This window comes from Musa acuminata, chromosome BXJ2-11, assembly GCF_036884655.1.
Source record: "Musa acuminata AAA Group cultivar baxijiao chromosome BXJ2-11, Cavendish_Baxijiao_AAA, whole genome shotgun sequence".
Classification (NCBI taxonomy): domain Eukaryota; kingdom Viridiplantae; phylum Streptophyta; class Magnoliopsida; order Zingiberales; family Musaceae; genus Musa; species Musa acuminata.
In genome coordinates, this window is record NC_088348.1 from 26,344,599 (window position 1) to 26,488,457 (window position 143,859).

Sequence of the window (143,859 nt, forward strand, 5' to 3'; positions counted from 1 at the left end):
TTGTTCTTGAAGTTTATCTCCTCTGTGGTTCCCACGATCGAGTATGACTACACAATGGACTTTGATCTTTGAAGTTCCAGTGACCAACAAGAGACATGAACCCTGCCACCTGAGGTACTTATACAGCATGATGATATGCCCAATTAGTGGCACATGCTCATCGAACTTTATATGGAGCTTAATGAAAGATTCTTCTTTTTGTGGTCAGCGACTAAGATTTGTATAAGCTTATGTTGTATAATAGTCATAATGATACTATTGATCGGTAGATGTGATAGTCACAAAGCTAGATTAGATTATGTTTTTTGCAGGATTGAGATGTCAGTGGTGGAATTGTAATACTCCATACTGGTCAAACATTGAATGCTAGAGGATGTTTGAATTGGATTATAGGGGTTATCTCATTGAGTCGAATCATGAGAAGTTATATTAGAGAAGATCTGAGGTTTGGTAATATTACATCGTTTTTCTGATATTTAATGCAATTTAAGTTAATTGGATATTACGAATGGCAAATCATCATAGTCTGTGAGATTGACGTAATCGATGGATATGATCTTTCCGGGTATGATTCTGGGCCTCTGCGGCGGGTGTGAAAAGCATTTCAAGAAACAAGGCATCGCGAGGTCGTTTTGTGACTAACCATCGCGAGGCCTCGGTCGTTCCGGCCGTTTTCCCTCCAAACAGGTCACCCTAATCCTCATCGTGCGTCCTTCCCCCGCCGCGGTCTACGCGTCCGCCGAGCTCCCTCGCGGCCGCCTCGGTCACCATCGTTCCGGCGTCTCCTTTGCCTTTCATCAAGCGGTCGTTTCGGCTTCTCCTTTGCCTTTCATCAAGCGGTTCCGCGGCAAAATGATCGTGGTCAAGTACGCCTTTCATCAGCGACCTCGTTCTTCTTTCGTGCGACGGCCTACGCCCCATCCTCGTCCATGATGACCACCCGGAGATCGACTCCTTGCTCCTCCGTCTCGTCACGAGGAACACAAACTTGGCTGACTTTGTGGTCCAAGGTTCAATTTAGTTAGTAATTACATGGTGCAGATTGATCATATTATATATCACTTACACCTACACAAGCGGTCAAATGGTTGATTGCATTCGGTAAGCATTCAAGGGTTTCTTTCATTGTGTTCTTGAGTATCATTCCTTTTTCTTTTCTTCTCTGAGTTAAATTGTTGAGGTCAGGTGCCGAAGGTGAAGGCAGATACCAAAACAAACTTATATACTGCCGTCTAAATGGAAGCTGATAATTAATGTTTTACTGAAAGTGTTACACATTGGTTGCTTTGATGTGATTTAGATGATAACAAAATGACATGCATTGATAGTGTATGATTGTGACAAAAAAAAAAGAGTAGTTAGAATTGTTAGATTATGTGACCCTATTTAATTGATAAAATATATTAGATCTGATTGGATTCTAATGAAAGTTATTAGTCAATAGAAAGAAAGTTCAATTATGATAGGATTTCTTACGAGAGAGAAACTCTCATAATTACTTATTCTAGATCCTTTGCTCTTGTCTATATATAGGCAAAACTTTTTATATATGAACATGATAGATCTACATTTGATGATTTCTAGAAACTCCATGAAAGATAGACCTTCCTTCTTAGAACTTTTGGTATCAAAAATTCAAATGTACAAGTTATCAAATGTAAAAGCACATTCAAATATTGATTATTCTCTACCTTGGCATCATCGCATGAGTTATCAATCAATCACCATTGTCAACATCATCATTATCATGAAGCACTTTCCCTTATATAGCATTGTATTCTTCTTCCATTGAACTAGTCTGCCAATAGACAACAATCATGATTGGTTAGGCAAGAGCCAAAACAAATGGGTCTAGTTATTAAATGGGTTGAACATGAGAAAACAAAACGGTATCTTTCTGATCTCATAACACCAACTAGCAATCATTAATTAGAAATAGAATATTTTTAATTCGATGGTTAACATAATAAGGTATTCCTTGTCAGCCGTCGAGTATGACTTCCTAATCCTTGGCGCTAAGCCTACCTCGCTAACCAAATCCATGAAGAATAAAAGTAATTCAAAATAAATTTTGAATCTAGTCAAAGAGGGAAGGAGGAAGAGAGTGGCTAACCAAGAGTAGGTGGGCTGCTTGATGATGAAGATAGGTGAGGTTATCACCAAGTTCTCTTGGGCGTCAAGTGCCTCACCTGGTTTGGGTTAGCCCCTCCTTTCCTCCTCTCCTCTATGACAAGATTCTATATTTCTCTTAAATTGGGTTTTGCTCTTCGTGGATTTGGTTTAGGAAGGTGGGCAAACGAAACGTAAGGAAATCATGCTTTCTATCTGACAAGCAATACCCTGTCATAAAGAATGGTATACACATCATGTGGGTATAGATACTCTCTTTCCAATTAATAGTCACTACTTGGTGCTACGAGATCAGTAAATAGAATTTTGTTTAGGGTTTAGGGTTTATGAGATTAATAGTCACCTTAGATTAGGATTGTACCTAATCTAAGGTGAGCTAGTTTGAAGGTTCTTTTTTATAATGGTGATTGGTTGGTGACTCATACACTGTTAAAAGGTAAAGCAAAAAACTTAATATTTGGATTTGATTTGTTTTATTACACTTTTACTTTTACATTTGGTTATTTGTGCATATAAATTTTTTAGAGACCAAGAGTTCTAAGGAGAAGGAAGGTCTATCTTCTATGGAGTTTTTGAAAATCAACAAAGGTGGAGCTATCAGGTCCATCCTTTTATTTTGGTGCTGAGGAGGAAGATATACCTCACATGTTGGAGTATGAAGATCGCAACTTCATCAAGACATCTGGCAAATGCACATTTTCGCGAGAAACACTATTACCTTGTACAATATTCTTATGTGATTCTCATAATTCATTTTTTATTATGGGCATGCACTCCAACATGTGGGGTCATTTTGTCATCACATTTTAACCCTTAGGAAAATCGTCATATGGCATTATTATTTTCATATGATGATGCTGGCTTATGACAGGAATATGGCAGCACAGTAATCAATGGATAAATAATTGATTATCATCTTAAGTTTGTTTTAGTATGCTACAACATGTAGATTTGTTTTGATATGCCAAAATTTGTGGGTTTTGTTATGATTTAGATGACCCTGTAAATGCTGAGAAAATGATTTGAGTCTTTCATAGAATATTAAGTAGCATCATTTTATGTAAGAGGGATAGCATGCAAGACTGTTTCAGTATGTTAATATTGGTGGGGCCTTATCATATTTAAATTAAACCAACTTATGGTGAGGAAATGAGCTAAATCTCAGTGGGTTTAGGATTTGAATCTCTTCTAGGAATAAACTGAAGTACTAGATGGAAGTACAAACCTAATGCTCTTTAGCATTTGTCATAATTGGAGATCAATGTAGATTTGTTTGGATTAGCAGCTAATCGTCTATGTAAATCAATTTGATTATCTTATTTTGAGTATGTATGTTTCGTCATATTAGTCCCTTTTGTGGCATTTGGGATCGTTATGGTCAGGCTTGGATTTGTTTAAATCAATGACTATATTGATTTCCTGTTTGTTTTATGTGTTTAAGAGTCAACTAATTTCTCCCTTTCTTATTGTTGGCAAGCTGCAGATATCCATTTTTATTGGGTAATTATCGGGACAAATTTACACAGTAGTCCTGCATTACCTAAAAGTATGTTGCTGGTTAAATAGACTGTGGGGAAGGATAAGTCTGGCTGTGATGTTTCTATTTTTTCGCTAAGTAGTGTTGTATTTGATTAATCTAATGGTAATATTTCTTATAAACTTGTAGCCAATATCTTTAAATTTTATGTAGGTCCTACTTGTCAGGAAACTTATGTTTGAAACTTTTTTTTGTTAAATTGGCCATGTCACATTAGCCACTGATCAAGGAAGCTATGGAGTACTGAGCAGTTTAAAGAAATAGTGTGTACTTAAGTGGTCATGTATCATTTGCTGGTTGTCAGCCATGGTTCTGGGACATATACTATGGAAAGAGGAAAGGAGTGAGTGGAGATTTTGGCCCCATATCTTGTCTTATGATCATGTCACTGAAAGTTGTTCTTAGCTAATAAATGAAAATATTTGCATCAAACACATTGCTAGTCATCCTTTTCGGTAGACTTAATTTTCTGCTGCTATTTCTTTTCATCCCAAACATGCCTTCGGTTGTCACGATCATTGTTTGACTAGTTAATATCATGAATGATGAATCAGCTTTCCTAAGGCTGGATGCAGCAATGTGTCATGATGCTCTCTCATTCTTTTGTAGGTAGCTTTCTTGTTTTATCACCTCGGTGGTTCCTACAATCCGAGTATGACTACACAATGGACTTTGATCTTGGTGTTCAGGTACGGCCTCGTTTTTTTTTTAAATAATTTTCATTCATTACGTCAAACGATATACAAGACGTGCATGTCGACTTGAACATTAGACCTCTCGACTGTGCAACAGTTTACTAAGTTACTAACCACTAGATGTGTCAACAGAGAAAAGAGTTGTGCTCTATGGTTGGTTATATTTAGTGTCGTGAAAAGGAATTTGTGTGCTATTGATGGATTCCTATTGCATGTTCTTGGGAGAAGGTAATGGTGTCATGACATAACAGGAAAAGCACCTCATATATGCCTTCATTGTATCAGATTGAAGCAAGCATGCAGAAGGCTTGAAGCAATTTATATATGCCTGTCTGCTTATAGTAAGCATTGTACTACATAATACAAACTACACATTTGTGTGTGAATCATATCACACTTTGTGAAGTCATGTTTTTGAACTCCATATGATTAGCTGAGCAGTTTGCCATTTGAAATTATGTACTTTTGCAAACGAAAATGGGTTCATATCATAGCATCAAGGGTTTATGCAGTTAGTGAAAGATGATTCTTCTTTGTCCTTTTGTTTTTGGGGTTTGGCTAGCATGTTTTTTTTATCAGTAACTATGATGACTTGGGACTTTCTAGTTCAAACGGTAACCTTATTTTCATCATATCATTATTTTTTTGTGCATTGTGATAATTACTTTCTAAGATTCGTCTCTTCATCTTCACCGTGGATGAGCTTATATAACATACTATTGATCAGTAGTAGATTTGAATGCCATAAAGTTAGATTAGATTTTGGTTTTGCAGGGTTGAGGTGTGAGTATCGTATTTGGACTTTTGGCTTGGGATGCTCTAGTTTAGGTTCACATCAGATACAATACAAGATTTGACTTTGGTTATGGGGTTAGATTGGTTCACTATTGTTTATGAGGTTAATTATTTTGGATTCGAGCTTTTGAGCTAACTTGCAATTATCTCATCCAATTGAATCTACATATTTACTATAAAAGATTATGCATGGATAATATTGGAGGCACATACCAATCTAGATCGTGGAACCAATGCAGTCACCATGAGGAATAATATATACAATCTTATTCCAACACATATTAGTCAATAAACCAATGAAATTATACAAAGCATCAGTGGCATGACAATGGTTTCATTATTAAGATACTGCGTCGTTCATGAAATATGTAATGCAGATTAGTTAAATGAATATTATGAATAGCATATCATCGACGTTTATGAGATTGACGTGATCGATGGAGATGATCGTTCCGGGTATGATTGTGGGTCGCCGTGCTGAGTGCGAAACAAATTTCCATGAAGGAAGATATTTTAGGGGTAATTTTGTAACTATATATTGAGACGAGTGTACTTGCAAAGGGAGCTGTATTCCCGCTTCCCCGGGCGGTGACCGCATCACATCCTGCCTTTTTCCTCCCCTGTTCGTTCGGTAATCCTATCGAACACCTCTCCGGCGTCACGATGGTCGTCGCGCAAACCACTACGACTCCCCTCTGCGGCCGCCTTCCCTTTAGATCCCTCCATAAAGATGACTTTAATCCTAATCCCAGCTTCCTTCCCGCGCGGTCGACCCGTCCGAGCTCCCTCGCCGCCGCCGCCGCCTCCGCCTCGATCAGCACCGTTCCAGCGTCTTCTTTGCCGGTCGTGCAATCGCCGGCCCAGGCGCGGGTCGACATCCTGTCGGAGTCTCTACCCTTCATCCAGCGGTTCCGCGGCAAGACCATCGTGGTCAAGTACGGCGGCGCCGCCATGAAGTCCGCCACCCTCCAGTCGTCTGTCATCAACGACCTCGTTCTCCTCTCGTGCGTCGGCCTCCGCCCCGTCCTTGTCCATGGTGGTGGTCCGGAGATCAACTCTTGGCTCCTACGTCTCGGCCACGAGCCGCAGTTCCACAATGGGCTCCGCGTCACCGACGCCCTTACCATGGAAGTCGTTGAGATGGTCCTCGTCGGCAAGGTCAACAAGTCTCTGGTCTCTCTCATAAACAGCGCCGGCGGCACCGCCGTTGGCCTCTGCGGCAAAGACGCGCGCCTCCTCACGGCCCGCCCGACCCCTGACGCCGCTGCCCTTGGCTTTGTCGGTGAGGTTGCGCGCGTCGACCCGGGTATCCTCCGCCCCGTTCTGGCCGACGGTCACATCCCCGTCATCGCGTCCGTGGCTGCGGATGAGAATGGGCAGAGCTACAATGTGAACGCCGATACGGCTGCTGGGGAAATTGCAGCCGCAATGGGGGCTGAGAAGCTGATTTTACTGACGGATGTGGCCGGGATCTTAGAGGATCGGAATGATCCTAACAGCCTTGTGAAGGAGATTGATATCAGTGGGATAAGGAAGATGGTGATGGAGAAGAAGGTGGCCGGGGGAATGATCCCCAAGGTGAACTGCTGTGTGAGGTCGCTCGCCCAGGGGGTGCGAACTGCTAGTATAATAGATGGCCGGGTTCCACACTCTCTGCTCCTCGAGATTCTGACGGATGAGGGCGCGGGGACGATGATCACTGGGTGAGTGTGACGGTGCAAGCCATGGAAAGCTTGAGCTTGTGATAGTACTACTAGGAGAGGTACTAATTTCTACTTCTTCTTCAACTTCCTAAGATTACAATATACCATGCATCAATGCTAGAATTAGTAAGATATCAGTATACTGTGGATCGTAGTCTATGATAAATGTCATGCATGACCATGTTTCCTTTCTTACTTGTCGTCACTCTGTCTGATAAATTGAATGCAGTAGGGCAAGTTGTTTTATCAGAATTACTAAAGCTACTGAGCAACTTATTTATGGTTTATTCAGTATAATCTTTCATAATTCTTCATATTCCAATTCTTTTTGAAATATCATTGATTGCTAGTGGCATTTGATTGGAAAACCTGAGATGCCATGAGGTAGGAGTCACATACATTACTTGGTGAGAAAATATCGATTGTTTCGCACATTCCAACAGTTGCTTTCCAAGAGCAGATTGTTTTCTTTCTTGTATTGGAGAAAGGTTGTAGTGCAGCTTAACGATTAATGTTACAACTAATGGAGGATAACTGATTGCCAAGCACGATTGAATCTCTCAAAGCTAAGTTCAGCCTATATCACAACAAAAAGCAATGCCTCCAAAAGTTCACTGGTTGTAAGCTGGCTGAGGCTCTGATAAGAACAGCTGGCTTGCATGTATGTGCATGTGTAAACGGAGCTCTTCTTTGGAAACTTTCTTCCTCTCTATTAACATATTTTAGCATTTTCCTTTAAAAAAATTAAGCTTTTGCTGGGCCTGCATGACATCATTTGGGTTGAGTATACCAAGAAAATTTTCTCTCCATCACTTTAATATCCAGTACATGGTTATTTATGTCTACCTTTTGTGCAGCATTAGGATAGGGCAGAAAAAAAATGTATATATATATATATATATACTTGTGTCATCTTTTGGTCTCTCTCTCTCTCTCCCATGAAACCTAGCTATATTATGTTACAAACAAGGAGCAGGTGATTTCAAAGATAGGAATTCTATTGTGATTCTCTAATTTGAGAAAGAGAAAGACCTTCCAATAGAGAACAAGAGAGGATGAGGTAGAAAACTAACTAATATAACTATTACTATTATGAGCAAACAAAACTAATACAAGTCTTAATGATAGCACGAAGTTTTATAACTAATATCTATTTCATTTTAGGAGGTCTTGTAGGAGGAAATTTTCATTTTCGCCAAAATTCCACAAAAGAAACCTTCAGTTCAGAACTCTTCACATTATGATATCAAGACTTTTATATATGAAATCGACTCAAAACAGGAATTTTATGATTGTTTTAAAATAATAACTCCAAAAATAATGACCATAATTAGTTGGAAAATAACTAGAAATCATAAAAGGTATGTCCTAAAATGTTATCCTCTTCTATCAGTTTTAAAGGTTCCTTTTGGGTTGGATTTGCCCTGCAAAGTCAAGCTGTAATCAAACATGTTGCCTAGGATTCATAGGAGTTGCATGAACCCTGACAAGATTTAGCTCAGTAACCAAAGTGCTTTTTAGCCATAAGAGATCCAGAGAGACCTAGGGCTAATCTAGCTTGATTGAATGGGGGTTCTTCAAGGTAACAATTTGCACCTTGTGATTAGGCACATCTCCAATCATATGGTGTAAGTGTCTTCAATGTTCAATTTTCATGTTCATGGCTTGAACTGGGTTAGTTCCAAATAATGTTAGACAAGATGCTAAGTTTATCATGTGTATTGTTCAGTTCCAGACACATTAAAGTAAAACAGAACTATAAAATGCCATGATGGTGAAAGCTAGCAACATCATTGTAGAGGTAATTTTATTGTGAGCTGTCTTATGCTTCACAGATGGATAGACTTTCTGCCTTAAGCCATAGAAAAGGTTTCTTTGTAAATTCTGTGTAAGAGGATTTACTTTTCTATATGAGATATGGGAGTGTGGCTTCCCTCCAAATTCAGATTGGAAGGAGAGAGGGTGTTATAGGACGAGACTTGATGCTGCTCAATGTCGTGATAGGTGAAAAGAATCACCAATTTGAAAAGAAGAAAACAGGTAGGGTTATCCAGCATACTTCACCAATAAAGGTGAAAATAAAAATGCACCTATTGACATCCATACTAGTGGTAGCATTCTGTTTGACTACTTGTAGGACTCCTAGGGAGAAGGCTTCCCATGGCAAGTTCAGTTTTTCTTATATGCAATAAGTTTTAAACTCATTGGCACCTCAGAAAATGAGGGTTATCTTTGTTAATGATATCTTTTAAAATAGGATCTTTTAAGCCTCAAGAAGACTGAAGTATCTTAGCTTATTATATTGTATAATATTTCAATAATAGAACTTAGTCCTATTTATTTAATTTCTATTGCTATCATTGTTGGTCATGGATTGAGTTGTTTCACCAGTGCAAGCATCCTCGTTCATCCCGTAAAAGCGGCTTAATTTATAATGGCACACTCTTGGTCATTTTGCAGATTCTATATATCTCATTGATTGTGCTATCTTTTACTTTTTTGCCTATATCTAATCTGACACTTCAAATCCAACTTCCTGATGTTGTTCTTTTCTAGCACCTACTGGGTGAGTAGGCAAACGTAGATTACAAAGGTTAGTTACTAAGAATAGATAGACTTCATTGATTTGTTCTTGATCCACATAAGAATTTGTTTTTCCATGTCATATGGTGCATTTGATTCTAACATGATCTCATGTGCTCTCTCTCTCTCTCTCTCTCTCTCTCTAAGTCTTTTGTTCTACATGTTGAAACATTTAGGTGGCTTTCTTTGGTGGTCTCTTCCATTCGAGAAGTTCAGTTGTACCAGTTGGAATCTAATGTATACGACATGGGTAAAAACTCGGAAAAGCTTGATTTTTTTCCGTCTGTTCTTGTGCCATGTTGGTCTTTCATCTGTATGATGCTAATAACATGGAAATGGGCAGGAAAGGCCAAATGAACTTCTCCCATGCTTAAATTGCCTTGTTGGTTTATGATTAGGATTAAATTTTAGATGATGATTGATCATATAATTGCGTGGTTACAAACATAATCGAAATTTTTATCAGGATGATTATCCAAAGTTGAACAGATCTTCATTATTCTTCTTTTTGAATTGGACTTGAAGATAGACCGAGGTGTATCCGCATTCCACAGCCTTTAAAATCTCAAACCAGTAGAAAAAAAATGACAATAAATGGGATAACCATGAATTTTACATCTCAAAACTTAATTGACTTAGAAGGAACTAATTAATCATCTAAGTTAAATAAAATCGAGTAAATTATAGTTTAATTAAACTTAATCGAGGTCAAGTTGAGCATAACTACTAGGATTAAAAAACCTCCTATCGATTGCTTATAAATCTACTTCAATTAATCATTTAATTATCACCCTGAGTTACCCTTGTTATTCAATTCATTTTTGTACCTATGACATGGTAATATTGGGTCTCATGAAAATAAGATAGAACATTTTTTTTTCTTTTGTAAGTAATTAATTATATGTCTTATAAAAATATCATATATTATTATATTAATAATAAAAATTATAATTATAATATACATATATTCTTACATAAAGTTGAATAGTATTTATTATTATTGTTGTCAGTTGTATGATGCCATCATATGTCTATATATTATTTCTAGTATGGCTATATAAATATATATATATATATATATATATATATATATATATATATATATATATCACATGATAATGAAATAACATAAAGGAAAATTAGATATATCAAAGACTAATTAATTCCCACATATTGAAGACTCGTAACGGACCGTTTCATTTCTATATCGGTCAGTGTTAGAAACGGAGGTTCGTAACGGGCCGTTTTCTTAGTGGCAAGAGGCGGAGTCGAACCCTAGGATTTAAGGAACGATATAGCCCACACTGCGTGAGCGCAAGGGAGCTGCTGCCCACGGAACTCTCCGGAATCGCGCGGTTCCCCGCCTCTCGGTAACTCTCTGCTTGGCCCCAGATCTAGGGTTTCCACCGCCTTCTCCTCCTCCCTCCGCTCCTTCCCGAGGTCGGCAATGGCGATCGTCGCTCAGACGCCCGACATCTTAGGAGAACGCCAATCCGGCCAAGACGTCCGCACCCAGAATGGTTCGACCCTTCTCCCTCTAGGTCCACCAAACGTGTCTGTTTTTTTTTCCGCCCATCCCATCATTTTTTGTGTGTTGTTGTGGGCAGTGGTAGCGTGCCAAGCGGTTGCTAATATCGTGAAATCGTCGCTCGGACCGGTTGGTCTCGATAAGGTAAATACGTTCTTGGATCTCACATTTATTGAACATTGTTTAACACAAATTAACAAAGAATTAGTGGCCACTGAGTACGCCATTTTCTTAATAGACCTTTAGGTTCGTAGCGACAATTTTTTGTAATAACGATGAACACAAATTTGGCTTCCTTTGTTGTCCAAGTTTCAAATTAGTTCAGTAGTTACATGGTGCAGATTGATTGTATTAGGTATCACTTACACCTGCACAAGCACTCAGATGGTTGATTGCGTTTAGTAAGCTGTACTAGGTTTTCTTCAGCCGTATCCTTGATTATTGCGTTCCTTTTTGTTTCTTTTCTTCTCCCAGTTAAATTGTTTAGGTTAGGTGCCAAATGCACAGGCGCTGAACCTGAGAACAGAAGAAACTTGAAGATGTCTTTTCATTTTGGGATGTATTCACTGTCTGTTTTTAAGCTTATGATAAGCAAATGACAAAATAACTTAAATCTTTTTTATTCTTTGGGGATGAAAAGAAGAACATTAAGGGCATTGCAATAGAAATATTGGCAGAGATTTTATGAAATGTGAGGTATGATGTATTTTATCACTTGAGAACAAACATTTTTTTTCAAGTCATCATAAAGTTTGATGGTTTTCCTTTACATTAAATGGTTAGGAATGCCAAAAAGCTAAATATTCCAACCATCTTGCTGGATAAATCTTGTGTTTGCTTTAGTTATACATATCCAACATTATTATTGTGGGTGAAATGCAAAGAGGTGTATCCTACTTGGATTCCTCATTGAAAAAAATATATTGGGTTGATTTGTGATGTAAACTCATTGTCTAAGGTCATGTGTAGTAAACAGCTTTAGTATTATGCCAAGGTCATGTGTAGGCTACAATGTTTGTGACAGAACCATTCTTGTGCAGCTAAATTTCAATAAAAGCAAGCACTGATGAGGTTTCTACTCTGGAACCAGAGTGATTAAAATTTGAGCTATCAAAACAGTCTCTTCTCTAACGGGGGAAAGGCTGCTTTTATTGGCCGCCCTTCCAAATTCTGTATTGGTAGGAGTCTCGTGCACTGAGCTGACATTTCTAAGTTTCAGTAAAAGCAGGTAATGAATTTCGAGAGAGATACTCGAGGAACCAAACAAGTGGAAGTGATGAGGGTTTGGAGTAGGATTTTGTAAATCTCAGTTGTCTTGTTGTGCCACCATGCTCCTGTTTTATGTTCATTTCTGTTTGCTGCTGAGTTTGCCTATTATTTTTTTGCATTATTAAACAATGCATGTCCAGTGCATGTACCTGATAAGTTTAATTGCGGTATGTTTGTGTTTATGGACTGCACTCATGAATTTCCTGATTAGGTGTTTCAGTAGTGGAAAATGAGTTCTGATGAGGAGCACTGTAACTAGATACACTTCTTGCTTAGTTTATTGAATGCTTGTTATCTGGTACATTATGCATTTTGGCACTGTCTGCTTTTTTAGTGGTTTATTTAGGCTTAAAAGTTAATTTGAATTGTGAACTACTAGATGCTGGTTGATGACATTGGTGATGTCACAATTACTAATGATGGCGCAACAATACTAAAGATGTTAGAAGTTGAGCATCCAGCTGCCAAGGTAGATTACCTGGACTGGTGTTTTCTACAATTTTGGTCTTGCTGATTTACATTTCTGTGATTACTTATTATTTGATGATTCTAGGTTCTTGTTGAACTTGCTGAACTTCAAGATCGAGAAGTTGGAGATGGGACCACATCAGTGGTTATCCTGGCTGCCGAGTTACTTAAGGTGACATGTAAACTGTGGTTGTCATTAAGTTCATCATGCCTTTATATTTCCTGTTATGACAAATAATTGAGGCTGGATCCATCTGTTAATAATTTATTATATCTCTTTTCTGCAGAGAGCAAATGATCTTGTGAGAAACAAGATTCACCCAACATCTATAATTAGTGGCTACAGGGTACTTTGAATAACTAAAATTTCCAACTTTTCTAGTCTTGCTTTCCTGTTGTTATGTGCTAATATATTAGAGTAAATTTAGCAATAACATCAATTCAAGTTCTAGTTCCTGTTTCCAATAACTGAAAATTTTCTCAATTTGCTGACAGCTTGCAATGAGGGAAGCTTGCAAATATGTTGAGGAAAAACTTGCTGTAAAAGTATGTGCTTCTTTAATCCATTAATACTACCAATTACTTGATCGTTCCAGTTGTTATGTTGCTTCACCCGCTCAATAAAGATGTTATTTGAAACTTCAGGTCGAAAAGCTTGGGAAAGATTCCCTTGTAAACTGTGCGAAGACAAGCATGTCATCAAAATTAATTGCGATCGATAGTGATTTCTTCGCTAATTTAGTAAGCTCAACATAATTGTCTCTCCCTTTCTGATTGAACTTGCTTTTCATTTCTGTTTCTTTTCTTCTTAGTATAAATTATTTACTAAATCCTTGTCCTGGAAGATGCTTATGCCATTCCTATGTTTTCCTGCATACTGAAGTCCAATATCACCATTTTGCAGTCTGTTTATAATATTTGGATACATATTTAGATCACCAAAATCCAACATTGATTACTCATGGATCCCCCTTAAACCCCTATTATGGACCGTTAAAAAAATCAAAAAATAATGTTTTGTGCTTGTATGATGATTTGCAGATAAATTTAGAGCTCTAGAAACCACAAAGATTACAAATTAAAGCTGAACTGAAATTCAATAAATCACACACATGATTGTTGACCGAGTATTGGCAGTGGTAGATGATTTATTGATTTAAAAGAGATTCTTTCCCCAATGATAATAAAATTGATAAAAATTCAAGTTCTGTACTAAAGGTTATTGGTTTTGGAAGGTTGTTGGTTAGTGTTAACTGCAAATTTCATTCATTTGATCTGTGATACTCATATTAATCCTCCATCAGCCATTTGTACCTGGTGACTTGTAAATGGTAGTAAAGGCTCAGCAATATCCCTTTAAAATTTGTACATGGGTGATGGGCCTCAGTTTGACTTTTTTGTTTCTTATTTATTAGAATGTTCTGATATATCTGTTTGACTCCTTTGTTGTTTAGGTTGTGGATGCAGTTCAGGGAGTGAAGACTACAAATGCAAGAGGAGAAGTTAAATATCCAATAAAGGTCAGCAATTGTTTAAGCCTCACGTTTATTTGTTGTACAATATGACTTTTGAAGTCCATTGTGAATTTTCATTTGGAATATGACAATATAATGAGTCCTGTAGTACATCGTTGAACCTATCTCATTCAGTTACATGTCTGTGCTAAATTGTTAATTGTCACCTTTTCTTCTTGGATCAACTTGAAGGATATTTGAAGTTTTAGAAACTCGAGTTGCTTTATGATTATCCTGAACTATTTTCTTTGGAAAATGGAGTTGCATGTTAACAAGAACCTGGACTTGCAAAATTTGTCTATCTATATGTTGGCTAATTTTCTTCAATTTTACATTACTCTGTTTTAATACTTGTAATTAAATTATTTATTTTTATCTGTTTCTTTCTAGAGTATAAACATATTGAAAGCTCATGGAAAAAGTGCCAAAGATAGCTACTTGCTGAATGGATATGCTTTAAATACTGGCCGTGCGGCTCAAGGAATGCCTACTAAGGTTGCTCCTGCAAGAATTGCTTGTCTTGACTTTAATCTTCAAAAGACAAAAATGCAGATGGGTGTTCAGGTCCTGGTCACTGATCCAAGAGAACTTGAAAAAATTCGTGAAAGGTAATTATGTTGTGGATCTTAATTTTGTCCATGTGACTTGCATTAAATAAGTTTAATTGAATTTTTTTCATGTTAAAGAGATCATAAATAAATTTGTGCAATTTTTGAATTTCTACACAATTTTAAATTTTAGTTTATTTATGCTTAATTTGCCCAAGTATTGTGGCATGCTTTTCTTCCAAGTTGGTTTTGAAGAACTTTTTTTTTTGGCACTGGAAATGTGAATCCTGCTGTGTTGTATGATTATTTCTCTTCTCTAACAATTAAGCTATTAGTTGTATCTTTCTTTCATAGCCAAGATATGTTCCTTTTTTACTATGGATATGATGATTATACAATTTGGTCAGGCCATGTTGAGATGTTGAGAAATCTTTCCAATATAAAGTAATCCACATAAGCAAATGACCAAGTGGTTCATGACAGGACCACTATAGCCAGAGTTTTCATTGTGTCAGGTATGAGCAAATGGGTTTTAGAATCTTTGCTACTATTAAATGCTCTTTTGAACCCCAAATTAAGGGTAGCATGCACTGAAGGTATCAGACTTTCAGATTTATCTTAATGCAGTCTGTTCAGGAACTACATCCTTATCGGATGTAGTTTGTCACTTTTATTTTTCTGACTTAATTAACTTAGCACTTCAATTAAAACATCTGAAGTGCATTGACGAGTAGAATATATTACTGCAATAGAAGTTTTGTTTTTTGTGTCAGAAAAGCCATGCTTATTTCTGCTGCATGAACAATTTCGTTAATTCTTTTGTTCTGTATTTTCTCTGCACTTATCATTGGTTGAATTTCCAGTCCATTTTGTTTGTTTTGTGGTATTGCATTCATTTGCAGCTTGAAATCCATCCTTGCAAGATAACTCTGCAAAAAGAAAAGAAAATCCCAATATTTTGTTGGATTTTCAGTCTTTTTTGCTCTGCTGAAAACATTCCAGTTTATTTCTGATTTGTCTTGCTAAGTATATCCAAGTTGCACATTACAAGACTAGATAATAAAGGAAACATATTGATAGAGAAAAGAGTTCTTCCAAATTGGAAGAACCATGCTATCTGGACCAACTAGATTTTTTGTTCCCACTTTCTGGCAGTTCAAGTCTCTCTGTTCACAGTACTATTTTTTATGCTTATGTTTTCTGCTGACTTTTTTTTCTCCAAATAATTGTATCCTTGAAAATACCAGTATTGCACTGTATTCTTGGCTTTTAGATATCCATTAAGCACCACTTATATGTTATCTGGCTGGAATAATAGAAACCTTCAATGCATACTGATTTGCTCATTTGTTTATCTCATCATGAGTTTATTTGGGTTTAATGCCATCTCAAACCTGCCAGGGAAGCTGATATCACGAAAGAGCGTATCCAGAAGCTTCTGAAAGCTGGTGCTAATGTTGTACTAACAACCAAGGGAATTGATGATATGTCTCTAAAGGCATGTATTTCTCAACTTGTGGTTATCATGTTGACTTTTTCTTCAGAAGTAGCCAAGTTCCTTTTTTTAACTGAGGTATAAGGTTGTGAGCTGTATATTTAATTGGTTTTTTGGTTTTTTGTTTCAGTAATTTCCAATGCATATGTGACTGTATTGTTGTAATACACCCCAATGATGGCATGCTGGACTATTAACTGGAAATTGACTCAGTACTGCTTATGTTGTTAAATCCATCCTAGCAGTAAATAGAGGTAGTTTTTTCTTGATGTGGACATACTATGCACTAGCCTATTTGAGTTATCATGAAAAATTCGGAATTTCTTATTGTCAATTATTTATCCATGATGATAGACAATCTCTCAATTACCTTCTCGAGGAGAGCTGCTTCCGGTTGATCCATTTAATTATTGTTGATAATTTTTCACTTAAAATCTTATCATTCTTCTATCCAGTTTCATGTTGCCATCAGTATCCACATATCTGCTTAAATTTGTTAGTGATGCCGGTCTGGATTCTGATGTTTGTAACTTTGATTTGTCATTCCCCTTTCATATGTTTGATGTTGTGGTATAAAGGTTTTTTTGCATTGATGCCCTTTCAGTACTTTGTCGAGGCTGGGGCTATTGCTGTGAGACGTGTTCGCAAAGAGGATTTACGTCATGTTGCAAAAGCAACTGGGGCGACTGTGGTAAGACCTCAATTGTCATAACTGCAATCTTCTTGGATCTTTTTGGTTTTTACTTGATCTGCTTGAGGTTCATCACACCCACATATACACCTTACTCAAGCTTAAGTTAATCAAAATTTTGGTATATTCCTTACTAGACTACCCACATATACAGCTCACTTAGGCTTGTGCACACCTCTGCCTGCTTTACATATTTATTTGTTTCTTTTCCTACGTGATCAACAAGTTTTGACAATCTGCCATGGTGTTGATTAATATTTATTTTGGTCCCTTGCAGGTCACCACATTTGCTGACATGGAAGGAGAAGAAACTTTTGATTCGTCTTTTCTTGGACATGCAGATGAAGTCATTGAGGAGCGTATCGCTGATGATGATGTAATTTTGATTAAGGGCACAAAGAACACTAGTGCGGTCTGTGGTTTCTTCTTGCCAATGTTGTTTAAGACTTCGAGTTTGCTTCCTGGAATTTTTTTATCGACCAGTCGTTTGTGTGCATTAACAACTTCCTGTTTTCTTCATTAGGTCTCATTGATTCTTAGAGGTGCTAACGACTATATGCTTGATGAGATGGATCGGGCCTTACATGATGCGTTGTGCATTGTTAAGAGGACCCTGGAGTCGAATACGGTAAATCCTGACAACTGAATCTTGGGGATAACATTTTGTGTTGGTGGCTATTTAAGTGCCCAAAACTGTAGAGCCTTTTTCTTGTCGAGTAGCCCCCATAAAAGAACGTTTCTCCAAGTTATTTGCAGAACATTTGGCCTTTGGCCTTTGTTGTGATTTTACTTTTCTTTTCTTTTCATTTTAGTTGCTTTTGTATCTTGGTATTCTTTTTTGAAGCTACAGCAATTTTGACACTTTGTTTGGTTCCAGCTTGGCTTGGGCCCATACTGACATGTCTGAGGCCCGACCTTGCTTACCATAAAGTGGTCAACAATAGACCTGGCAGAGCGCTTCTGAGCCCATACTAGTACTAATATGGCTTTCTTGACAATATTTATACTTTATAGTCTGAGGAGTGAGAAACATGAAAGAAGGAACCCAAATCTCCTAATCCATCCATCTGCTGCCACCAAGCAATACTGTTGCTACTACAGGTCACAGTGGGTCTCAGAACTCAGAAGAACTACACAATGTTGCTGACATTGGTTGGTGTTTGTGGTGGCTAGAGGGGAACTGTGGATAAAACGGAAGGGATGGAGGGAGAGGAGGAGAGAAGGGAGGTGGTAAAGGGGAAGTCAGTCTTGCCTTTCGGGGCTGTAGAGGTTAAAAGCAGCACACTTGGCAGAGTTGAAGGTGCCTTCTTCCTTAGGTTACAGATGTTGGCCACTGAAGGACTCATCAGCAAGTGAAGGGCGTGCCAGATGGCAGGTAGCAATTCAACATGAACTGGAAACAGCAAAGCATCAAGGAGAGGGTGTTCTATTGTATCTTTATCTTAATATGAAATGGGCTTGTTTGACCATTGAATTGTTCCAAGCAAAACAGAGTTGAGTTTAAGCAGCTTGTTTGAGAAACATTTGATCTTGGTTAAGTTCCTGCAGCCTATATAACTTGGCCCTGATTCAACTTAAGTAAGGTTCCACTCAACAGGCCCTAGCTAGGTTGAGCCCATTGCTAGCCTTATGCATAAGGCTCTGCACTTACAATATGCAGTATAATCTTAGATGTGAAGCATGCCCATTAATAATTTGCAAAAGCACAGAAAAGTGATAAAATATACAGTTTATATTTTCTCTTTCTTATAATTGTCTCAACTGTTACTATTTTTTTGGTGCTATTAAAAATATAGTACATAACAATATGATCATCACTTGAAATTTTTACTGGATTGCTATAACTTGCAAGTTTTTAAACGAGTATAGATGCAATGATGCATCCCTTTTTTTTTTGGATTCCACTACTTTTGTCAATTAGATCATATTCATTAGTTTTGCACTTTTTAAGTGGCAAAAGTGGAAGGTCTATGGCATATTGTAGGAATGTGTATGAAAAAAGTAGTGATGTTAATGTATGTTTCCTGCTATATCAGTTCAATCCAGTACATTTTTTGGTGTTTCTAACATGTATATGTTAAGTCAGATGGAAAAGAAATGGTTTTCTTATCTTAACTGCCTCTCAAATGAAGACACAAGAAACTGACAATATCACTACTTTCTCAAAGGCCTGTTCAGTGATTTGATTAATAAAAGTTATAGAGAGAGAAAATAGAACCTTCTAGTTTATCAAGATTTATTTCATGAACTTCAGTTCAAATAACAGTTTAAAAGACCTTTCCTTTTTTTCCATTTCAAAAACTTAAACTATTTGAATCTTATAATTAATCCTTGCATAAGTTGGTGATATAGGTTGTTGCTGGTGGTGGTGCTGTGGAGGCTGCACTGTCTGTGTACTTGGAGTATCTGGCTACGACATTGGGATCTAGAGAACAGTTGGCAATTGCAGAGTTTGCTGAATCTCTTCTGGTTATACCTAAGGTTGCTAGTAGTTATGTCTTAATCTTTGGTGTTTGTTTGAGATAATATTACATGTATGACAAAGCTTGAAATTGTGCAATAGGTACTTGCTGTCAATGCTGCTAAAGATGCCACTGAGTTGGTTGCAAAACTCCGGGCTTATCATCACACTGCCCAAACAAAGGCAGATAAGCAGCACCTTTCGAGGTATCAGGGGAAGTCATAATTTAATCATTTATGAAACATTTGTTTCCTCTTTGTTGCCTCTTTTCTAGAACTTGTTAATTAGTTTATTTTACACCTGATGCCTTTAGTTAATCTGGTTTGTCTGCTTTCAAATTCTTTTCTTGATCTCATGGTGAGAATTTGGCAAGTTCATCCCTTTGTAATATAATGTTATTTCCATCATAATAATTGAAGCAGTGGTTGTTACGGACACTAGTAACCACTCGATCCCATGTTATTATTATGTTCAAGTACATTGACCCAGAACTTCTCTGCCCATAACAAGAACTTGAGCAGTAATTTAAAAAGCGCTAGGCGCCAAAAGGCGCCAAGGTCGAAAAACGCCCGAGGCGCTAGGCGCTCGCCCAGGCGCTCGCCCGAGCGAAGCGAGACGCTAAAATATAAAAATATAAAATATAATTAATAAATATAATTATTTAAAATTTTAAATAAAAATATAAAAATATATAATATAATTAATAAATATAATCATATTAAGAATATAAACCTGCTGACGGAGAAACGAGGAAGCAGCGACGAGTGGTGGCGGCAGCAGCGGCGGGGGAGCGGCGGCAACAACGGCGGCAAGCGGCGACAGCGACAGCAGCAGCAGCAGCGACGAGCGGCGGCAGCGACAGCAGCAGCGACAGCGGGAAAGGGAAAGGGAGAGGAAGGCGCGAGCAGCGGGAGGCCTCGAGGGAGGCGCGAGCAGCGGGAAGGCTCGCGAGAGGGCTCGCAGGAGGCAAGAGGGCTCGAGGGAGGCGCGAGCAGCGGGAAGGCTCGCGGGAGGGCTCGCAGGAGACGCGAGCAGCAAGAGGGCTCGCGGGAGGCGCGAGCAGCGGGAGGGCTCGCGGGAGGCGCGAGCGGCGGGAGGGCTCGCAGGAGGCGCGAGCAGCGAGAGGGCTCGCGAGCAGCGGGAAGGCTCGCGGGAGGCGCGAGGCGCGAGCAGCGACAGCGGCAGCGGGAGCAGCGGCAGCGAGCGACGAGATCGCGATCGGGATCGAGAGCGGCAGCGGTAGCAGGTTAGTGTTGGGTTAGGGTTGGGGTTATATCGGTTTAGTTGGTTCGATTGAACCAACTAACAACCGAACCAGCCTTGGTTTACCCAGGTGCTCGCCCGAAGCGCCCAGCGCCTGGGCTCGGGCGAGCGCCCAGGCGGCGCCTGTTTGAAGCGCGCCGCCTGGGACATTAGCGAGGCGCTCGGGCCTCGCCTCGCCTCGCCCGAGCGCCTAGGCGAGCGCCCGAGCGCCTTTTGCAATCACTGAACTTGAGTGATGTTGCTATTGGAAAATTGAAGCCTATACTGCCTACTTGTCCTCATGAGTACCTATAGTTTCCTTTCTATGAACATTTGAATTCCATTAGCATCCTGAATGATACATGAGTCTCCTTGGTCATCAATCATGACTTTTTCAATGATCTGTGGGCATAAGATGTGCATTCTGCAGTTAGAACCGCTTAGACATACTCGAAAATATGTTACGGATTTATTTGTATCCATACAATAATTCTTTGTGGATGTTAAGATGCTTGAATAAAATGAATGGTTGGCACAATATTCTTTCCTTTCTATGAACATTCGAATGCCATTAGCATCCTGAATGATACATGAGTCTCCTTGATCATCAATCATGACTTTTTCAATGATCTGTGGGCATAAGATGTGCATTCTGCAGTCAGAACCGCTTAGACATACTCGAAAAGATGTCACGGATTTATTTGTATCCATACAATAATTCTTTGTGGATGTTAAGAAGCTTGAATAAAGTGAATGGTTGTCACAATATTCTTATATCGACTTTGTTATAATGCAGCATGGGTTTGGACCTTTCGAAAGGTACAACTCGGAACAATCTTGAAGCTGGAGTTATCGAGCCTGCAATGAGCAAAGTGAAGATCATACAGGTAAAAAGTGTTTCTGACTTGACCGTGCTGCTGTAATTGCTTGGATTATTATGGTTATCATCAAATCCGTACTTTTGATTTGTGCCTCTCTTTATAGCAGCACAATAACTAACATGTGGGCAGCAAATTTTGTTTATTATATTACATCTGCAAGAAAATGACTTTGAATATCACCAAATTTTGATGTGCTGTTTATTTGTGACCACAGTTTGCGACTGAGGCAGCTATAACAATTCTTCGGATCGATGATATGATTAGGCTCATCAAAGATGAAAGGGAGAACGAAGAGGATTAGATAACTGGCATGGTGTTCAAACACAAGTGATTCGCTGGATTTTCTTCTCTTATAGGTTGCCATTTGTGTTTCTATTCTCCTACGAACAGGAATTTGTAAACCGTGTGAGACATTTAAATCTGATTACCACATATTGCTTGACCTTTCATTAGATTCCGTAGTTAGGGTTTTTTATTCTCCCAAGTTTTTAAAGATGTTTGGGTTACCAAGAAAGGCTAACGAGAAAATAGTGCTGAATCTATGCATTTGCATTGTAGGTTGTCGAGCTGGCAGAAACATCGATTTAGAGACCCACGTAATGTGCAGATATCTAAGATTGTGTTGAGCCATCTCAAAATCATCATAAAGCATGCCGTCTTGTGGGTAAAATACCCATCAAAGAACTATATGGTCTTACGGTGACTGAATGGTACGTAAAATTCGTGCAATAGTCTCAGAAGACTTCATTTCGAAAAGAGATATATTAGCATCTTAACCTCGTCCATGGTTCTGATGAGCAATGTCGACACATTTATTTAATCCAGTCTCATCCCTTAATTTAGCATATTTCATTAAGCTATTCATACCTTTGCAGTTGATCATTTAATTACTTGGGTCCATTTTTTATACCGAAGATTCAAAGTGCATAACCATTAGAGTACTTACAATATTATTAGTCACATCATACTTATCCAAACTGTTACATTCTTTGTTCCATCAGAAATTCTCATTCTTGAGTTGTATGACTAACATTCTCTATATAAGCAAAAAATGAACTGAAGAACAATAATAACAACATCAACAATAATAATGATTTCTAAGGTACACTAATAATAATGTTCTGCTGTACAGTGATAAGGTTACAAATATGAAAGAATTTTTTGTGTGATACAACTAAAATACATAATTGTTTACAACAGTATAGATGTTATATTACTGACAATGTATCTCCAAGGCTGATAGCAGGTGGAGGACACTACCTCAATTCACCACCAAGAAAAGCATTGCCAACTGGTGTACTTTAAATACCGCTCTCCTGCCCGCATTAGAGTTCTCTTTTGAGACTTCATAAGCCTCTGATGCCCTACAGAATGATGATCAAGTTGCTTTTCAGTGGATAATAAGGTATCATTAAGGAGTTCGTTAAAAGATACACAACTGCATTACACATTGGTAGATAATACCATTTCAATTCTGTAATTTAATACTAAATTTTAAGGTTTTTAAGTATTGAGTTTGTCAGCATATTAAAACAACAATGGTCAAATAATCCGTCGATGCATATTGAATTTGGACACAACCACCATTTGTGTCATCAAAGTGAGAAAGCAGTGGGTAGTGGATAGGTTCTTGACAGAAAAATTACAACCATTGCTTTATCTACCCTCCATCCATCAGAAAAGGGGGGGAAAAAATGAAATCTAAAGAACTTCGGATGAATCAAGATAAGGGAAATGATAAGACAGGAGTTCAGCAGCAAGAAAAACAAAAGAGAAAATTAGGATGAAGCAACAAACGCAAAACAGAAATAGGAAAAGCAAGAAAGTAATCTGAAGTAATGGTGATCAGTTCATAAGGTAATACATGAAAGACAGTACTGAAATCATAACTTCAGCTAACATGAGGTCCAATAAATTAAAGTCATGGTTTGGGAGCCCACTGTCGCTTATAAGGTACCAAGGCTTCTTCACAACAGATACTTGACATGGATCCTCAATTGATGAAGAAGCATGAGCATGGCAATCCTCCTCTAGTAATATAATCGGTTAGTAAATAAGAAATAATATTAAACTGAATTCCAGATAACAGTGTCCAAAGAAAGAACCTTCTAACGAAAACTCTCATAGTTTCTTTAAAAGCCCTTCTAAATTAAAGAAAAAGCTCTCATATTTTCTTCCTTCGACAACCATGTCTTCTATTCTTTTACCTTATCATTTACCTTATCCTTCGACAACCGAGCTGCAAAACGACAGGCATCGCCAGCAGCAGATCAACGATCCACAAGTTTTAGCTATCAAAATATCCAAAATAACTTACTTTAGAATGTCTGTGAACGCACCATAAGAAAACCATAACTCAGTTTCCAGGATCGGTTGTGAACACCGATGTACTGTAGGTGAGCCTACTACCTTTCACACAAGGACAGCCATTACCGCCGAAATGTGTGAATGGCTAACAAATCACCAGCTTACTTTCCTTTAGCTGCCAATGTGATGTGCCCTTAGAACAACCTCTCCCAATCCAAATACATAAACATCTTTAAGCCCCATACTCTTTTCCTCAGCCAACTATAATAACTAAAGCCATCCTAAAGTCGTACAGAAACTAACTAGGCATCAGATTAAACATAGAATGTCACCCTTGGCTAATTGACTATCATATGTTCCAGGGTAGAAAAGGAGCTAAGCAAATGCAAACATCAAAGTAGAGTAGCTAAAATGATATCATTCATTGAAGAAGAACAACAGCCACTATAAAAGAATTTACCGTTCCCATTGTATAATTACCGGAGACATCAAACTTCAAATTTGTTTCCATTTTTTTCATAGGGAACTGTTCTTCAATTTTCCAATGTTAGTGAATGCGTCTAAAAAGAAACCGCAATCAAAAGTTACCTCAAAGGACGCAAACACACAGTTACTATCGGTGTGCTTACTGACCATTCACACAAAGATTACAGCCATTACAGCTGCGAGGGTGTGACTGGCTAATTGGCCACCGGCATAAACTCTCTCATAGCTCCGATTTCAGAAGAGACCTTTATCGAAATAGCAATGAAGTGATAGCATGAAGCTAATACCTCGCTCCTCCCACTGGAAACCACCTTATCCAAACGCTGTCGCAAAGCCCAAGTCTTCAGCCGCACTGCATAACAACAGAGAAGGAAAGAAGTCAAGCATTTCGCCTACCTCGTCTTGCTCAAGGTTCGCAGATCCAGTTTCGCCATCTCGGAACCCTAAGTGGCGAAAGACCATGATGACGGGGATTGATCGCCTGAAGGAACTCCTCGACCGTGGTGGCGGCGAGGAAGATCGAAGGCCTCGTCTCCATGTCGAAGGGAAATTGGCCGGCGAAGGTCGAGAAGAGAGATGGGTTTCAAGCATTCATCGAGAGATTCGAACCGTTGGATGCTTCAGTCAGTAGACGTGTCGTCCATCGGACGGGTGCTTATGCGACGGATAGAGGTCCGCATACAACCGTTGTGCGGTCCCATTCCCCCAAATGGTCGACGGATAAACCCTACTACGCCAGATTAAAATCAGATGTGGTAGTCGATAGAGGTCCGCTCTCTCCGCCGCCCGTGACGCATAAGTCGAATCATCCGGTAGTATGCGCTCGTTAATATATCTTTAATAATTCGATATTTACATAAATTATATTGATATTCTTATATCTAAGTTTATTTACCTTAACAATATTAATTTTATTAATAAAAATAAAATAAAAAAAAATATATTTTTAATATTCTAACTTATAATTATGGATGGTGTTGGTGGCGATGGACGATGGTATTGCTAGGAGCTACAAATAACTGTTGTGAATAATGAGAACGACGATGAGAGATGAGGGTCGCTCTATATTTGTGTCGACATTGACATAGTCATCGAGAATTGAAAAGATAATTGTATTGACGTTGACACAAATATAGAGTAACCTTTACCTCTTGTTATCACTCTCCTCATCCATAATAGTCACTTACAGGACCCAGCAGTACCATCGTCCATCACCATTAATTAGAACGTTAAAATTATCTTTTTATTTTTTTTATTTTTATAATTTTTATTAGAAAAACTAATAATATTAATGTAAATGAACCTAGATATTTTATTTTTGTAATTATAAGGGTATCAATATAATTTTAAAAAAATATAAACATTGAGATACTAAAAGTCATTTATAAAGGATAATTTATAATTAATCCTAATAATATACATATCATATCCTATAAAGATTTAATATCCTCTACAAGTAACATAATAATGTATATAAGGCTTAGCCATCATTATGATATGTCCTTTAGTTTTGTCTAGGGATAATCATTTCATACTAAGTCTTTAATCATGCTCAAAGGTATATATATATATATATATATATATATATATATATATTGTGCAAGTTCTATATAGATAGAATTGATTTAATTTGTTTGGTACTTCCATCCTTTAAGCCATGACATACTTGTTCTAATGCTCACATGAAAAATCCAATAAGATTGAGCTTCTATGGAAAAATCGTTCTTTCCCCTCTTCTCGTAATTTGATTTTTAAGTTTAATTAAAAAAATCATCTAAAATATTTATATACTGTTATTACAAAAATATTATATTTTTAAAATACTAATATCGTTTGGAGTTTAAGTAATAATAACATGAAAGCTAATTAACCATAATAATATATATTTATTTATTTATTTATATATATATATATATTTATTTATTTATTTTACAAGGGTATAAATGATAAACTAAAATTTTAGAGAGAGATATATAATAAAAATTAAGAAATATATATTTTTTTCTCAATAAGGGTAAATTTAAAAAAAAAAATATTGAGTTTTTTTTTCTCGGGCAACACCCATTTTTATTTTACTCTCGTAGAACATCCTTATTTTCCAAAAGATTAAAAATATCTTTTACTCTATCGTGATAGGCTTCGTCCTGTTGCTTATTGTTTACGGTCAATGCCTTTGCCCCGTTGTGACTACATCTACCTCTTATAAACAATCCTTCCACCATGCTCTTGCAAAGGCTACTAAGACCCTCGAGCGTACCTTTATTTCTTATTGTTGCCATGTCAGCCTCTTTCATTGCATTGTTACTTCTCCATCGACCTCCTTCTCGGTGCTAACACCGATCCCATTTTAATTATTTAAAATGTAGCCTCATCGAAGAGAGTGTTTACATGTAACGTGAACATGCATGAACCCATCCATGGAGGTACTCCTGCAACAAGTGGCGACCATTTTTGGATAGCACTCGAGCGTCGAGTAATGGTAAGTGGTATTGATATCTTAGTCATTAATGCTAGGGAAGATAATTGAGGGTATTATAAAGAGAGAGAAAATATGAGGGGGAAGTGGCATGTGAGCATTGGTGAACTGGGATGGGATGATGTTAGTGATGGGAGAGGCTATTGACGAAGCAGTAATGGACAAGGGCGAGGGCATGCTCGAGAACCTTAGTGGATGCAGTAGAGGCAATGGAGCCTCGCAACAGGTAACAAGGCAGAAGAAGTCAACACGATAGAGTGGGAGCGATCATGATGAGGGAAAAATCAATGGTACAATGATAAATAAGACTAATTACCCATTAGCCCTTATACTTAGACCTTTTTGACACCTTGGTTTATAGGCTTTAAAAGATTATATTGAAATCCATATAGTTATGAAAATAAAGCATTTAATCTTATTTATCCTAATGTTATTGTCTTTACCGATAGAAGATACAACACATGACAGTACATACATAATAGTATAAAAATAATAAGCAAACAAATAATTTCAATGGTGGTGACGGATGATGCTATTATGGGTGACTGTTGTGGTAGTGGATGACGAGAACGATACGATAGTCGGCTTTATTGATGCCAATCTAAACATCAACAATGAGGAGACAAAGTGGTGAGGCATCTATATCAGTGTCACATTGCTTTACCTCCTCTTCCTCTTTTGGCGATACAGTAGTCAACGAGAACGAAGAGGAGACAAAGAGGTATGGTGTCGACATAGATGTCTTATCTGCCCCCTCTTCCTCCTTTGATGTCGCACTACTTTACCTCATCTTCGTTCTTGTCGACCATCGTATCATTCGATGCAATGTCAACTCTGCACTACGTTGCCTCATCTTCTTCATCATTGTCGATGTTTGGATCAACAACAGCAAGGTCGACCATCGTATCGTTCTTGTCACCACTACCATAACCATCCACAACACTATTATCCGTCACCATTATTAAAATTATCTTTTTACTTATTATTTTTTATTATATATGTATGTGCTTTTATGTGTTGTATTTTTCATACACGATAATATTAAAATAAATAGAGTTGAATATTTTACTTTTATGATTATAAAAAAAATTAATATAATTTTTTAGATTTAGAGAAAGAGGTCTACCTATAAGAAATGGATAATATGTAATGACTTCTGATAACGTTTACTAGAAATAAAATGAGATATTTTATGATCAGCGGAAAATAACGAAAAGTTGATTTTTTCTTTTAAGAATTTGCCCATGAACGAAAAGAAAAGAAAAGAAAAGAAAAGAATAGAATCTGGGTCCCCTCTCTCGTTGGCCCTTCGCGAGCGTAGGAAGGGCGGTCGGCTACCGGCAACTGCGGAACAACGCGATACGCGTAAACCCCTCCCTTCCCCCAACACAAGCAGCGAAACACTGCCGTCTCTTTCCGCGACAGACGCAGCAAAGAGGGGAAACCCCGACGCGGAAGAAAGCGAGGCGGACGGCGGCGCCGCGCCATGGATTACCACAACAAGCTGGTTCTCGCCCCCATGGTCCGAGTGGTCCGTCTCGAATCGATCCCTTTTCTTGGTTCTTCTTGGTTTCTTGGATCCTACCGCATGCCCCGAATCTTGCCGATTGCTCCCGATTCCGTTTTTTGGGATCCAAATATGACCTCTTTGTTTATATTGCTTCGGATTTGTATGTTTCTAACGCGTAGATTAAATCTCTTCTTTGGTTGATTTGTGGTTTTCGTGGTTGTGGTAGAAATCGGAAATCCACTTAGCAAACCACAGGACATGAATAATAATTATCTGAAACTAGCATTAGGGTTTTTTTGGCGATTAGGATCTGGATGTTCTCATCATCTCCGGAATTGAGTATCCATTGTCTGTAACATCGGATTTAAGTCTCCGAGGCTGATCTTAGTTGTAGGTCGTGGATCCTTTGTTCCATCAATCAACGGTTCTTGAAGCGTTTTTTCTTGCAAACGTGCAACTCGAAATTCTGGTATATTCCTTTTGCGTCGTGACAGAACCAAAAATGAGAACTGTACTGTTGGGCGTATACCAGAAGCTTTGTTGTTTACAATTGGACTTCTGGTACATTCCTTTGTTGTTTGCCCTAAAAAAATTCCCATTTTTTTAGGGTATGAAAATGAGAATTCTTATCAGGGTTAGATTAAGCAGATAGAAGAGGAAAGAATCATGAGAAGAGAAAAGAAAATCATCCATCCCAGAGTCCTTATGATACATAAATTATTTGCTACTTATACATTGGATTTTTCTCATTAAATCAGGGAAAACACCATAAAAGTTATGATTAACCTCAGATAACAATATTTCCAAGTTAGGGTAATAAGATAAAAAAGATGGTTAAAATGATAAGGGACATTAGGAGTCTTGCATGATCATCGGATACCTTTAAGATTTAAAGAAAAAATTATAAGAAAATTATTAGATTCTAATAATTTATGGATTTTAGTGTTGGGCAGTTAAGAAACACCATATTGTTTGTGTTGCTAAGATGAGAATGTTGAGATGAATACGTAGAGTTATTAGGAAAGATAAGAAAAAAAATATTTCTACGTATAAACAACTAGGTATTATTTTGATGGAGATAAAAGTGAGGAAAATCCATTTAAGATGGTGCGAATTCAAGAGACGTATAGATGGGGTAATTAGAAGAGATGAAATGTTTGGTATGATGAGAAGCAGACGAAGACATAAAAATACTTTAATGGAAATCATGAATAAAGATTTAAATGCTCTTAACTAAATTAAATATATGACTTTTTACATACTTCAATAACGGCAAAAGATCCATTTAGTCTGTTCTAAATAGTTGGGATTTTACGGCTTTGTTATTGTGGTTGTTGAATAATTAGATAGATGAGTAAAGAATCATGATAAGAGAAAGTAAAAACAAGGTAGAGAATAAACCAGTTTCATTCACTATCCTGGTATGAGTTAATGCACCAAGTGACAAACAAATATTTTCATCCTTTATGGCATAAAAGAAGACCAGAGGAATAAAAAAATCTGGTCTACATAATCTCAATATTTGATAACTACCATGTGATGATAAATAGTGAGAGATTTGTTATTGGCTTTCCATATTCAAGTGAAATATAGTGTACTTGTTTTAACCAAATTTTGGCATGAGTAAGCTCATGTCTTACCCACTAATCCGCATGTACTGTCAAAAAAGTGAAAAGTTCACAAAATAGTCATCACAAGATTGTTTCAAGCAAACAGCAAATTAAATGCCTCTGACAGTTTAAGTTGCATGGTTCATTTCCCATGACAAAATATATTTTTTTTTCAAAAATAATCATTTTTTTAGTTAAGTGATCAGTTTGATTTGGTAAATTGAGGGAATAGCAGGTTGCTGTTATGCATGATTTGCAAAACCTTTCTTGAATTTATGTAATTTTCTGTCATTGACATTTCTAGTTTATTGCCATTTCTAGAGACAACTAGTTTGACATTTTTCATCTTTTTATCCAAATTTATGTTGTTTTTCTCCCTTTTATAGGGTACATTATCATTTAGGTTACTTGCAGCAGGATACGGTGCAGATATAACTTATGGGGAGGAAATTATAGATCACAAAATGGTTAAATGCGAACGACGCATAAATGGTACTTAGCTATTTGATATGCAGTTAGCTACTGGCAATTATGTCAAGGATTTATGGCGTGAATACTGTTCTTCTTTGCCTTTCCTACTACTTCTTTTGTGTACATAGTGTCTGGGGCTTGTTTTTGGTTGGGCTGATTGCTGACTTTTCTCATTTATGTTTTGTCTATGTGTATATTATTTCCCTGCAGAAGTTTAGTTTTTGGCATCTTTTATGCTATCAATATTAAGTATGCTTGTTGTATTTGAAAACTACTTGGTTAGGACATTAATCTGGTTATTTCCTTTTTCGGTCATTTGTATGGGGATAGGAGAGGCTTATGGTAGATTACTTTTCACCGAAGATGTGTAGAACCAGTAAAAACCAACCCAAGTACTAAGCAAGAACTCATATATTTATAGACCAAAATTACAACTAAACAGGAATCAGGAAATGCCATACGTATTTCCGTGAGCATCATAAATAAGTGAATATTGCTATTCCATTTTGGCTTCCCCAGATTTTCCCACGTTTTGTCCTCAAGTGTTCTATATTTCCCCTTGTTTTTCGTACACAACAAGGATGGTACTTGGGATGTGAATCTTTATTTAGAATATTTTTCCCTATCCATGGAATATGAATTTCTGAACCAAACAGTTCATTAGAAAATTTTGGATCTTCCATTGACTAGAGGATGGATTCATGCTTGTCCTTTTCTCCACCCAAAAAGTATGGGCTAAAGCAAGGTTTGCCGTACCACTCGGTATGGGTAGTATGTACCGGTTCGACAGTGGACTAATATGGACGGTACATACTAACATATCGGTCTGCTGCACCGTACCATGTTTTGGTTTGTTGGTACAATTCGATATATATTGTACCAATGATCGGTCAGTACATTAGTATGGACTGGTAAGACGAACCATGTGCTAAAGCAATAAGTATTTTGAGTGTGTGGACATAAAAATATTTTGATTAAAAATTCTGCCAAGTTGTTTGGCAGACTTCCTCTGGTTGGGCTACAGATTTTAATTTTTTAGAACTTTTGTTAAGGGTCCTGTTGAAGCTGTTCTATTCTAGCGTTAAGCATGAATCTGTTAATAGTAGTTACTCATTGTGAATTTGATTGTTCACTTTCCCGAATTCTTGATGATATGTCTAATACATAATGCAAACACTTTTTTGAGATACTTGTTATTACTATCCTAACTGAAAGTGGAAACATATTAATCATGTAGTTTATGCTGAATGCATTTGTCAACAATAAAGAGAACTTCTGTACAGGATAATAAGAGATAAGGACAAAATATCGAAATCATAAATGGTTAGCTTGACTTGTCTCTGCAACATTGTTTGATTTTTTATGTGTTGATGGAAATTCTTATATTGGGATTATTTGTCACAATGTTGAACACCTGGGCTAAAGAATGTTTGGCAGGACATTCCTTAAATTTTCTCAGTAGTAAGACCACTGACATGTTGTCCATGATTGGATCATTACTATTCTCCATAGATTATGTTAGGATTTGTGATTATCATGATTACATGATAATGTTATGCAGACCAGAATGTTATGTTGCCTCGGATCATTGAAGTCATGGAAACAACATAAAAACACATATTGAAGGAATGAAAGAGAAATGATTCTTTGTTGAGGATTGTGGGATTAAACAGTGAAGTGGTGATCTTTAAAGCAATAAGTTCAGGTGTATTATCATTTTCAGAACGATGCCCTGGTTCTACATACAAGCATTCAAGTTTCAGTTGCAAGAACAAGAACCGAGTGATAGACAATAAATTTTCATGCACTGATGCATTATAATCTACACTATAAAATTAAAAGGATATCTTGTCATCCAGACATGACGATGAACTCCTTGAGGTGATAAATCACATGATGACAACCTGTTTAAAAGGGGTGAAGACAATACATTCATAAATGCTTAGATATTTTGTTAGTTAAAGAAAATATTTTACTTACTATTTGAATTGAACTCGACGAGTAGGAGTCAAGTAAATAACTTTGCAGGGTTTGATTTGTATGAAATGTGGGGAGTTGACAGATGTTCAGGACTTTGGTGATTGTTTTGTCTACATGGGGTACAAGTTATATGTAGTGGATGGAAGATTGTCTGTTTATCTTTGGTGATGTTGCTTAGTTCCTTTTGCCACTCCAGCAATAGAAATTGGCTTTGTGTTGATTGTTGCCGATGTTACTTCATTTTTTGTTTGGTGATAGTATCTATGGGTGGATACATTGATTTCAAATTGATTAAGTTGGAAGATGGACCTGCTGTTCTATGGTATTTATTAGTGAAAAATTTATGTCTGTTAATAGCGTACAAAATTTTAGTGTTCTTCTGGATTTTTATGTAGTTGATCTGCATCATGCTTATTGTTTATATGTTCTTCTTTAGTCTGTAAATGCTTATGAAAGATAACTTGTATGTGGCTTGATACTAGCTAGTAGTGATTCTAGCTAGTGATGATTCGCAATTACTTTCATTCATGTATATGTGCCTTGATTCTAGCTAGTAATGATTCAAATTTACTTCCATTCATGAGGTATCATATGGTGGCAACATTTCATACTTTATCTCCGTGTTGCTAATTTATGTTAATAATGATAACATATAGGAACAACTTAATGAACTTCTTTGACATATTGTTGTCACTTTAGTAATTATCTTCTCTTTTTGCTGGAAACCTAATGTGTACTATGACCAGAATTTCTTGGCACAACTGATTTTGTGGAGAAAGGAACCAGCAATGTTGTCTTCAGAACTTGTCATGAGGAGAGGAACAGGGTTGTGTTTCAGATGGGCACGTCTGATGCTGTGAGGGCTCTCACTGCTGCTCAAATAGTGTAAGAATTTAACAAGAGTTAATCTAATCACTACACATGTTTTGTTAGAATTAGATGATATCCGTCTATAGTCTTTAGGCAACAAATAATTTCACTGTCAAGCTTTGAATATGTTCTTTGAAGTTTCTCAATTTAATACAACACTAAATTATGGATAATCATTTGTGTGGACACAGAATCGTAATTGCACTAATTTGCCTTAGAATTTAATTTGACTTGACAAATCTCTTTCCCTAATAATCAATACCATAGGGTATCACTATGACATCATTCAACTTTCAAATGGGATTTATGGCAGCTTCGGGTGTTATTTGTGGACCTGTAAAGCCATTTAGTTGACTATTGCTCGACTAGTATGGCTATTGTTTATGCAAATTTTGATAGCGAGTCTGGAGTCCTGTTTGGACATTGAGATTGAAGAGCTTCCAGTTCATAAGGTTATGGACAATGATGATCTAAGTGTCAGTTTTGGTAGATTCATAGGACTAAGAAGACTTGTGATTGCTTAACTATTAAAGTATTAAGTGAAAAAGATTTCTTATTTGTTGGGACTTTATGGCTGCTTTGTTGTTGTCGTTGTAGCCTTAAGTTCATGGCTATTAGAAACGAACCAGTCATTGGCCCGACCAAGCTTGAGTTCACAAGGTGGTCAAACCATAACTTTAAATAAAATATGTTTTTAAAAATATTATACAATATTATATTCTTATTATATTCTTTTTTCTATTATTTTGTTCCTCTCCTTTTTTGTTTCTTCTCCTTTTATCTTTTTTCTCCCCCTTCATATTCACCCTCACATTCTTCTCCTTATTCATCTGCTCCTCCCTCTTTTTTTCCTTGCTTTCTTCACCTTCTCTCCTTCCTATCTTGTTTCTCCTCGTTTCCTTTTTTTCTTGTTCTTCTACTATTCTTCTTATTATGCTCCTCCTATTCTTCCATCTCTGTCTTCTCTTGGTGGCAGTAGATGTGACTGAGACATGAAAACGACAGTGAGGTGTGGCTGCAGTGGTGAGTATGATAGATGCAAGGGGAATGATAATAGGAAATATCTGATAACTAGGTTATGATGTTGACATAACTTAGATGCCCACAATTTTTATTCAATTTGCCTTTGAAAGGAGGCATACTGATGTCTTTTGCATAGGGAAAAAGAAAAAAATCAGTCGGTTCATCTTCACCCTACTGGTTCTTGTGGTTCATTGCAAAACTACCTGGGTCATCCAGTTTGCTCCAGTATTATGGCACCATTGCTCCTTAAACAGAACAGTGTCAGACAGATATCCAATTCATGGGTTATCTGGTTGGACTGGCCAGTCCGGTATAGTTCTAATAATCATGCTTAAATAAGTGCATCTGTGTAAAAGGGAAAGTGGCTGGCTGTTTGACAAAAAAATCATACATGACCTCTGGTCACTAAGACAAGTCTGCTTTTGTCTTTTGCTATGGGTATATAAAGCAGCAGTGGAAATGCTCTATTTCGCAGAGTCAGCTTTTCTTTTATTCTTTTTCATTGTGGCCCTTGAAAATAGTGCCAATACCTTCCATTTCTTGTGCCAATTAGTTGCAAGAAGAGTAAGGACCAGTAATATTCCATTTATGGTAATAGATACCGAGACCATAAACCATGTATTACCTTGTTGGTGTGTCATTTCCCTTTGGTGTTTGTTATGTTGCCATTGTAAGTGATACTTTTTTGGCACTTGTTGATCACGTATTTTTCTAATAAGTAGTGATCTCGTATGCACACCTATTTTCTAAGGACCCTCCATCTTCTGGTATCTTTTCAGGTCTCCTGTTGTTCCACCTTGATCATTTTGAACATATTTTAGATGTTTGACCTGTTTTATATAACTGTTAAAACACTTAGGGTCAGAAATTCTTATCAGGACCCTAATTGTAATTGCTATGGTCGGCCCGACCGAAAAGATGTTTGACATGTTTTGATGAGTCAATTTCATTCTTGCTTCACATGTTACTTGCTACTTATAGAATTTTATTACCTAACAAACAAGGTCTATTGTTCAAGGAGTTTACTTCCAAACTTTTCCTTGGAAATTTCACGTGAATGAGTTAAAATATGGTATTGCTGCAATTTGAATAATTACAACTGGAGAGTTACTCATAATTGAATGCCATCTTGGATTTTTCAAATTCATCTCTTGATTCCATTCACTCTAGTGAGAAGAGACTGTAAGCAGAAAGTAAGTTTCCAAGGCTGTCATTGTGCAACCCATTCTAGTTTAATATAAAGAGAATTATGTTTTCATCATGGTAATTATCATCATGCTGACGGCTTGGTATCCACCACAGTTAGAAAATATAACTCAATCTCAGCTTATCTAGGGAAGAAGCATAGTGCTCTCCCTCAATTATCTTATACTTGAGAATTCAATTCTGCACATTTTGCCAAACTTGACCAGTGGGTACTGCAAATGACAATGTGTTCCTTATGGACAAAAGTATTTCGACATTGCTTACATTTGTTCCTTCCATAGTTTATAACTTTATTGTACAAGTTCATTGTTTCTTCTGCTACCAATTATTATGATGCTGCTAGCCTTATGTGACAGTTTCTTCTATGCTTTCCAGATAACTTATTTACTTCTATGGTATGCTACACTGTATATGACCATATGTAGCTTAGAATTGATTTTAACATTATCACCATCTATTGTCAGTTTATATGTGATTGTATATTTTTCAGGTGCAAAGATGTGGCAGCAATAGATATCAATATGGGCTGCCCCAAGTCTTTCTCCATTAGCGGAGGAATGGGTGCTGCACTACTCTCTAAACCAGAGCTTATTCATGATGTACTGCAAGTGTTTAATTTTTATGCTATTGTAGTTTATATATCTTATTATCATCATGAGGTTCTTAATTCTATTAGATGACTGTATTTCTTCGTCATTTAGATATTGACAACCTTAAGAAGGAACTTGGATACAACAGTAACATGTAAGGTTCGCCTTCTTACTTCATCTCAAGCAACTGTGGAACTAGCACGCCGAATCGAAAAGACTGGTGTTTCGGCTGTGGCTGTTCATGGAAGGTATTGAAACTCTCTTTCATCCATCATCTGAAGTGGGATATTTTATTAGTCAGACATAGGGCTTGATATGGGCTGCTCTAGTTTCCCAGATAAAAGATTATTCAAGTCTAGAGTCATATTTACAGTGACCAATTAGTTTTAGTATCAGTTGGCTCTAGCCACTTTTACCATGATGATGTTATAATTTGTTAATTCAGGTTGATATCACAGTGGTGTTGTTAACTTGTTTTATGTGGCATATATTGAGGGTGCAGTATGAATGTTTCATATCCGAGACATTTACTTTGGATGATTTATTACTGTCATATATGGAGATATAGAAATTAATGAATTGTCAGGACACAAAAATGTTTAAATTGAAAAGAAAAATGAACAATAGGTTGTCTTGCAACAGTATGGGTTAGATGAAGTAGGTTCAAGGACATTAATGTGTATGTTCTCAAATATATTTCTTATGTCCTGTTGGCCTTTATATAACATTTAATTTTTGTTCTATTGCAGAAGAGTGAAAGATAGACCAAGGGATCCTGCAAAGTGGAATGAGATTGCAGATGTTGTAGCATCGTTATCTATACCTGTTATAGCAAATGGTGATGTCTTTGAGTATGAAGATTTTGATAGAATGAAAAATGCTACAGGTAAGGATAGCAATTACCATATGGCAAGCTTTTGCATATTTAGGACAAGGCCTAAAAAAGGTCAACGTTTATAATCTAGGCACTCTGGTATAAGTTAATCTGAATACTTAATTTTTCTAAAAAAATCTACTATCCTAGATTGGCAAATTTTGCTTATATAATCTTGATATGTTCTTAGGCTTTCTATATATAACTATATAGGCCTCCGGAGAATCACATTTCTACTAAGTTTGACATTTTTATACTTGAGTGTTGTCTCCGCTTGAAAATTTTCTCATAATGGCTGCCTCGTGTCATCTGAGGTAGCTATAGAAAATGTCATTCTTGACATATGTCAGTGCTTCACAAGTGGCATGCTATCTGAATATTCCAAGGATGAGTAATACTATGATGTATTTCTCTGAATTGAATAACAGTTATTTTCACTATAAATGGAAAAAATTAGAACCTCTCCTAATAGTATCATTATTTCTATGCTAAGAATGGGAGTTTCAGTTACCAAACTCTTATTTTGTTCAACCTCTGACATTAGATCAACACTTTACAATCATCTGGTCATGAAGCTGGCAAGTGGGCATTAGATTTGGAATAGCTTTTAATTTTTACATGTCTGGAACACTTGAGGTCACTTGCATACTCTTACGTATGCAATATTCAGATATGGGATGAGAGAAAAAGAAACTTCTTTAGCACGGATGGATCATTCCTATGATTTTCTTCTCCAATTTTGTGTTTGTACACTTTGGTAGACAATGCTTGATGTTGTTTGTTTACTCATGTAAGCTAAACAATAAATATTAATTACATAGACTTGCAATAATGCATTTGTTTGATGATAAACTACGCCACATGTTAATCCATCTAAAGTGCTTTATATTATGCAAAAAAATGCAGAATTTTTCTTAGTGCACCTTGTGTACATTTCAGGGGCCTCATCAATTATGGTAGCTAGAGGTGCACTTTGGAATGCTTCAATCTTCTCTGCTAAGGGCAAATTGCCTTGGGATGATATAAAGAGAGAGTATGTCAGAAAGGTGTGCATCTTGAATGCTTCAAATTTCATGTTTCTTTTCTGATAATGGATATTGTATTTGCAAATTTTTTTGCTTCTTTTAAAGGAAGCTATTTGGCCAAAGTTATGCACTTCTCCAATTGAGTTGTGTGAATTATACTGAATTGCAGAGCATTTTGTGGGACAATGACATCAAAAGTACAAAGCAAACTCTGAAGGAAATGATAATGCATCATTCTTGCCTAGAACTTGCTGAAGGGAAAGCTGTGATAAAATCTGAGACTATTGAGGATTTGGCGTAAGTTCTAGTCCAACTTATCTTTGTCACAAAAAAAATATTTGCCCCTGTTAATTCCAGCAGATGCTCTTTTTCTAAATGAATCATTTAAAGTTAGTTGTGGTGGTTGCACTCCTTTGCATGAAGCTGAAACACTAATATCCTGATTTAGCATAGAGGTAACTTCATACCATCCTTTTACTGGTTGCTTATGCAGCTCATTTCTTTGCTGCAAAAAAAAACTGTAAAATGGATTCTTGAATGCGATCTGTTAGTAGGTTGCTGATGATTTTAACTAGAATGGAGTATCGTAACAAGATCTAATTAAAAATTGTTCCTGCCTTATTGTTATCCTGATTTAGCATAGAGGTAACTTCATACCATCCTTTTACTGGTTGCTTATGCAGCTCATTTCTTTGCTGCAAAAAAAAACTGTAAAATGGATTCTTGAATACGATCTGTTAGTAGGTTGCTGATGATTTTAACTAGAATGGAGTATCGTAACAAAATCTAATTAAAAATTGTTCCTGCCATATTGTTATAGTTCTGCTGTGGATAGTAGAATAGATTCTACATAACTCCATTTAACTTCATCAAACATTGACTAGAATGAAATATAATCCACATTATTGTATTGCTAATTCATGACAACCATGCTACATATCTATTAGTCAACATGTTTTTATACTGATGTCAGAAAAGCAGGTACTTTACTGATTATTTGTTCTTGCATTAGGCAAAATTAATCTAAATTGTTTGAGATTATTTCTATAATAAAGAAATGTAGATTGTACATCTTCCCAATTGTATGCAATTGCAAGTTTCCTGGGAATATTTAAGCCAAGACATACAATGGAATGATCCCATTCATTGAAAGTTGGATACATAATTAGGTTACCCAAGGTTTAGCATGCTGCTAGAATCCCTGCCCAAAATTTTAACTGGTGACTGGTGCAGTATGTGCTGCCAGTTTGGCACCGCAAATCACCAGGATGAAATAGGGGTGCCAGCAGAAGTAAAAACACAAAAAGGAAAGCAAGGAAAAAAGAAAAACAAGAGGGAAAACAAAGATAAATAAAGGAAAAGGTTGAAAACTGCCTTATTTTGACTTTGTCCTGGTATCAACCTCTCTCTTGGTGACCTCTCCATTAAAGGAGAACCATCATCCTTGCTTTCTCTTCCATGTTTTTTTATTTACGTTGTCTCCATTGTTCAACTGCACTATAGGATCAAGGGATGAGTCATGAGTGTGGTCAGATTTATTTTTATGAATCAACTCTATAAAATAGCTAAGTTAATGACTTAAACATGTAAACATAAAACAAAAAAATAGGCTGTGGCTGCATTTTAAGTGTGGCAATTTGAGTCTCTGAGATTCCCTGGTTTCAGGTTATGGAACTGTGTGGATTTTGTTGTTTCAGATGATACCCTGGAATTGTGGCAGTTCAAACATTAATACCAACAGACTCTTTAAAATCATTATTTTTTTACTTGTCCTGTATTCATAAGTTGTCAGATTGTTATATTTGCTTTAGTACATGCAAATTATTAGGTTTTTTGGTCCTAACTATCAAAAGAATGAATAAGAGATGCAATTTTAAATGAAAATAATTCTCCTATTAAAGAGTACATAGTGGATATACTATAGGATGATTCCTAACTGAAAAATATAACCTCTGAAGGGAAAGGGAAAAAAATGGAAACCCAGTTATTGTAACTGATGTGGGATACATGTCTTATCGGTGTTCCAATTAAGTGAACACACTTAATTTTCCTTCATCTGTATTGAACTGGGGTATAAATTGAATGTCTGTACCCATGTTGATCTTGTCATCTTGTAACAGGAGGTATTAACTAGAAACATTGCACCTAAATGTATTTTGGATTTTCTTTGTGTTTGCATGTTGTCAATTTTATTGATCAACCTTCACTTCCAAATTCTCTATCACCATGTTCCAGCAGCGTGATAGCAAGTTAAGTTATTCACAAAATTTTGGGATTTGTGATTAGTTTTTCAAGTAAAAATCTCTTCTGATGTTTCAGGAAACTCTATGATGAAGAGGACTATTATCATTTTGTTACCTCGAGTAGGCCATGAGTGGATCGAAGATTATCATTTGCAACACTTTGTGATGACATCACCTTGCCATAATTACATTTCAGGTAAAAATTTTGTCATCGAGACCACTGACTAATGACCATTTTTTCCACAGATGTTCTAATGAGCTAAGATTTGATGTAATACTGTTAAGAAATTTAACAAGATTTAGATATTATATATTTTTTTTGTTTTCCGTATAGTTTTAGTTTTCATTATGATTTAATTCATGCCTATGAAGGCAATTTTGTTATCAGTAGATTAAATTCTCTATCAGTAGATGGTGTTTATCCTATGACAAAGAGATTTGATATTGGTCTCGTTGTACTCATTCTAGACCAGATTATTTGGAAACTTATTCATGTAGTAAGCATCTGTCTAGTGTGACTGGACATGCTAGGGACCAATCTGTGTAAATTCCTTGGCTTCTGCCTATTGTGTCTGGACATGTGATAGGCAATTTATCACGAGCTACCACATTGGTTAGATGATGTTTGGCTTTTCTGTTTTCAAGTGGATGATGGAAGTAATTGTGGTTGCACATGTAATTCTATAGATGATGGCCTCTTTAGAGTACCACATGAATTACACGAGTGTCAGTTTTTCTATTTTCAATGGAGAATGAAAGTTGTCCTGTGTAATAAGGTGTCAAGCCCCAGTTATCAACTTTTACCAGTTATTTTGGCCTTTTATTTTGAGCCATATCTATTGTCAAATTGATTTCTATGGTGTTTTGCGGAGATAAAATGTTAATTTGAAACTGATGAATAAGAGAAGGAACCTCCAGATGGGCTAGAGAGGATGTGCTGTCTATGCTGATCCATGCTGGTGGGCACGACATCGACATTTGTATTCACACAGGGTATGACAAATATCATTGGGTCATCACAATACTCTTGCTAAATCACCTGTGCGGACATTACAAGGACATGCTATAAAGCTGAAATCTGACTTGAAAATATGATATTACGCAACATCCTAGTTTGTTTTCCTTGTCTTTCACTATTGGCCAAGATTTGCACTTAGTATATTCAATTAGTCTATGAAACTGAATCGTTTGTGTTGATCTCAAAGAAGCTACTGTTTTACTTATCACACTATATTAAACAGTAATATTCAGCTGACACGCTTGTAAAAGAAATTGATATTCAGCATGTGTTGAGATTGATTTTCGATTAGAAAAAAACTTGTGGGAACTAAGAATCCTTGGCTTTACATTGGAGTGTGATCAGCAGAGCTCTATGTTAAATATCTGGAACCACACTACTGAAAGGGGTACCGTTGCTTGACATGGTCTGTTGGATCCATTGTTTGAGAAATAAAAAGAAATGTGTCACTAGAATTTATTAGGTACTGTGGCTTGACGCCATCAAAACTGTCTGCTCATTTGAATACTATTTCTGAAAGCATAAACTAGGTTAACATGCTTATTGTTTCTTTTCAGTTGTAACTTGATTGTGCACTGGATTTGTTTCAAGAACATGCTGTATCCATTACAGGATTTTGAGGAAACATTCAGCCTCATGGAATTAGCAACTTTATATCTTGGTACAAGTTGGTAAAATATAGTTGTTTCTTCAAGTTTCAAGTACTTAAGACATTTTAATGATCCTTCACTAATGGTCTAGTTTCTTGGCAATTCTTACAGTTTACAAGTTAAAATGGGGGAGGGGGTGGGGTGGGATTTCTGATACATCTCAGAAATGAGGACTACTACAAAGGTCAGTTTCTGTTTGTTAAATCATGGTTGAGATCACTGGAAAAGAACAATGATGAGGACCTGATATCAATTTAAAATACTATTAATTGGCTTGTACTACGTACTGTTCTATTGTTTCATGAAGGCTGGTTTCCAGTGCCTCACCTCATGCATGTATTATGTTTACAATGCTGAAATTATCAGTGTAAAATACATAAAAGAATGGAAACATTTTTGAGGTACTTGAACATATGAATTAATATATGGGATACTGTGTGTTATGTACATATTATGTGCGTGAATCATTTTCTCTAAGCGCGCCATTTAGGATTATTTGGGGCGTGATGGTGGTGAATCGAGAGGCCGGTGAAAGGTTGCTTTAGTTCTCTAGGAGTTACTGCATGCCGGTTATGTACGCACGCTGGGATCGGCTGGCAGCCACTTCCAACAACGTGCGCTCTCTCCGCGGTGAGAAACCCAAGTCTTACCTCCCTTAATTTGATAATTACCTTTCGAAACCCTCGTACTTACCACCTTGTCAACCTCTAATGACAAAGATACAGTGGTCTTCAGCCTTTCTCCCTCTTACGAGGATTCCTCCGTGTCCACTCCAATGGAGGGCTCGGATCGCTTCCCGATTGATCCATCCTATGATTTGAGCCCTCAGATTAGTTGATCCAAAATATAAGGTAAAGACGTTTTTGCTAAGCGTTAGAAATTAAAATTTTAGCGTAATGTATAATTATATATTTGGAAATAAATATTAAATATGTAGATGGATCAATTGGACTCACCGATCCAATCAATGACTATGCCTCTGATCACATTTCCCTTTTCCTTTGGCTACATCATCTCAGGAGAAGTAAAGTGTGAAATCATTAAAAGTAAATTAGTAGGTCAAAATAAATTGAGTTGAAAACCTGATGCTCGGACTAATTTAATGAGATAGGTGAGGAGGTCCCCCACCAACATCATATCGCTCATTTTAATGCAGCATGCAGGTGGATGGATTTAGTCGGCATGACTTTGTAGAGGAGTGCGATAGAAAAAGGGTGGTGTGTTAGTATCACCCATCGACCACAGCTAATTAGACCAATTTTGTATTAATGCAATGTCAGAAACAATGACAATTAACATAATTATTATTTTTTTATCCACTTCATCTGGTCAAAGCAACAGGTACAAGTCATTCACAGAAGATGGGAAAAAAGAGAGTGACAATAACAGCCCTCCCCCGTTTAGAAAACTATCGACAGACGAGTCAAAGACCAACGTAGTCATTAGCCTCTTAATCTGGTCATTAAATAACCCAATTAAGAAGATTATATATATATATATATATATATATATATATATATATATATATATATATATATATATATATAATATGGGTGCCAATGGAAGCTTATTTTGGAGGCGGAGTCTTCTCCCTCTTCTCTCCCTTCTCCGCTTCGAAGCCGAGTAGATCTTCCTCTTCTTGCTGCCGAGAGAGGAGGATGGTGAAGGAGGGCGAAACCCTGGCCGAAGGCGTCGTGCCGTAGGGGTAGATTCCGGCAGGAGGAGCTGCCATTCTTCGGATCTGGACCTCGCGAGGGTCCGAGACGCCGGAGACGGCTCGGGAGGACGGATCCCGCCGCCCGACGACCATCGGACGGTGATCTCTGCTGGGATTTGTTGGGGGTTGGGGGTTGGACGAGGAAGGGCGAGGATGTACAAGAACCAGCTGCAGGAGTTGGCGCAGCGGAGCTGCTTCAACCTGCCGTCGTACACGTGCGTACGGGAGGGGCCGGATCACGCGCCGAGGTTCAAGGCAGCGGTGAACTTCAACGGCGAGGTGTTCGAGAGCCCGAGCTTCTGCACCACGCTGCGGCAGGCGGAGCATTCGGCGGCCGAGGTGGCTCTCGGCGCCCTCTCGCAGCGCGGGCCCTCTCACTCCCTCGCCGCCCGCATCCTGGTCAGTAGCCAGTCGCCGCCCCCGCCCCTATCTTCCTCTCTCCTTAATCCATAACCCAACGAATCCTTCCTAAGCTCTTCTGTTGCTCTCTAATCTGACCAACACAACACAAAATTCTGCGAAAAGTTATCTTTGTTTCCATGTCTTGTAAGCTTTAAGAAAGCTATTTTTACCACTCATCTCAACGTCGCTTTGAGAAGGGATTTCGATTAGGTTAATGAGGTAACTTTTGGGGCGAAAGAGTGGAATCAAAATGGTGAACCAAAAGGAGATTCTTTCTTCTTGAATTCCTTTCGTTGGACTGGAAATAATGTTCTTTGAACGAATGAAGGGTGGGAAAGGAGGAGACTTTCTGAGTCACGGTTGACTAGCTTTCCTCTTGTACAAAAGAAAATGTGTTTTGGTCCCCCATCTTCGCTCACGAAGCTTCGCCGGAACGGCGACGGAGTCGTCTAAAATTTGACCCTTGTTCCCGTTTACCGATAACAATAACTGCTTGGTTTTCCATTAGGGCTTCGGCCGAGCTCATCGATCTCGGTTAACATTGTTAGTCCGTATAAAAGGGGGCATTTTCGTCCACACAATGACCACTGTTCTTACCAAGTGTTTTGGAATCTGTGCCGAGCTGTTATAATATTAGTCTCTTAAACTTTTGTCTTACGTAGTTAACAACTTATATAGTGCATAACATAATAAACTATGGTTGCTTGCGTTTAACATTTTGATCATCGATGGTGGATGCCTTTCCAGCCAAGGTTTAACCTTGTTGTACTAGCAGCTTACCTTGTTATTTAGACACCATACAGCATGTACAAGTTTAAATCCAATGTGTTTAATAATAAGTGGTGACTCCAGGAGCGTTACTCTTGAGGCAATGATGAGGACATGACACAGGTTGTCTTTGAATTTTGGTAGCCACACCTAACGGCACCCATGAATACATTGCAAGTGGATTGAAGCTACTCAGTTGGAAGGCTACAAGAAATTGAATTATGGTCAAATGATACTTCTACTTTCGAGCGTTGTTGGTGGAATTATATATGGATCCATTGATTATTTCTGTGATTGTCCTGTAGCAGCTTTGAATCCATCATTAAATTAGAAGTTCTTGACCTCTTCTGAAATTTGTCTAGTGAACACTGATGATTACATAATATTTGTTTTATGCTTAGAGAAATTTCTATTGTAGTCATATTCTTTTCTGGCACAAGTTGGTCATGTAAATTATAGAATGTCCTTGTCTTCTCGTTGAGTCCATTAATATTTTGAGTTCAGGCTGTTCCGTGGATGGATAAAGTTCATAGTTAACCTATAATATTTTATGTCATAGCTATTATTGTACCTTAGGTTTGGGAATCACATTTCAACTACCTATCCTTTTCTTTCTTTCACTAGGTTTCTGAGTTCAGAATGTTCCATCAATGGATAAAATTCATTGTTAGCTTATGTTGTACCTTAGGTTTATGAATCACATTTCAATTCCCTCTCCTTCTTTTCTTCTCTTTCTGATGCTCTTTATGGACACTAAGAAATGGATGTTTTGTATTGGCACATTTGTCTAATTGCATAACTTGTTTGTCGGAAATGCAGCCATAACATACAGCTTAAGCTTCACAATATAGACTGTGGGTTCATGTCTTTGTTATGCATGTTAAGATAGCTTTCTTTTAACAGTTTATGTTGATGGATTTTCTGCTGATTCCATTTGTTGCAAGTTAACATAATCAAGATGAATGATACCTAAACAGGCAGCACAAGAGCCTGATACTGTTATTTTGCCAATGTTAGACCTTCTAGTCTTGTGTTCCATTGTTATGAAAGATAGATGAAGAACAAGCCTGAAGTAGCAGGTTCTCTGCTGTCTTTCTAACATCATTAACTTCTTAAAGTCTGCTCTAGGCAACTGTGTGCTTGAGTTTTTGGTCTTTGCCCCGATTTGGTTGAGTACCTTTTAACATAATTTAGAAAATTGCACATAACCTGTAACTGCACAAGAATTTGTTTTTTTACTCCAGTAGCTTTTATGTATAAAAGATTTTCAGTAAAACCAGGAAATATGATTAATATGTAGCCTTCCAACTGGGTTCCTAGTGCCAAAAATATTTCAAACACAAAGCCTTTTATGCAGATGAGCCTATCCCTTATGAGTTATAATTTTATTACTCCGTGATATCCTGAGACTGATTATGATCTTTTAACAGGATGAGACAGGGGTTTATAAGAATCTCCTGCAGGAAATTGCCCAGAGAGTTGGGGCACCATTGCCATCATATACAACAATCCGTTCGGGACTTGGACACCTACCTGTCTTCACATGCACGGTGGAACTTGCTGGAATCACATTTACAGGCGAACCAGCTAAGAACAAGAAGCAGGCAGAAAAAAATGCTGCTTTGGCAGCATGGTCATCATTGAAAATATGTGAGTCCTATCTTTGATTATTATGTCATTGCTGGCATTCTTGCAATGATGTGGATTCGTTTGTTATTTGAGTCCTCAATTCAATTACTTACTGGTAGAGAAAATATTTGCACCTTTAGGGAAGTGAAACTGTTGAAACCCAACAACACTCTGGAAAACATCAATAGCATAACTCAGAACCACAAAGCGACTTTCTAACTAGTAGGTCTGTGATAATTCATAAATCACAAATCTATCTAATGAGATTTTGATTAGGATTCCACAGAAGTTAAATTGTTAGACAGTGAAAGTGTCTAGACTCTAGTACATGTCATAAAACTATCAACGGACTTTTCGATGCTCTTACTAGTGCCTTCCTGTATCTTTTCCTAGCAGTGTCCAAGTTTGCTCCTGCTTTGGCTTACCAAGGAAAGTAATTTCTTTTCCAATAAATTCTATTCTGATCTTTGTTCGTTAGATAATTACCTTAGCTCTTAATAGGAGTACATTCTAGTTTGAGAACCTTTGGAACTGTTTGCCACTAATCCAGTTGGATTTCAGTAGCACGCCTAGAGTTGATTCCCTGTCAAATTTGTCGATGTTGCTGAGCTTCTGCATTAATTCTTTGTTACCACTGGTAAATGTTTCTAATACTATTTTCATGTCAACATAGTGGCAAAGGAAGCAGCAAACCTGTCGACCGAACAAGAGAACAATGACGAGCAGGAGCAGATCACCATTGCTCGAGCCCTCCTCAACTACTGCCTGAAGGAAAAGATGGCTATGGCAAACAACCCCCATGCAACTCATTTCCCCAGGAGGTTCCCGATTCAGCTGGATAAAAGACCAGCTTCGGTGCAACCTCCTCCATCGGTATCAAAGATCCTACCTCTTATCCAACAAAAGTCTTCTCCAAGAGTTTGTGCAACCTCCCCCAGAATAAACAATTCAACTCATGTGTCATCCTATCAGCAGGCAGAGAACCAGACTGTTCGGCCCCAGAAGTTCCCTGCTGCCGGAGCAGCACCATATTTTCCAGTTAGACACTTCAATGGGCCTTGCCATGGCATGGCACCCCCTGTGACAGTAAGGACAGCAGTTCCAGTCTTTTCTGTTCCACCACTGCCACCACCAGCAGCTCAGTTACGGCAGCTGTCTTCCGCTATTGGTCATACACCAATCCGCATGGCATCTCCAGTCCGCATCAGACAATCTGTGCCAGTTTTTGCTGCTCCACCATCAGTTCCAAGACAGATGACTCCGGTGATCCCAGCTCAAGTGAAGGAACCATTATTAGTTGTGTCATCCTCTCCGTCAGTGTTTTCCTCTGCATCCATCAAGGAATCTGCTCCAGTTACTGCACCAGCTGTTCCTGTGCAAATAAAGGAACCAGTACCAGTTGCCACAACATCCCCATCAGTAAAGGAAATGTCACCAGTCATTGCGCCTGCTATTCAAGTTCAGGTAAAAGAAACATTGCCCTCGGTTGATGTCCAGGAATCTTCAGTCGTGCCTACGGCCTGCGCTCCACCAAAGCCTTCAATTCAGATAGAGGAAACTGTGGCTGGTGATGTCACAAAGGATCTGGAAGAGTCTGAATGTACAGTGACGGATAGCTTGAAACGACTAGAAATCTGATGATGCAAGAGCTCCGAGGATCCTTCAAGACCTTTCATCCTTTTCATCCGCATTTTCCTCATCTTGCTTTCCTATATCAACCTTAGGATTTCGGAAAGACTACACTCTACTAGATCTTAGCTTTGTAGATGCCAGTCTCAATCTTTAGGCCAGCTCACACAATGTGGAGGTGTGTATAATGCATGCATCTTGCTTTTGAAGCCTTGACACCTTCATTTGTAGGAAATGAAGTATGTTCTGCTACCATGAGGACTCCTTTTAAAGTCTGCCTGGATGTTCATAATAGTCCTTCAGCATCTGGAGTTCATGATTTTTTAGCTTAGCTTGCCCTTTACCCAGTATCCTATCTGTAAGAAGTTACTCTTCTATTCTTCAGTTCTTCGAAAAAGCCAAAAATTCATCCGAGGACTTGGAATGAAATGAGAATTCATCCGAAACCTGCTGAAGAGATCTCTGAGGGGGCATTTCTTTGTCAAATTTCTACTTGTTTCTTGCTTGTGTAGATGATGTAACATACTGTGAGTTGAAAGCAGTTTAGTAGGAACACTGTCACTTCAAATGTTGAAGACAATTAATGGTTGTGTGGTCTCATACCAGTCCTAATATGTTAGCCATCTCTATGTTTCTCATATCATAATGGCTTATAATTTTTGGGAGACATGGATGCCTTACATTGTGCTGTAGTGTCCACAAGAGGTAAGACAAGGCAGGACACAACTAATTGTTTACACATGATGCAGAATTGTTAGGATCTGTGTGTCATGCAACCGTTAGACCTGCTCTACTGTCAAAACTCATCTCTTTATGGGATTGTCTGGTCTGTTTTCTCCTTCTCTTACCTTCCTTGCTTTTTATTGATCCCATTGATCCCATTCTTAGAATATTAAATATTAATTGGTGTTTTCTTTAAGTTTTTATGATTAGAAGTGATCATAAAATTTTAAGCTAATTATATATTACCTTCTATTATTAATTATCTTTAGCATTATTCTTGACATTTTAAAAAGTTACATCGACATTCCTATAGTTATTAAAATGAAATATTTAGATTTATTTATCTTAATATTATCGATTTTATTAACAAAAATACGAAAGTAAAAAGTAAAAATATAATTTTAATGTTCCATTTAATGGTGACAGATGGTAGTGTTGCGAGGGGAGAGGTGAGGGTTACTCTACACTTGCATCGTTGCCGACGCAATTGCTGAACGACAAAAGGGCTACTCGACATCTATATCGACATTGATATAGATTGACAATTGCATTGGCATCGACACAAATATAGAGTGACATCGCCGATAATTGCATTAATGTCGATGAAGTTGTCGAGTGACAAAAGGGTCGCTTGGTATCTGTATCAGTGCCGACACAGATGTAGAGCGGTCATCACTTCTCATCATCACTTTCCTCATCCACAATAGTCACCTGTGGCCCATAGCGGTGGCGTCATTGTTTGTCATCATCGACATCGTCTGCGATCACCAATTGGAATGTTAAAATTATCTTTTTGTTCTTTGTTTTTATATTTTCGTTTATAAAACCGATAACATTAGAGTAAATAGATCTAAATATTTTATTTTTATAATTATAAAGATACTAATATAACTTTTTAAAATATAGAGATTGAGATATTAAACATAGTTAACTAAGTGGGTATGTAATTAGCAATTATTCTCTCTATGGTTTGCTTTGATAACAAAATCCTAACAGCACACATTAAATTAAGTGAGCACGAAAAGATAAATTTGATAACAAATCTAGCAATTTATATATTCTTTCAAACATGATAACAAGCAAGCAGATGCAGAAGGATCAGCCAGTCCTCTCATCATAATAACCAACAGAGTCATACATCTTATAGAAAATGTCATCATAAAAAAGTGGCTAGTTTCAAATATCTAATATACAACACATGTCATACAATCATCTCATGTCCAAGAAACAAAAGTGATCATATACATGATAAAGCCTGCATATAAATGCTATCTTACAAGCAAAAGGTAAATCCAAATGATGGTGTAATCCAAAGGTAAATCCACATGACTCTAGAAATGTAATATTTTATACATGTCATGATGGTATAATCCCATGCGACTTCTTTTTTTACATCCATTACACCTCTCACAAATCCCCATAAGCTTTGCATCTTTGAACCACAGTCATTGCTGCCTCCTCCGTGCTAAACTTGTCATCAATCACCACCGAAGTATATAGTACTAGCAATATATTACCAAGGAATGTTCTGAAGTACTTGTTATGAGTTGTTGCGATTCACAAATTATGTAGGTAATATATAGTATATACTATCTACTATTGTGGGTTGTAAGTTTGGTGGGTTATGTTGTTTCTAAACCATACTTTTTCAAACCCTAATTTTGTTGCTTAATGATCATTTATTAAGAGAAGTTATTGGATAATTTTGCTTATATGATATAGTGCTTGTTACTTAATTGCCTTGGGATTATATTCTCTTAAGATAAGTCATTGGGCAAAGTTGCTTATCTGATCTAATATGCAGCTTTTTCAGAGTTAGTCATCTGTTTAAATGTGATGCATTTCTCAACTAATAATATGGATATAATAAAGCTTACTATTATTATTATTATTATTATTATTATTATTATTATTATTATTATAATTATATTGCTAAAACTATTTGCTTACTATTTGTTTTTGTCTTCTCTTTTATCTTATTGATGTAGAATAGTTAAAAAGGATTTACATTGAATGATAGGATCATACTAGATTTATTATTTGAAATGCCAAAATACAATAAATGATATTTTATACTGATTCAAATAATTATTTCTGTCATCATCTTGACCTTATCTTAGTGTCTTGACAACTGGAATGCTAGGAATATATGAAAGTTTTCATGTGTCTCCTTAGTTCTTTATTATTTCCTTAAATAACTTCCAGCTGAACCTTAGTTGAATCTGTATGTTAGCTTTGAACTGTAAGATGTATGTAATTATCTACAGTATATATTTTCTTTTCTTTCCACTTAGTCCTTCTATCATCTATCCTTTTGCAGCATTTGCATTATAGGTTATTTGGACACAGACTCCATTATAGGTTTCTTGTTTTTGTTGGATTATCTTTCTTGTGTTATGCATATGATGAGTTTAGAAAGCCAGTTTACTTGGTTTAAATGTGTAGATTACTTTGAAAGAGCATCAGGCTATATTCTAACTCTGTAATATATATTTACTTTGATTATAAAGATAATTGTAGCTTTATACAGCTCTTCTTAATATTTTGTTCTTCGTTTTCCCATCAATTTATCAAATTATTGATTTTTTATGTTGATCTATACATTATGAACACTGATGATAATTTTATTCACTCTTATGGTTAAATGTTTCTATGTTAGCATCCACCTATTTGGTAATTTTGGTAGCTGTGCATTGGGGGAGAACACATAACACTTATGAACATGAAATGGATCATTTGAGGATAGAAGTTGACCAGAAGCTAAAGTAACATCATATTTCATCATAAACATATCAATGATGTAACCAAGAAAACTATGCTATGACTAATTGTGCCTTCTTCCTTCATTCTTGTGAACATTTTTAACTTTTCATGTTTGCCTCTGATGAATTCAAAAAATCAAAATCCTCAAATTTAATGGTTGCCCTTTTTTTATAAGTTCATAAAACTCAAACCTCATCACCGGTTAGTACTTCTCAAAACATTATCACCGGTTCTTTCGAGTTCCTATATCAAAGAATGACAAAATACATTTAAAAAATTGTTTTTTTTTTTTTTACAAATCTGAAGAAAAATATACAATGGTTTGGCACCATTTGGAACTTCAATCACATTAAAGAATCATCCGACAAATTCAATCTGCAAATCGTGAACAAAGAAGATGATTAACATATCAATCAATATATTGATGAAACTAAAAAAAAAAATCTTGTAGCAATTAATCTAGGAAACAGGCTCACCTCAGTATCACGATGGATTAATAGGGACAGCCTTGGCTATATCAAGTTGGTTCAACCGGCAAGTTCCCAGCAGGAACTCTGGAAGCTCTTCTTGCTTATCACCCTGCATGATGATAACATAAATTTTCTTTTTTTGTGTGTGATGATGTGGAACCACAAAGTTATTTCTCTCCTGAGATGTGTTGAAGAAAGATAAACAAAGAAAATCATTGCTCGTAGATTTAAACATTTGAATTAGACATTTGATTATCGAATTAAACATATCTCATCATCAAAGATAAACAAAGAATATGGTCATTCTTATGAACATATCTCATCATCATGCTCGAATTAAACATTTGATTTTTGCAAACTTCCAGATTTGTTGACAAATTTTTTGTTGCTTCTTGGATTATAGATGTGGTTTCACATTGGTGCAAAATGAATATTTAAAATCTAATCCAGGCAGTCAATCTAACAGAAATAGAAAAAACTCCAGTTAGTACCTGCATCAGGAATGCCATTTCTATCACCAAGCTGTTCAAGTAACCAATGACGAGACTGACAACACTCCTAGCGACAGTGGATGAACCAACATCGATCGCAACCTGGAGATTTACGTCCGCAAAAAACATACAAGGACATGGCGATAGTAATCACAAAAGGAGTAATTTATGTATCGTGCATCATGTTATACCATCTACAAAGTATTGAGATATGTTCACATTTAAGTAGGCTCACATTCTCTTCGAATTTAAGCATAAACAGGCTCACATTCTATTTAAGTCTTGACAAAATCATGTCATCGGCTATATCTTAGTGGTGGCATCTAAGAACATCTTGATGTTCCTTTACCCCTGATGCCCTCAAGGGTATCACCCTATATTTGGCTTTCTACTCAATTCTTTATTATAGTCAGCAGCATAATATGTAAGTTTACCTCAAGATAGTTGCTCCCACGAAAATAATTGATATCAAGTGCTTGACCCACAAGACATGCTTTTTGACCAACACTTTGCTTCACTAACCAAGAACCCTGCAGCACGACAAAAAAGAACTCAGATTAATATTAAAAAAATATTCTTTGTATATTTATGATAACCTAACAGATGATAGTTTAGAACCTATTAGGTTTCGTATCCACCAACCTTTGATATATATGGGATGAGCTTAAACCTTGAATTCCTATATGCATCATTTCCTTTGACAAAACTTTCTAGAAGAGGGACATCTTCCAATGGCATATCCATCATATAATATAAAGCTAGACTGTATGTGGTTGAACCTGGAACCTATTACATTACACCATGATAAGACACTTGGCAATTAAAGATTTATTTTCAGTATAGGAGATTATTATCACCACCCTGAACTTGAGAAAGTAAATTATTATACTTACCTGCATGTTCACAATAAAGAAAAACTTGCTGCCACCCTGTGCTGCATATTTCTGCAAGTTTCAGATGTAGATTTTATGTTACAGAAATTCAAAGAATGTTACAACTGTAAGGGACGTCTATAGAAACCTGAACAATTCCATCAGGCCGACCACCGAGATCATCTTCACGCTTGTCCGATTTCAACCAATCTGCAGCTACCATTTGCATCAGGGTTTCGCTTGCTTTTACCTGTGGGAAGAGCAAATTTGATAAATACTGCTGCAATACATTAAAATAATAAGAAATACATAATAGCAACTTCAGTATGTTAAAGTTCAAAGAAGCTAAATGAACAACTTATTACATTTTAATGATGATAGTTCACTAGTGGTGCTTTTGGTAGCATGTGCTTGGATTGTTGATCACAGACAGGTAAGACTTTAAGTGGTATTAAATTAGTAGGATAAGAAAAGTCATTTTTGTTAGCTGGTAGCTCTGTTATCAGGTTAAATCTCAGGCTTTAGTCTCGGTAATTTAGTATACAAAAACTTAGTATGTATTTATGTCTTTTGCACAAAGAGAGCTTTGTGTAATGGTAAAGTTGCTCATTTATAACTTGGGTATTCAAGACCTCAATCACGAAATAGTCTCTCTCTACTTTAAGGGGTAAGGCTACATATATTAAACTTCCCCAGATCTTACACTGGTAGGCAATGGATTTATTCTCTTATTCATGCTTTTACGTAACATTCATGTGCATAGAAAATATGAATTAAATGACTGCCTATGCTTTGAGCAAGTCCTGTGAATTAGTCTAGTTCATCACCATAGGCTCCAGCTGCCTAGCCAATAGTCATTTCGGTCTCAGACGTCGTTGAGCAAACACAGGTGGCAGCTACTGGCAGTACTGAGTTTTAGAGCATTCTTTAAAAAGAAAGGATTAACACTGAGTCAAAGCACATATAAAAATGAGGCAGATGCATTATATGATCAGGTAAATTTGGGTGGTCAATGTTGTAAACCTAAGCATTGGGCTATAGTTTTGATATCTTGAGCCAAGAGTTTAAAGTGTCTCCTCATCTTGTCTATATATTTTCAAGGAACTCATTTTCAGTAGGTTACTTGGTCTTTTCTGCTTTAGCAAGTAAATATAACCTAATATAACAATGACAAGAGTAGGCGCGTTTAGATTTGGCTGGACTTATTTGATTGGCAGACATACAGAACACAAACAAAGATGACCTTTCAATGCTAAATAAGCGGTGTGGCTTAAATTATATGAAATCCCTGTCCTGGTTAGAATAACCAGAAACCTCATTCTAAAAACCGTCCAACAATTTTGAACTCTCCGAATCATTTTTAGTAATTATCACATACCTGCTGTATAATAATGTATCCATCATGCACTCAAGTTCCATCAGTTCGAAGTTATGAAAAAACAGATCTTTTTAGCTTATATAAATAATCATGTAGAACCTAACAGATACCTTTTGATGGTCATGTAAGTATGATTCACCACGAATCAAGAATGTAGAAGGATCTGCTGTTGCCCAACTGCAAACCACACTGCAATTTGGATCTTTTGGAAGAGTGGTTCCATAGTTACATGACATGCTATCTCCGGTATGTGACTCTTCGAAGTCAGCAGAACCACTCTTTTGAACTGCATTGATAGAAGAAACAAGCAAATTACATAACATGCAACAGCAACAATAAAGATAAAACAAAGATATCAGTGACATAGATATTGGATTAACCTGAAACATCATGCAGCTTCTCTATGAAAACTGCAGTTGTAGATAGCTCACCTTGGCACTGGTCTTGCACTAACTGATAAATAAAATTCCAACCAAATTAGAAGTTGCCTCTTGAAGTAGCAAAATTTTCAAATCATTTTGAAAAGCAATGTGAAACATATATAGGTTCAGTATAGATAAATGTTTTCTATCATAAAAATTTAAACATAACATTAAATCTTTAATAGACGACAAAATGACAATGAACCGTCTAGATGATATGAACATATTTAAAGGAGACTTATAGATGTTGTAGCTAGAAGATGTAATACAATTAGTATTATTAATGTGAGGAGAGAATATAAAGGGAGGCGTAAAAAGACTTTACCAGAAAGTAGAAACTATAAAGTAAGATTTAAATGCTCTTGATTTAACTAAGAATAATTTTGTGTGCAAAGCTCAATTGCGGAAATAGATTCATGTAGCTACCACATATAGTTACAACATTATGGCCGTTGTTGCACAAAATAACATCGACTTTCCAGAAATAAATCATCATGTCACTAAAATTACTGACCTGGGTTTGCATGTTTTCATCAGCAGGCCAGAATTCTGTTTGATCATACTCTGCTTCAGTGAGAACATCAAAGAATTCATCAGCTGCATCATTAAGTTGACGTAATGACCCATTACCAGCATGTTTGGGAGAAGACATTTGTATCTCTTTGGCAAAGCTTTCAATCTTATTGTTTTCATCCACTGACTGCATATCCAGTTTAATTTGCTCCTCGGTCTGTGGCAATACTATCTCTCTTGTCAAACCATCTGATGAGAAATCTGAGAATGCAGAGTGACCAAGTTTTGCTCGGAAGAATTCTCGGAGAGCTGCTTAGTACATAATTGAAATATCTTCAACATGCAATTGATATATCTTAACATAGGAATATGTTGTTGGAAAATCCGAAAATAGATTATCATGGTAAAGAAACAATACCTGCAACCCTCTCTAGCATCTTTGTTGTAATGCCCATTGAAGATGAGGTAAAAATATACAATTTCCAAAACTTCCAATCTATTGCCAACATATGCTTTACAATTGATTGTTTTCCTTGGTTCACGGGAGATATTTCATAGCCTCCACCTGCAGAAGACCAACTCAACTATTCATCATAATTAAGCTAACATACTGATGCGATAAAAGATCTATTGCTCAATATCAAGCATACATTACTTTTAAGCCAGGCACGAACATATCCTTTTTCAGGTTGGCATTTATGGTGGACGACTGAGTGGTATAGGATAACTGTCCAAATTTAACAATTTAGTTAGTTCATGGTAAAACTCCAGCCATGGCATTATCCTAGATTACATAAATTGCCTTACTGTATGTTCCGTTATCTTCCTTCCTCCAGTAACGCCGTAACAATAAGTCCCTTCTTTTCATTCCCCTGAAAAGATTGATCCAACAGCATCAAGTAGGAAGTCAACTTTAAAGATACTTGAAAGTTGAAACCATATCTAACCATGGTAGCCAATCACCACGCAACTTCTTGTGGATAATATCAGTGTAATCATCCAAGTTCTCAATGACATTTCCCTCTAACAGGCAAAAATCCCATCTGCAAGAGATTTCAGTGCTTCATTTTCCAGAACGAGGACAGTAAAACCAATCCCATATGAATTGCATTACTGAAATATGCATTTGATTTCCTTTATCCATCACTTTGTGTCTAAATGTTATGAAGCATCCCTACATATTGAAAACCTGGTACCAGATTGTATTGAATCTATCTGTTATACATAACAATGCTTTGCATTGTTCATCTCCTGTAATAAAGAATCATTTGATCATATAATAAAATAGGCCACTGACTTTGTCAAGTCTCACAGCTTGCTTTCCAGTTTCTTATTCTTTGAATCAAGATAATACAAAGCCCTAGATAATAAGAAAGTCACAATCTTACTCTGATCTTGACTGTCCGAGAGACATTACTGTCTGGAAAATGGACTCAGATGCTGCATCGACAACACCAACCGTCATTATAGCCGGATGATCTTCCCAATTCTGAGGAAAATAGAATGGTTGATTTCACTAAGAAACTCATTATCATGCATCTTTCATGTTGAGATTATAGACATACCTTGTTGGGGAAATCAACATCTTTTGCTTCTTTGAACAGCCGTAAGCCTATGTGAAAAGAACTTTAAGTTTCTTTGGAACTTCTTAAAAAATAAAAAAATGCAAGTTATTACCATTTTTACAGCCAATTATCGTCCACATGGAAGGTGCTATAACATCGAATGTCATTAGATCAGTGTGCATAGATGAGAAAACTGTCCAGTCTATAGAGAGTTTGAATAAGGTAAGAAAGTGCCAGAAAAATTCATCAAAATCAGAATAATTTAGTCAATAGATCTCCAAGAAAAATCATCCTGAAAGGTGATAGGATAAGTAATATGGACTATTTACTTGAGAAACAAACAACAAACATTGCTTACCTATAGAATGCATGCGACTTTTCTCATTTCTACGGCTTGACCTGGATATCATGATACTAGTCAATGAGAACAGTGTCAAACAAAATTATTTTGGTGAACCTTTATTCACAAAAGAAACACTGGTTTATACTATTAGGAAGAAAAGGTAAAAGTCAGATGAAACAAAAAAAAACCAAGCACACACGCCATTGAATGTACATCTCTAGCCTACATAACTATTGGCACCACAAGAAAGTTGAAAGTTGAAACTTAGCAGACACTCTAATGCTGGTAGATATCCTAGTGTAAGATTACTACTACTGCCATGAACCTTTTCTGTATAGAACATTTCTTTGACATAGCAACTAGAATCTAATTCCAAATGACTAATGGAAAACAAAGGCCACACTGTTTATAATCCAAAAAGAGGCTTTGATAATATGGTACTAAACAAGCAAGCCCATGGTGACTCTGTATCTATATTCTTGATTCTGTGAAAAACTCAATATGTCTTGGCCTTTCCCATCATTTTGACATGACCAGTGAACATTAAAGAAATTTAAATTTACCAATCCTAAACTTATTTTCTATACCATAAAGCAAAAGCAGCAGAATTTTCGACCCCATATTCAATGCAAATTATGGCCAATGGAAACTACCAGATAGAGATTTGGGAACCCAAAAATTAGTCAATCACCCCACACACAACACAAACACATGGAAAAAGAGAAAATTACTCCGTCATCCAAGTCTTGTGAAAAAGTTTGTCTACATGCTCTACCGGACTTTGATGTCTAGGCCTAACAAATTTAATTAAATCATGCAAAAAATCCTTTTTCTTCATATATAAGCACACTTCGATATTTTAGAGGCATAGCTGTCAATATTAAACTGAAGGTAAATCAAGAAAATCAATTGAGTGGATCATGAGCCTGTATAATTTATGAGAACATATATCTTTGAAAGCATGATGCACGTACATTGTTTACCTTCCGTTTATGTTTGTTAAAACACAACAATTGTTTTGATCTCTCTCTATATAGTGTTCTCATTTTTCTTCATTTCTTGTCTCTTTTCCTTTCAGTTATCTCTTCATCCATTGCCTATACCATGGCTGACCAAATTTTGTTGCTACCTACCATTTATATTTCTGTTTCTTTACTTTTGATCTCTTTTTCTTCACATAGCAACTTTATAATTTATTTGTATATTTTCTTTGTTTCAGTTATAATATTTTCTTTCTTTCTTTTTTCCTTTGCTACTACCGATGACATGACTACTACCCTTTTTTCTGTACTTTTATCATATTTTGCTACTATATTCTGCTCCTGGTGCTTAAATGCATCTTTTTTATGTTATGTCTGCCACTGCTATCTTTGTATCACCATGTATTTCTATCAGTACTACTATCAAGTTGATTAAAACTTATGAATTCTTGCTTCCTCCCAATTATTAGTTTATTACTTTATCCCTAGATGTTCAAGAAATTGCATATTTTTGCAAAACTGAGTAACATTGATTGACACAGGTCATAACAATTTTGCATCACTTCTGCACTTTTTTCTTTCCTTTGGTTCTAAAAATATATGGTTATTTTTTATCATATAAATTTCTATGGAACAGTTTTTTCTTCCGTTTATAGATGGAACACCTGAAGGCCACTAATGGGCCACATAAAGGCCTAGTCGCTACTTAGCTGGTAAGAGGCTTTTGCTGCTTATGGGTTGTCTTGACACCCTAACATTGTCATCTCTTCCCCTTGCTCTTCTTCTCGTAAATTATAATCTTATAAATATGCTGATGACTCTGATCTAATAGCCGCTTGTACCATGTATAGCAACATGAGCAGAGGTAAATGCTAAAAGACTGGGCATGTAAAGCTAAAACAACTGTAGCTTCAATCATTTGACAAAAGAACCAATGTTTACACGACCATAGTGAAGCAATAGGACTAGCATGCTTTCTTGAAATTGATCTATTCTTGTCAGAAACAAATAAAAAGTATGTCAGTTAGTAATTGGTGGATGTGGAACTAGTTAATAAAAAAATAGTAATGTGTGACCTAAAAGATTGCCGTCTTCTCTTCGAACAAGCCACAGCATTCTCTTCTTTGTTTGTGTCCTCCTGCAAATGCAGACGTTATGACATATTTGTCAATAAAAATCAATGAGACTAGAGAAGGCACCAACCATAAATGCAGCTTCCATTGAGGATTTGATTCAAGTAGCTGCCTCCTCAGAGCTCCTTGCACCCAACTGCAGAGTTAAATGAATCTCAGACCATTGCCAAATGATATGTCGGAAACAGCAATCAAAACCAAACTGCTGGTGGCTGCCACTCTAAAGCACAAACTAGTGTACGCTTAGATGATTGTTGGGACTGGAAGCGCTATAAAGAATAAATATATAGACGTGCCAACAGGCCTTAACATTTACAACGAAGCTTGGCAAAATTTTAATTATGTGAAGTAAAATGGAAAAGATGAAAATATGTTCTGAGAGTAAAGATAATCCAGGTTCGCTGTTATATTTCTGTGTATTATTATCTGTCTACTGTTGTCCGTCACGTACATGCAGGAACCAATCAGTGCACTTTTTATAGGAATCTGAGGAGGCACATAAATTTTAGCATCATCAGTATGCCATCACATGAGGATAAAGCTTGATGGTCAAACAATTGTGAGGCTCTGCAGATATCCAAATTTGGAAAAGACATCGTTGCATTGGCTTCTCCAGTATCAACTTTTCACAATATGAAGGGCAGCCTTACCCGAAGAGAGTCCATTTATCGATCTTGAGTTGAATTTAATAGGTAGTTAATTAATCATTTCTGCTGTTAACTTGTAACTTTTATTTGTGCACAGGAACTTGACCTAGGATCAGTAGCATCTCAATTCTCACCCAAGAAGCAGCACTAATATGACCCATTCCAATTTTTATGAGTGTGCTCGATGCAATGGAAGGAAGGGACTAGAAGACGATCAGAATTGTATAACAAAGCAAAAGGAATAAAATTGAATGGAATACAAGATCAATAGCAGCCAACAAGAAAGATAACTTCAAATAAAAATTGTTTGACCAAAGCATTGCTTGATGCAATGGAAGGAAGCGACAAGAAGACAATCAGAAATGTAAAACAGAGTAAAAGGGATAAAATTGAATGGAGTAGAAAATCAACAGCAGCTACCAAGAAAGATAACTTCAAATAAAAATTGTTTGACAAAACATGGCATCATCTTAAATAATTCAACACCATTTATCAAACAAAATCAATCTAAACACCATAAATTGCTAAAATATTTAAATTAAAAGGAAAATAATTCATTGAATTCTCCGAGCTGTGCATTATAGGATCGTATTGTTGGCTTGGAAGAGAACTACTACTACTTGAAACTTCTCACTCAAATTCTGAAACTGATATGTTCTCCTACGCACCACATTGTTCTACTTCCACTCCCAATCCCAATAATGATCAAACTTGAACTCAAACAAGTGGTCTCAAAATTTAACTTACCTTTTATCGGCACTGTCAAATGTCCAATCTCCTTTGCCCGTTAAAAGTCAACAAATGCTGATCTGTATCTGATCATATCATATTCAAAACAATAAAAGATCAACCCAAACTCCGGCGGATAAGAAGAAGAACTAATGGAACCTTTAGAAAGAAGACTGACTCCCCAAACATCTCTCACCCTTTCTTTCCATCAAACCAAATATTGCATCATTCAACCAATCTTTTTCCCCTAAGAAACAAAACCAACAGCTCAAGAACTTATCTTTATTCAAACAAAACAATTCAAAAATATCCATCTCTGTCGAGCTAACAAGTATAGCGAGCGAATGCGAGAAGACAAACCAAGAAAGAACAGTTCCCGACTACCTCTCTGGTGGACGCTGGCACGTTCTTGTAGCAATTAGGGGCGTTACTTTAGAGGACGACGTACCGTTTCCGGTAGTTCTGCAGGCCCAGGTGATTGGACCGGAGGACGTGCAGCCAACCCTTGATGTTTCGATCTCCTCCGTCTTGCTTAAAGATCCCTCCGGCTCTCTCTACTCCAGCGCCCGGAATGCATCGAAAAGGTGCGACATTTTTGGTGCGCTCCAACTGCTGAGGGAAAAGATAGGAGGGAAGGAGTCTTTCCGCAGCTGATGGAAGCGAATCAACGATTCAGCAGTGGCTATATCGTCGTCGTTGTGATAAAGAGGGAAACTTTATGAGTGGAGCAGAGGGACGAGGCAGGGAGGCGTCGTAAAAGTAATGTTTTTGATGTTGTTCTCTGATACCACACCATCCCACCTCTCAGAGAACAGGGGACGGGAGTCAGAGGAGGGATCAATTAACAGACTCCCACCATCTCCACCATCTCTTCTCAACCTTTCCTGCACTCCTTGAAATTTGGATAGCGACACACCAAATAGTCTCTCTCTCTCTCTCTCTCTAAAATTGGTATCCCCCTTTGTCAGTTCAAGAAAAGACCACAAATTTAGGAGCACACAAGGCAACCACCCATGAGGCGGGGAGCGAAATCTCGGATGCAATGAGTTGGCCGTAGTCTCCTCCTCGAACGAGTTCGAGTTTTTGTTTGGCATATTAATAATGGGAACATCAAACCAAAGCCCGAGATTTCCTCTTAATTCGAAGAACAGAGTTCGAAGTTCTTTTCTGTAAATGCTCTTCTTTTATGTTCTTGAAATGACACTCGAATCAATCAACCCTTGTCTTGATAGCTTAAATTTTGGCATTGTTGGCTCTCTCTCGCGTACCTGAAGCCAGTTTGATCATAATCAAAATGATTTGAATAAAATAAGATAAAGGTCTCAAGGAAGCACTATCCAACCTCAATTTAGAAAACAGAGAAGCATTTGTTGGAAGAGAATCTCGCCATCTTTTTGTTTCTCCTTTCATGGAATGTTGACATGCACTATCATATTCTCAATATTATATAGATCAACAATGTTTTAAAAGTGAACTGCATTTATTTTAGAAATTTTAGCGACATATTTCCATAAATCCTATCAATCAGATACTTTTTAGCAGACCTCAATCCCCCTTCCTTGAACTCTTCCAACAAGTCAAACTCACCAACACCAAGAAATCAAAGAACATCTTTTCATTTGGATGCGGAATGGTCTGTCTGCTTGCATGATACTTTTCTGTCCATCATCAAACCATTCATTCAGTTGAAGAGTTGAAAGGCACGAGTCTCTTCTTGCTTGTTTCTCTTATAAGAAGAAAGGCATGCGTTCCCAAACTTGTTTTGCTGTATGAAACGAGTTGTCTTATCTGTAAGGTATATATATACATATATATATATATATATATATATATATGTATATATATACATATACATATGGATATATATATACACAATTTAGATTCCTCTAAAGTTACTAATTTTCATATCTAATTCTTTAAATTCAAGTTTGGCATTATTATCCCTGCAAAACTCAAAAGCTTACAGATTTATCATAGGTATTTATCTCCACTAGTTGATTATTAATATAATTATATTGAAACACAAATTGATATTTATACTATCTTAAAATCTTGATAAATGTAATAAATTATATTTTTAGTGTTTAAATTTTGATTTAATGACAACTATAATTGCTAGTAATTGCCATAAATGTAATAGATGGATTTTATCACAAGGTTCTATGATCAAATCTCATCTTTGTCACTCTTTGGAAAAAAAAATAATATTTAAATAAATTCATATATATATATGTATATATTTATATGTAAAAAATTATAATTAGAGATATTGTAATTATTAAAATATTATTTTATTAAAAATTGTTTAAGGGAATGATAAATATTAGCTCTCCCATAAATAAGCTCAGAACAGTGTCGCGTCCGACCGACACAAACACGGCCGAACCCGATTTGGCTCAATTCGAAGATCTTCTGGCGCATTGCTCTCCCTAGGGTTTCCTTGGGAAGGATCATCGGGACACCGAGGAGGGCTTCAATTCCTCGAGGTCGAGGTTTTAGCGCTTTTCCCAAGTGTTCATCGCTAGGATTTTGACGTTCTACTCTTTGTTCTGATTTATTTTGACGATAAGATCTTTGTGCACTGTATGCTCGTTTACTTGTGCGAGTGAGACTTGGAGTAAAGGTGTTGCTTTTTTTAGCTGTTCGGAGTTGGGGTTTTAAGGTATTTTCTTGCGGTGTTGCATTCTTTTGGGTGGCTAGTTTAGGGTTTTTCCATGTATCGATTGGTGTTTCCCTGCTCTTTCTGCCGAGTACTTTTCGATGGTTGTGAGGCTTTATTTCTTGGAGATCAAAGGGATCGTCTTAGCGTCTCTAGGCAGAAATAACTCGTCGCCTTCTCTCCCAGGCGTGTAGTTTGAGCCGTAAACGTTGTACACGTCGGCGCTTGAGGAGTATATTTGATAATGGGATCTTTGTGAACTGTATGCTCTTTTTGCTCGTGCGATTGATACTCTTTTTGTTGGGGAAAAATCGTTGTTGTTTTTGAACTATTAGGGTTTAAGGTGCATTTATTGTGGTGTTGCATTCGTTTTGGTACTGGATTTGAGGTTGTCCTTTGTATTGATCGGTGTATCACTGTTCGTTCTGCCTAGTATTTTTTGATGGTTGTGAGGTTTAATTTGTCCGAGATAGAAAGGATCAACGCAGCATCTTCTGGGGAGGAATAACTCATTTCCTTTTTCTCCGTTGAAAACATGGATTTTGAGTTGTAAAATGTTGTACACATCCACATGAGAATTTGATTGCCCTATGATTGTATACAGAAAAACAAACAATATGTTTCTTCAGTGTGCTTGAGTATATAATTTCTGTTAAACTCTAAGAGTTCAAAATTGCATAGGAATGTTTAAGAACAAAGGATTGGTCGGCTATGTTGATCTATTCTTTTGAGTCTGTCCTGTGTGAAAGAGAGGATACGTTACATGTGTGGTGATGACTACACAATGATGAGTGTGTTATGATCCAGGTTAGGTTTGGTCTAGGGGGTCTGATTACAGGTAGTCGCTGGTCCATATCCATCTTATCTTCATCAAATATTGGAGAGAATTTGTGGCCAGTTGGGGTTTCACATTGAGAGAAACTGGACCTTCATGTTAGTTAATTTTTTTTCCTCTTATGATGAGCTGTAGTTGAAATTAAAATTGAAGCAAACAAAATGTTCTAATTTGGCTTTATCAGGAATATGATATAGAATAAGACTGTCTGGCTGGAAATTGAGCTGTTTATTGTACTTTTGAGTCAAAACTTTTTTGTTTCTTCTATTTGGCTTTTCGGGTGAAATTTTATCAAACCACATGTTCCTGCTAGTTAGCTTTTGTGTTACTCATTTTTTGTGATTCATGATTGATGATGAGGATCATGCCTAACAGCGGGAATATATCAACATTTTGATGCTGGTGATATGTGATCCTTATAGTTAATCTCAGATTAGGCATGTCTAATGGCTTTCATTAGTATGTGAGTTGTTATCTTTGGGCTTCCTCCATGTGATTTAAGCTCAGGTCGTGACACAATCATCTTAAAACGGACCTGAAAGACTACCATTATAAAATATGATTAGGGAAAAAAAAAGGAGGAACTTATTTTTTATTGTTGTCCTGAATGGTTACTTGGGAACCTTAGTAGAACTTAGACAATGAAGTAGCTTTTTAATGCCTTGGATATGCTTGGACTGCCACATATTTGCATGTAATCACTTATATCTTATGATCAATATGTTTATAGTTAGTGTGACACCCTAATCCAGTCCCACATGAATCAATAATATATTTTTATCAAGTTAATGAGTTAGTTGTTCCATCGAGTTAGATTATAAAAGATAATTTTATGTTAAACGATATAGTGAGGCATCCAAGCATGGAAGGACTATCCTCGAATATGAATAGAGTTACATTACGGCATAGTTAGACCTCATGTGTATCATGCTAGAGCTTGATTTAAGGTTTTGTTTGGATCTTGACAAAGATATCAAGCCATAAGTGAGGGGGATTGTGACACTCCAATTTAGTCTCATATCAGATGTAGAATTGAGTTAGTTTATAGGGTTCAATAAGTCTATAATATTTACTCAACTAGCGATTTAAAAAGCATTAGATGCTAAGGTCCCAAAAAGCTCGAGACATTAGGCTCTTGGCCGATTGAAGCAAGACATTTTAAAATATTAAAATTTAAAAATATAATATAATTGATAAATATGATTATATAAATAAAAATATGATATTAAATATAAAAAGATCTAAAGTACCAAGTCACATTATTCATCTTGTAATAACAAAAATATCAAAAAATTCAAAACAATAAAGCTTTACATCAAAATTAATCATCATTATAATCAACATCATTCTCAAACATATCATTATCTTTCTCTTCCTTTCGTCCATCTTCATCAAAATATGTTTCCTCCTCTTCAACAATGGCAAGAGATGAACTTGAGGCTTTTGTACTCATTTTTATTTTTGTTATCTGCTTTATATATGTCTGTAATTCTCTAACACATGAGGCTCTTTTCACATCTCCCTATGTTAAGCTATCATCTTCAAATACAAGCTTATCTTTGGCATCTTACAAGTTCGCACCCATTTGCCCCACCAATCACTCATTTAAATCATCAATATCTTATAATGAGATTGGATCAATATTATTTCGCAAATCATGATGAGCCTTCAATGTTTGATTATACTTTATATAAACCAACTCATGTAATCGTTGATGCTTTAACTAATTTTTTCTCTTTGTGTGAATTTGTCATGTTATATAATTTAAAAATATATTAATATATTTATTAAAAAAAAAATAGATTAATTGAAACAAAAATATTCCGTGATCCTTACATGCTTAAAGACACTCCAGTTTTGCTTACAACCCGCAGCACAACAAGTCAGTTTAAGAATTTTGATAGTTAGATGCTGCAAGTTCAAGGTGGAATTTCTAAATAAACTCAATCATTCAGTTGTAAAATTTACTTTATTATTAACAATAACATACTATACATGAAATTAATTATATAAATTTATAAATATACGGTGATATAGTTGTCCTAGATTGAACTACCATTGGAATCTCAAAAAGACCATCGATTTTTTTTAATAAAGATAATTCAGGTATAATCTTATCTTACACCTTAAGCTTGGAATCAATCTTGCAATGCACTTATACACATTTATAACTTCTGCATCTTTTGTCAATGATTGTAAATATGTTTTTATACTTTTTTTCATTTCCATCAAAAGACTTTTGAATCATCTCCTTTGCTCTATCTGTTTCCTCATAAATATATCCCACTATAGGCTTTTTTTCATTATCTGCCAACCAAATGATTCAAATAAGAAGACCCATTACCTTTAATGTATAAACTATAAGATTTGAGTGAATGACATTAAAATGATATTATTAGCCCTTTTGCCTTTGGCTTCCATTTGTTTGTCACCCATTTTTCTAAGGTAAACATATTTTTCTGGTTATGTTTTTGACAATGCACGCTTTGTACTGTCAAGGAAGTAGCAAATCGGGTGATACTATATCTTACCAATTCTTTATTGGCTATGAATTTTCTCATCATATTCAAAGTCCCACTATGATTATAGAGAAATCCAACAACAAAGATTGCTCTTTTTAAAATTTTATTGACATTAAGAATTTTTTCAATATTCTCTAACATTAAATCAATGTAATGTGTCGCACATGGAGTCCAATATAAGTGTTGTCTTTTTGCTTCAAATAATTTACCTATGATAAATGATAATAAAATTGATAAGACTTAGGAGCCACTTAGTACTTTCATTCAAATTGGAGATAGAACAATTAAAAGATCCAAAAGTTCAAAGGATAAATCTTACCAACTAACACATAGTTACTTCCATTATCGATTATAACTTGGACGATATTTTGTTTATCAATTTTTTTCACAAACTTGTCAAGTAACTCATATATCTTTTCTTCGAGTTTCATAAAAGATGATACATCTATTGACTTCACAAACTTGATTTCTAAAGAACAGTTGACTATAAAATTAATTATACTTCTATGTCTCATATCGGTTGAAGCATCTGACATAATAGAGCAATCATGCTTTTCCTTGTGGCCCTTTAATAAGTCATTTGTATAATCCAACTCTTCTTTTAGTAATGGAACTTGCAACTCATAATAATTTGGATGTTTTAATCCCCTATAATATCTTTCAATAGCTTCAATCATCTCTTTAAGGCTATCAAAACGACACGTACTAAGGGGAAGGCCAGTCTGATAGAAGAAGCGAGCAATGTGTTGAATCGTTTTTCCTCTTATTTTCATATCACAAGTATTACTTATATTTGTTTGTCTTAATTTTGCTCATGTTTGATCTTGTTGCTTTTGTGATCTTTGATACATATATATGTCCATCGATCCTTTTTTACCTTTCTTAACAATTATGGCTTCTTTTTCTTTTCTATCATATGCTCTTTTCCCACTTGCATTAACACTTTTCGAATAAGCTTCTTCTTCATCATCTCTAATGTGTTCAACATTATCCTTGGGTGAAATCTCATAAGATTCATTCCTTTGCATCTTTTTTTAGTCATATAAGACAAGAACTCATCTTTTACATTAGGTGGACATCTCTTGTATGTTGATGCATTCTTGAAGTTCCCCACTTGATGCTATTTTGCACGGAAAATATCACCTCTAGTAGTCTCATCACAAAGATGCAAGTAACTGTATTAGGATTTTTTAGATCCTTTATATAATTGTATTTCCAAGCAAGATCCTTTCTTGAATTTTTTTATAAATCTTTTGAATTACTTTGTGCACTTACCATTAATCTTGAAACCTAAAAGTGGTTCTAAATATATAGAGATTAGCAATGTTAAAATCTAAATAGGAACTATTATATGATTATAGTAGATAACAATCTACTGTTAATAGTAGTTAGAAGGGGTAAAAGAGTCACCAACGATGGAAAGTGGAGAAGGAGAGGGCGGCGGTGATGGAGAAACTTTCGGATGATGACAACGACGATGAAGGAAGCTGTGAACGGTACTAGCGATGATGGAGGAAGCTTTGAACAACAACAACAATGGAGGAAGCTTTAGATGACGACGACGACGACAGAGGAAGCTACAAACGATAGTAGCAGCGACGGAGAAAGCTTCAGACAAGGTGCCTAGACCAACTAAGCTAGTTTTCAATCGAACTAGACTTGATAGTCTGGTTCGATTACTTTGTTTGAACCGGGCGCTTGCTCGAGGTGCCCGACACTTGGGTTCAAGTGAGCGCCCAGGTGGTGCTGCACTAAAGCGCACCACATGGTCAAGTTTTGAGGCACGCGAGCCTCGCCTCACCTCACTTGAGCGCCTTGGCGAGTGCTCGGGCGCCTATTTAAACCATTGAACTCAAGCTTGAGTAGTTTGGATCAATGATTCAGGCCTATTAGGTTATTGTGTTGGTTATTTCGTTGAATCAAGTAATGATAATAGGAAGGGTTTCATAATATCACATATATTTACAGTAAGAATTTTCCCATGGGCACCTGAATAGAACCTATACAGCAGACAAGCTGCATGATGTCTTGGGTACATTCACTTCGACTACCATATGCAAATATGTATCACATATTTTTGGACATATGGTCACATACATTCATCTGTGAACATATAAAAAATATCTTGTGGTGTGTACTTATATTCTCCTCCATTCAGTGTGTTTCTCTTATATTATGACAATGGGATTAATTATACTTTACAAGCTATTTATTTAAAGGCTATTATAATTCTATGTATTCTTGGAGAGTCAAGGTACACTTAAATTCTAAATTTATAGATGTCTACAAAGAACTGGAATTCATATCTTGCACTTGTGGCCTTTTAGTTATAGACTGATCAGAGCAACAACACTTTAACAGATTCAATATCCTGGCTGTTATCCGAGTTACTTAACTGTGGGAATAGGTTTTTTAATAAATATCTTGCACCTTGTTAGTATGCTTTGGTGTTAGAATGCCATTTACAGAGACATCAGTCCAGTTCTTTTGGAAGCTTTCTTTCTTTGTTGTTTCCATTGTAATCAGTCTTTGCTTACTGATGGAGTTCCATATTCTTGGTCGTCTGAGCTTTTAGTTCTTTATTTTGACGCCAAAATGAGTATTAATTAAGCTTCCTTTTTTTGGTTCTTAATTTCTCTTCCTGTTTCATTTTGCAGTAGGCCAATGGAGGACGACACAAATGTATGTTTTCTACTCTCAAGTTTTTGGTCTTTTGGTTTCCTCTTGTATAGACAATTTGATACTTATGGCATGACCATTCATGAATTTGTCAATTTTTTTATGTCATCAAAGGCTTTAAAGTTAGATATTGCTCATTTTCTTCGAAGGCATTTGAAAAGTATGATGGGAGTTGTTATTCATCATCGTCTATTTAAAAAATTTGGATAACAGTACTTCAATGGATGAAGGATGTTTAATGATAAATTTTGTATATATGAATTTGTGGTTCTGCCGACAAATTCTAAGCTAGGTTTTTCACATCTTTAGTATGGGAGTCATTCTACATATGTTGTCGTGTCCATGTTTTAGTTCAAACCAACATGGCGAAACCCATATGGTTAGTTCAAACTGAATTCATTTTTAAGCTCTACCTGGAACACTCAGGTGTGTTTTTGTTTCAAATAGAGTTAGACAAGGAGCCCATTGTTGCTTCTTTCAGCATCTCTTATTACTTGAATTAGATGATTTCAATGGTTCTAGATCTGACTGTGTGTTTTGTGGTTCATGTTATAGATAATATCTGAGTATCATTTTCTACAAAATGAGCATAATGATTGGAATTTAGAGGGTCAATGTCTTTGTGTTGTTTGTATATGAAACATAATGACTGACGAGGTTAGGCATATGCAAAAATACCTATTTTAAGAATGCGTGAGAGCACAGAGCTTGCTAATCCATTGAGATCATAAAGAATTAGTGTTGAATGTATCAATCATTTTTTGTTGAAATAAATTATCACCAAGTATGGTGAAAACATAAAAACATTTGAAGGAGCTGGCTGTTGATATATGTGACTATATTTTTTTTTTCTCATCCTTGTTCTTTCACTTGTATACGATCATTCATTTTGACCAAATTCCTCTTCTTGACTAGTAAATGGAAATGATGCGTGATCTTTCTATTAAGTAGTTTCCAATCATAGAAAATAAAATTAGAGTTTTGAAACTACAGTTTTCTTCAATATTAAGAACTTTGTTTCTGATTACTGCAAAGCCACATTATACTCAAATTCCATCTTTTCACTTGTACATACATTTTCTTAGTTAGTTTAACATGTTCAACTCATATGTTCAGGCCAAAAAAGAAGAGGAGGAATTCAATACAGGACCTCTCTCTGTTCTGATGATGAGTGTAAAAAATAATACACAGGTATGAGGAGTTTTACATGTTCTATGATGCTAATGTTATGGTTGGGAGTGAGCTATTTAAAGTTTATTTAATACCTTATTTTGGTTCTTTATTTAATGGGTTAGGCCATTTAAATGGATGCATAACTATGTTATACTTCTAAACAATTACAAGATTAAATAAGAAGAGAATATAGTGTTTTTTGTGATTATCATTACAGCATGACCATCTTAGTAGAGGTCTGATTTTGGATATACTGGCAAATGTTGGGGCATGTCGAACTTTCACCACCTCCCCATTTTTTCTGTAGTTCATTTGTCTTGAGATGTAATGGACAAGGAATATTCAAATGGTGGGTGAGGGGGTTGGCTGTGAATATCATTTGTCTTGTTAGTAGAGGTCTGATTTTGGATATAGTGGCAAATATTGGGGCATGTCGAACTTTTGCCACCTCTCCATTTTTTCTGTAGTTCATTTGTCTTGAGATGTAATGGGCAAGGAATATTCAAATGGTGGGTGGGGGGGTTGGCTGTGAATATTATATGTATATGTACTGTTGTTTTTCTATGGGCCATTATTCCAGTTATTCAAATGAGTGAAAACAAAAATGTTTATTCTCTGGTTAATTTTATTTTTATATTGTTATCCGAGTTACATTAACAATACATCTTCAGTTGGCATCAATATGTTTGTTCTGGGCATAGATATTGCTTCTTATTTTACAGTTATCTTTCGGAATTAAGCAAATTTGAGAATTGTACTGACACTTATGCTACAACAGGTGCTTATCAATTGCAGGAACAACAAGAAGCTACTTGGCCGTGTGAGAGCTTTTGATCGTCACTGTAACATGGTCCTTGAAAATGTTAGGGAAATGTGGACTGAGGTAACTTTACTACATATTTCCATCATTCATATCTTCTGTCCATATCTAATAAACTTTTTTTGTCGCTGCAGATACCCAAGACAGGCAAGGGAAAGAAGAAAGCACTTCCAGTCAACAAGGATCGATTCATCAGTAAAATGTTCGTTCGAGGGGATTCAGTCATCATTGTACTCAGGAATCCCAAGTGAGCCTTCTCAGCTTAAATGCCATTTCATGGAGGCACTGATATGCCATGAACTGTTATCTTGTTTTGGGACTGGCTAGAAGATACATCAGTCTTTATCATGTTGAACTTTGTTTCTTTTGAATACAATGGTTAGAATTGATGAGTATATGATTTGTGTTTAGTAATTTCTCACAAATGATGCCTTGTCATAATTTTGGCTTTTAGTCGCACATTTGAATACTATGGCTCCTCATAAGCGACTTGTCACCGCCCCCCAATTTCATCTGCTGACTTTCATGCTATAGTCATTCTCGTTTCTTTGAGCAACATCTTTCATAATGCTTTCCTTAAGACATTATGGAATTTGGGTCATAAATCACTAGAGGTTGACATGTGTTCATTATTGTCTGCCGGTATCATATATAGTATAGTCAAGTACGGAGTTTTTTCTGCAAACATTATTATGTTAAAATTATGACCTTGATAAGGTAGCATCAGTTTTTCTGGAGTGGCAAGTAAGCCTGTTGTGACATTGAGTTTGACATACTCTGCTAGGGATGCAAGATGAATTTAGATGCATTATGTTGATCGTATAGGCTTAGATATTGAACTGGTTCATTGTGTTATAGATAATTAACGACCAAAATAGAAAATGTCTTCAATTGTTTGTTAAATGGTCATTTTATAACTATTATTATTGTGTTGCATTGAATCCATCAAAGTATGTTATAAAGGCACCATCTATGTTCAATTTGTAGCCCGATACTTAATTGGTATTATGCATATGCTAAACATTCATGTTTTATATCTACAAGTAGATAGAAATTGGTATCACATAGATCTCATGGGTTACCAAAACTAATATCAGAACCAGTATTTAAAATCTTATATAACATAAATAAATACCACAAGTTCATGTATTATCTATACAAATAGATAGGCACAACTACCCTAGGATTTCCCATCTTCTACATCCTGAACAAACTCCATTCATTCTATTGAAGTGCTACTGGAAGAGCTGCTTGACCAGTAGCAGTACATATAACAGGCATTGGCCTGCCAAGAATTGGCACCATCTGATTCCTAGGCCTAGCACATTTTCTCCTATAATTTCATAATCTGGTGGTCAATAACACTATCTGTTCATGAGAGTAGAAGCTTCATGGATAATATTAGCTTTTGTATCATATCCTTTTGCAGGAAATCTCTATTCTTTTTTATTTTATTTTACTTTACCCTATTGGAAATAAATAGAATGAGTCCATTACTTTTGGCCTCCCAAAAAGACGAAGGATCAGCAGATTGAAAAAATTAAAGCTAGAAAACATTGTTTGAGTTATACAAAAACATCTGATTCCTCCACATTATAAATCTAGAATGGAGGGGAGTCAGGTTGAAAGAGTACTGGGCAGCAATTCCTGAATAATCCACAGCAGCAGAGACACCAGAAGCTGCAATTATGAAAGAAGAGGCCACACCAATCAGTAAGACATTTACAGGGCGAACCAAAACATAGCAAAGTGGATTAAATTGGGGTAGATGCCATGCACCTAATTATGACTCTTGATCTGACACCAGCTGCCTCCCAAACCTTTGCACTCCAGCTGACAGTCAGTGAATTAGTCAAAGAATCAGAGAGAAGCTAACAACCAGTCATGAGGCTAGAAAAATAAATGCTAAAAGAGAGATGATGTTGTTGTCAAATGAACATATTTATATGGTTAAAATGAGTCTACAATAATTAATTTAGGATTAACTATTTTAAACTAACGGTTCAGGCTAATTATTTGATCGAATCACATCGTCCCAAGTAATATCAAAGTGGACTTATTATTGGGCACAATGAGAGATCCAAGCAGGAGTCGTAAATGAACTTGGATCAAATTAAATCGTGATAAAGGACCACTTGTGAATGAGCATAAATGAGGTTGAAATAAAATCCAAGGTTTGCTATTTCAAATTGTATCGCCTGGTTGGTTCGCCCATGAACCGATATGTGGATCGCTCGCTACCGGGCGAGCTGCAGGCGGTTCGCTCGATATAGCCACTTGGCTGCAGCGAAGCTGAGGGAGAAGCGTCGAAGAAGGAAGAAGGAGAGGGTGTTCGAAGAAGAGGGAGAATCGAGAGAACCTTCGTGCGAACTTCCACGCCCTTTCTTGATCTCGATATGGTGCCGCCCTCCCTCGACGATCCCAATCCAAGAGGTAACGACAAGGAGAGTCGTAAAGAGGAGTATCTGGATGCGCGGGGATCAAGGGAGGCGGTGGCTAGAGCAGCGGAAGAGGTGATCTCCTTCATCACCTCATCTGCAACTCTATGGCCTTCTTTGTCGTGTTCTTCGCTAAAAGCTGAAGACGTCTGCGGCCTTCACCACGTTCTTCACCGAAGCTCGAAGACGTCTACGACCTTCGACATCTTCGTCGCCTTTTTTGTCGAATGTCGTAGATGAGGCAAGAAGGAGAAGAGGAGGTGATGTCGCCGAGGCTATGTTCGCCTTTTTAAAATATTTTTTTATATTGTATGTGTGTGTGTGTGTGTGTGTGTGTATATATATATATATATATATATATATATATATATATATATATATATATTGATGTACCACTTGGTATGATGTATCGTACTGTACCGAGCAAAGCTTGATACATTGGTACGGTATGAAATTTTGAATCTTGATAAAATCACTATGTAGAGGCACCATTGAATTGAACTTCATGTGTAGTTTAACTTTTGACTATGTTGGCACTTGATGAGGATGTTAAGTCTTAAGTGAGAAGATTGTAACACCTAGGTGATAGTCCTTTATTGGATATGGATGTCCATGTTTGTGGAGCTAGAATGAGTCTATTATCATTAATCAGGGTTGAAGTATTTTAAGTTTGGACAACCACAACTGAAAATGACACAAATGGGTGCGTGAGGGTGTGACCAAGCAACAAGATATTGCCAGCCACTCCTGTTTAAAATTGTATATTTCTAGTGTTGGGATGGTAAGAGCTAAATGTTTGGTCACATATGAAGTGGGGAAGAAAGAGTGGAACCCCCTCTCCTTTTCTTCCCCCTGAAAGAATTTCTCCAAGGCATAAATATTTTGCGCAAGTTTGGACTGGCATTAAGTTTGGATAATGCTTCACAAACAAATGGGTAGGTGTGACCACCTGATGGCCGCTGAAAATTGCTGCCAACTGCTCAAGTGATGCATCTCAAGATCAATAATCTGGTGTTCGAATAATTTGTGGTCTGATGCAGAAACACAATGGCAAATGATTTGGCCCTGCTGCTTATCATTTCATAGTTTGTTTTTCCCAAACAAAAAGGAACTGCATACACAAATCTCTTATTTCTAATCCCATATGTCAGAATTGCATGGCAAGGTTTAATTAGCTTTCATCATCATAAAAATGTTCATCATGTTAATTATCTAATGTATATGATCGACTTTAGCAACTGGCTATCCATCCAACACTGCAACAGCCCAGTGGAGGTTCCACTCTCAGAATCAGACAATTTAGATTTGATATATGATGGATGTACTACTAATAACTTGTTATCATAATCATTGTTATGAAAATTGAGATATTATGAAGGGTTCAAGTAGCAAAGAGTTAAACAAAAGATTCCTGGGTATTGTAACAGGACAACTTAGTTTCAGTGAGTTATGACTATTTATGTGAGCATGACAAATATTTGGTGATTGTGATCTTCTTGCACAGATTGTGATTCAAGTTAATCTTACAACTGGTCTTGTGTAAAACTGAGTCAAAGGACTTGAGCTGAGACTTCAAACACCAAGTTTTAGTGTACAGAAGAAACTTCCCAGCTAACATCTGTGTTTCCTTGTTTGCAATATTCTATATAATTCAAAGCAAATTGGCAGACTGTTTACGATGCTTGGGGTTTCTTTCCACTTGTTTTCCATGGATGACAAGATCTTGAATAGGACTCAAAATCTTCACTAGTTCCCAAATAAATGCTTGCTCTTTTAGTCAATGACCAATTCTAACACATGTGCAAAAGAAAATAATCCAGAGAAGATCAAAGTCCATTCAAAGGTTAATACAAGAGAATAAACATGTGTTGTGATCTGATGAGAACATTTCAAGGTGGTGGTCAGCCTCAAAGTGCAGAAACAGTCCTAACACTGCTTGAACCTTCTCTCCTTTTTTCACTTCAGTTTCTCCCTACGCCTCTTCAAGCGCCCAGACTCACAAGATTGGTAGGTGGCATGGCTGGTGAAGAGCTTTCCACGCCAAAACTCCTATTGTTGGAATTCGGAACCAGCATTCAATTTTGTCAGTCTTGAACTGATCCAAGCCTGGTAGGTGGAAATCTTCTCAAGCCAAGCCATGAATACTTACTTACACAAGTTTGGGTCGTGGATCATAAATAATTGGGTAGGTGTGACCGGCTACCCTTTTATTTATTGGTACAAGAGATGAAACACAAGATGAATTTGGTTCATCTTTCATTATAAAAAAATAATTCTCCTTTAGGTTGTTTTTTTATTTTTTATTTTTTGTTCCCAAGCTAGAAGCAGACTCGTTGATGATTTTGGTTCTTAGATTTTAGGAATCGAAATTAAACAATACAGTGGTGAAGAGAAGATAATATCTATTTTAAATTATTATTTTATTATTTTTTTCATGGATTAGCTTATTACTATGCAGAAAAGAACCACTTAGGGATCCAGAGACAAGTAATTGTAGCAACTGATTTGGAGTATTCAACCCCTTTTGACAATTGAATGTGACCTGATCTTTAACCGTCCAATCTCGATCCGACGGTCGAGAATGCATTCCAACTAACCCCACCTGTCCGTGTTCCCGCCACCACGTCCGTCTATTTAGGACCCCCACCCCTCCCCCCCTTCCAGTCTGCACCCACTCTTCTCCCACCGATGGAGGTCGAAAACGGCGCTGCCGGCGGCCTCCGCGTCGAGACAGACCCGCTGAACTGGGCTGCAGCCGCTGAGGCGCTGGCGGGAAGCCACCTCGACGAGGTCAGGAGGATGACGTGGGAGTTCCGGCAGCCACTGGTGAAACTCGAAGGCTCGACGCTTAGGATCTCCCAGGTGGCAGCGATCGCGGCCGGGGCGCACTCGGCGGTGCGGGTGGAGCTGTCGGAGTCAGCGAGGGATGAGGTGTGCGCGAGTAGCCGGTGGGTGGTGGACAGCACGGCCAAGGGGACCAATAGCAATGGAATGACCGCAGGGTTTGGCGCAGCCTCTCACCGGAGGACCAAGGAAGGAGGAGCCCTGCAGAAGGAACTCATCAGGTGATTTGATATCATATCTCTCTCTCTCTCGCTGTCATTGTCTTGCAATTGAGACCAAGATTCTCCCTGCTGCAGATTCCTTAATGTCGGAATATTCGGCTCCGGGGCGGAGTCCGGCCACGCGCTGCCGCCATCGGCCACCAGGGCCGCCATGCTCGTCCGCATCAACACCCTCCTCCAGGGCTACTCTGGCATCCGGTTCGAGATCCTCGAGGCCATGGCCAGCCTCCTCAACTCCGGCATCACCCCCTGCCTTCCGCTGCGCGGCACCATCACTGCCTCCGGCGACCTCGTCCCCTTGTCCTACATCGCCGGCGTGCTGACCGGCCGCCCCAACGCGAAGGCCTGCGACCCCGCCGGCGAGACCATGGACGCCGCGGAGGCCTTCCGCCGTGCTGGAATCCCCCACGAGTTCTTCGAGCTGCAGCCCAAGGAGGGCCTTGCGCTCGTCAATGGCACCACTGTCGGCTCCGGCCTCGCGTCGGTCGTCCTCTACGAGGCCAACGTCCTCGCCCTCCTCGCCGAGGTCCTGTCGGCAGTCTTCTGCGAGGTGATGCAGGGGAACCCGGAGTTTACCGATCACCTTACCCACAGACTGAAGCACCACCCGGGCCAGATCGAGGCCGCCGCCATCATGGAGCACATACTCGACGGCAGTTCCTACATGAAGATGGCCAAGAAGCTGCACGAGCAAGACCCCCTGCAAAAGCCGAAAAAGGACCGCTACGCCCTGCGCACCTCGCCGCAGTGGCTCGGCCCACAGATCGAGGTCATCCGCTCCTCCACTAAGTCCATCGAGCGGGAGATCAACTCCGTCAACGACAACCCTCTCATCGACGTCGCCAGGAACAAGACCATCTATGGCGGCAATTTCCAGGGCACGCCCATCGGCGTGTCCATGGACAACGCCCGCCTGGCGCTCGCGGCCGTGGGGAAGCTTATGTTCGCGCAGTTCTCCGAGCTCGTCAACGACTTGTACAACAACGGGCTGCCATCCAACCTCTCCGGCGGGCGCAACCCGAGCTTGGACTACGGTTTCAAGGGCGCCGAGATCGCTATGGCCGCCTACTGCTCCGAGCTCCAGTTTCTCGCCAACCCCGTGACCAACCACGTCCAGAGCGCCGAGCAGCACAACCAAGACGTCAACTCCTTAGGATTCATCTCCTCGAGGAAGGCGGCCGAGGCCGTCGACATCCTGAAGCTCATGTCCGCCACCTACCTGCTTGCGCTCTGCCAAGCGATCGATCTGCGTCACCTGGAGGAGAATCTCAAGAACGCCGTCAAGAACACGGTGAGCCAAGTCGCCAAGAGGGTCCTGACTACGGGCGCTTTCTGCGAGAAGAATCTGATCACTGTCGCCGACCGGGAGCACATCTTCGGCTACATCGACGACCCCTGCAGCTCGACGTACGCTCTGATGCCCAAGCTGAGGATGGCCCTCGTGGAGCACGCATTGAACAACGGCGAGAAAGAGAAGGACGCGACCACCTCCATCTTCCAAAAGATCACCGCGTTCGAGGAGGAGCTGAAGGCCGTCCTGCCCAAGGAAGCGGAGGCGGCGAGAGCTGCGGTGGAGAGCGGCAATCCGGCCATGGTCAACAGGATCAAGGAGTGCAGGTCATACCCGTTGTATCGGTTCGTCAGGGAGGAGCTCGGCACCGAATACCTCACGGGCGAGAAGGTGCGGTCGCCGGGAGAGGAGTTCGACAAGGTGTTTGTGGCTATCGACAGAGGATTGGTGATTGATCCCCTTCTTGAGTGCTTGAAGGAATGGAATGGCGTTCCACTCCCCATGTGCTAAGAAGAGAGGTGATCGAAGGAGTAGTTCTTCTCCAAATCCTCCTTATAGTTACGAAATAAGATGTTATACACAGTGCTCCAAGGAATACATTCTCCACAATCATAGCAGCTGTGTAAACTTAGCTACAAAAGTAAACTCATTTCGAGCCAATCTTTTGAACTTATCAAGTTGATAATTTAATTATAGTTAAATGATTTTTAACTATTGATAATTTAATTATATATATATATATATATGATGTCATGTTAAATGACAAATCGATCCGAGTCCGAACTCAGCGAGCCAAGTAGTAAAAGGACAAGATAAGCACAACAAACCGAGGCCGAAGAGAAGGCAAGCATCCATCGGCCGACGACGTCCCATGGCGCTTCCTCACCCTCCGCTGCGGCTCCACCACCACGCCGCCGCTCCCATGCTCCGCCGCTCCCTCTCCTCCCTCCTATCCGCCCCCGCCCTCCTCCTCGCCGCCCTCCTCCTTCTCTCCTTCCGCTCCGCCCTCCTCGCCGGCACCCTCCGTCTCTCCTCCCTCCCCGACCGCGACCCCGCTGTCGGCTCTCTCCTCCGCCGCCTCTCGTCCTCTCACGCTTCCCCTCTCTCCCCTCCTCCTCCCGCCGCGCGCCGCCGCCCCCCTTTGCTTCACCTCACCCGCCTCGGCACCCTCGACGACGATGGCCTCTTTTCCGACTCCTCCTCCTCTGCCACCGCCGATCGCCGCCGCTCCGCTGCCCTCAACGCCACCCTCCCCGCCCTCTTCCTCCACGACGGCGGCGCCGTGGGCCGCCAGAGTTCCGCCAAGCCCCTCAAAATTAGGGTTCCCGACTATGCCCCCTCCTCGCCCTTCGTCTTCTCCTTCCCCGATGCAGCTGATGCTATTGGCGTCGAGGGAGATCGAAATCGGTCCCCCGATCTGCGGATCCTCGGGCGGGGATTTGACCTCGACCCTCAAGACACCACAGCGATCCTTTACCTCCTCACCCTCCTCTCCTCCACCCACGCCCTCGCCATCCTGGGCTTCATCGTCGCCTACACCTCCGCCCTCGGTGTCGTCTTCTTCTCGATTACAGCCTTCCATCTACGGAAGCCGGTCTCTGTCATAGAGACCATCTACTCGGGTGCTCGGTTGGGGATGCGACGGCTCACGGGATTCGTGTTCTTGAGATGGGCCGCGAGGGACGCTCTGATCCAGTTCTTGTGCATCTGGTTCTTTGCCGATGTCCGAGATCAGAATGTTCTCTTCAAACTCTTCGTCAAGGTCAAGTTGATGCCTTTCTCCCTCTCGCCAGTGAACCCGTGGCCCGGGCCGGCCGATGAGGTTCTCTCGGGGTTCTTCTTTGCCTGGGCTATGGTTGACACAGTAGTGTCTCTTGTGTTTGCTGTAGTCCCATGGGTGGTCATAATGGACCATGATTTGCGGCGACGAGGCCAGGATGTGGTGAAAGAGGGGTTCTATTTGATGTCCCTCATGCCGACGCAGGCCATTTCGATCAAATTCTTGGAAGCACTGGTTTGGGGTTATCTGGGGACATGGATGGCGGCGATGGTTGGGTGGAAGTTGTTTGCAGCAGCTTTTCTTTCACTTGCAGAGGTTTACTTCATGGCTGTTTGGTTGGTATTCTACTTTGCAGCAAGATGTAAAGATCGAGAATTGATAGGGCGGCAGTTTGGAGCAAGAGATTTGGAGGATTGTCTCAATGGCCTCAGATGACTCGGAGCTCTCGAGCTGGTTGCATGATTTTGTTCATTTGGTTACCTTATTGTGATGCAACTGTGAGGTACTACTGTAACACCCTCCAACAATTTACTGTGATACAATTGCCATTTTTATGATTCCTCTCATTTTATGCTATGTTGTTATGCCTGAGTTTGTCAATGAGGAGGATGTGAATTCAAATGTACAGTTTTTGGAGGAAGGATTGTTTGTACATTATCCTGTGCATATATGAAGGTGCTTTTGGTTAGGATTCTTGTAGCTGTTAATATTTGGGCTACTGATATGAGTCTGTTAATTTTGGTCAGGATTCTTGTACATTTGAGACTTAGCATTTTTGTTATTATGCTTCTTTGCGTGATTTGTGGAGCTCATTTAATATAGAATGATGCACTTTAGTTGACATGGGGGCAATAGTGCCTTCTGTCTTTCATTATATTTTCATTTATTTGTTCTGTCAGCATTGGAAAGCATTTAGTACAGATATTATTGGTTTGAATTTTCAAGTTGTATAACTCCTCTTTGTCAATAGAACATGACAGAAATTTGCTGGCATGTCTCGAATACTATGGTCAATTCAAAGACTGATTTGGCTCAATTTTCTTATTTCTTTTCATTCTTTATTTTTTTTGTTTCTTCTTTTCTTTCTTTCTCTTCATCTCCCTCCCCTTGCCACCGTTTCCACTTCCTCCTCCAGTCCTGCCCACTCTCATCTGGGTGTAGCTGTACCTAAGCAAGCTGGAGGTAGAGCAAGTGTTTTTGCATAACACCACCTGGTTGTTGTTCCTAGTTTGCACAGACTGACTTTCCAACAACACTGCTTGAGGTCGCTAACACACTTGATACAACCTTGTCTTACCAATTGACATGTTAGGCCTACCATATTGTGGTCTATGTTTTGTCCTACAAATTAACCCCACACTGTGAACTGTACTCTTGACTTGTGAAGCATATCTCTCAATTATTCAAGATTATAGGAGATTTGCTGAATAATTAGAATCGATAAATAGCCAATGATTGACTAGTATAGATGCTGGTTCACACTTTATTAGGTTGACTATGAATTTCCAAACTTGATCAGGTTGCATCAAAAGAGATCGTATTAGGCTATATAGATGTGACAATATTTTCAGATTGTCAGATTGTGACAGAGGAAACTACTATTTGATGTGAATCTCACGTCTTTGCTCAGGTTTCATAGTGCTATATATAGATGTGCAATACTTGCAGTTTGACATCAGAGAGTCCCTACTTTCCTGATGTTGTCAACAGACGGTCCCTACTTTCCTGATGTTGTCAACAGAAAGAAAGTGGTACCTGAAATTTTCATTATTGGTTCCATCCTTATGACAACAGAAATTTGTGTTGCATACCTGCTTAAACAGTATTGCTCACCTAAATGGGTGGATTTTTCTTTTTTTTTTTTCCTCTGCATGGATGGACTGAATGCTGGATGACTTAAATAGTCAGAAAAAATAATCTCAGGACAATGCTTTAGATTATAAAAGCATGTAAAACGCCTTGTGAAAAACAGAGTGTGACTGCATTAGCATCGTCAAAGATTCGGAACTTTCTGTGGATGTTTCTGGTTGTCTTGTGGGTAATTCCATTTGTGCATGTAAAATGTCTTGCTGCCTTGATGTTCTTATTTTGTTCTTTTTAATTATTTTCTCCTTTCTATAATGTTGTTATGGTGGTACTGATCTACTTTGACAGCTGCTCATATTAATAAGTCTGGTGCACCTTTCTTCACTGACGATACCGCTTTAGTTTAATGTTTTCTGTTTATCTAGAAAAGTTAGAGTGAGAATAGAATTGATGGATTTGAGCTGCTTATTTACTTTGGTGTGGTAGTAATGTTTGTTGTTATCTCTATGCTTGCTGTTAACTGGTTCTCCTTCATACTAGACTATGTTCGACTATTGGCCAACATGATCATCTTGCAATAGGAAGAGTTTACAGGGATGGCAAGGAGAAGGTGGTTGTGGTTGTAGGCAAAGTGTTGAAGTCTGTTTTGTGCATTGATTTGATCCTCTCATTTCCAAGCAATGACTTAATTGTTCTCACTGTGATAGATAGTGTTAAACCAGGCCATCAATAAATGAAAAACAAAAAATAAAAAAAAATTTATAGAAGAGAATAGACAAAAATAGATTTTTGGAATCAAGTTTTCTTTATTCATCCTATTGATACAAAGAAATGTGTGAAATCATAACAACAGCAGAATGAACAAAAGTTTGGAACTGGCATATTTACCCCATACTTTACATGTATATAATTACTACTAATCATGGTCATCACTTGTCACTAAATTAAACAACATTAAAATTGTAAATACCTAAACTGCCATTTATTATTTTCATCAATTATTTTATCCCTCATGTTTCTTAACATATTTGAATGTGGTATTAATGTTAATTAGAATATCAAAAGCGATTCTATCAATGTTACAATTAACTACAATGGCATATATGAACATTTTTTAGTTTTATAATATATGTATGTATGTATCAAACTTAAGTTTAGAGGGGCAAATACAAAAATTAATAACTTTGAAAGGAATATATATATATATATATATATATATATATATATATATATATATATATATATATATATATATATATATATATATATATATATATATATATATAACTTTGAAACATTGACCAAAAGTCTTACATTAACTTTTCCTAGATACTTAATTAATAACTTATAAATAAAAAGGACATTAATCCTAGATTTGAACTCCAAAAAGAATTATACGGCATATTAGAACTATATAGATCATTTAAGAACTCTGAAAATTTTAAATTACTTTTCCTGATCTTATTAAAAGTGAGGACAGTATTTGGAACCGAGAAAAATCATGAATTTAAAATTTAGATTTAGAATAATATTAGAAAATAAAATAAATATATTATTTACTTAATGAAAGAGCGTGACTGTGAACCGACCGGAGTAGCTAAACCGGAGATTGGGTCTAAAAGTACGCGACTCGATCGATCTCCGGCCTCCTCTATATCCCGTCGGATCGCCCTCCATCTCTGCGCTTCTTCTCGCTGGATTCCGGTTAGTCTCCTCCTCCTCCTCTTCCTTTTCTTAGGCGTGCTGATTTGATCCGTGATGATTCTAGTACGGTTCGGAGATGCCCTGTTCGAGCTTGATCCATCCGGGTCGATCGACCGTGTAAACCTTCAGAACGACGCTCTGCCGGGAGGCAGCAGTGTTGTCGGGACCGGGATATTCTCTTTCTAATTCCTAGCGAAACCCTAAGTTGGATCATGTTGTGGATAATCATGACGGAACCCTAGCTTGATCATGTTGTGGTTCGGAAAAGGTTTCTTTCTCCTTGTGTTTTAGAGCTTAAACATAACTAAGATTATGGAAACTAGGGCAGACGTGTTATGGCCTAAATCGATCTAGGCTATCGGATGATGTCTACCCAGTTCAAGGTATACTGCAATGTGTAGTTCGTATTGGACGATTGATTCTTCGAGAAGGGGCGATTGGTTGTTTCGAAGTTGGAGTTGGTTTTCGGAATTGTGTGATGAAAAATATAGCACAACAGTTTTTTTGTTTTCCTTGTAATGCTATGCTATTCATCAGTGATGATTGATAAAATGCGACTACAATGTGATTCTGTTGATCGTGGGCATGGTGGAACTCTGTGCTTTAATACTTTATCTGGAAGGTGAAATTGCTTTTGTGTTCTGCTGCCTGCAATTTCTGGTAGGAAAAGGATAACGCAGCACTTGATTTGCAGTTGTAGCAAACATTAGCGGCATATGTAATATGGAAACATACTTTGGACAAATTTATTTACCTAACTTCTAATGGCTTCACAAAGTATTACTTGTAGTCCTCACATAACAGCTACTTGTAGAGATGTCAGAGACAATGGACAGGATATGTATCTCAGTGCTTAGAATTTTGATTGGAAAGATGGATGGCTTGTGAGTTGGGAGTTGTCTGACGAGATGAACTCCTTCGATGACCAATATAAATCTTCCTTTAAGATGAACCTTTCAGTGATACCATAAAAAGTATTCATTCTCAGATCCTGGCTGATGATGTAGTTGTTAAAATCTTACTAAAAAAATATCTTCAAATGTTGGAAACCAAGTTAGTTGTTGAGGTTTGATGAAGAATAAATGCACTAATGATTTTAGTACTCGTATCATATCTACTATGCATGTATTATAGGCTGTCTCATCTTTTGTCACTCTTTCTCTGGTAGTGGATTTAGCTTTAATAACATTTATGGATTCTTTTTAATGGGAAATGATCTGGCAATGATATTTTTGTTTCATGAATATGTATTTGGGACTACTTGATCCCCAAAAGCATTATTTGTTTACCACACTCATCTTTGACATTTATACCAAACAAGTCGATTGTTGAATTATTCAAATGAAGAGTGGAATCATCAAGTGTCTCTATTAATTGCTTTATAGTTAGTTTCTGAAAATTGAGAAGAAAATTACGAACTTGTATAAAAATATTGGTACATAACCTCTATGAGAATCTAACCCTAGCACGAGACCATCACAAGCTAAATTAATCATGTATCTAGCACAAGACCATATTAACCCTGCTTGTATTTCTGTCCATGCAAAATGTTAGATGAACTATTCTGCAGGTTTTAAAAGTTCATTTTGTCTTTTTCTCGTGTTCTAACTTGGTATAACAAGGCTACTTTTATTCAGATTGCTTGTTGATCATCAAACTTTGTAGAATCTGACTGAAAATAATTATTGGATGACAGGAAAAAATGGACAAGACTTCTCATTTTGCGGTTCATGCTGATGCTTCATTTGCACTTCGCGGTATGTGCAGTACATATAATTAACCATATGATATGGTTTTGATTCCTGTAGATTGAAATTTCATAAGAATTGTGAATTTCATGATGATCCAATGCTCCCCTAAAAATGTTTGCATCTTTTTATGTGAATCAATGTGTGCCAGAAACCGAGACCTGACAGACTGTTTCATTTATCATATATCCATAATGGGTTACAATCACTAAGCACATCCATAAGCAGGAAAAGTTACGGGCATAAAATTTGCATGCCACTTGTATGGGAAAATATAGATATGGTGTATGCTTGATAGTTATGCATTGGTAATGTTTCTTTAACCAAGCAACACTGTGGCCTCTGTGGTGACTTCAGCCAGCTACCAATATCATGCTTGTGTTGTTTATCTTCATTAATGGATTGGTCTCTGTATGCTTGCATAGTGTTTACCGTGGATGCCTTCAGCCCTTGGAAATATCCATGGAAAGATTTTCTTCAATATGGATGTGACAAAGCTCTATTTCCAACATTTTCAGGCTTTCTTAGTGGTACTTCAGTATACTCAAGGATGAATGGGGGTTGCCAGAAACAACAAAGTCTGGAGCCACCTAGGGGCTGTGGAACCGTAATGAAGCTTCCTTATGGCTGTAGTTTTCTCCCGGAGAATTCTCAGCCAATGAGCTCAATCCATGGAAGCCGAGGCATCCATGTAACCCGCACCTTGTCTGAATCCACAAGAGGAGTCGTTTCAAATCGTCCCTTATCTCCTCATCTTCCAGTGAAGAAGCCACAGCTGAGGGCAACGTTCTCGATTTCCCATCGGATATTTGGAGCTTCGCTGGCATCTGCTATATTGTTGATTCCCATTGCTTGGAAGTTCAGTCTCCTACTCGACGTGTGACGCTCGTGATCGATCACTCATTGGTGTCAATTCCAGCGCAAACGAAGCTTTTTTTATCAGCATTACTACCCAGAAGTGAGGGAACATGAACCTGTTTTATCACTATGTTGCTTGAAAAATCATCCAAAAACAATTAAGAACCAGCTGCTGGAGCAAATTCTGATTGCAGTTTTCCTGCATTATAAGGTAGTCTTTATCTTCACTTTATTCTGAGCTGATTTAGTTGTTGATATTGACCAATATGCTATCTGTGGTATGCTGTAGTCGACTTCTTGTCATGTTAGAGAACCAGGAGGTGTCCATGCTTGGTTTCCTGCAATTCATTTTTCCCTTAATTCACTATTTTCATTTTAATTCAGTTATATGATTCATCATTTATTTCTGTGATAGTGCATGCTGTTACTTTTATTCATGATGATGATGGAAAAGAAAATTGCAAATGCAGACTTAGGCAGTGAAAGCTAATTCCTGCTTTTTTCATATGGTATTTCCAAGTATAAAGGCTGTGTGTATCCATTTACTAATAGAAAACATTCCACTGACTTGGACTCAGATATTCGAGACATTGAATTCGCCATTGAGCTTTCGGAGAAAAACATGCATCTATTGTTAGTTTTTGAGATTGCTGGTCATCAATCATAAATCTTTTTAGTTGTAAGTTTGAATTCTGAAGTATCTACTTTCTATTTCATCGAGTGTTTCTTTAATATTCATGCGGCGTCCTTCTCTCAATTTGGTTTAGTTTCATATGTCAAATCTGATCCAACTTGCATGTTAGAGAGGATGTTAAAATTTAATATAAACTAGATTTCTTTTAATAGCTTAATCTTTTAGGATTGTTGGCCATGTAATAAAAATCTTTACTATCTATTCTGGAAGTGTAGTTCTAGCTTGCTTATAGGATTTAATCTTTTTGGGACATTTAGTTTTTGTTCATTTTAAGACTACCATTACTTTTGTTCAGGGGAAATGAGTTCTGCTGAGAAAGCTTTAAGAAACTTTTTCCTCGGATGAGGTCTTTTTCTACAAATTTATTGCACCCATCAGAGCCGACGATTTCTTTGGTATTCATGAACATTAAGAGTATTGCTGGTCTTTTTTTAATATATATTTTTAATTAGTTTGAACAAACTAATTTCTTTGGTAGATATTATATTTGAAGGAATTTATATGCTGCACTAAAATTGATCGTGAGAATACCAGTTGTCAACTTTGATTGTCGGTTAGTCCGATATGTTTGAGTGTAATCCGACCCGGCCCACTTTCAAAGGAAGACATTCGTCGAGGTCGAAAACTCGGCATGCATGGATGCGAAACAGGGTGAAGTGGCTAAACTCGAGATGCCAAAGTGGCATAGAGCTATTGTCAGGGCAGCAGAAAGCTTGTTAGATTTTGTTGATGCTCAAATTAATTTTGATCATCCTGTATGGAAGAAGGCTCTTTTTTTATCATGGCCATCAGAATGGAACTCAATGGAGGATCGAATTAGAATAATTGGGAATCGATTGGTTCTATTATGTTAACAAATTGAAATGGATTGGTTTTTGGACAACTGATTATGTATCAATCAGATTAAATTAAAACGTTCATGTTTTGTACCTATCTTGTCTAATTATAGATTGTCCCCAGTAGTTAGATCTTTTTAGCATATTGATTCTTGGATTTAAAAAATTTATATTTAAATTATGAAAGTAAAATATTTAGATTTATTTATCTTAATATCATCAATTTTATCAATAAAAATAAAAAAAAATAATTAGTAAAAAAATAATTTTAATTTTTAATTGGTAGTGACCAATGATATCAGTGGTGGCGAACGATAGCATCGCTAGGGTCGCGAGTAGTTGTTATGGATGATGAGAGCAACGATAAGAGATGAAGGTCATTTTGCATCGATATTGATGCAATTATTGAGCGGTAAAAGGGTCATCGATGTAAATGTTGAGTGATCCTTTCGTAGCTTGATAATTGCGTCAACGCCAATATAGATGCAGGGTGACGAAAGGACCACTCATTATGTCAACATTAACGCAGTTGTCGAGCGACGAAAGAGTTGCTCAGCATCTGCATCGACAACCCTTTCATCGCTTGGCAACTCTGTCGATGCCGACATAGATGTAGAGTGGTGAAAGGGTCATTCATTACGTCAGCATCAATACAATTGTCAAGTGACGAAAGGGTTGCTCGACATTTGCATTGGTAGCCCTTTCATCGCTTGGCAACTACATCGATACAGATGTAGTGAATGACCCTTTTGTCGCTTTGCATCTGCGTTGATGTTGACATAGTTGTTGAAACTTATCTCTTATCGTTGTTCTCCTCATCCACAACAATCACTCGTAACCCCCAACCGTGTCGTTATCCGTTACCATCAATTGAAACATTGAAATTATCTTTTTTCCCCATTGTTTTCATGTTTTTGTTGATAAAACCAATTACGTTATGGTAAATTAACCTAGATGTTTTACTTTCATAATTATAAAAATTTTAATATAAATTTTTGAAGTATAAGGATTAAGATGCTAAGGAGATCTAACTAGTAATCTATAATTAACCCTTCCTCTTCCACGGGGTAAAAAAAATTATTTTCATGATAATAAGCATACATTTTGATCTCCAAGAAATTCAAGTATCTATTATTTAAGACAAGACATGACATGCTGGGTAAAATATTTCTTTTATATTGTTGAACCATTTATTTTGAGTTGGATTAATAATGTGTCATTTAATCCGGATAAAGATTCATGTGTATTGCATTTGTTGATGTTATTACTTTTTATCATATTTTATATTGTTGAAGTTTTATATAAGTGCATTGTCCCTAACTTCATATCACGAGGAAAGACCCAACCTCAACGACGTTTGAATGATACTGAGGATGTAGCACGCAAAGCAAAGGCAGAGGCTGAAGCTATAGCTATTCAAGAAGGGGTTTTGAACAGGGCCAAAATTGAAAAACCATATGTCAAAGAGATACCTAGAAATGTGTAACATCAAGTTAACGTTGCTCATGTTATGCACGTACCTAGAAATGCAGATGTTAGGCTCGCAGCATTGCATTTGTCTACATGACTTTTTTGTCACCTCCATAAATAAGTAAATGAATTATTGTTTCAGAACAACTAAAAAAGATGATTTACTCTTTCATCTACACATGGATGAGAGGTGTGTAACAGCACATGTAAAAAACATAATTCACCATCAAATGTACACTTGCCACACCAAATGACAAACTTGATTAAACGTACCAGGGTTCATATACTCTCTAAATTGACTGGTAAAAGGCATCAGCTATTTCCTCACCGTGAAAGAAAATAAGACCCAAGGACAATAAATAGGGACATATACACGGAATACATTCAGGTATACAAGAACTGCACGACCAGCTATAGCTAAATGAGCTACTCCTTGAAAAATTAAAACATAAGGAGATAACTCTTAGTTGTCGTAGCAATTTGAATAATGAGAAAATCTTGCTTGTTCATACTCAACACAACAAAGTCAAAATTCTATCACCACAATCACACAAGCCCAAAGGAGCAAAGATTACCTTATTCCTCGAGGTTTGGATCAGTCGAAGAATAACACACCGGATTCTGAATCAGCCTCTCTTCCAAAAATCTAAGATACAGCTGTAAACTTCAAGTCGAGGGGCCTCAGAGCTCCCTGAACTACATCTTGAACCGTCCTACTGCGTCGGCAAACATCCGAAAGCTCCTCGAGTGTTTCTGTGAGGGCAGAACTCTCTGATCCCGATGCAGCATCAGAGAGAGCTTTAAGGAAGGTAGAAGATTCAGCCTCCGTGAGAGCAGTGTGTGGTATAAGTGAGATACTCTCCTTTGCCCACACCAAAACCCTGACACCATATGTCCTGGTTAGCGACAACAGGACGTATGTCACCTGTGGCAACAACATACACCGAAGAATAGCATATTTAGCAAAATTGCTATTAAAAATTTTCATTCCAAAAGAATCATGTGGTGCTATATACCTCCTCTAATCGAGAAGACGGAAGTGCTCCGGTTAGAGATGCAATCAAAATTCGGGTAAGAGTAGCACCACGAGGAATTATTGTACCATTTATTATGGACTGGTACTTTTCTCCAGCCGAAGAATTTGCAAGGTCAAAGACATCAGATAGAAAGTTCAATAAGGACTTGCAAGCATCTCTGAAAAAGAGACAAAACAGAAGTTAATAGGAAGATTGGTCTCTCCAACAAAACAAAAAAGTCCACTAATAAATGTGGATGCACATGATACCTGTGCTGTATAGTAATCCCAACCATCGAGCAGTCAATTAGATATGGAAATATAGAAGAGAGCACAAACAAATCAGGGCAATAGCGAATGCATCTTGAAGCCAACAGAAAACAGTCATCCGCTATGTCTGGTCTCGCAGTAAAATCCTGCATTACAAGGAAGCAAGGGAAATCTTAGTGGTTATATTAATTAGAGGTATAAAAACATGTCACCTTGCAAGAGTATGTAACACAAGGGAATCAAGAAAATTTAGTACTTGAATAGTTGTAAGAAGCTTTGTTGTATGACTGAAAAGTGACTCGATCAAATTTCTAAGGTAGTCGGCACAAGAGGGATCTGATCCAAACATCTGCCATTCAGGAAATCCATCAATAATAATAACATGAAAAATGATATTAAAAGGTAGTACTGACATGCACAAATACCATACCTTTATAACTTCACTTGACAGATAAAGGAAGCAAGGTTGATTATGCTGCAGATACAAGACTTGAATCTCCTCGAGCATTGAGCCTATGGTAACTCCCATGAATCTTCCACAGGTTCTCACCTTTAAATCAGTAAAAGTCGCAATTACTAACTCTAACACGATGTAAATTACAAAGAATATTAATATGCAGTTGATCCATAGGCAGACAAACAAAAATATAGAAGTAAAGCAAATTAAATAATTCAAAAACAGATGTGGAATCAGCAAGATTTTAAGAGAATAAAATATTAGTAAATGGTAAATGGAAAATTCATGCAACGTTTAAATTCATACAACAGCTAAATAATTCAAAAACAGATGTGGAATCAGCAAGCTTTTAAGAGAATAAAAGATTAGTAAATGGTAAATGGAAAATGCATGCAATGTTAAATTCATACAACAGCAAAATTAGAGCCATTCTTAATGCACGTATAGGCGAAGGTTTGAGTGGAAGGGTTCCAATTGGGCCATATTGCTCAACCCATATCTAATTAAAGTATTATCGACATGGAAAAGATAAACCAACATCCAACCAATTTATTTAATATAAATAGATACCAACAGGTCAACCAATTTAGAAAACAAAATATCACTTTACTAATTGAACTTCAAACAGAAACAGGCAGACGGAAAAGAGAGTATTGATTCAATGTCCAAGTCTGCAGGCCTTCATTTCTTTAGACAAAAATGCTTGTCTCAGTTTTTAATATTACAAAGTCAAACACAGATACGGTCCCATGTAGTAACATTACAAACTGGATTGCTGTAGTACGAACTCTGAAAAGTCAAATTCAAGATTCTAAATTATCAACATTATTCAATTTTAAAAATGTAATCAAATAATATTCATATACATTCCTACTATAAAGTCCTTTAGGAAAAGCTAAATAACAAAAGCACTAAACAATAAAACAAACCAATAAATTCATAATTTGTGATCTGCTATTACTGTAATTCAATATGAAATATAATGAACCAACTAATTCTATACCACAACCAAGAACCAAGATCGTTGGCATACCATGTACTGAACCCTTACTACAGCCTAGAATATTCCAGATTGCAGATAACTATAATAAAGCAATATTAGAACTATATTCAATCAGCTAACAACTTCGTCTCCTTCATGTTTATCAACATGAAGAAAAGAGGATATCATAGCCAAAACTTGTTGCCAATCAACCAAGAACCAAGTTCGTTGGCATTCCATGTACTGAACCCTTACTACAGCCTAGAATATTCCAGATTGCAGATAACTATTATAAAGCAATATTAGAACTATATTCGATCAGCTAACAACTCTTATCAATCTTTCAGATCTTCCTCAACACCTGTCGCGGTGCATAAAGGTAGGTGCATGTGGGCAACAGTAACTTGGGTGGTAGGAAAATGAATTGAGTTATGAGGACGAAGAGGAGATGGAAGAGTCACTTCAGGTCAGAGACTGGGTGGGAGGGAAAAGAACGGGTTAGAGGAGAAGATGGAGGTATGAAAAGATTAGAATGAATTTGGGCAGGGAGCTAGGGGAGAGGGAACAATTCACAAGTTGGGTTTAGGACCCAGGAGGGAGAAGGATAATGAGGAGAGAGATGGAAAAAGTGTCATGGAATGGGCTAGGGTGTTTTGTTTTCTAAGAATTTAATAAGGTTGCCTTAACCTAAACCATTTAACAATGGTGTGAGAAGAATTCACAAATAGAGCCAAACTGTAGGGTAAAATTGTTAGTTGTGGAGCTTAAAAAGAATATTAATGTGAAATCAAGATCCAAAGGGATCTCTGTTATTTCTCACTTCTCGAGGAATACGCATGAAATTTCTCTGTAATTTAATATTATAAGCACAAATTATGTAAACCATGGCAACAAAAGTTATACAGTTTAAAAGTGCCATACTAACCTACCCTATTAACTCACCATCTTTAGAGTACAAATTTAAGTGTTCAATCACAATCATTATGCTTAGAGTTAATGCATACACTATCATCACCATAGTACATGCTCATAAGAATCACCAGTGATAAACAACATACCAGGACCCATAACTTGATCATGTCAATATGTTCACTATAATCCATGAGCAATATGAGCAACTACAAGTTGGCCGATGTTAGTTTTGCTTAATTCACCACATCCCTGAGTATCTAAAAAATATTGAATAATCACATGATTCATATGGAATCTTGCAAACCAAATGTGAAACAGTACAAGACCAATCTTGATTTATAGCACGATCACTCTAGCCATATATGACAATCATGTGGTTATGGCAATGCAATGATGTTTTTAGTTATATGAATATAAATATAGCTGTCAACCATCCACCAATTTCCTCCAATAGTTAACAGCCTACAGCAAGGAGGGAGAAGGAACATACATCAAACAACAGTGACCTCACCAACCGGCCATGAGATTGCAATCATCTATATTGGTCCCTATAGCCTAACAGAACAAACTAAACTAGTAGAAAGGGTAATGATGTCTCCAAAGTCCAATTATTGATCATCATAGCCTGACAACAAAAGCAAATGGACTACTTAGTTTAGGTCAATTTGAGATGCCAAACAGATGTATGCCAGTAGCAACAGGCTTAAAAATCTATGCATCGGTGCAATGTCACTATAATACTATACTAGTAGATAGTGACCTTCCAATATGTTGCCAGACAATCCAATCATACTAATGAATGGCTGCTTCAGAAACCAACTTGAAGGACCTTTCCCATAATAAAAAAATATACAACATACTTACAGCATATTTACAGGCACGGCATAGAGACTCCATTGTTCGCATGTCCCAGCCACGACTACATCAGAAAAAGATGAGAATTGATTTCTACAGATATGGTACACGTATAGATCATAAGTATTATAGCCTCAGGAGGGTATCTGATCCTTACTGATCAAAGATAGTTTTGAAAATTGGCCAGAACCTGTTGACTGCTTCTGCTACAATTTCTGGAAGACTAACATTCCTGAAAGTGCACTTGCAGTTATATAATCAACCTCCAAAACTATATGACCATCAATTTAAAAAAAATTTAACCACTACCTGAAAATGCATGCAAGACGGTCAATATGAATCGTCAGCTGACTTGCAGGTGTTTCCTGTATAGATCCTCCACCTTGATTCGTAAACTCCTGATTTTTTTCAGAAAAGCAAATGGATTAGAAAAGTGAAATGTTTCAAATACTTGTCAACACATTATAAAGTCAGTGCTTACTTGTAATGGAGTAACAATTGGCAGGCAAACTAGCTCCAAAGCCTTCTTGGCATGCTCAGGTGGAAGTTCCTTGATGACCACACTGCAATATATTTTCGTAAGCACCAACAGAATCCTGAACTACAATGATGACTACACTATTGAAAACAGAACAACCTCAATGCTTCAACCAAATGCATTGAATCATCAGAAGACACTTTATATCCCCCTTCTCCACTAATGGCTATATGATAAATATGGAAAAGACCATCCAGTGCTCCAAGAAATTTCCTGCTGCAATCTAAACAAGAGAAAGCAGTCAAACCAGCATTAAAGGAATAAAATAAGGAATCATCATTCAGAACAAATAGAGAAACATAAAAGAACATTCAATTTATCATAAACAAGTATAGCACTCAAGAGGCTAGGGAAGTCAACAGTGCGGGGAGGGGCAGGGCAGGGAATGCTTCCTGCATCCCCATGCCCGTCTCATCCCCCATCCCTACCCCATTCCCTATTTAGGCAGGGCGAGGGTGGATATTGGGAATCCCCATTAGGGGCAAGGAACCCGCAAGTTCTCCGTATCCTCCTAATTAATTCAATCAATTAAGAAAAACAGCCACCGCAACACGGGATTGGGTGTGTGCAGTGCATAGGACCACGGAGAGGAGTTGTTACCGTTGAACGATGAAATCTTTCATTTGATTCCATTGAGCCAAATGGTTCTTGATTGAATCATAATTGATTCAATCAAGGTTCACCCAATCTACTTTGAATAATAAAAGTCTGGCCCGCCTAGTGTTTGGGCCTAGCATCTCAGCCCATGTATTAATGGGCTGGGTACGGGTACGAAGTGGAGAGTGCTATACTCGTCCCCACTCCGTATTTGCACGAGTAATATAAAATGCCCTCTATCCCCAGCCATTCAGGGGTGGGTCCCCACAGGTATAACTGACATCCCTACTCAAAGCCAAGACCCCAATAGATAAGAGGAGGATGGGACTAAACTTGAGCAATATGATTGAAAAGAAACACATTATTGGACCATTTTAAAATGTAGCACCAATTTAGGTATGGGAAAGGCTATGGCTTGTTTGCTTAAATCCAGCCTGGTAGGTTACATAAAGTGAGACTTCAAATGCTATCATGGTAACTTAAAACAAGTCAATCTAATAATCAGGTCAACAAAAATATATCGGTCTTTAACAACAGCATCAAAATTTGATGAGCACAGGCTATGTTGTGCAAAATAGGACCTAAGATTTTTTTTTTTTTTGAGGATGGACAATAATACTAAGAAAATTCTATGAATAGTTGGAACCTTCATAATATTTCAGTGAACTGATAAGATTGTAACCTTCATCAGTAGCATTCAAAATCAACGTCAAAAGAGTAGCCAAGAACTTGTGCAGTTATAGCTATGTACCTTCACATATATACTTAAATGCAACTGCAGCAGCTGCTGCAGAGTCTTCTGATGCACTCATGCTCTTGGTAAGAATATCAACTAGTGGTGGCAAGATTGAAAGTTCAACCGGAGCAGCATCAATCCATTTTGAATATGCTCCAATGGTAGAACAAACTGGGGAATTTCAAAAAACTTGAGCTCAATTACTGATACTCGTAGTCTTGCACACGTATGAAACAAGTTTTACCTGAGAACATTAATGAATGTGTACAACAATGTTGAAAAGTACCTGTTTGTAACAAGTAAGGTTCATAAGGAAGTTTTGGAAGTAACGCCATAATCTGCAGAATACATATAAGATCTAAGCAAGCACATTCCATCAAAAACCCCATAAATTATTACTTGTAAACTAATGGCAAATACTTCTACTGGATATCTAATTATAAATAAAATGATATTACAGTACAGAGTACACTTCCCCCGGGCTATCAATTATATAAGCACAGAAGCGGCAAATTATATTTTTACACAACAGGGCTTGGTTGTCAAATATCCTATACAACAAGTGATCGATCAACCCTAATGCTCAAGCAGTGGACAAAGCCTACATGATAGCTCTAGGCCACAAGCTACAAACTTAATGAGAATCATCCCATTCTTTTGAGTTACTATTGTTTACAGTTCTTATCGATCCCATGCTCTTTTCAGAAACCTACTACATCTTTACTTCAAACAAATGAACATGAACATTTCCATTTCACCAAATCCTAATGATATCTAGTAGTTTGTTACATCAATTGAACTCACAAATACAACACAGTGCAACGATGTGGAAGTAATAGTTATAACCAAGGTTCGCAATACCGTACCATACCGGTATTTCGACCTGGGCTCGGTACCGGTACGGTACGGTATACCGAGCGGTACACCTTGGTGTATCGAGTACTGTAGCACTGCTACGGTGCTACAGTACAGTGCTACATTGCTACAGTGCCTCGGACAGGTAACAGTCGGTCCGCGTACCGAAAACCTGTCGGACCGGTATGTACCGCCCGTACCGGGCGGTACGGCAGACCCTGGTTATAACCATGTACACTGGACAATTTCTTTCTATTTTACATGTATGCATTGTGTACTTCTATAAACTAAAAGGCAAACTCATATGTGCATAAAAAATTTAGCTAAGCAAACATATCTAAGTAGCCCCAAGCTTTTCTAGGCCCTAGGGAGTAACTCAAGTTAAGATGCTTAATTCAACATAGACCCCATCATAACCAAAAAGTTCAAGAGTCACTGGAGCTTCCTCGGTGAGAATAATGGTATGAAGTTGTTTTGGAACTTTTGGAATTATCATTTCAGCCCCAAAGTCCACAAAATGCCTAATTGAGCAAGAATTTCTTACTGCTTGAACCACCCTTTTATAGAATGAAGTTTATTAAATGTGACAACTATACTACACCAAAGGAACAAACAGAACCTGAGATCAATTTGCCAAGGGCTAATCTTATCTGCACAAATAAATGTAAATTAAACCAAACTGAAATGCCAAAGTAACACTAGAAGCAACTACAGCAAGCAAACAACTCTAGGGAAGAAGTCACTTTATTCATTTAATGAGAACTAACACAGTAAACTCTTTAGGCAATAAAAGTTCTTCAAATCACTAAATATTAAACATAAGGAACACCTTAATTTTAAAACCATAGTCTCCTTGCTACAGGATGCTCTTAATTTAACTAAGGAGATTTCTTTGTGCAGAGCTCAATAGTGGCAAAAGATCCATGTAGCTTCTGACCCCAAATAGTTGGGACATTATGGCATATCTCCTCCTTGTTACAGGAATATCGAGCCTGACTCAGTTTGCTAAATCACAAGGAACCAAGTTGTCACATTAGTTAATTCTGTAAAACAACCTTTAAAATGACTATTCTGTAACTATCAACTATTCAAGGGGTGATCAATATCTCACCAAGTTCAAGAACTTTGTAATACTGCATAGATATCACATTATTAAGATCATAGTGATGACACAGATATGAGATTGAACTTCAGACATTGTGCAACTATAAAACCAAAGGTGCACCAAGACATGACCTAATGGTTAGTTTCTCCCTTTCTTCTAAAAAAAGCAACCAAGTTCTAATCCATGTCAAGATGGTGCCCAAGTGCTGGGTTCAGATCATGGTGAGGTAACAGCCATCCATTAATATTTAAAATAAAAACTGACCTGAACTTCAGAAACTTCTACTAAGAGTAGGTGGAACCCATGGAACAAAAATCTTCAATTTTTTTAACTTTAAATAACCATAGCTGCAACATTTACCGAACTATCCATGATAGTTCATGCATTACATCCTTATTTCCTATTCCCAACATCATATTTTGACTGCCATAGTGCAGATACGAGTTTAAAAAGACAATGCCTCAGATAATCAGATTAGAGTTGACTGACACATGATGATGAAAGAAATAGTGCTTGATTGTTGGATCAAATCATCACTATTTTAAGGATCCAAAAGAGGATATGTTTAGCAATTATTAAAGATCAGGGTCTGTTTGGCGCATACTGTGAGAGAAACTTCTCATTAATAATTACAAGCATATACACCACACAAATGTATAAACAACAAAGAATTTGAATACTGCTGGACCAATATTTACCGATTGATATTTACCAGTCCAACTGAATGACAGTATTGAAGAGTATAGCTTGAAACTGGTACATACATACAATTTATTTCTATTTTCTTAATTTATTCAGTGATGCAAGATGGTATATGTTGGTAAAACCATCCCGGTATACAGGTACCACTCCACTCCAATAGGTTATGAAATTGGAATTGGACCACCATTTGGATCCTTATATACAGCAGTATGACAATTTTTTTTAAGCCACCCAAAACTCGTTAGCTTCCAGAAAATTTTTATCGAGATCCCCACTGCACAATCCACTTACACAATTTTAGATTTCTCACCAATAGAAGCATCCGATATCCCAGAGTCCATAACATTTAAAGATTATTAAGTACAACAAATAACAGAATTTCTTCAGAAATTCTATTTACATCCTGGAGATCACCAAAACTGCAGCCATTTTAGACTGACTGAACAATAAAGTTATATACTCTACAGAGACTAGATCATTTGACTCCACAAGATGCATGCAACTATCCCTGTAGTCCAAGGGACTCAGTCCCTGAAGAAATTTAGGACATGATGGTGCATTGCTGGATAATTGATTCCCACCAGTCCCAATATCAAGTAGAAAATCAATACCATGCATCAAGGAAAAGAACTAAAATGTTTATCGAACTTGCTAATTAAGAAAAGGAACAAACAACTAGAGAAATTCAGCTTATCAGTTTGTTTAAATTAGCAGAAGTAGACACCAATACAAAAGAAAATGGCTCTCGTGTAGACAAATCTGGTGCCTTTTACTTAATGGACTGTTCTTGTGAACTGACAACGTATTAAAACTAGAATTGTTTAGCAACAATGATTCAGATATGACCCAAATTGATAAATCTACCTGGGGCAATACTTCTGCTTCTTGAGTTGAAACAGTCTTAGCCACTGCTTGTATACAGAATAGTGCAGCCTCAACAGGCTGCCATTTGAAGCTCTCTCCATGTCTGTGATTTCCAACAGCCTATGATGTGACAGAAAAAAGTTGGATTAAAGGCTTAAGTCAACAAAAAAAAATCAATCAGCACCAAACACTATAATAGAATTGATTTTGACACAGATTATGAATTGCCTTTACCATGTGTCCTGAGCTGTGCAGCATGAGACACACGCAAGCCAATTGGATATCAACATCAATGCCCTCGTATCTAGGTAATGACTTGGCATACCCAATTTTAAGCCATCCTTTGTCAACCTGCAGACCATAAGGAAATAACCCTTTTCTATTCTATCCCACTCTCTTCCTTTTGTAATCATGTCATAACCATGACACACATCATACACACGACAATGCCAATGTCCTGTAACCAACATGGAGCATTCTATCACCCTTGTCAAATCAATCCACTGCCTTCCCTACTCATTTTCTTTCACTCGTCAATTTTGTGCTGCCATCAATATATGCACCACAGGGTTTAGCAAAGTGCTCCAACCAGCATAGGGAATTGCGGCAGCAAGACAATGCTCTTGCATATAACCAAAATCACCATATCCAATCAGCAACATAACTTAGTTCACCAATGTCTGGGACCTGTGGCACCCCCAGCACACCCCCAATATACCTCACCAGATGTAACAACAGAAGTAAAAGAGCACCAAGCATTGTGACCAAAGATGCCACTCAACCCCACCAGATGCTGATTAGGATGTTAAGAACTTAAGCAGGAAAAGTTTTCTTTGATTTCAACTTGCTGGTGATACCTGCTCTACACAGCAGTGGAATAACAGCCAAAGCTTTGACTGAAAAAGGATCTTGTTGCCCCATGTAATTAGTTGATGCAAATAACTAAAATCACCCAATGAAAACAATTGTATAAGCTAATAGTAAAGACCAGTATCCACATCAATTACATTTTTCATAAAATTTTCCATAAACTTATGATATATAAGTTTATAACAGCACACTCTAGAAGCAATTCTCAATGTTGACCATTATTCACTTAAACTAAATAATGCATTCTTTGGTATCTTTTGTCTACTACTCTTGCCTTGAGTCTTATAATAAAATGTGTTTTAACAGAAATCTCCCTCTCTCTCTCTCCCTCCCCCTCCCTAAAAATAAAGAGTAAACATTCACTATAAAAAATAAGAGTAAACAATCACTATAAAATAAACATCTAAAAAACATAAATAGTCATTTAGAAACAAAGAAGTCTCACCTGAAATAGCTTCATGGAGAGAATCTTAAGTGTTTGTTCACCGCCTAGAATGGTTGTCGCATCAATTAATACATCATTAACAGCTACCAAAAAGAAAAGAAAATTCATTACTTCACAAAAGTGCTGGATGACAGGCATAATTAGCAAGAAACCATGCCTAAAGAAATATATTGACTTCCACAATGAAAAGACTAATTGTATTTTTGACAACAACAAACCTAACTAGTTCACTATATTATACCAATATGCATTTTATTAGATTAATATGCACTTCTGACACAACTAAACATACATAAAACTGTTGTTAGTGGGTCTAGAAGTGACAACAAAAATGATCATCAGACATCTAAACCAAGGTTCGCAATACCGTACCGTACCGGTATTTCGACCTGGGCTCGGTACCGGTACGGTACGGTGTACCGAGCGGTACACCCAGGTGTACCGAGCACTGTAGCACTACTACAGTGCGGACCGGTACCGGGCGGTCCGCGTACCGTTGGCCTGTTGGACCGGTATGTACCGCCCGTACCGGGCGGTACGATTCGGTATGGCAGACACTGATCTAAACAAAATGCTGCACAATAGAGAGTATTCATATATTCAAACAAGTAAAACAAGAACTAAAAAGAGAGCTTTAAAAAAGAAGTCCATTTTTACCATATCTAGTATGCTTAAAATCCTTATGGTCCTCTTCTGACAGTTCCTCATAGTCTTTTGGATATTCAACTCGAAAACTTACCTGGCAAAAAATGTTTTAGAGTCGAGTAAGCAGAATTATCAGGAAAAGTGAAACAAAGAAATCAAGCTGAAACCGAATGAAGGTATAGTTCATTAGTTGTTAAGAATTATCCAATAACATCTATATAGCACTTGATATAATTCAGCTGTACATACAAGAGAAACCAGCATCTCAAATGGTGCACGGAAAACATGTAACCTCCTATTCCTTTCTGCCTCGATTGAACCCTCAGATCCATATGTCAAGTATGATTCCCTGGAATGTTTATAGTTTATGCAACTATTTCCTGATTAAACAGAAATACCAGATTTAAGTGACTATTATATACAGTTACCTTCTGGTCAAGATAGTCTGGAGGTTGTGCCAGAAGTTATATGTCATTGATGAAATGTCATATTCAGGGTGTGAAGCAACTTCAAGCAGTGCTTGTATGATAAGCATTGAATCATCAGAACCTGCAAAAAAATATCAGTGTCAAGCGGATGGAAGAAACAACCAAAACTTCCAAGTTCCAACAAGAAATTACTGAGTTGAACATAATAAAAAAATTCAACAAATTGCAATTGTACCAGTTGCAATCAACTCTACATAGGAATCCCCCATGTCTGCAAACAAGCGAGCAATGGCCTTCACATCTTCTTCATCCTGACCATTAATTTTGACAAGATCAAAGAGGTAGCCAAGATTGTGTAGTATCTTGAACATCAAGAAAACAAAATGCATAAAATTCTGAAGAAAACATGATACCAAGAGGAACAAAGTCAATAGTTACTAAGGACTAGATCTTTATCTTTACTGTTTACATCTGTTTCATTAGCATCAACCTGCAAACTCAGAATAGGCTTTGAATCCAGTTCCTTTCATGTTGTAAAGGTTGGAGCATGCCCTTTCATATATTTTAGTGTAGTTACTTTGTTCAATTCAATTTTTTCTTTTAAATTACCATAAGTGCATGATGGTAAAATTTCAGCGTTCTCATGTTAACTATATCCCACTTTCTATGCAATATTGTTCATATTGCAATTTGGGCCACATAAAGTGTGGACCCCTACAAACAAACAAGAAAAAGAACACAGTGCACCAATATTGGGTCCTAGTTCATTTAGAGTAGGTATTTTACTCCTATAGGCTTATGCAATGAGATGAACAAACTAATTTCAAACCTTGCCCTTCAAGTTTTTTAAACAACCATGAATTAGTGGCTTCCACTAATTCATAACATGGTACATGAGAAACTGATTAGGCATGATGGCCATGAAAGAGCACAAACCAGCAGTCATGTAACTATATCTCTCTATAAAAGAATATAGAAGTAGAAAAAATAGCCCAATAGTGAACTCAAGAAATTTAATTAAGGTCTGTCATGTAAACATGTTCCTGATTATTTAAAGATTGTTTGGTTAGGAGTGGGGTAATGTAAATTATTTGCCTACAAGACAAAAGGACTAGACAAAATGTTGGATCTTATCAGATTCATAACAAACAAAATGGAAAGCTATAAAAAAAAAGGGAATTAAAATTTCTAATCCTGTTAACATTTCCCAAAAACAACATCGTAGCACATACCCGGTTCATGCTGCAGACCATGACCCATAACAACATTGTAGCACATGGTCATGCCCAGCTCTATAAGATCACGACATCACATCAAACCTGGGCCATCCAACCCACAATGCACCTCTATTGAGACCTTTCCCGCACAACATTATACAATGTTTGTGTCTGTTGGCATCAAATAGGAAAGTAGTTCTTTGAAACTCTCAAAGCAACTAACATTTCTGACCGCTACAGATCCAGCCCATCTTCCAACCAATTGAACTATGAAATATTAAAGACCATATCGCCATGCTTCTTGAATACCTCCTAATACCATATCATCGTTACCCTCTGGGTTACCATATGCACCATCTTCCAACCAAGTTGCAGTGTTAATGAACTCCTGCATTCTCCAGATGCATAGAAGCAAACACCTGTTTTTTGTGTAGTGTCACAAAAAAAGAATTGCAACAGAAAATATTCATTCAATCAGGTTCATTGCTTAACTTCGGGAAGTTGATTTTGGCAATCTGCTGCATAAAGCCAAAGCTTACGCATGTACTGTTATCAACCAGGCAAAGGATTGTAATTACACTGAATGGAGCAGTTGACTGCTCATGCAAATCAACTGGGAAGGCAACAATTATGCACAGAAGCAACTCCAATATAAGTCATATTGTGGCTGTTAATATCACCAAGAAGGAGCTAGTGTTATTGATAGCAGCAGGAGAATGTAAGCATCCACCAGAAGCATTGCAGATGCTTAGTAATCACCATTGGAGATGTAGAATATGTTGACCCACTCCTAAATTGCATGTATTTGCAGCTAGGACAATAGTACGGGCAATTGTTGCGCTGGTAATTGCAATGTGTATGTCAGTGCAAAAGGTGGTCCTCCTAGTATAGTATGGTCAGCCCCTTTTAAGAGCCTATGCAATTTGGTTGAGCATAGTGGAGGTCATCATGGGTGACATCTCTTGTTTTGTAACGATGGTTGATGGCGTTTCAACATCCACAACTTCCTTCCCGTTGCTCAACCTATAAGTGCTACCACTTGATTGATTTGGGTAGGCAGAATAGCACTCTCACCAATTGGTTCTAATGAGGATAGCCACAAGATGATGGGATTAGTCTTTCCTCCCCAAGATTACCCACATGTATGTCATCATCTTGTCAGTGATGGGTTATAGTAGAGCCCAAGGAATACAATCTCGGGCACCAGACCTACTGCTCCAGACCTGGACCAGTATCGGTATGCCGATACATACCAAGTTTCATAGAAAGCCTAGAATGCTGTATAAACCTTGTGGGGTTCCTTGCATCAGTATATATAGATTGCTTTCTATAAAAAAAAGCTGTCAGAAACAGCTCATTTAATAAGCTAATAATTACTTTCAAGAATATTTATTCCAGAATCTAAACATCTTTCAACGAGATCAAGAATAAGAAGTATATATTGACGTAAGTGATAAAATTCACATATAGCAACTTCAATTTAACAGGTTCCAGTAACCAATTTCATAAAGAAATTTAAGACAATCAAAAAGAGGAGGCAGCATCTATACCTTTGAAGAATCTCCAAGTTGCTCCTTCAGACTCATTACATGAGGCACGAGAACATGAATTAGTGGCATTTGTGCAGACAGATCACCGGAACCTCCAGATACAGTGAAGTGTATCAATTCTGATATCACTGCATAGGATACATAAAATTGTCAAAAGAATGCAATAAAAGCAAAGTTCACTATAACTGCAAGACGATCATCCTAAATGATTTCATGTTTCTCAACACAATCATTCAAGTCTTTCATGGACCCTCTTTTTTTCAATATTACCTTAATCCATGAAGATAAACCCCCCAAACCAACAGGTGCAGAACTGTTTTATGTTGCACATGGTTGAACAACATCCATTTGGTGGTTTTTAAATTCTAAATATGTGTATAACCACTGAAGTCGAACAACTTCACAGACTAGCTCCCTATTACTAACATGTTCTGGGTAGAATAAAAAAACAAAGCAACATTAAAATAACTTTACAATTTAAAGGATTGTCGTTTCAGTCCATACAGAGCTACTAATTAGTATGTGCCATACCAGCTGCATCCCATATCGATACAAACCCATTTAAACCAGTATTTAAGAAAAAGAGATGACGTTTCTGCAGATACACATTCAGTTCAATTTTAAGAGGTCCCATGGGTTAACAAGAATATATGTCATACACTTATGAGAGTCCTATATCGAGCCAACTTCTGGTTGGTTATTTATGCACATATAAACTCCAGAAAACAGATAAAGTCAACATGTCAAAGATCTCGATTAATCAATCAACTACATATCTATTTATTATAAGTATGTTAAAATGGTTCTTTTACATACCATTTACAGCTGCCTCCAAAAGTTGCTCTGAACTTAAGCTCGATAAAGCTGCATGCACTAGAGGATGGGAAGCAAGTGTCGAGGCAGGAATCCTAAAAGAGACCATGTCAGAAGTTTCTAAACAATAAGCATGATAGAGGCTTCCTCAAAATTAAACAAAACTCAAATTCTTTTCAAATAGCCTATAGAGTTTCAAAAAGAAAAGTTTCATATATTCCAATTACAATATTCATACCCACGGCTCAAGCGAAGCCATGAAGCAAAACCCTCCAGAACCTGTCAGAGAATAATGTTGGGTAGTACCATTATAAAATTCACACAGTCAACATTCTTAACAGTGATAACCTAGCTGACCACATTTAGCTCTCATGAGTTTTTTGCGGGTTCTATACAATCATTTTCCAGTAATTGCAACAACATAATTTTTACTCTAACAGTATATAACAACATCAAAGCAAACAGGGTAAAACTAAGAACTTTATTCAGACAGACCGCAAGTGGGTCAAGCTTAAACAAGAACATTGGGCTCAATATGTAATCACTGAGAGAGGGTACAGACTACAGAGAACATAAATCATGTTAAAGGACTTAGAAATCAAGTGCATACCAGCTCAAAATTTTGCTCCAGGTCCAAATTGTTATAACTCATTAACTAAGAAAAGGAACTCAAAAAGTTTTTGCTAGATGAATATGAATATTTGATCAATGATATTAAATTAGCATGTCAGACAAGCATAAGATCAAGCGAAGGAAACTTGAAGCATTATTCTGTAATTAGAAATATAGCGAAAGTCAAAACTTATGATGCAAGCAAGAACTAGTACGAAAGAAGACCAATGCATAAAGGGAAAAAAAAGATAATAGAGTAAGTACAGATTATAACAGACAGAAATTGATGAATGGAAGTCACCGTTTTTTATGGTGCTTACACCCATCTCGGCATCAAAACTAAAGAGAAATTTTCATGGTTGATCGTATTGAAATAAGTATCCATCCAACCATTGTCAAGAAAATACAGCTGTAAGACCTTTTAAAGAGATTATAAACCCTAAATTTACTTCCAGAGTTATGAACAAACAGTTATTTAAGTGATTTAATCAGAAAGTCCACAATGAGAATCAACAATGACTAATAATAACTAAGAACATTTATCCAACAAATAACATCCAACCTTAACTAGCCTAGTTGAAAATGGTCCTAGAGTGAATGAACCTAGATTCAAGTACTAAACACGATTGAGGACAGTGAAAACCAATTGGTAGAAGGCAAATAAGAAAATTCTGTCAATCGTTGGCTGGGCCAGCTGTATTCTTCAAAAACCAGAAAAGAACAAAATCAAAATCAAAAGAATGTGAATAAACTAGTTAAATCCATCAACTAGTAACGATAATCTGTCTGATTGAATCATAATATCTATAAAAGATCTATTTTAACTGCACGAAAGACGGACTATTTGTAGTGCACTGCAAAAAACAATCAACTGTGATTAAGCATCATCTACCTCCTCTTTGAAATTATCAAAACCCAAACAAGCAGTCAAGAGACTGAGAGCAACTTCAGCTGATGAAATAAGTTCCTTCTCAAACTGACGCCGCCTTTCGGGACGAGCGGCTATCTTATAGCTATGAGCTTCCTGCAGAGAAAAGATACAAGGAATCAAAGACTCTTGGAAGTAAATGAAAGAAATAGCACTCAGAAGTCATATACGAACAATTTAAAGATAAGCAGAACCAGCAACTACTGGAATCAAAAGACAATGTTGAAGAGTTATTTCAATGCAAGTGTGCTGGACTGTCTGCTCAAAATTGTTAGAATGTTAGATTAAGAAAAGGGTGGCGTGCATGGAACTCGTGCTAATACAGAGCTTAGGAAAGGTCAGCTTTTGCTGTTCCCATGACTCGAAACCTGATCATCCAAGTTGCAAAGAAGCAACCCTATGTGATATGAAGGCTCATGGTCTCAAAATTGCTAGTTCTGTTGCAATATTCAAGTCAACAAAAACTTAACTCTAGTTTGCAATATTCAGATTTACATAAAGCAACATACTACACGGATTTTATTGTTCAGTGGGTTTCTTAATTCCTGACATTTTCAGCTCAAAAACATGTTGAAGACTTAAGAGAGCACTATATTAAATGCAAGATAGGATTATGAGAGGGCACACCCACAAAAAGAAATTGGTGCAGTTAGACAAAATACGAAAGAACATGCCTGGCTCATGTAGAAGTCTAGAACATAGTTAGGAAAAATGCAAGATAGGATTATGAGAGGACACTATGTTAAATGCAAAATAGGATTAAGTGTAGAACATTTTCAGCTCAAAAACATGTTGCCTTAAGAGAGCACTATCTTAAATACAGGATAGGATTATGAGAGGGCACACCCAGAAACTAGAAATTGGTGTGGTTAGACAAAATATGAAAGAACATGCCTGGCTAATGTAGAAGTCTAGAACATAATTAATCTTCACTCTGCATAATGGCATGATGCCAATAACCATGGCCAGTCGGCTCAGACCATCCTGTTTGGACAAAGAACAAAAGAAAATTGCAACCAGGGGGCACAAGAAAGTTCCAACTAAGGCAGAAAAGGTGATATTGAATAGAACCTGGTGAGTCTGCATGGTGACATGATGCCAATGTTAAAGAGGGTGAATCAATAGATTTGACGAAGAGAGAGGGGGGTAGAAAATATAAACATAAATACAACAGCCAAATTTGGCTGATGCTGAAACCTAACAGAAGGGGTGAAAGAGGGCGAGTCAGTAAAGTTGACAGCAGCAACAAAGAAAAGAAGAAAAAACCGCAACAGCCAAAGAAGACAACAAAGAAAAGGAACAAAGAGAGGGGGCAGGAATAGAAATTTCCTCATGGATAACAGCATCACTCTCATTAATCAACATCATTATTTATTTGTCTGGTCTCAACAGAGATACATATTGTAAAAGAGAGATAGAGAGAAGAGGGAGAAAAAGTGGGGCAAAATAGAGAATCAATAGAAATTAGAAAGGAGAAGGGAAAACTTTTTGTCAGTAGGAAAGTTCAAGACTTGGTAAATTATATGTTTCTCAATTGTATATTTCAATCAATTTATAAATGTTACATGTAAGAACATGAAAACTTTTCATATATAAGATCCTTTTTCACTTTTTTAATTATTATTATATTTTTATGCTTTTGATTCTTGCATTTTGTATTATAGTTTTCAATGATACATGATACTATACAATCATCCTGCAAACCCGATCCTAGATTTCTTGATTGCCCACAATACCAATCCTGTTAACACCACATATCAAATCACAGCAAATCCAGATGAATCCACCAATTACCATTTTCAAGGAAATAGAAAATCACCTGCTATGATAACCTAAATATGCCAAAGCACTTGAAAACAAAATAGCTTAAACTAGAAATACATATCATTGATAAATGAAGTGTACAAAGGCCATCATAATGATCAATGAATCTATTTCCATTGATAACCGCATAAGACCTAGCAACAATTATAGCAGGATTCAGGAGCTAGCATATGAAACCTTCATATTTTCTCCACCATGTCAATCCATGGTGGTAAGGTAATATTTCTAGTCAATTTCTACAAATTTTCATGTTTATAAAAGACTTATACTGTACACTGCATGAAGATATGAGCTTCAGTAGAACTCCTGTATTCTCATTTATGCTCTGTGCATTGCTGGGAAAGTAATTGGACAAAATCTTGTTCTGTCTTTTGGCATTGAAAAGGAAATATATGCAGAATAACAAGAAAAAAGAACTAGTGCTCTTTTTCTCCCAAGAGAACAAAAAATCTTCTACCTTTTAGGTAATGACATTGAAGGTCAAAAATTAGGCAATTGGGCAAATAAAATGCATGCTCTAGTTAGTGACTTAGTTCCCCCACAGCTTCATGATTTTGTTAAGTCAACCAAAATAAACAAGTTCAATTTTCCTATACCTGTATTTCCTTCTCCTCCAGGATATTATTCTTTTCTTTATCCTCATGTCTAGACAACCAATATTGGACCCTATGTTCGAATTCTAATTTTATTCTTACAGGTCTTATTCAAATCCATCTAACCCTGACTGAAAATTTATGCAAATTTTCAGAGTCTAGAAAAGATCAAATTTCTCACCTTACAGCCAGTCAAAGACAGGAGATAAATCTTTATTTGCTTAGCATACAAAATTTTATCTATCTATGCAAATTGCCAAGCTATGGTACCACAGCTATCATTACACATTTGATTGACAAAAAAGAATTGTGAAACTAAGCTTAAATTAGGCTGCCTTTTACCAAAATTTGCCTCTCTATATGAGTGTATATCAGCCAAACCAAGGATGCCCACACAGAGAAATTTGCCATAATAAAGTCCAAAAGAAAGTATACCATATTTAGTTGGCCCATTTGGTATATAAACTTCTTAGCTCCTCAAAGTTATTTATAATGATTATCATCTCTATAAATCTGATTGATTCCAGAAAAGATTAATTTTACTAATAATCAAGCAGAAAATTGAAAATTCACATTTTTACAGCCATCAATTTAAGATAGATATTCAAAATCCTATTTCCATTAACCATGTAAGGCATTTACGTATGATGACAGATGGCAATATCTAACTCTTAGGTAATTATCTCAAGATTTATAAATTCAACAGTGTCCAAATGAAGCTACGAAATTCCAGAATGTTCAGGAAAAGGTTTACAAGGTAGTAATTTATGACCAAATTAATTTCAGTTCCAAGAATGATAGCCAAGGTTACAAGGCACAAAGAGAGGAGAATAGCACATTGTCACCAGAATAACCAGTACAAACAAATCTACAAGAAGCTGTGTGCAAAGAGGCACTATGCAGCATAGCTTCTGCCAGAACTACTTTCTTTATTCTATTTTCAGTTTTATGGTCCTGATGTCCTGTTATGTTATTTTCAGCACATATGAAGAAGGTTGAAACTTCAAAAAGATATACCTGAGGCAAGACAGTCAGCAACTCTAGGAAACTTCTCATATACTCAGGATGAGATTTCATCTCACTGCTTAACCAATTTACAATACCACCATCTCCCCAGTCTTCGACAGATACATGCACAGCCAAAGCAGCAACAGCAACGCAAATCTAAAATAAAGATAAAGTTAATATTGTACCTAAAGACAAGACAAAAACCGAGGCAACAAATATCCACAAAATTACCTGAGTTCTGACTTTAGGGGGGCCCGTATCAAGTTTCTTAAGCAATGCCTGCATTTGCCAGTTCTAAGACAGTCAAATCCAAATATAAAGCTATGTAGAGAATACCTAGCGAAATGACTTGGAAAAAAAGGTGAGAAAGTGACCACCCCACTTTGTCAGTGATGCAATAGGTCAAAAATTAAAAATTCTATGATCGATTTAGAGTCAGTGAAGATTCTTATGCCCACTTGTCGCTTGAGTGATTTATGTGGAAAGCAAATTTAAAGTACAGTACTCTCCAATATCAACCAATGGTCAACATCAAGTAAACTAAATTAACAAGCTCATTATGTATACTTATTGCCCTACAATCAGCTTCCACTATAATAACTCTACAACACGGTATAAGCTAATAAAATATCAATTACAAGAGATCTTTTCTCATTATATAACACTCAACATGAAACTAAAATTGTTCAAAATATCAATGGTGTTAAGACTTAAGACCATATCAGAAGTATTAGCTCAAATGACTAATTTTGCATACTGAGACTAAGGTTTTAAAAACTGGATGTACCAGCTTGTATTGCCTTGTATTTACCAGTCTGAAAGGGGACCAACAAGCAACCATCAAGTACATTTCAAACATGAAATCATATCTTAGTTTAAGAAAAGATAAAGTTGTTCCCACAGCATATCTCAAAAGTTCAAAAACACTGTACAAATAGGTTGCATGGTTGGATGAGATTCAATTACGGAAAACTAAGATCAAATATAACACAAAAGGGAATGCTACTTGTTTGGAAGCATATTTCATTCATGAAACCAGAAATCTTTACAAACATCCATGTGACACTAATTTATTGGTCTCCATCAATGGAACTAGTAAAACCAGAGTGCAACCTACAACTTAATATGTTGGCATGAAGGTTCTAAAGCAAGGTTTTAGATAGCAGTACTAATATTTGTAGCAAAATCTTACAAAACTAGTACATACTGACCGGTACACTACAATATCAAGATTCGCCATTTCGGATACCGGACCCATCTTGAAGATTTGTTGGTATGGTACGTATCGACCTGTACCGATGTACCGACACACAATACGCCAAGGCATGTCAACAGGGACTCGAGCAAGCCGCATCTCAATGGTGAGTTGGACAAGTACATACTGCCTGTACCATACCGACTCGGGTGGTACAGCAAACCATGTACAATATAACTCCAAACATTAAATAAGTTAAAAAATTATTTAATATCTCAACAGCAACTAGCGCAATTGGCATACTTGTAAGCTATTAGACCTGTATATTAGTGCTGGGATACTGCTGTATTCAAAACCATGCTCTAGGGTACTACTATACTAGTGAAATAATAGCAACCTCCCAACCTCTTAAATGAAGTGTAACCTTGCTTGAATTTATTTTTTTAATCTCACAGATGCTAGTGATAAATAGCCATTCAGGACTTATGGATGGTGTAGATTGAGAGAAAGTATTTTAGGGTTTATAATCATGCACATCAGACAGTAATTAAAATTAAGTGTCAACATTGATAGTAGACAAAGAAATCAAGATCACCAAATCCAAAAATAGGATGTGAAAAGACAGACATTCAGAACACTAAATTCTCTCTTATTCTATTGCTGCTTTAGTCAAAAGTTCTACTACTGCAAAATAGAAGAGCAACTTTATTTTTCTTATAACTAGTGACTTCATTTAATTGTATGAGAACAGGTATACAAGATAAATCGGTCCTAATAAACTAACTGAAGTAGGTTCAACAATCTTGAAGCATTCATATTCAAAAAGACTCAACAATTAGAAAATATAGCTGTGAACCAAAATGCCTGGCAAGCACAGCAACTTCAATTCACTAGGTAGCACATGCATATGCCCAATAACATTATAATATGTCATACATTTATTAAAATGTGGAACTCACATATAATGAATCGCGTAATGGACGAAAGGCTTCTGAAGGTAACTCTTCAAAGTCCCGTTGTACCTAACAGTGGAAAGAATTGTAAACAATCTAGCAACACAAGAATGGAAGGGTAGATCACCTTTAAGCCCCATAAGTTATTCTTGAATAAAAGCATACAATATTACCTTGCTTCTAAGAGTCTGGGAACAGAATATCAGTGTCTCCATGTTGCTGTTGGCATCATGAAGTAAGTTATCAGAGACCTGAAAAAAAAAATCACAAAAACTTAAATAAGTATTGCTACAAATAAAATCAACCTAAAACATCTGAAATGAAATCAGAAACTATAAGATAATAAAGGTAATTAAAAAATAAATAATGGTCATTTTTTAACAGCTTTATCCTAGCCACATTTCATTATAGTGGCTTCATTTTATTAAGTATTCTGGTCAAGCACACATGCTATGTTGCAACAAGGTCATAGATTTGCATACAATATCTACAAGATGTTTCCCTGATTCCCATTATCTTATAGAACAAATATGACCCTTCTTCCCAAAGATATTTATAGTCTTTGCTGCAGTATCAAGTAACTCATAGACTCCCAAAATTTGCATATGTTTTTCTAAAACCATCCTAGGACAAATATGTGCTACCGACCAGTTAGTGCACATATGCTGCCGACCAACACATGCCATTCTAATGAACTTCAGCCTAAAAGACAGACATAGATATCTTTACTACACATTCTTTGTGTTAAATCTAGTTATCATTATCATTTCTTTTGCTTGTTTAAGATTGGGAACGAGCAGAAGATATATAAAAATGAAAATGAAGCCTAGCTTTCATGTTAAATAGGGTAGAACCCAGCAAATTACAGAAAAGGAGACCCACCTAGCCTCTCCCACCAAAGATTGCCCCATCTTGCACTCAATCCACATGGATGGTGTCAAAGACTTATGAACTGCCATGTATTGGGTAGTTCAAATTCTGCATCTTATGCATCCAGGCATTCTTAAAAATGAAGATGTGGAACTTACAGATTTCCCAAGGCCCTCATCCATGCCTATTGCATTCTTAACTGAGTCTACTAAATTGTATAAATAGGAACACCAATTTAAATAGAAAAGCCCAGGGCTCAAAGCAAAGAATTTGATCAACTCTCAAAAAATTTTAAATACATTTAATTAAATGCAGATGTAGCAGAAACCTGCAATTCTAATGTTCCTGGATTACAGATTGGCAGACATAAGTCTGATGCTATAAGAAATCAGGAGAAATTTAAAGGAACAAATAGCATTGCCAACAAGAAAATAAAGCAGTTACACGTGTCGTTAAGTCAAAACAGTAGTAATAACAATGATTTAAAAAGCGCTAAGCGTCAAAAAGCATTAAGGTCCAAAAACGCCAGAGGCGCTAGACGCTCGCCCGAGCGAAACGAAACACTAAAATATAAAAATATATAATATAATTAATAAATATAATTATTTAAATAAAAATATGATATTAAATTTTAAAAAAACTTACAAAATCACAATATCACATTAACAAAAATCTCAAAATTTAAAAAATAACAATAATTTCAAATAAATAAAAATTAGCAGTATTAAAATCAAAATAATATATTATTAGTCTAATAAATAAAAAAATATTGTTACTAGTATACTGTTAACAGTATACTATCGAGTCGATGTGAGAAGAGGTAGCAGAGAGCAACGGCAGCGACAGCGGTAGCAACGAGAAGCAACAGCGGAAGCGGGAGCGGCGAGCGATGACAATGGCAGCGGCAACGGCAACGGGAGCAACGAGCAGTGATAGTGGCAGCGGCAGCGATAGTGACAAGCAGCGATAGCAGGAGCGGAAGTGGCGAGCGACGATAGTGGCAACGGTAGCAACGAGCAACGATAGCGACGAGCAGGGTTAGGGTTGGGAAGTCGCAAGAGGAAGGCTAATATCGATGCTTTAGTTGGTTCGATTGAACCAACTAAAGCACTGAAGACCGAACCACACCTAAAACGCTAGTTCGGTCGCCTGGTTTAACCCGGGCGCTCACCCGAAGCGTCCGACGCCTGGGCTCTTTGAAGCGCGCCACCTGGAAATGAAGCAAGGCGCTCGGGCCTCGCCTCGCCCGAGCGCCTATTGAAATCACTGAGTAATAAGCTTTCCAGAACAAAAGGAATAGAACAAATAGAAGAGCAATGACAAGAAAACGAGCAACAGGATAAGTGGAAAAAGGAACTGGAAAAGTCAGCCTAATAGATTCCTTTATTCTTAAAGAAAAGAAACAAACAATTTTTTCACATTCTATATCACTTGCCTTATTAAGATTATATCCCATACTAGATGCTGCACCTTTCAAGAATTTCTTTTGTGCAAAAAACACCCTATTCTTGGAACGAATATGTAGATAATATAAGACCCCCACCTTTTAAATGGCAGCTGCCATGTCATACATGGTCAACCATCATGTGAACAAAGGTGCTGGCTCGCAACACCCCAAAAATGGGGAGATCAAACAAGAGATAACACAAAAAAAGAATACTTACCTCTTCTTCTCAAGCAATGTATAGCCTTCTATGTTCTCTGTTCTAACATGAGACAACAAAAGGAGAGGAAAGAATGCAGAGAGGATGGCAGCAACGTGTTCTGGCAGTGGAGAGAGGAAGAGGAAGGAAGAGAAACAGAAGATGTAAGAAGAGAAGAGTAGATGCATTATATAGAAAGAGACGTGACTAGTGGCAAAAGAATCAGCAATAAAGATGATAGGGCATAGTGCAGGTGTCAGGTGTGGGGGATTATATTTGGATCAGCTAGGGGGAAAGGGCCAACAGAATTGGGTTTGGATCAGGTTGAAGATCTGGGTCGCCCAGATCAGCCTCGGCAAGCACCTGGGATGCCTAGTGCCTCAACTAAGGTGCTCGTGGATGGTGCCTAGACCTCACCCGTAATACATCAAGGCACTTGGGCCTAAACTCACCCAACTGTCTTGGCAAGCACCTGAGCACCTTTTGACGTCTCCGATGCTAACTAGACTTGTCTTAGTTTCCAACTCAAGTTGCACCATGACTTTCATGCCAAAGCCATACAGCACTGAATAAGACTTGAGTCCAAAGCATTAGTTTCTGCTGAGAGCAGTTCCTATATGGGATCAAGAGAGAAACCATAGAAGAAGTTTGATTCAGTTCTTATGGGCTGCTTTAAGCTAAACCAGTGAACCACAACTATATAGAGCGGACAAGATATTCAAATAAAACTCATACACAGAAGACATCACATTTCCAATGAGAAGATTCCGTCAAAGATGGCTTCTCCTAGAACTTTGTGGTTTCTACAATAAATCTGCTTCTCTAACCTAATTACTGAAAACAAATGATAAACAATATATTCAACAAAACGAAAAGTCCAGACTGTTAAATGCTTCAGAATACCAATTTTCATTTGAAAGAGACGAAATATCATAGTTCCCATTCATTTTGCATCCAGAACACGGACCCTCAATAATGAAATCACAAATAAAATATCCATTCTTCTCAAAAAAAATTTAGCCATAACTTGTACTCTATTAATTTTATGTCAAGCTAATCAAATATATGTAAACAATTAGATTCTTTAGTAACCTTCAGCTTTCAAAATCATATATAGTTGGTATTAGGAACATAGCAATTAGCCTGTTTCCATCGATGAAGTCTACCATTTAACCCTCACAAGAAATGTGAAATATGAAGCAACAATGTAACCACATGATTCAATGTGTGGACTTGCTTGTTGTCTTCAAAGTTCTCATTAGCCTCTTCAAATGGTTTCTCAAACTATTGCTATTACAACAGTTTGTGGACTTTAAGTATAAGCAATCCCTTTTATCTGTGAACTTTAAAATGTATCCTTGTTTAATTATCATTTAGCAATTTCTAGTAGGACCTACAGTGCCTTCAGCTATTAGATACATGAAATGATTAATACATCTAAAAGATGATGTAAATATATATAAGGTATGTATGACTCTTACTTTGAAGAATTAAAGTTCTTTTTTTTTTTTTAAATTGCTCCTTCCATTCAAGTATTACATAACATGTGTGCTTGACGCTTACAGGACTTGAACTCCTGCCTATTGACTGTGGACACAAACACCAAATGAACAAGAAAAAAAATAAGAAAAGTGGATTATTTAATTTTTGGCATGACTGGATGTACCTGTCTCTGACAGGCATTGGCTTTTGATACGAATCGAATTGAAGCGACAACATCCTCAAATGAAACAGTTATCTTTAGCGAGCTCACTAACACATGGCGGATGGAGGAATCTATGATAGGAAATGCAAATCGAGACCCAACTTGAGGGACCACAAAGCGTCTGTGTGGTTCTATTTCCTCATTAAACTACCACGGATTTCACAGAAAATACCAACATTGGAATAATCGTGCTGTAATCCCAAACCCTTCACACTATTAGATTAGCGAGTGGCAACCATCCTCGACAAGATTCTAGCTAAAACGGGAGGATCATTGACAAATGGGTACGAAATTCCGGAGATAACAAGAACCAGAGTAGAAGCGGAAGGCCGTGGCGTTACCTGCCAGGCGTCGATGGTGTGCTGGAAGTCCTGGAGCCAGCGGTCGGCGCGGCCGCGGACGGCGTCGTCGGGGTGGTGGTAGAGGGCGTTCAAGGCCTCCTTCACCGTGTTCTCGAGCTCCATCCACCGTCCTCACCTTCGATTCAAGGGTTAGGGTTTGCAGGGTTTTGGGGGACCGAGCGTTCCTCTTTCTTCGCCTCAATTTCGTCTCTCCCGACGCCCTCTCCTCCTTAAATTTTACCTTCCCCTTCTTCTGGTCTTGCGGTGGACCGAGGGAAAAGAGAGGCGGAGGACGATCGGAGAGCTTCGTCTTGTGCGTGTCCTCCGTGAATTGTTTGAAGAAGATGGCTGCGGTGCCATTTAAACGAAGGCCTGCTTCGTGCCACGACTTTGACAACGATTTCGGCCGCGGCATCCCTCGACTGCCGGTTGTGACCAAATCCGTGACTTGTTATTTGAACGTCGGAACCCAGTTGTAACTTAACCCGTGACGACGGAGTTGATGTGCTCTCTGACCACACTGTTTAGGAAATGGCATAAAAAATATATATAACAATTATTTAATTTACCTTAATTATACTGTTCTGTTTTATTTTGATTCAATTGTCTCGTATAAGTTTAATCCACCTTTTACATTATTTTCATCATGCTTTAGTTTTTAACAATGATTTGTATAGGAATATGTTGAATTATGAACTCTTTACGTAATGTTATTTTTAGATACAGTAAACACCGTATCTATGAACAAAAATATTATATAGACCAAGGTCTACTATATCGAAACGGACCGTCCGGTATTGTTACAGTACTACAATATTATACTATAGCACTGCTATAATATGAAAAAATAAAAAATTGTTCGGTACACCGGGGTGTACCGCTCGGTATGTCCTGATGTATCACCCGATACACCGGTACCATACCGTACTGAGCCCGGATCGAAATATCAATATGATACGATATAGTGAACATTGATATAAACAGTCTAAAACATCCTAAATATTTTTTTATGACTTATATGGAATACATTACGATAAATGGTCTCTTTATGATTTTTTTTGTTCATACACAATATATTCTTAATATGAACTAAAACACTATAATTATTTTTTGTAACTTATGCGAAACATACCATTGCAGATTATGTCATGTTGAAGTTGTTGACATGGTGTGAAGTATAATGAATAATAAGAATTTGGAAAATGATCCTTTTACAGTATTTCTCTTATTTAGATACAGTGTTTTTTTTAGATATATTGTTTCTGTATATGAATGAAATTGTTGATATTATATGAAATTGAAAGATAAGAATTTGGAAAATGACCCATTTACAGTGTTTTTTCAAATGCAAATGAAAACATTGTGTAGAAGTTCTAAAACACCTAAATATTTTTTAATGACTTGTATGGAAACTAGCATTATAAATTATGTCATATTGTAACTATTGGCATGATATGAAGTGTAATGAATGACAAGAATTTGGTAAATGACTTTTTTATAGTATGTTTTTTTCAGATATGAATGAAAATACTATAATGATGTTCCAAAAAACCTTAGATGACTTTTTATGACTTGTACGAAATACATATAAATTATAATACTTTTAATAATTTTTATTATATTTTGGTCACCATAAAAAATATTATAAATCATATTTGAAAATAATGTAAATCACTTCTAACATACCAACCAGAATCATATGAATTTGATAGTCTAATGATCTAAGAGTAATGATACTGTAAGAGTCATAATATTATGATAATTATAGTATTTTTCATTAGCTTTATAGCATTTTGGTCACCGTAATAAAAATACTATAAAGCCTACTTGAAAATACTGTAAAACACTGAAATGACTCTTATTCTCAACCAAAACCAACTATGAGCCTCCTAATTTGGTATTATAATATTATAATGGCCTAAGAACAAGGTTTTAATCACCATAGCAAAAATATGATAAAGACTATTTCAAAACATTATAAATCACCCAAATGATTTTTAACCTCAACCAAAACTAACTAGAGACTCTACAAATTTGGTGCTGTAATATTCTACGTGCATGATATAAAAGAGGAATAATATGATGTCAATTATAATATTTTTCAGTAGCTTATTTTAGTTACTACAATAAAAAAATACTATAAAGACTATTTTAAAATATTGTAAATCATCTAAATGGCTCCTAAAATGTTAAATAGTGTGTTTAATAAATAATACTATATTATTTTGGTCACTATAATAGAAACATTGTAACTCACCGAAATAGGCTTCTAATCTCAACAAAACCAACACTATTATGTTTAATCGGTTATGAACAACATTATGCCAAATACAATGTTCAGTAGTTTACCAATAATATTATGCCAATTAAAATTGATGTTAATCTACAATGAAAATTAATTAAATGAGGACACAATAGCACCAACCAAAATGAGGACACAATAGCGGTAAAATATGTCTTCAAATCTATTTTGAAAATCTTTCTTACCATAAAATCGATTTTAGAAATACTTAACTTTGAATGCAAAGTAAGAGCATATTAAATGTAAATCAAGTAAGGAAGTAAAGTGATTTAAGTAAAGATAAATTGCTCAAAGTAAAATGTAAACCAGATTTTAGAGTGGTTCGATCGTCGTGACCTACATCCACTTCGTCGATTCCTCTTCCGTCGAAGCTACCAGCATCCACTATCGATCTTCCTTTAATAGGAAAAGATCAACCTCTTTCTTACACCCCTCTTCTTCTTTTACCGGGTTTAAGAGATAACCCTTACAAGCACTCACTCCTCTCTCAAACTATTCGAACACTTATACTAGAAGATGAGGATTCTCACAAGAGATTACAACAACATTTTTTCCTTTTTAAATTCTCTGTGCTTGTGTAAGTTAACAAAGGATGTGAGAGGTATTTATAGGCTTCAAGTTGATTCAAACTTTAAGCCTAAAAAGGTCTCATCCTAGGTTTCCTGGGTACTAGCGGTACCATCGTCGTTCCTAGGTGGTACTATCATCATAGGATCTGCTACTGGGCGGTACCACCGTCGAACAAGGACGGTACCACCGCCTAGATTTCCTGGGGTACTGTTCCCCAAGCGGTGTCACCGTCGGCTAGGTTTTTAGTACCCTGGTTGGGCTTTGAATTTGGCTGAAACCAGCCCAACTTTGGGCTCAGTTGGCCCCTAACAGAGTTGATGGGATTACCTCCCAATCCCAACTCTAATTATATGCTAACTACAATTCCTAAGACATAATCTAAGTAAGATAAGTCCGGTTTTTTCCGGCGAACTTCCGACGATCTCTCGGTAATGTTCCGGCGGACTCCCGGTAAGCTCTTGGACTTCACGACGATCTTCTTGGCGAGTTCTAACAAGCTTCTTTGGCAAGCTCTTGGACTTCTCAGTTGGTTCCGACAGAACTTCCAACGAACATCCAGACTTCCGACGAACTCTCGAACTCCCAACGAAATCGCGTTCTCGACTCCGGGACTTCATTTTGCTTTATGCCTTGCTATCGTAGTTAATCCTATACACACAAAAACATACTTCGATCTAGACAATTATTACTAAGCATGAATCATATTGTCCGGCATATCATTAGTCCATCGATGCTTCGTCCGATTCTTCGAGCATCATCCTCTCTTGCGGCCTATTGCCCAATCGGCCAGTTGACCTTCCGCAACTTCGATATCCTTGGCGCAATATCTGCTCTTCTTGGCCCGATGCCCGAATCCATGGTCCGAAGCCTTTTGTTGATACGTCGACCGATCCTCTGGCCCGGCATCCAATCTCCTGACACGTTTTCCTCTGGCCCAACATGATTATTCCTGCTTTAATTGTCTCTCCTTGATCGAAGCATCATGCATCACTCAAAATACAGATTAAATCATAAACACTTATCAATTGGTTTCATCATCAAAATCCGAGATTCAACAAGACTAATGATCTTGTATTAGTATATGGAGGAAGTAGCCTCAATATCGAGAGCTACATTGACTCGAGCTTCCAATTCGATGTTAATGATAGCAAGTCTGATTCAAGGTATGTATTCACCCTGAATAAAGGAGCAGTATGCTGGAAGAGTTCGAAGTAAGATACTGCTACTGACTCGACCATAGAGGCGAAGTACATTGCTGCAGCTGTGCTTGATCTAGAACCTCCATACCTATAAGTCTGGTATCAAAGAGTGGAGTACTCATACAGGACATCCATGGTGTCTCAAGTCTAATGACCAGATATACCATTGAGACTACGGAATCGTTGTTTGACAATAAGGCATCATCAACCATCCAGCATTTTGTAAGCTAATCCATTAGTGAACTCATTCTCAAATGAGCACAAGTACTATATCACTAGTGTCCCCACACGAGTAGTTATGAGACTAGCTGCATACATCATATGGATGGGTATACAGCACACTAGTCCATTCGGTTATCTCGATGTCCCTCTCGAGTAACCTATGACCGAGATAATTTATGATATGTGTTTAAAGGCAAATCGATCTCATTATCGTGATCTCATTATGATCTGATTCTCATTGCACAAATTCATGAACATCACAATATATTCAAGCAATAGATAATATAAAATAATAAAATATCAAATAATAATAATAAGTAAAAAGACTGCATGTCAAGTCATACGTGTCATCACTCACCTATGTGTCTGATCCCCATCAGACCCCTATGACACTCAAAGACAATTTGAGACAACGGCTTTGTCAGTCAATCTACAATGTTATCTTCAGATGAAACTCTTTCCACTCTTATATCTTCTCGGGCCACGATTTCTCTAATAAGTAGGAACCTCCTCGGAACACTTCTAATAAGACTCGGGTTCCCTTATTCGAGCAATCGCCCCATAGTTGTTGCCATGTAAGGGATTTGAAATCGATATTTCTGAAAATAAAGATACAGAATTAATAACATACATATTTTACAAAAATAAACAATTAAGATATAAACTTCTATCTTACTCTACTCTCACCATTTTACTAGTGAGTCACGTGAAACCCTCAACACGTAAAACAGAAGTCTCCGGTAGACTTCTAGTGGGGATCGGGATGCAATCAGTATCTTAGTATAACCTCAAGAGACTCGACTAATCACACTAAGCCCAAAAGGTAGGCAACTCTTCCTGATCATAACTCATTGTGATTCCCATCCTGTTCGGCCTCCCAACCACCATGGTCTCGAGAGACTCGACCAACCATGATGATTGGTTAAGTCAACACCATCGTTACAAGATGAGTCTGATTCAATGATATACCCTCGAGGGACTCGACCAAGCATACTATGTCCTCAGGTCACCGGTGATATCTCTATGTCGTAAGCAAGATAGCGAATCACGATATAGGTAAGCCTCAAGGGACTCGACTAACTCAACCTATATCGAGAATCGGTCCATACCTATAACAATGGAAGGCCACGTGAGTCAATCTAATTACCTCACGTTTACCGACTTAATATTATCGAGAGAGGGGACTTTGATTTGATCTCCTAATATAAACATGTTACACATATACATATTTAATATATATCTACATCGCATGCAAATATATATATATATATATATATATCTAGTAGGTGTATATGCAATCACACATCTCATGAGCAATCACACTAGATGATCATGGACTACAGCTTAATGTGATCAGGCCCAAGCCAGTGGGCCTAATCACTCATATCAAGATCTATGTGTGTAGCGGTGCATCTCCATGCCCTGTGATCATTCATCTCATCCTCATCGGTTCCGTCGGCATCTCGACGTATCTCCTTGCATCGCGATCATCCGTCTCGGCCTCGTGGGTCCCGCTATCGCTTCCACGCTCCCGCTACACCTTCTCGTATGATTACAACTTAATCATAGGTACGTAGGCCCGACAATAAACGAGAAATAAAATAGAGGCTCGCAGGTCCCAATAATAATAATCATAAGTATCCACACATCACATGGTCCATGATCATCCATCCACATTATACATCACATGCGCAATAAAAGAACATAATACAAAATCCCTAAATTTTCTAAAGATGTGTTCATCATCATGCGAAGATTGGTACGTAAAATTCATGAGACTTAAAAGCACGTGTGAGATAATTATGTTACTTAGGGAGATCGTATATCTATGAATCGCTGCAATTCTGTAGGAGAGGATGAATGAAGATAAGCGCCCTCCTCTTTAGCGGTGATCCATACAACAAGGCTACGACGATGCTCCTTAAATCTCCAAACCTGCTATCTGAGGAGGAGAATGAGAGGAGAATAAGAGTTGATAACCCAAAGAGACTCTAGCCTATGAACCATTGGTTCCCTCTTATTTATAGAAGTCCCCTGTCAACTTAACCCTAATGGATCCTGCCCTGTTGGGTATTGGATCTTCATCCAACTACTTAAGCCTCTTAGATTAGTAGAGATTAGGACCTACCTGATCTCTCATTGGCTCTTATCGGATCTCATCCATATGATTTAATAATCTAGGGGCTTATTGGATATCCAATAAGATAGGGGCTTTGACGGATATCTCATATTTGAATCTCTATTCATCGCAACGCCTACCATATATGTGTGACCCTCTAGGCCCAATATCGAGTTGGCCGTGAGTTATACCTGTCAGAACTCATTCTGGATCAGTGAATTATTATCTTCATAATAATTTACTCGACTCATCGACTACGGACGTACTAGGCCACTACGCCATAGTCCCCAGACGATACAGGGGGAATCCAATCAATTGGACATCTCTATCTTCAATTACCATATACATATAGTCCCTCGTTCATCTAATATTCCATAGATCGTATACCGGGCATGATGCTGTCAGACCCATACGGTTTCTGCTCGAGTCTCGCTCTGATCATATTATCCCGGAGAACTCTTTCTCTCTCAATCCGAATGACCCTAACCAAGGATTTGTCTAAGTAAGAACACATGGGATATTCTTCTCATGACACCGAGAGCGGATGATCCTCTATCAAGACTCAATAGTCCTTGCAAGGTTGATTACCACTCTCGGTAACCGGCTGTGCTAGATCTGGAACCTCCAAACCTATAAATCTGATATCAAATAATGGAGTACTCATATAGAACATCCTTGGGCCTCAAGTTTAAGGATCAGATACACTGTTCAGACTAATGAATCGATGTCTGACAATAATGCATCATTAACCATCTAGCATTTTGTAAGCAGATGAATCAATGAACTCATTCTCTGATAAGCACATGTGTTGTATCCCTAGTGTCCCAACACGAGCAGCTATGAGACCAGTTGCATCTATTATATGGACGGATATACAGCACACCAGTCTATTCGGTTATCTCAATATCCCTCTCGAGTAACCTATGACCGGGACTATTTAGGATTTGTGTTTAAAGATGAATCGATCTCATTATCGTGTTCTCATCACGATTTAATTTTGATTGCACAAATCCATAGACATCATAATATATTTAAGCAATAGATAATATAAAGTGATAAAATTCTAAATAATAATAATAATAAGTAAAAAGACTACATGTCGAGTCACACATGTCATCACTCACGTGATTGGCTTGTATGACACCTATGACTAGCAGACGAAGCACCGCTCTATGATAGTTTGTCACCTAGTAGCTTTCAAAGTCCACCGACTTTGTTGAAATTGGTACACCATTATCTGGATCTTGGGCATCTGCCCCTATCAACACAATCTCCACTATGCACCGCTTCCTTCATGGCAGCTTGAATAGCAGCATTGTGTCATATTCTTCAAGAGTACCCATCTCCACATTCTCTTACCCTATTCAAGGCCTTCTGAACTCAACTTCACCTCTGTAAGTTGAGTTACCTTGGTTCCTATATTAAATGCTTCTCCAAAATAAGGTGCATATGCCCACAAGCTCCCTTCGTCTTTGGCACTATGCAAGATGAGTCCGCAAGTTGAGTCGCCTTGGTTCCTCCATTAAATGCTTCTCCAAGATTCGATACATATGCCTATAAGCTCCCTTCATCTTTGACACCATGCAAGATGAGTCTGCTCCATCAGAATGAAGGACCCATGGAACAACATGATCTTGCTCTTGCCTCTGCAAGAGTTCATGTCATTGACTTCTGTCCAAAGAAAGCTCTATGTTTCCACTCTATGTTCTATCTTCTATGCCGGTTCCCTTCATGCGGCTTGGGTACTTCATCAAGTTATATCGAAGTTGCTTTGCTCCCCGATTTACATTGAGTTGATAATGGTCCTCACGCCCTCCATTCCATGGGTTAGCCCTCCATTGAGTCTGATTTTCATATCGACTTCAAGTGTGCCTTCATTTCTGTTATCTTGGGTCGCTCCCCCACTTGATCTCGCAATGCATTCCCTAATGCATTATCTCAAGCGAGATCATGCGATGACTTCTCATCGCTCACTCGGTCCATTGAGCTTTGTGGAGTTATTTTGAGGTACTCCTCAAATATGTGTGGTCTGTTGCACATAATTCTCCCTCTAGAGAGTCGAGACTTATCTCTCCTAGATTTTTGTCCCATTGGAGTAACTTCTCTCATCACATCTTTCCCTATGGAAGTTTTCGGAGACCACTATCCCCTTAGACTACTCCGCCATGTTAAACAAACTGTGCATTGTTCTGCCCTCACAAACGTACTTGCTAGATTGCGACTTCATGTTGATACAGCCCCTATTGCACCCCTCAAGGACCAACAACATGCTGAACTCATTGCACACTTCAGCCTCCTACAGACATATTCTTCTCATGTCGAAGAGAAAGTTTCAATGCTCCATGGCTCTGAGTTTTGGTCGCCTTAGGATGGCCATGAACACTCCATCATTCATATACAAGCCTTTACATGAGTACCAAATTCTTCGAGCTAGCAATTCCCCTCACCTCTGTGAGTTTTGGATAACTCTTTTGGTCACTGAATAATCAAATCTACCTTGTATGGTCTCATCCTTTACCAAGCGCCTCGCTTGCCTTGAGCACCATCAAGTATGGTTGCCAACGTTAAGCTGTAGCTCAAACTCAACCATCCCAACCTTTGTGCACTATGCATTCTTCCCAGCTTGTCCTCGTGGTGCCTCTGGTTCGAAGGGTTGGCCATTCCTCTGAATGTCAAACTTAAATGGCCGCTCATATGAGCGACTCCTTTTCTCTACATATCTATACTCGTTTCCCTCAAACGATTGCGCATGTTGGCTGCCCTCAACACAACCCTGCTAAGTCTTCCACATTTGCATATCAAGTGTTTTTATGAGTTCTTATATAGCTATGATATCATCTGTCACAGAATTAGCTGGTTTTGCCTAAGTCGTGTGATACCTTTGCATGTCCATTCGTAAATGTCAGTCTCCCCGAAACCTCCTATGGTCCCTTAGAACCTACAAAAGAGAAAATATGTTAGAGAATATTTAACTCAGGATCCATAAATAATCATTTCAGTAAATACTTCATACCCAATATAAATTACAAACAGACTCTACAAGCTCTGAACAATCACACAATAAATAGTCCAAAATGGTCCACTACAGATCAAAATCCCCATAAGTGCTCACATAACACAATCTTTATTTGTAAGCCTAATACGACTATCAAAACTAAAGAAAAGGGAGTTGCTAAGCCTACTGCTAGCCCTTTATATGTTATGCAAAGTATAAACAAAACCAAAAGACACAAACATATATAAGTATTACACTGAACACATCGTTTACAATTTTATCCGTGATAACCAGGACCTGGGAAACATAAGGTGAGACCTTTTTTGGCTTAAATTTTAAAGTCATTTGAGGTCTATAAATACCATACTCTTTCCTACTTGGAGAAGCAAGAAATTGAATAGAAAGGGGATGTGATTTTAAGATAAAAGTATTGAAAAGTTGAGTTCCCTCGTCTTTGAGCTTAGAGGTTGTTCTAAGGGAGGTGTGTGAGGGTTATCTTGAGGGGTGTAAAGGTTATCTCCTAAACCTGTGAAAAAGAGAAAGAGTTGTAAGGGTAGTTAATCTTTGCCCATTGAAAGAAGATTGATAGTAAAAGCCGGTGGCCTCAATTGAAGAGGAATCGGAAGTGGACATAGGTCACGACGACCGAACCACTATAAAATCTGGTTTACATTTACTTTATTATTTTCATTTACAGTATAAACTAATTTCTTACTCTCACTACTCTCATTACGATTATGAATACATTTTCAAGTTAACATTTTTCTGACACGAGTTTTATCGAACAAAGTTTTCGAATCATCGTATTTTTTATGAAAATACTAATTCACCCCCCTCTCTTAGTGCCAAAACAGTCATAATAATTGGTATTAGAACAAGGTTCTCTTTATTTGGTTTAAAACCCAAGAGAGATGGCTTTTGTCAGTAATTAAGAGGGTTTTTCTATCACTCGTCCTCTTAAGTTCAATAGGATGAACTACATGTTAGAAAATCTTAGGGGCGATATCACATGTGCAGCGGAAGAAAAGAAAATAAAATCTCCAATTCCTAAAGATATGTTCGTCATCGTGCGAAGATTGATGTACAAAAATCCGTAAAATAAAAAATCGTGTGAGATAAATTGTGTTACTTAGGGAGATCATATATCTTTGAATCCCTGCAGATCTCTAGGAGAGGGTGAAAGAGGTCAAGCATCCTCCTCTCTAGTGGTGATTTATATAGCAGAACTACGATAACGCTCCTCAAAACTCCAGGCCTGCTCTGAGGTGGAGAGGGGGAGGAGAATATGAGAGAAAACAAAAAACTCTAGCCTATAAACTATTGAAACCTTCATATTTATAGAGGTCCACTGCTAACTTAACCATAATGGATCCTCCAATATTCGGTATTTGATCTCTATCCAACTACCCAAGCCTCTTAGATTAGTATATCTCTATCCAATAATCTCTCATGGGCTCATATTGGATCTCATCAATAGGATCCAATAATTCAGGGGCTTATTGTATATCCAATGAGATAGAGGCTCCAACGGATATCTCATATCCGAACCTCTACTTATTGTAATGCCCACCATATGTGTATGACCATCTAGGCCCAATATCGAGCTGGTCGTGAGTCATACTTGTCGGAACTCCTTCTTGCTAGTCATAGGTGCCTAGCAAGCCAATCACGTGAGTGATAGCACGTGTGACTTGATACAGAATCTTTTTGCTTATTATATTTTGGCATATATTACTTTATAACTATTGCATTTATGCACATGTCCTTGGATTTATGCAATGGGAATCGGATCGTGATGAGATCACGAAAATGAGATCGATTCACATTTAAACACATATCCTAAATAATTCCGGTCATGGGTTACTCGAGAGGGACATCGTGATAACCGGACAGACTAGTGTGTTGTATACCCGTTCATATGATGGATGCAGTTGGTCTCATAGTTGCTCGTATAGGGACACTAGGGATATGGTACAAGTGCTCATTGGAGAATGAGTTCACTAATTGATCCGCTTACGGAATGTTGGATGGTTGATGATGCCTTATTGTCAGACAGCGATTCTGTAGTCCTAGTGGTATATCTGGTCCTTAGACTTGAGACATCAAGGATGTCATGTATGAGTGCTCCACTCTTTGATACCAGACTTCTAGGTTTGGCTGTCCCAGATCTAGTATAACTGGTCATTGGGAGTGGAAGTCGACCTTATGAGGGCTATTGAGTGTCGATAGAGGATCATCCACTCTCGGCGTCATGAGAGGAATATCCCATGTGTTCTTGCTCAAACAAATCCCTGGCTAGGGTCATTCGGGTTGAGAGAGAAAGAGTTCTCCGGGAGATTCCGATTAGAGCAAGACTCGAGTAGAAACCGTATGGGTCTGACAGCACCATGCTCGATATACGGTCTTTGGGATATTAGATGGATGATGGACTATAGGTACATGGTAACTGAGGATAGACAGGTCCAATGGATTGGATTCCCCTGTATTGTTTGAGGACTACGGCGTAGCGACCTAGTACGTCCGTAGTCGATGAGTCGAGTGAATTATTACAGAGATAATAATTCACTGAATTAGAAGGAGTTCTGACAGGTATGACTCACGGCCAACTCGATATTGGGCCTAGAGGGTCACACACATATGGTAGGCATTGCGATGAGTAGAGGTTCGAATATGAGATATTCGACAGAGCTCTTATCTTATTGGATATCCAATAAGCCCTTGAATTATTGGATCCCATGGACGAGATCTAATAAGAGCCCATGAGAGATTATTAGATAGAGATCCAGTAATCTAAAAGGCTTGGGTTATTGGATGTAGATCCAATACCCAATAGGAAAGGATCTATTAGGGTTTGACAGGGGACCTCTATAGATAGGAGGGATTCAGAGCATCATAGGCTAGAGCCTTTGCTTGCCTCTCCTATTCTCCTTTCCCTCTCCACCTCAGAGCAAGCTTGAAGTTTTGAGGAGCGTCGTCACAGCCCTACTGTGTGGATCACCGCTAGAGAGTAGGACGCTTGACCTCCTTCACCCTCTCCTAAAGATCTGTAAGGAAATAGGGATATGCGATCTCCCTAGGTAACACAATCTACTCTATACGCAGTTTTTCAGTTTTACGGATTTTGCGCACCAATCTTCGCACGACGACGAACATCTCTTTGGGAATTGGGGATTTTGTTTTCTTGTTCTTCCGCTACGCATATGATGTCGCCCCCAAGATTTCCCAACACTTTTGACTCAGTAAATTATTATCTCCACAATAATTTACTCGACTCATCGACTATGGACATACTAAAACACTACGTCATAGTCCCTAGACGATACAGGGGAATCCAATCCATTGGACATGTCTACCCTCAGTTATCGTGTACTTATAGTCCCTCATCCATTTAATATTCCAAAGATCGTATACCGGGCATGGTGCTGTTAGACCCATACGGTTTCTAGTTGAGTCTCGCTCTGATCAGATTCTCCTGGAGAACTCTTTCTCTCTTAATGACCTTGGTAAGGGATTTGTCCCTCTCGAGTAACCTATGACCGGGATTATTAAGTATATGTGTTTAAATCGAATCAGTCTCATTATCGTGATCTCATTACGATCCGATTCACATTGCACAAATCCAAGGACATATATATATATATATATATATATATATATATATATATATATATATATATATATATATATATATATATATATGCAAAAAGTAATATAAAGTGATAAATATCAAAATATAATAAGCAAAAAGATTGTGTGTCAAGTCACACGTGTTATCACTCACGGGATTGACTTGTAGAGCACCTATGACTAGCATTACACGTATTGGAAAACACGAATAAGAGTTTTCTTGCTTTCTTTAAACTTTGATTTATAAAATATTATCGAATATTATTTTCAACAATCCTCTAAATCTATGAATGAATAGAATAATTTTAAAAAAAAAAATATTTTCGTTAAATACAAAAGCTATGAATGTTTTGTTTTGTGCTTTGAATAAAAATGAGTTTAATCGTATTTTGACTTGTGAAACTGCACATAACATTTGACACACTTTTGAAATCATACACGAAGGTACAAGTAGTGTTAAAGAATCGAAACCAAGCAAAATCATTTGAGACATGTACACCTATTTTATGGATGTCGTCAATTGTTTGAAAGCGCTTAGTAAAAGTTTTTCTAATTTTAAACGTATTAACAAAATACTAAGATTTCTTCCAAAAAGTTGGGATCCGAAAGTGACGACAATATAAGAGATAAAGGACTTGAACAATTTCTCTCTTGAAAAACTTATTGGGTCTTTAATGACCTATAAAATGACTTGTATCGAACATGATAAACATGAGAGCAATATTTTAAAGAACAGGAAGGATTTGACACTACCAACAATAGAAGATCACTTAAGAGAAAACTCAAGTGATGATGATGCTGTTAATGATCTTGAACTCCTTATAATAAAATTTAAAAAACTTATAAAAGAAGAATCAAAGAATAAAAATGAACTTAAAAAGAATAAAATAACTTGATATGAATGCAATCGGCCAGAGCACTTCGAAAGTGAATGTCTACAACTGAAGAAGAATGTGCTCGTACAAAAGAAGAAGAAAGCACTCAAGGTGATATAGGACGAAACGAGTATATCCGAAGATGAGGTACAAACCAATAAAGACGAGGTGACAAACTACGCTTGGGTGACTTTCAACAATGAGGTAACCCAACTTAAACCTCTTTACCTTACTATAAAATTACTTGATGTATTTCATAAGTTATTTTTAAATTAATTAGTAAGAAATATAAAATTTATTTCATAAGTTGTTTTTAGAAATATAAAAGGGGGGGATCATACTTCTCTTTCCAGTGATTTTGAATTTTTTTTTAAAATTAAGTATGATAATTACATATTAACTCATTGTATTAAGTATGAAGAACTAGATTCACTTAAAAAGAAAAATATATTACGACAACAAACAAAATAATTTTGATTGAAAATGCTTGATGTTTAATGATCTGGATGACTCTTGTTTAACAATGCATGATGATTTGAAGTAATGATAATTTTCATGATTTATGATTTATTGATCTGGATGACTCTTGTGATAAATCTTATTTTTTGATTTCAAACATGATGCATGATTTTGACATTAAAAAAAAAACTTGGGTATGCTCGTATAAAATCTATCACATGAATTGAAACAACTAAACAAGGAATGCATTTTTAAAATTTCTCTATCTCTATCTTATCGATTTTTTAATAAAAAAATTTGAAAAATCTATTTATGTCATTTTGAATCTCTTTAAAGTGATTTTGATGTTTTGACAATTTGAATTTGAATGAGTCTTATCTATATCAAATTCTTGATTTCTGAAAATTTGATACTTGAGATTTTTTTTTGTGAATCAAGATCCTTGTTCTCCTATGTTTCCTTTTGTTAAAGAGAATATTTATGAATCATGATTTTTCTCTTGATTTCTCAAAATTGATGACTTAAGAATTCCTTTAAAGATTACTTGATATTTGATATCCTAAGATTTCTTTTTGCTATTTACAAAAGAAATGACTTATCAAAATGAATCATGACTTGATCCTTCATGATATTTGATATTGATATCTTTTCATGTCATGATTTTCATATGAACAATTCTTTTGTATTGGTTGTATACCTTATGTCATGTTTGAAAATTGATGTAAAGGAAAATTATTTACAACATTGTATTATTCCCTTCCTTTTTGACACTGACATAGGGGGAGAAAGATTACTAGCTTGCACATTGCAAAGGAAAAAAAACTTACTAGCTTGCACTTCTCAAAAGAGAAAAAAGAATTTGCTAGCTTTCACATCTCAAAAGACAAGCAAAATGCTAATTTGCTCATCTCAAGAAAAGCAAAGCCTCAAAACTTGAAAGAGAATTAAAACTTGACAATTCACTATCTTGCAAAATGATGAAAAATTTACTAAATTGCTAACTTGCAAGTCTAAAAAATTGCTAATTGCACTTCTCTTTTTTGTTGATGACGGAGGGGGAGAATATATGATGATGTTTTGAAATTATTATTTGACATTTTGAATGATGTATGCAATGATAATGTAATGACTTGCTTTGATATGACATGTTGAGGTTGTATCAATATGATATATTTATAGGGGGAGTTTAGTTATACTCCGTCATCAATTGGTTGTCATCATTAAAAAAGGGGAGATTATTTAATCTCGAATTTTGATGATGAAATAAATTGATTGTTAGGATCGAGAGCACTAAGAGGGGGGGGTGAATTAGTACAGCGGAAATCTTTCAGCGATAAAAAACGAAAGCTGCGTTCGTTTGATAAAAACTATTTTGATGCAAAAGCTGATTCTAAGAATACTTATGATTAAGTGCAGCACAGTTTGCATCTAAGCGCAGTTTACGCAGTTTGCGTCTAAATGCAGTTTGCGTCTAAATGTAGATTGCGTCTAAGCGCAGTTTACGTCTAAGCGCAGTTTGTGTCTAAGATCAGATTGTGTCTAAGAACAGTGCAGTTTGCGTCTAAACGCAGTTTTACGTCTAAACACAGTTTTACGTCTAAACGTAGTTTTACGTCTAAACGCAGTTTGCGTCTAAACGCAGTTTTACGTCTAAACGTAGTTTTACATCTAAACGCACTTTGCGTCTAAACACAGTTTTACGTCTAAACGTAGTTTTACGTTTAAAAGTAGTTTACGTCTAAAACACAGTTTTACAGGGATCTGAACTTAGAAACTTCGTTCGTAAAAGCGCAGAAGACAGTTTTGCAGAATCAAAACGTAAACGTAAACTATAATGTATGAAAACACCGATTTACGTCTGAATGCAGATTCGGAAAGATCAGCACTTAGAAACTTGTTCGTAAAGGCGCAGAGAGCAGTAGCTATGTAGGAGGTTTGCAGTAATGATAAAGTGCTCAAAATAAACGCAAACCAGAGATTTAGAGTGGTTCGGTCAGTCTTGACCTACTCCACTTTTGGCTTCCTCCATCGACGAGGTCATCGACGTCAACTAGAGGCCTTCCTTCAATAGGCGAAGGCCAACTACCCTCTTACAGATTTACTCCTTTTGACGGGCTTAGGAGACAACCCTTACAAAAGTTTTCTCTCCTCTCTTTACAACTCAAACTTGAAGAATAGAAAGAGGAGAACTAGCAGTTTTGAGCTCTAAGAAACACAGAAAGATAGCAAGATTTCGAGTAGGTCAAGACTGACCAAACCAGAGATTTAGAGTGGTTCGGTCAGTCTTGACCTACTCCACTTTTGGCTTCCTCCATCGACGAGGTCACCGACGTCAACTAGAGGCCTTCCTTCAATAGGCGAAGGCCAACTACCCTCTTACAGATTTACTCCTTTTGACGGGCTTAGGAGACAACCCTTACAAAAGTTTTCTCTCCTCTCTTTACAACTCAAACTTGAAGAATAGAAAGAGGAGAACTAGCAGTTTTGAGCTCTAAGAAACACAGAAAGATAGCAAGATTTCGAGTGTGTGTTCTATCCTTTCAGTGCTGAATGGGTGGGGTATTTATAGGCCCCAACCCAGTTCAAATTTGGAGCTCAAAACGATCAAATCCCGAAATTCCGGGATCAGGCGGTTGCACCTCCTGACTGGAGAGGTTGCACCGCCTGGCAGAGCTCGAAGACTGAGCCCAGGCGGTTGCACCTCTGTGTCAGGGGCGGTTGCACCTCCTGAGTCTGGCTTGGAGACTGAGCCCTAGGCGGTGCCACCTCTTGACTGAGGCGGTTGCACCTCTCTGCCAGAGCTCGAAGACTGAGCTCAGGCGGTGCCACCTCTCTATTAGGGAGGTTGCACCGCCCAGTCTAGCTCGAAGACTGAGCTCAGGCGGTGCCACCTCCTGGCTGGGGCGGTTGCACCGCCCAGTCTCGCTGGGAGGCTTAGCCCAGGCGGTGCCACCTCCTGGCCTAGGCGGTTGCACCTCCTGGTGCAATCAGGGTCCGAATGGTTAGCTCCATTCAGCCCAATTTCAGTCTTTCAGGGGCCCAATTACCCCAAGATTAAGCTAATGGGATCACCTCCCATTTTCCAACTTAATCAATGTGCTAACTACGATTAGATCTAAGACAATTTCTGCAGCTTTGCTTCGGTGCGTCAATCGCTTCTTCCGGCGAACTTCCGTCGATCATCCGATGCCTCGGTGATGCTCCTGCGGACTTCCGGCAAACTCCTGGACTTTGCGACGATCCACTTGGCGAGTTCCGTCGAGCTTCGCTTGGCAAGCTTCTGGACTTCTCGGATCTGTTCTCGCAGAACCTCCGACGACCGTCCGAACTTCCGTCGAACTCTCGAACTCCTAATGTGATCATGAACTTGACTCCGGCGTAACTCCTGCTGCTTGTCTTTCTTCCATCGTAGTTAATCCTGCACACTCAAAACAAAAACTTCGATCGAGACAATTAATCCTAAGCAATTAACCAAGTTGTCCGGCATGTCATTGGTCCCTCGACGCTTCGTCCGATTCTTCGGCGCATCGTCCTTTCCTGCAGCCTATTGCCCAATCGGCCAGTTGACTCCGCAACTCCGATATCCTTGGCACAATACCCGCTCTTCTTGGCCTGATGCCCGAGTCCACGGCCCGAAGCCTTCTGTCGATACGTCGACCGATCCACCGGCCCGACGTCCAATCTTCTGACATGTTCCTCCGGCACAACATGATGTTCTTGCTTTAATTGGCTCATCCTGATCGAAGCACCCTGCGTCACTCAAAACGCAGATTAAATCATAAACATATATCAAGTAGTTTCATCATCAAAATACGAGATTCAACAATCTCCCCCTTTTTGATGATGACAACCACTTGATGACGGAGTTAAACTTAACTCCCGGAGTTTAAACAAACTCCCCCTATCAATATGCCATATTGATAGAACCTTGAATTCAAACTGAATTCAAGTCATTGCAATATTCATCATGAATACTTGCAACACGTCAACATGAACATATGCATAAACTTATGCATCACATGTCATGTCATCAACATACTTTCATCAACATACTTCTCCCCCTTTGTCATCAACAAAAAGGAGAAGTATCACAATCAAGTGTTTGTGATGTAAGTTTAACTCATTGCATGAAAAACATAATATCTATTGTTATCATCATACAAGTTTGCTATTATCAAATGGTAAGATATCAACATGTAAAATTACGATTCAATTTCTTGATATCTTAACATGATATGACATTCATAGCACCTATTCATATGAATGCTGCTTTTGATATCTCATCATAATATAGCATTCATAACATCTATTCATATTCATCAAATATGGCACTCATAGTATCAATTTATATATTTCTCCCCCTTTGTCATCAACAACAAGGAGACCGATATAAGCAAATTTTAAATATAAGTGCGATGCCATAAGTTGGTTCATGTCATTTTTCAACAGTGAGTGATAGGATACCAATTATGTAAACATCTGGAGGAAAACATGACATGGAGATAGCTTTTATTGCTTCTTCCTTTTTATTTGTTATCTTTTTACATGAAGGAGGAAAGCCATATATGAAGTTCAAATTGATAAGATATTAAAGAACACTTCATTTTTGCAAGGATTAAGATATGTAAGTGAGTCAAATCCTTGTATGTAAAAATATCTTCCTTTTATAAGAGGGAATCATCAAATATGTTTCTCGAAAAATATTTTTCACATGATAAGTGCATTTGCTAGATGATTCCATATGTCAAAAATCAATGATGTGAATTAAACTTGATATGACATATGCTTGTTAAGTTCGGAAGAGGATAATGTATCAAGAAAATCCAATTGTTATGATCAAGAAAATCCGAAAATGAAATTTGACACTTTCATACATTCGGACAGAGTTTTACTAGAGATATTCAATTACAATCATGAAGGTAAAACATGCTTATTATCATGAAAATTTTTGTATTCAAGCACATAATTTCCAACATGTAATCATGGCAAGTAATTGTGTAAAATCATTATGGCAATCAAGTAATTTGATCATTCAATCAAAAAAGTCCGAAAAATAATTTTAACACGTTTAATCATTCGGACATATTTTTGCCATAGTTTTTCAAATATAATCATGAAGATAAGGTATGCTCATCATCATGGTAGTATGATAGCAAGTTTACCATATTCAAGCTAGCAAAAAATTTCTACATTTTAAGGCCCGCAAGCTAGCAATTTTGAGATGTTCAAGAAAGCAACTCTTGCTTCTTGAAATATAAGTTTTGCTAGATGTGCAAGTTAACTTTTTGCTTCTTGAGATAGGCAAGATAGCATTCCTTGGTGATGTTCAATATAGCTAAGTTCTACATCATGCAAGCTAGTGAATTTTATAACATTTTAGAACATGCATAATCACCAAAGCATCATAAATTTTAATGATGTGCAAAATAACAAATTTTGCATGATCGCATTTGTGTGTCTTGAGATTTGCAAGATAGCACTTCTTGGTGATGTTCAAGATAGCAATTTCTTCTCTTTTGAGAAGTGCAATTTTTGCTTTCTTCTTGAATTGTGCAAGCTAGCTATCTCCCCTTTTGTCATTGTCAAAAAGAAGGGAAAAACCCTTTACATCAATTTTTAAATCATGACAAAGGTTAGTATCAATCTCATTTGTGCATCATTATATTTTCAAATTAAAACATGCACATTTTCAAAATATATAAACTCATTATTATATGCATGATTCCAACTCATCATTCATATTATTTCAATCATTGTTTCACTCATCACTATAGCTTATCATGCATAATATGTAAAACCATCTAACATGATATAAACATTTATTTATTTAATTTTTTAAGGATTCATGATACATCATACATTATCATAATAAAAAGCATATGCATCATTCCAAATCATAAATATTTCAAATCATCATGGTATTAATTTGTCACATTGCATCCTACCATGCATGATCGAAACTTCTCATTTGCATACATCAATATAAATTCATGAATATGTCATGCATTCATATCATCACTTGAGGAATATTGAAAAGAAATAATTGGGTGATGAGATAAATATTTCATGAGTATAAAGAATTGCATAAAAATCATATCATGAATACAAGGAATACAAGTCACAATCATTCAAGAGAAAAATCATCATTCATTTTTAATTCATTCAATTTGATAAATCAAGATCATGATTTTGATAAAACTTATTGCAAATTTAAATCATCAAAATCATTTTTATGGCTCACAAAATTTATAACATAAATAGATTCATGATTTCATTGATAATATATTTTCCCCCTTTTTAAGTGTTTCATTTTAAGTGGTCGATTTCATGTTAGCATGCCTTTTCATCTATGAAAACATGCATCAATTTTTTAAAGCCACTGTTATTATCATGAAAATCGATAATCAAGAATCATCATACATAATTTAAAAAATATATACTCATTAATCATAACTTCAAATTAAACATGATTTCATATACTCAAAATCGAGAAATAACAATGGAAATCAACATGATACACATTATTACTTCTCAACCACATATAGCATGATTTCATAAGGTATTTTTAATCAAAATTATTTTGTTTATCATAAACATGCAATTTTCATGATTATTTTCAAAATTACTAGAATGATAAGCATGCTTCCTAATCGTTTGTATTTTCATTATAAAATTATTAAACATGCAATTTTCAAGAAAATTAAAAAAGGAGAAATGCTTTATGAAAAGCATCATGTAATTTTAAAGTAAATTAAAGGTATTTTGATTACCTCAGCGTCGAAAGGCGTAAAGGCGTAGTTTGCCACCTCGCCTTTGTTGATTTTCTCCTCGTCTTCGGAGGAGCTCGATTCATCCCAATTTTTGTTCTTCTTCTTGCGTTCAAAGCAAGTAGTTCCGTTCTTTTTACTTTTTAATTTTTGTTTCATTTGTTGTTTAAGTTCACCATCACTTGAGCTTATGCTCGAGTGGTCTTCAAATGTTCTATGTCCCAAATCCTTCTTGTTCTTTGGAAGGTGGTTCTCAAGTTCTTCACGTGCATTGCACGTCATTTCATATGTGATCAATGAACCAATTAGTTCTTCAAGTGGAAATTGGTTCAAGTTTTTCGATTCTTGAATAGCAGTTACTTTTGAATCCCAAGTTTTAGAAAGTGAGCGCAAAACTTTGTTAACGAGTTCAAAATCCGAAAAGCTTTTACCAAGTGATTTTAAACCATTGACGACATCTGTAAAACGGGTGTACATGTCAACAACGGTTTCGCTTGGTTTCATATGAAAAAGCTCGAAATCATGCAGTAAAATATTAACTTTCGAGTCTTTGACTCTACTAGTTCCCTCATGCGTGATTTCAAGAGTGCGCCAAATATCGAAAGCCGTTTCGCACAAAGAAACCCGATTGAACTCATTTTTGTCCAAAGCGCAAAATAAGGCATTCATAGCCTTTGCGTTTAAAGAGAAATACTTCTTCTCCAAATCCGACCATTCGTTCGTCGGTTTAGAGGGAAGTTGAAAACTGTTTTCAACGATATTCCATAAATCCAGATTTAGAGAAATCAAGAAAACTCTCATTCGAGTTTTCCAATAAGTATAGTCCAATCCGTTAAAGAACGGTGGACGAAAGACCGAAAAACCCTCTTGAAGAGCCATTTCTCTCGGGTGTAAATCCGAAATGAGAAATACCCCGCTTTGATACCAATTGTTAGGATCGAGAGCACTAAGAGGGGGGGTGAATTAGTGCAGCGGAAATCTTTCAGCGATAAAAAACGAAAGCTGCGTTCGTTTGATAAAAACTATTTTGATGCAAAAGCCGATTCTAAGAATACTTATGATTAAGTGCAGCACAGTTTGCGTCTAAGCGCAGTTTACGCAGTTTGCGTCTAAATGCAGATTGCATCTAAGCGCAGTTTGCGTCTAAGCGCAGTTTGCGTCTAAGATCAGATTGCATTTAAGCGCAGTGCAGTTTGCGTCTAAACGCAGTTTTACGTCTAAACACAGTTTTACGTCTAAACGTAGTTTTACATCTAAACGTAGTTTGCGTCTAAACGCAGTTTTACGTCTAAACGTAGTTTTACGTCTAAACGCACTTTGCGTCTAAACACAATTTTACGTCTAAACGTAGTTTTATGTTTAAAAGTAGTTTACGTCTAAAACACAGTTTTACAGGGATCTGAACTTAGAAACTTCGTTCGTAAAAGCGCAGAAGACAGTTTTGCAGAATCAAAACGTAAACGTAAACTGTAATGTATGAAAACACCGATTTACGTCTGAATACAGACTCGGAAAGATCAGCACTTAGAAACTTGTTCGTAAAGGCGCAGAGAGCAGTAGCTATGTAGGAGGTTTGCAGTAATGATAAAGTGCTCAAAATAAACGCAAACCAGAGATTTAGAGTGGTTCGGTCAGTCTTGACCTACTCCACTTTTGGCTTCCTCCATCGACGAGGTCACCGACGTCAACTAGAAGCCTTCCTTCAATAGGCGAAGGCCAACTACCCTCTTACAGATTTACTCCTTTTGACGGGCTTAGGAGACAACCCTTACAGAAGTTTTCTCTCCTCTCTTTACAACTCAAACTTGAAGAATAGAAATAGGAGAACTAGCAGTTTTGAGCTCTAAGAAACACAGAAAGATAGCAAGATTTCGAGTGTGTGTTCTATCCTTTCAGTGCTGAATGGGTGGGGTATTTATAGGCCCCAACCCAGTTCAAATTTGGAGCTCAAAACGATCAAATCCCGGAATTCCGGGATCAGGCGGTTGCACCTCCTGACTGGAGAGGTTGCACCGCCTGGCAGAGCTCGAAGACTGAGCCCAGGCGGTTGCACCTCTGTGTCAGGGGCGGTTGCACCTCCTGAGTCTGGCTTGGAGACTGAGCCCTAGGCGGTGCCACCTCTTGACTGAGGCGGTTGCACCTCTCTGCCAGAGCTCGAAGACTGAGCTCAGGCGGTGCCACCTCTCTATTAGGGAGGTTGCACCGCCCAGTCTAGCTCGAAGACTGAGCTCAGGCGGTGCCACCTCCTGGCTGGGGCGGTTGCACCGCCCAGTCTCGCTGGGAGGCTTAGCCCAGGCGGTGCCACCTCCTGGCCTAGGCGGTTGCACCTCCTGGTGCAATCAGGGTCCGAATGGTTAGCTCCATTCAGCCCAATTTCAGTCTTTCAGGGGCCCAATTACCCCAAGATTAAGCTAATGGGATCACCTCCCATTTTCCAACTTAATCAATGTGCTAACTACGATTAGATCTAAGACAATTTCTGCAGCTTTGCTTCGGTGCGTCAATCGCTTCTTCCGGCGAACTTCCGTCGATCATCCGATGCCTCGGTGATGCTCCTGCGGACTTCCGGCAAACTCCTGGACTTTGCGACGATCCACTTGGCGAGTTCCGTCGAGCTTCGCTTGGCAAGCTTCTGGACTTCTCGGATCTGTTCTCGCAGAACCTCCGACGACCGTCCGAACTTCCGTCGAACTCTCGAACTCCTAATGTGATCATGAACTTGACTCCGGCGTAACTCCTGCTGCTTGTCTTTCTTCCATCGTAGTTAATCCTGCACACTCAAAACAAAAACTTCGATCGAGACAATTAATCCTAAGCAATTAACCAAGTTGTCCGGCATGTCATTGGTCCCTCGACGCTTCGTCCGATTCTTCGGCGCATCGTCCTTTCCTGCAGCCTATTGCCCAATCGGCCAGTTGACTCCGCAACTCCGATATCCTTGGCACAATACCCGCTCTTCTTGACCTGATGCCCGAGTCCACGACCCGAAGCCTTCTGTCGATACGTCGACCGATCCACCGGCCCGACGTCCAATCTTCTGACATGTTCTTCCGGCACAACATGATGTTCTTGCTTTAATTGTCTCATCCTGATCGAAGCACCCTGCGTCACTCAAAACGCAGATTAAATCATAAACATATATCAAGTAGTTTCATCATCAAAATACGAGATTCAACATCGATAAGTTTATGATCTAATATATATTTTGAGTGACGCAGGACTAGCTTCGATCATGGAGAGATAATTTGATTAAAGTATAAAGAATCAATGTTAGGACGAAGTGGAATATGTCAGAAGATTAGACGTTGAGCTGAAGGATCGGTCGACATATCAACAGAAGGCTTCATGCCATGAGTTCGATGATCGAGCCAAGAAGATCGGACATTGCACCAAGGAGATCATATGTTGCGAGAAGACAACATGCCAATTGGGCAATATACCGAAGGAGAGGACAATGCATCGAAGAGTCGGATGAAGTACCGGATGAACCAATGATATGTCGGACAACATTTGATTAATGCTTTGTAATAATTCTCTAGATTGAAGTAGTTTTAGTTCTAATTAGGTTGATTTATAATGTAATTAGGCTAACTTAATTAGGGGCTAATTAGGCTCGAATTAAGGTTGTTTTAGGCTAAGTGAGAGGCCCATTTAGTGACCCATAATTGGCCCAAGCGGTGACACTACCAAACTGGGCAGAGGTACCATCAATCTGGGCGATGGTACCACCCAGTGTTAGTGTTGCAAGCGATAGTACTGCCCAGCATAGGCGGTGGTACCATTAGGACCCGGGAAACCCTGGATGAGATATTTTTTGGCTTTATTTTTTAAGTCATTTAGGATCTATAAATATCCCACTCTTTCTTGCTTGGGGAAGCAAGAAATTGAGTAGAAAGGGGCTGTGATTCTGAGATAAAAGTGTTGAAAAGTTGAGTTCCCTCATCCTTGAGCTTAGATGTTGTTTTAAGGGAGGTGTGTGAGGGTTACCTTGAGAGGTGTAAAAGTTATCTCCTAAACCTATGAAAATAAGAAAGAGTTGTAAGGGTAGTTGATCTTTGCCCATTGAAATAAGATCGGTAATGAAAGTCGATGGCTTCGAGTAAAGAGGAATCAGGAGTGGACATAGGTCACGACGACCGAACCACTATAAAATCTAGTTTGCATTTACTTTATACTTTTCATTTACATTGCAAACTGATTTCTTACTCCCACTACTCTTATTACGGTTACGAACGTGTTTTCAAGTTAACATCTTTTCGACACGAGCTTTATCGAATAAAGTTTCGAATCGTCATAATTTTTACAAAAGTACTAACTCACCCAACCCCCCCCTCTCTTAGTGCTGAAACGGTCCTAACGCATATCACACGTGTCATCATTCTTGCAGGACACCTATGATTAGCACTTCCGCTCTATGTTTTTCTTTTTGTGTTGACTACCTTTATATGGCTTAGGCATTTCACAAAGTTTTATCTAAGTTACTTTGCTACTCAGTTTGTATTAAGTTGATGATAGCACTTGATCCCACTATTCCATGGGTTAGCCCTCATTTGATGCCAATTTTCACATCAACTCTAAGTGTGCATTCATTTGGTGTTGTCTTGGGTCGCTCCTCTAATTGAACTCATAATGCATCCACTAATGTATTACATCATGCAAGATTATATGATGACTTCTCACCGCTCACTCGGTCCGTTGAGATTTTGCGGAGTTGTTGTCTTAAGGTATATCTCTTCAATATGTGTTGTCCGTTATATACGATTCTCTCTCATAAAGAATCAAGACTTATCTCTCTTGTATATTTATCTTATTTGAAGTAAATTTTCTCTTTGCATTATTTCCTCGGGAAGTTTTGGAGACCACCATCCCCTTGAACTGCTTCGCCTTGTTGAACGAACTGTGTAATATTTCGCCCATGCAAGTGCACTTGCTAGATTATGACTATTCGTTAATACAGCCCCTACTATGCCTCTTAAGGCCTAACAACATGTTGAATTTACTACACACTCTAGCCTTCTACGGATATATCCTTCCCGTACTGATGAGAAAGTCTCAATGATCCATAGCGCCAAGTTTTGGTTGCCTTGGAATGACTACAAATAGTCCATCGTCCGTATATAATCCTTTGTATGAGTATTGAATTTTTTAAATTAGCAATTCCCCACCTTAGTGAGCTTTCCACAACTCTTTCAATTGTGGAGCAACTCATCACACTTTACATGGTCTCATCCTTTATCAAACATCATGCTTATCTTGAGCACCATTAAGTTTGGTTGCTAATATCAAGCCATAGCTCAAACTTAGCCATCATAACTTTTGTGCGCTAGGCGTTCTTCCCAATCCATTTGTTCTCGTGATGTCTCTCGTATGAATGGTTAGTCATTTCTTTAAATGTCAATCTTGGATTGTCACTCTTTTGAGTGATTCCTTTTTTTTATATCTCAATGCTTGTTTCCTTCAAACGATCGTGCGTGCTGCCTACCCTCAACGCAACTCAGTTAGGTCCCATATGTTTGCATGCCAAGTATTTTTATGTGTGCTTGTCCCACTTTGATACAATTTGTCATGGATTTAGCTGATTTTATCTTAGTCATGTGTTACCCTTATGTGTCCATTCGCAAAGGCTCAACGTGTGTGTTGACACATGGCGGCTGCCTTCGATTTAGACCCAAAAAAACTCTATTTAAACCCCTCCATCTTTTTAACTTTTTAATTTTTTTATTATCGTTCTTGTATTTTTTATTTTTAAAATAAAAATAAAAATT

General features: G+C 37.5%; 11 protein-coding genes and 1 long non-coding RNA gene across 45 annotated transcripts in view; 9 read left to right on the top strand and 3 right to left on the bottom strand.

Annotated features, from left to right (window-relative positions):
- The window catches only part of LOC135627021 (autophagy-related protein 3-like), a 13,631-nt gene extending 8,847 nt beyond the window's left edge, over positions 1-4,784 (top strand). The window contains exons 10-12 of one of the 4 annotated variants that reach the window (XR_010492518.1): positions 1-1,101; positions 4,277-4,356; positions 4,495-4,784. The exon at positions 1-1,101 is cut by the window's left edge and continues 10 nt beyond it. Coding sequence is in view for 1 of the 4 variants with exons in the window: in XM_065132933.1 (XP_064989005.1) it covers positions 1-72 (72 nt within the window). In the remaining 3 variants the exon portion in view is untranslated. Of the gene's footprint in view, positions 2,852-4,276 lie in introns of all 4 variants that reach the window. The other 3 variants (XR_010492517.1, XR_010492516.1, XM_065132933.1) reach the window with 3 other exon arrangements.
- Positions 4,785-5,719: 935 nt separating this feature from the next.
- On the top strand, positions 5,720-9,818 carry LOC135626489 (uncharacterized). Its single transcript, XM_065131814.1, has 2 exons — positions 5,720-6,919; positions 9,620-9,818. The coding sequence occupies exon 1, from the start codon at positions 5,821-5,823 to the stop codon at positions 6,862-6,864; it is 1,044 nt and encodes a 347-aa protein (XP_064987886.1). The 5' UTR covers positions 5,720-5,820; the 3' UTR covers positions 6,865-6,919; positions 9,620-9,818.
- An 892-nt stretch (positions 9,819-10,710) lies between these two features.
- On the top strand, positions 10,711-21,989 carry LOC135626490 (T-complex protein 1 subunit alpha). Its single transcript, XM_065131815.1, has 17 exons — positions 10,711-10,963; positions 11,051-11,115; positions 12,620-12,709; positions 12,794-12,880; positions 12,996-13,055; positions 13,204-13,254; positions 13,354-13,449; positions 14,163-14,228; positions 14,613-14,830; positions 16,172-16,268; positions 16,870-16,956; positions 17,234-17,368; positions 17,480-17,584; positions 19,309-19,437; positions 19,520-19,623; positions 21,456-21,546; positions 21,755-21,989. The coding sequence occupies exons 1-17, from the start codon at positions 10,891-10,893 to the stop codon at positions 21,839-21,841; spliced, it is 1,641 nt and encodes a 546-aa protein (XP_064987887.1). The 5' UTR covers positions 10,711-10,890; the 3' UTR covers positions 21,842-21,989.
- Positions 21,990-22,618: 629 nt separating this feature from the next.
- On the bottom strand, positions 22,619-25,107 carry LOC135626491 (uncharacterized). Of its 3 annotated transcripts, none has more exons than XR_010492352.1 (2): positions 24,621-25,107; positions 22,619-22,904 (listed from the first exon to the last, which is right to left on the bottom strand). It is a non-coding gene; the product is annotated as an uncharacterized LOC135626491 (long non-coding RNA). The 3 variants fall into 3 exon arrangements; XR_010492354.1 differs by having other exon boundaries at positions 24,481-25,107; XR_010492353.1 differs by having other exon boundaries at positions 24,436-25,107.
- Positions 25,108-28,084: 2,977 nt separating this feature from the next.
- Positions 28,085-42,291, top strand: LOC135626492 (uncharacterized). 22 transcript variants are annotated; one of them, XM_065131832.1, is made up of 12 exons: positions 28,085-28,340; positions 30,316-30,421; positions 33,127-33,265; positions 35,970-36,078; positions 36,181-36,317; positions 36,819-36,955; positions 37,883-37,989; positions 38,138-38,265; positions 40,288-40,407; positions 41,115-41,204; positions 41,787-41,890; positions 41,991-42,291. In XM_065131832.1, exons 1-9 carry the CDS (start codon positions 28,296-28,298, stop codon positions 40,340-40,342), a joined length of 963 nt encoding a protein of 320 aa, XP_064987904.1. In that variant the 5' UTR covers positions 28,085-28,295; the 3' UTR covers positions 40,343-40,407; positions 41,115-41,204; positions 41,787-41,890; positions 41,991-42,291. The 22 variants fall into 22 exon arrangements, with proteins under 22 accessions (XP_064987904.1, XP_064987905.1, XP_064987903.1 ...); XM_065131833.1 differs by having other exon boundaries at positions 41,120-41,204; XM_065131831.1 differs by having other exon boundaries at positions 41,130-41,204.
- A 1,151-nt stretch (positions 42,292-43,442) lies between these two features.
- LOC135626493 (double-stranded RNA-binding protein 6-like) lies at positions 43,443-48,691 on the top strand. 3 transcript variants are annotated; one of them, XM_065131839.1, is made up of 4 exons: positions 43,443-43,995; positions 46,197-46,416; positions 47,069-47,268; positions 47,368-48,691. In XM_065131839.1, the coding sequence occupies exons 1-4, from the start codon at positions 43,750-43,752 to the stop codon at positions 48,031-48,033; spliced, it is 1,332 nt and encodes a 443-aa protein (XP_064987911.1). In that variant the 5' UTR covers positions 43,443-43,749; the 3' UTR covers positions 48,034-48,691. The 3 variants fall into 3 exon arrangements, with proteins under 3 accessions (XP_064987911.1, XP_064987912.1, XP_064987910.1); XM_065131840.1 differs by having other exon boundaries at positions 47,371-48,691; XM_065131838.1 differs by having other exon boundaries at positions 47,069-48,691.
- A 3,059-nt stretch (positions 48,692-51,750) lies between these two features.
- Positions 51,751-62,286, bottom strand: LOC135627641 (protein ENHANCED DISEASE RESISTANCE 2-like). Of its 2 annotated transcripts, none has more exons than XM_065133775.1 (21): positions 61,502-62,286; positions 59,748-59,813; positions 59,621-59,682; positions 57,580-57,620; positions 57,334-57,423; positions 57,222-57,268; positions 57,045-57,145; positions 56,604-56,699; positions 56,464-56,528; positions 56,312-56,383; positions 56,075-56,221; positions 55,658-55,965; positions 55,102-55,174; positions 54,832-55,007; positions 53,492-53,593; positions 53,365-53,415; positions 53,114-53,257; positions 52,906-53,001; positions 52,472-52,573; positions 51,987-52,089; positions 51,751-51,885 (listed from the first exon to the last, which is right to left on the bottom strand). In XM_065133775.1, the coding sequence occupies exons 2-20, from the start codon at positions 59,763-59,765 to the stop codon at positions 51,994-51,996; spliced, it is 1,887 nt and encodes a 628-aa protein (XP_064989847.1). In that variant the 5' UTR covers positions 59,766-59,813; positions 61,502-62,286; the 3' UTR covers positions 51,751-51,885; positions 51,987-51,993. The 2 variants fall into 2 exon arrangements, with proteins under 2 accessions (XP_064989847.1, XP_064989848.1); XM_065133776.1 differs by lacking the exon at positions 61,502-62,286 and adding an exon at positions 61,072-61,201.
- A 1,116-nt stretch (positions 62,287-63,402) lies between these two features.
- Positions 63,403-72,136, top strand: LOC135626495 (uncharacterized). 5 transcript variants are annotated; one of them, XM_065131842.1, is made up of 5 exons: positions 63,403-63,539; positions 69,727-69,751; positions 70,865-70,939; positions 71,700-71,804; positions 71,876-72,136. In XM_065131842.1, the coding sequence occupies exons 2-5, from the start codon at positions 69,734-69,736 to the stop codon at positions 71,990-71,992; spliced, it is 315 nt and encodes a 104-aa protein (XP_064987914.1). In that variant the 5' UTR covers positions 63,403-63,539; positions 69,727-69,733; the 3' UTR covers positions 71,993-72,136. The 5 variants fall into 5 exon arrangements, with proteins under 5 accessions (XP_064987914.1, XP_064987915.1, XP_064987916.1 ...); XM_065131843.1 differs by having other exon boundaries at positions 63,406-63,539; positions 69,730-69,751; XM_065131844.1 differs by having other exon boundaries at positions 63,428-63,545.
- A 4,709-nt stretch (positions 72,137-76,845) lies between these two features.
- Positions 76,846-79,195, top strand: LOC135626494 (phenylalanine ammonia-lyase-like). Its single transcript, XM_065131841.1, has 2 exons — positions 76,846-77,244; positions 77,320-79,195. Exons 1-2 carry the CDS (start codon positions 76,868-76,870, stop codon positions 79,043-79,045), a joined length of 2,103 nt encoding a protein of 700 aa, XP_064987913.1. The 5' UTR covers positions 76,846-76,867; the 3' UTR covers positions 79,046-79,195.
- A 119-nt stretch (positions 79,196-79,314) lies between these two features.
- Positions 79,315-81,003, top strand: LOC135626496 (uncharacterized). Its single transcript, XM_065131847.1, has one exon. The coding sequence runs from the start codon at positions 79,407-79,409 to the stop codon at positions 80,748-80,750; it is 1,344 nt and encodes a 447-aa protein (XP_064987919.1). The 5' UTR covers positions 79,315-79,406; the 3' UTR covers positions 80,751-81,003.
- Positions 81,004-83,714: 2,711 nt separating this feature from the next.
- On the top strand, positions 83,715-86,663 carry LOC135626498 (succinate dehydrogenase subunit 3-1, mitochondrial-like). Its single transcript, XM_065131849.1, has 3 exons — positions 83,715-83,825; positions 85,522-85,582; positions 86,092-86,663. The coding sequence occupies exons 2-3, from the start codon at positions 85,528-85,530 to the stop codon at positions 86,454-86,456; spliced, it is 420 nt and encodes a 139-aa protein (XP_064987921.1). The 5' UTR covers positions 83,715-83,825; positions 85,522-85,527; the 3' UTR covers positions 86,457-86,663.
- Positions 86,664-89,761: 3,098 nt separating this feature from the next.
- LOC135626497 (transportin MOS14-like) lies at positions 89,762-117,275 on the bottom strand. The gene is made up of 27 exons (XM_065131848.1): positions 116,960-117,275; positions 112,574-112,651; positions 112,407-112,469; positions 110,484-110,531; positions 110,262-110,408; positions 106,792-106,923; positions 105,526-105,566; positions 105,291-105,382; positions 104,475-104,602; positions 101,943-102,018; positions 101,708-101,828; positions 101,529-101,628; positions 101,292-101,373; positions 100,635-100,717; positions 99,320-99,439; positions 96,080-96,131; positions 95,809-95,964; positions 94,560-94,683; positions 94,404-94,485; positions 94,232-94,320; positions 94,080-94,154; positions 93,932-93,986; positions 91,147-91,266; positions 90,973-91,065; positions 90,717-90,862; positions 90,448-90,625; positions 89,762-90,356 (listed from the first exon to the last, which is right to left on the bottom strand). The coding sequence occupies exons 1-27, from the start codon at positions 117,080-117,082 to the stop codon at positions 90,078-90,080; spliced, it is 2,883 nt and encodes a 960-aa protein (XP_064987920.1). The 5' UTR covers positions 117,083-117,275; the 3' UTR covers positions 89,762-90,077.
- Between the last annotated feature and the right edge of the window lie 26,584 nt (positions 117,276-143,859).

Coding starts and splice junctions, on each gene's coding strand:
- LOC135626492 (XM_065131817.1), top strand. CDS start 28,296: ATGGATTACCACAACAAGCTGGTTCTCGCCCCCATGGTCCGAGTG. Junction 28,341..30,315: donor TCGCCCCCATGGTCCGAGTG/GTCCGTCTCGAA, acceptor TCCCTTTTATAG/GGTACATTATCATTTAGGTT. Junction 36,956..37,882: donor TAGAATGAAAAATGCTACAG/GTAAGGATAGCA, acceptor TGTACATTTCAG/GGGCCTCATCAATTATGGTA.
- LOC135626489 (XM_065131814.1), top strand. CDS start 5,821: ATGGTCGTCGCGCAAACCACTACGACTCCCCTCTGCGGCCGCCTTCCC.
- LOC135626490 (XM_065131815.1), top strand. CDS start 10,891: ATGGCGATCGTCGCTCAGACGCCCGACATCTTAGGAGAACGCCAATCC. Junction 13,056..13,203: donor CTATAATTAGTGGCTACAGG/GTACTTTGAATA, acceptor ATTTGCTGACAG/CTTGCAATGAGGGAAGCTTG. Junction 17,369..17,479: donor GCACAAAGAACACTAGTGCG/GTCTGTGGTTTC, acceptor TTTCTTCATTAG/GTCTCATTGATTCTTAGAGG.
- LOC135627641 (XM_065133775.1), bottom strand. Junction 57,269..57,333: donor GATAATTGGCTGTAAAAATG/GTAATAACTTGC, acceptor CTTTTCACATAG/GCTTACGGCTGTTCAAAGAA. Junction 53,002..53,113: donor TCATCCCATATATATCAAAG/GTTGGTGGATAC, acceptor GTCGTGCTGCAG/GGTTCTTGGTTAGTGAAGCA.
- LOC135626495 (XM_065131842.1), top strand. Junction 70,940..71,699: donor GTGTAAAAAATAATACACAG/GTATGAGGAGTT, acceptor ATGCTACAACAG/GTGCTTATCAATTGCAGGAA. Junction 71,805..71,875: donor TTAGGGAAATGTGGACTGAG/GTAACTTTACTA, acceptor TTGTCGCTGCAG/ATACCCAAGACAGGCAAGGG.
- LOC135626493 (XM_065131838.1), top strand. CDS start 43,750: ATGTACAAGAACCAGCTGCAGGAGTTGGCGCAGCGGAGCTGCTTCAAC. Junction 43,996..46,196: donor CCCTCGCCGCCCGCATCCTG/GTCAGTAGCCAG, acceptor ATCTTTTAACAG/GATGAGACAGGGGTTTATAA. Junction 46,417..47,068: donor ATGGTCATCATTGAAAATAT/GTGAGTCCTATC, acceptor ATGTCAACATAG/TGGCAAAGGAAGCAGCAAAC.
- LOC135626496 (XM_065131847.1), top strand. CDS start 79,407: ATGGCGCTTCCTCACCCTCCGCTGCGGCTCCACCACCACGCCGCCGCT.
- LOC135626498 (XM_065131849.1), top strand. CDS start 85,528: ATGGACAAGACTTCTCATTTTGCGGTTCATGCTGATGCTTCATTTGCA. Junction 85,583..86,091: donor TGCTTCATTTGCACTTCGCG/GTATGTGCAGTA, acceptor CAACATTTTCAG/GCTTTCTTAGTGGTACTTCA.
- LOC135626494 (XM_065131841.1), top strand. CDS start 76,868: ATGGAGGTCGAAAACGGCGCTGCCGGCGGCCTCCGCGTCGAGACAGAC. Junction 77,245..77,319: donor CTGCAGAAGGAACTCATCAG/GTGATTTGATAT, acceptor TCCCTGCTGCAG/ATTCCTTAATGTCGGAATAT.
- LOC135626497 (XM_065131848.1), bottom strand. CDS start 117,082: ATGGAGCTCGAGAACACGGTGAAGGAGGCCTTGAACGCCCTCTACCAC. Junction 105,567..106,791: donor TTGATAATTTCAAAGAGGAG/GTAGATGATGCT, acceptor ATTCTCTGACAG/GTTCTGGAGGGTTTTGCTTC. Junction 94,486..94,559: donor CATTTGGTTGAAGCATTGAG/GTTGTTCTGTTT, acceptor AATATATTGCAG/TGTGGTCATCAAGGAACTTC.